The sequence below is a fragment of the Onychostruthus taczanowskii genome, unplaced genomic scaffold (assembly GCF_017590055.1).
Source record: "Onychostruthus taczanowskii isolate IOZ18803 unplaced genomic scaffold, ASM1759005v1 scaffold4, whole genome shotgun sequence".
NCBI classification, from domain to species: domain Eukaryota; kingdom Metazoa; phylum Chordata; class Aves; order Passeriformes; family Passeridae; genus Onychostruthus; species Onychostruthus taczanowskii.
In genome coordinates, this window is record NW_024501459.1 from 20,228,639 (window position 1) to 20,350,534 (window position 121,896).

The 121,896-nt window shown below is 40.3% G+C and overlaps 2 protein-coding genes across 3 annotated transcripts; both read left to right on the top strand.

Moving 5' to 3' along the window:
• The first annotated feature begins 10,386 nt into the window (after window positions 1-10,386).
• Window positions 10,387-45,598, top strand: MTDH (metadherin). 2 transcript variants are annotated; one of them, XM_041412689.1, is made up of 13 exons: window positions 10,387-11,021; window positions 16,876-16,980; window positions 21,214-21,295; window positions 21,707-21,886; window positions 23,295-23,363; window positions 25,839-26,090; window positions 28,770-28,856; window positions 30,639-30,737; window positions 32,778-32,902; window positions 33,449-33,568; window positions 36,028-36,147; window positions 39,935-40,091; window positions 42,743-45,598. In XM_041412689.1, exons 1-13 carry the CDS (start codon window positions 10,617-10,619, stop codon window positions 42,811-42,813), a joined length of 1,872 nt encoding a protein of 623 aa, XP_041268623.1. In that variant the 5' UTR covers window positions 10,387-10,616; the 3' UTR covers window positions 42,814-45,598. The 2 variants fall into 2 exon arrangements, with proteins under 2 accessions (XP_041268623.1, XP_041268624.1); XM_041412690.1 differs by lacking the exon at window positions 36,028-36,147.
• Window positions 45,599-59,532: 13,934 nt separating this feature from the next.
• Window positions 59,533-119,009, top strand: LAPTM4B (lysosomal protein transmembrane 4 beta). The gene is made up of 7 exons (XM_041413024.1): window positions 59,533-59,687; window positions 77,365-77,476; window positions 84,468-84,541; window positions 85,219-85,341; window positions 93,187-93,285; window positions 99,979-100,074; window positions 116,971-119,009. Exons 1-7 carry the CDS (start codon window positions 59,592-59,594, stop codon window positions 117,043-117,045), a joined length of 675 nt encoding a protein of 224 aa, XP_041268958.1. The 5' UTR covers window positions 59,533-59,591; the 3' UTR covers window positions 117,046-119,009.
• The last annotated feature ends 2,887 nt before the right edge of the window (window positions 119,010-121,896 follow it).

The following is a 121,896-nucleotide window of genomic DNA, read 5'->3' on the forward strand; positions in this document are numbered from 1 at the left end:
CATGGCAGTCTTGGATACTTTCATTCAAAATTCATAGTTGATAGAAAGAGTAAAATAAACACTTTAGTCTTCCTCCACCTACAAAAGAGGCAGTAAAGGCTGTCTGAAATTCACCAGAGAGCTTTCTCGTGCATACTTATCTCCTTAAAGGACCAGATTTGTAGCAAGTCTTGTTTGGCACTGTGAAAGAGGGAGTACAGCCAATGGCTGGTCTGAGGCACGGGTGCTCTTCTGTGCTTCACTGGAACAACACTGAGCAGTGAGGCCTCCACTTTGCTCTGAACATCATTCAGTTGTTAGACCTTACTTGAGCCAGGTGCAAGAAAAGAAAGAGGCTCAGCTCATGTTTTTCCCAACCAGCCTCAACAATTCTTCACCAGATTAAGGCAACTCTTGTAGAGGGTCTGATTTATGATAACACAGATAGGATGAAAACTAGATGTAACATGCACATGGAAAAGGCTAGCAAACTTTCGAACTATATTATATTGGGTTTTATTCAGTAATAAATACATATATTTTGTAGTAATAATATTATGTATTATAGCATTATATCTTTTATAACAAGAAGTAGCCAGGAATGAATTACAGGAACTATGGAATTAGAAAAGGGCAAGAGTGCAGGCATAACTCTGGAGTGAAAAAGGTGGGAGGGTCATAGGGAACTGAAAGGTCTAGGAGGAAGGTAAGTCAGAGGATAAACAGATGAGGTTGCAGAAATGGCAGTAAAGGAAACAGGACCAACAAGAAAGGAAAAACTCCTAGCATCACTCCAGAGCATGCAGCATGATATTTGTGCCCAGTAGAATAAATGAACAATCTATTGGCCTTTTAAAAAACTCTTTTCATTATTGTTCAAATGATACTGCAAGAAATCCAGTATTTCAGGATTTATTAGAGAAAACTTTGAGAAAAACGGTCACCATAAATATAACTACTCTAAAAAATTAGGAACTGAATGCAACTGCTGGAGGCACTTTGGCACTTGCATAACTACCACCTTGGATTTTAATAGGAGTCCATTGTCTTGTAAAGAAATGTTATTTCTTCCCTAATGCACACAGACTGCTGATGTACTGAGAATATTTTCTTACTGTTTCTGAGTGGAATTCCTGAAAGAATATCCTACACTTCATGAGAGGATTTGAGAGTATGTTTTTAATACAGGAAACAGAATGACTATTTTAGACACAGTAAAAAAGGAGAAGCAATTGTTGATTGGTCTGCACAAATGACACATAATAAACCAAATTATCATAAAAGTTATTCCTTAGGTTAGATGACTGCTTTTTTTTTTTTTTTTTTTTTTTTTTTTTTTTTTTTTTTTTTTTTTTTTACCTTCAAAGGGACTTTACAGATAGAATGAAATGAAAGAAGGAAAGGGGATGTGCAGGGTTTTCTTAAGGTCAAAGACCATGGTCCAGTAAGATGTTCTGATGGCAGAGAGACAGCACAGCTGCAGACAGAAAGTTGGGATGCTGCTCAGAAATATAGTATGCAGTCATCAGTGACTGCCAGTCAATCCACTGGTTCATGATCATGGAAATGCGTTGAAAAATATGTGGAGTTCAACATGCGTGACTTTTTAGGTCTTCATTTTTTTAATGAAACATGCCTGTTCACCTTTTGGAAGCTATAAAATGTTTCTTGAAGCTCAGCACACAGAAAAAAATGAATTAATAGTGAATATGGTAAAATTGAGCTAAAGGGAAGTGTCTATGAATTTGGGTCAAACTGATGACTAAAACTTTTAGTTGGAAGACAGGGTGGAAAATCCATATAGATTGAAACAGTTAAGCTTCTTTGCAATAAAATATTTCTGTTCAGACATGCCAAAAGCTTGAAAAGAATTTTTTTTGTTTCAAAATAAAATTCTCTCTTTTTAAAAACAAGTAAAACAAGAAAAAGACTAAGCAAAGGACATAATTCTAAAAAGACATAAACAACTCTAAAAAGGCATAAATTCTAAAATTTCTTTGCAGGAAGGAAGACTTGCTTTTGTCCAAATTTATTTTTCAGCCCCAAGTATCTGTTTTGGTCGGAGCTTTCTTTTTATTTATATTTTTTGTTTGTTTACATAATGATTTCAGGCTCTAAAATCTATTTTCTCAGTTTTCTGAGAAAAAAAATGTACTGTTTTCTCAATATTTTTCCATACTTACAGGGCTGGAACATATGCCTTAACAGAAGATTCGGTTTTGGTTAGCTTGGAAAAGAGAAGGCTGAGAGGAAATTAACTACCATCTTCAGCTAACTAAAGCAGAGTTGCAGAGAAAACAGCCATAGACTCTTCTCAGATGGGCACTGCAAAAACATAAGAGGCTGCAAGCCACATCACAGGACATTCCAGCTGGAGATAAAGACAATAGCTTTCACAAGAGTATGGCCAAGTACTGGGATGCGAAACTAGAGAACCTGAAGGATCTCCATTGTTGGAGACTTTCAAAACCTGATTGGGCAAGCCTGAGCACGCTGATCAAACTTCAGAATTAGCCCTACTTCTTGCAGGCAATGGGAATACATCGGTCACTCCAATTCAATTTACTCTGTATTTCTAAATGTGAATGTTTTGCACAGTAGTGCTCTGGGTTAGATCAAAACACTACCCAGAACGATTAAGTAACAACTACATGACTACCAAAAAACACTGGTCTGGCAGCTAGTGCACACATTCCATAGAAATCCAAGTGGTATTTCATGCTCTACTTTAGACTTTCAAGCTGAGCTTGGCCAATTATGAGGAGGAAATTTGCATCCTGATCTTGGTTTGGAGCACACCAGCTAACTTTCCAACCAAAACTCAGGCAGCATGCTCAGGATATTTTACATTAAGCACTGTTGATGTGGTTTGGACCTACACAACCCTTGTGTGTTGAAATATCTTCACAGACCCTTACAGCACATAGCAAAGCACGCAACCCTCAATCTCATTCTATAAAAACTTCTCTCTGACAAGCCGCAACATAGCCCTCACATTGTGTCTGACAGCTTGACCTAAGAAAAAACCTATAAAAAATAGCAGTTATCTCTCAGGGTCATAGGAACATCACATGGTACCCAAATGAAACCCAGAGGCACAACTCACTCAGTAAGGACACAGTTCATCAGTTAAAGCAGCGTGGGTGTGAGCCAGTGTGCCACCCCAGAGCCAGGAACTGAAACAATCCCTGGGATTGTTTTATTGAGCACCATAGACACATATATTATAGACACTGCAGTCTTTCAGAGAGTCAGGTTTCGATTAGTTTTAAATGAGGCTGAAGTTTTTACTCTGTATGGGAATAATGTCTCTCTGAAGCAGATTTTAAAACCCAGAAAACTTTTTTTTTTCCTGCTTGATTTTCTAAAAAGTCTAATTTGTATGTAAATTTTTCAATTAAGGATAATTAAGAATGCCAAATCAAGCACACAAAAGTTAGGAAATACCACCTCTACGACTGACATTTCAAACTGAATTCACATGTGTTCTATGTATTTTTCATAGCTTCATGATTGACTGGTGGGTTTTTTCCTTCTCCCATTGGACTATACAGCTTTCCATTGACTAAAAAAAAGCAATGGAAAATACATGATATTCTACCTCAGGCAAGGGGTTTGTTTTTCTGGGTTTCCAAGATAACAGCTGCCAAGAACAGGTCTTTTCTGTGGTAGACCTTACAGCCAAGGGTGCCCAAGCTTCACAGTACTCTGCTACATGAACCATCAGGGAGATCAGGATGAAATTAGGCTCCTTTATTGTCCCTAAGGTGATGCCTCAGGTTTTAACTTTAATATTTTTCAGATTCTGTACTGCTTTAGTGTATACTTCTGAGCTTCGTATTAGGGGATATCAAGCCCTCTTCGCAGAGTAGGTAGACAAAACAATTCCTTCTCAAGCTGGGGACCAAGGATAACCAATCCAAATCTCAGGCCCAAGAGCATAAACAGTGGACTGAAGAGAGAAAAACAAGAAGGATGGGACTTTATGGGCTAAAGCTGTAACTGGACAATTAACTCCAATATGCAAATAGACCAGAACTTATAAAAGTGTGAGATCCCATGACCGGTCATCCATTTTGTGACCATTTTGGGTTCATCTTGAGTGTAGCCCTGGCTGGGCTCTTGTGCTGCCCAAGGTGGATCTATTGAAGCCTCCTAATTTAAACTCCTACTTTATCCTTTAACTCTGTGTAGTCTCTGTTCTAGGTCAGCCTACAAAAGGCATCAAAGGTGTGCTGCATTGAAAGCTCACTGAAAGAGAGACATTTTCCTTTGTAACTGTAATTTCCCTCAGCTGATTTAGTATTTTGAAATATTTCCACCTTCCTCTGGCACAGAATGACAGAAAACAGTCCAAGGCTGTAATGAAATTTTTTAGAATAGGACATACCAAAAGAACTTGAATATGTCTACACTGACATCCTAGCAGTTTTGTGACTCTTGCTAGCTCAGGTACTGAGAGCACAGGACAGTGAGCAACACAGACTGCAGTGCTACAGGCTAAATGTGTAAATGAACCTGCATACTTGGATTCTGTAATTGTATTGCTACTAAATGAACCACATGGTTTAAAGTTAACTTTGTGCCACTTCTATGAACAGCAACACCTCTTGATTAAAATGCTGTATTAGGAAAACTGTCTTGCCTATGAAAAAAAAAAAAACCCTATGAAAGCTCTCCAAACACACATATTACAGGAGATATTTAATGTACACTTAATACAATTTTATATAACCAATGATATGAGCTAATAGGCCTATAATTTGGTGTTTGCTTTCCATTAATTCAAGGAGTTTTTTCTTAGATGGGTATCAAGTCTTTGCATATTTATTCTTCTCAGTACTTAGGGCTGATAGAAATTTGAATGTGCCAAAGTGTTCTTCACCTCCCAAGGCACCGAGCTCTATCAGTCATAATGACAACTTCGCTTTGATGACTAAACACTACTTATGGCAAGGTTTAATGAGAACAGACTTTTCCATTGTACAGGGAATTAAGTTTAGTATTTTTAGCAGAATGTTTCTGTATTTGAATTATATGGTTATGCACAAGAATGTGAACTAAAATGAAAAATAATGTAAAATTGAGAAAGACTTTGAAGAACACATTACTCCTTAACAGTGAATTTTGATTTAGGATTCTGTCTCAACCCAAAAAGCTGACCATGCCAACAGGAAAAAAAATAAGGTGAACTTTGAAGGTCAGAATGGGACATGGGTTACTCATATAACAAGCTCTTCCTTTTCCCTTAGGAAATAAATCCTTCCAGAAGCACTGCATCAATCTGTCTTGCTTTGACCACTCTGACAAGGCAATCATTGAGCACTCTGAGAAGAGAACTGAGCACTAGCCCAGGTCCACCAGCCATGTCCCAGGTAAACAAGCTCTCAGGGGACAATGTTTTTTTGCAATATGCACCTTCCTTCAGCAACCTCCTTCAAGCTTCTCTTCTAACTGAGCTCTGTGCTTTGTCTCTCTCCCAACCCCAAATTTATGTGTTTGTGGGGACTTTGCCCCAACTACCCCAGACTCTGTGTTGGATGAGACCATTAATTCCTAGCTATGACTCAGATAAACATGTTCTCATGTAAATTTAAGCACAGCTGTCTTGGGGTGATTTTATGATTATTCTATTCCCTGATTGCATGCTTCATGCCCAAAAATGGTTGCTGTAGCTTTAAGGTGGGTCTGGAGGGAGATGGGAGCCTTGAAGCTCTTCAGTGGGCTTTTCCAAAGCCTCACCCCCAGGTGTCCATCATGCTGTGTGGTCTGGGTTTTTGCTTGGCTAGCATGGATTTTTTTTTGTTAGCCCAGGCAGAAGTTTTTATTTGTCCTTCCTGGACTTGAAGAGGCTGCAGCAGCAATTCTTCAGCAGCACTTCAAAGTGAACTGGAGATCAGAGACTAGTGGAAAAGACGAGGGGCCTCTCCATTTCAGCCTCACATCTTGGGAAAACCTGAGACAGTAAGGGAAAGCTCACCTGCTTCCTCTGCTGTGAAGAGCGGGCTGATGTCAGAGACTCACCAGGTTTTATATCTGTTTGCCTGAACTGCTGCTTGAATCTACTGGGGTTTTTTTTGTTTGTTTATTTTCCCTGAAAACCCGTCCCATTTTGTACCCATTAAGAGGCTAACTGCTGTTGGCTTTTTTCTTTTCCCTGGCATTTTGGATTTTTGTTCCGGTGTGTATGTGTGCAAGGGTGTGGAGGGGGCTAAGTTCTGAAAATTCAATATCTAGCATTTATTTACTTTTTACTGTGCCATGTGGGCACTCTGTTTGTCAATAAATGGTTGGGGTTTTTTTTCACTTTCATCCACTAGTATTCATATTGACAGAAAGTGACTGTTGGAACTCTTTTTTTTTTTTTTTTTTTTTTTTTTTAGAGAAAACACTCATTCCAGAGAGTTTTTCCCCTAAACTTGTCTCTAAACCAAGAAAACAGCACAAGACTTCAGGAAAGAATTCTTCTGATACTCTGCTGTTCCCTTTGGCAGCCTCTTTCCAGGCTTAACTGGACTAAACTGGAGCTTCTACTCTTTGTGTCTCTTCCAACACTTATCCCAAACCTAGGTGTCAGGTGAGATCCAGCTCAACATTCTCAAGTCATAGCACAGGTGAACATGTCCTCAGGGAACAATTATTTTTGCCCCCATCCCTTCTTTTGGCAATCCATTTTCAATCCCTGACCAAATGAAGTGCTAGGCCTTCTCTCTTTTCCCAAAGCTGAACATAACCAGATCCCTAATCATAGGTTCAGGCTGAGACAGCCCAAAGCCCCTAACCATCAACCAGATGGAAACTTCTCTGAAAATAATTCTTTCCTGCCCCACTCCAAATGGGTATTCAAACTTGGCCTGTTTCCTGTCCCTAAACCTAATAGTAGCCACAACTTCAACTTTGGTTGGTATCTGCAGAGACCAACCAAAGTCCCCAAGCCATAGCCATGATGAACAAGTTATCCCAAGAGAATTCCTACAGCAGATCTTTTTATCAAAATGGAGCGCTTGGCTCTGCCTTGTTACAAGTCTAACTTAGTCTGAATGCAAAAGATGGGTTGATCCTTAGTTCCAGATCCTGACCTAGCACCCAGAATAAAAAGATTTCAGGGAAGAGGTATTTTTGCAGCCTACCCCTTACTCCAGCTGTTCCTTTTCTGCCCCCCACCAACTGCAGCCCCAGTTTTTTTCTCTCTCTCCTAACCAAGTATGTAATGTTAACATTAACCCTAATCCCAGACACCAGCTGAGCCCTCTCCAACATGCTCAGCCATGGCCTGGATGAAAAATGTCTCCAGGAAGAATTCTTTTCATGTTCCACCCCTTTCTGGCAGCTCTTGGTGACTCCACACCAAGTGCATTTCCAGGCATGATGAGCCTCATTCTCCTAATCCGACACTTAACTCTAAGCCCATTCCTCAGGCTGGGCTGAGTTTTGGCTCAAGGCTTCCAAGCATGACCTAGATGAGAAATTTCTCAATGAAAATTCTGTCTGCAGACTACTCATCCCTTTTCCAGCTACTTGTTAACATTGCCAAGGACGGTGATTCTTGGATGAGGGATGTTCTTGTTGTTGCTCCCTCCTTCCAGAAAAATAATGGGTATATGACTTAGTATTTTCAGTGAATTATGTACTGAGTTCACCTTAAAGCAACTCAGTCACCATACATATAAGACAGCAAAATAGCTTATTGTTCAAGATATTTTCAATTTCCTGACACAACAACCTTGAATGTGTTTTTATTGGGATTCTGCTTATTTACCTGATCAGAGGCTTTATCTGCTTCTGCCATATCCATCTGACTTCTAATCTAAAGAATTTATACAGCTGCAAAACACATGGCTTCAATATCATTCAAGATAATCGTTAAAACCTCCTGAAACAAGTATTTTGAGACTGCAAAGCAATAGTTGGGTTTCCTTCATGCCGTGGCAACCGGCCATGGAGCTTTAAATATGGTGGTAAAGGTACTGTGTAAGGTATGTCTAATAGCTGTTCTGGTAAAACAAGGAATGTTTGCACAGTCAAGAGAGCTGGCATTCAAAAAATTAAGTTTAAGCTTTGTCTCCATTCTTTTTGGTTTTGCCATCATTTTCTCTTTTTTAGTGTGTCATGTGTAATGTTGATCTTATGCTGTGATCTTTGGGAGAATGGCATGAGAAAGATGATACTTTATATTAGCACTGCTGGAAGAGTCCTTGGGGTAACTTTGATCAGATCTATTAATACAGTTGAAGATTAATACTAGACTAATATGTGTCAAAATTAGTTCCAAATAAAATGTTTGCCTTATTTGATGAGTACAGCCAGAGTAGTATATTTGTTCCCAACTGTTTTAATAAGCCACACAGACTTTCTTCAAAATATTTCAATTTGCTACAACTGTACGCCTATTTATGACTATATCTCATTGCTTCAGAATAAAAATATATTTATTCCTTTCAGATTAATTTACTTTACCAGTCGAATCAAACCGAAACTGGCTATTTCCATGTGCGGAACCGCTCCCTTTGTCCTTTATTAAGACAGAAATGTTTTTCCGACGAGAGCTCGGCTCTTCACGATGTTGCCACTTGGTGGTGCCCCGGCGCCGCAGTGAAAACTATCGTGTCAATCGCTTAGATTGTGGCATTCAGCCCCACCAGGTTCTTGGGGTGCTTTCTTTAAAATGGACAGTATTTTCTGTTCTATGGCCTCGGTTTAATCTCTCTCTCTGTATAGGTATATGTATATGTATAAGTATGTATACATACATACATACATATATATATATATACACTTATACATATATCTATATATATAAAACACAAAACATTCACTGGAGTTGAATGATGCCTTCAAATTTGTTAGGCATATTTCTTTGACTGATGTATTTAAAACTATAACTACATATTCTGTCACCTCTATCTATATAGTGCAACATCCTAAACTTCTTAAAATACTTACAGAATACATTATTTGGGATGTTAGGGTGGCTCAAATGTGCAACCAGTTGCAACAACAACAGTTAATATTTTCTGAAAAATGAAAACAGTCCATGCTAAAGCATCCTTGACTAACTGATGTCCATCTATGACAAGGTGACCCACTTAGTGGATGAGGGAAGGAAAGGCTGTGGATGTTGCCTACCTGGACTCTAGTAAAGCCTTTGGCACTGTCTCCAGCAGCACTCTCCTAGCTGCTGACGATTTGAGTGAGTGCACTGTTTGCTGGATGAAATACTGACTCGATGTCAGGCCCAGAGAGTGGTGGTGAATGGAACTAATGTAGTTGGCAGCTGGCCACTAGTGGCAGTGATCAGTGGTCACTAGTGACAGGGATCAGTACTGGGTCCAGCTCTGTTTAACATCTTTATCAATGACCTCGACCAGGGGATCAAGTTGACCCTCAGCAAGTTTACAGCTGACACCAAGTTGTGTGCGAGTGTTGATCTGCTGGAGGGCAGGAAGGCTCTGCAGAGGGATCTGGACAGGCTGGATCGATGGGCCGTGGAGGGCAGGAAGGCTCTGCAGAGGGATCTGGACAGGCCGGATCGATGGGCCAAGGTCAATTTTAAGAGGTTCAATGAGACTGAGTGCTGGGTCCTGCACTTGGGTCACAGCAATCCTGTGCCACACGCTTAGGGCACAGTGTCTGGAAAGCTGCCCAGGGGAAAAGGAGCTGGGAGTGCTGGCTGACAGCAACTGAACATGAGCCAATGTGTGCCCAGGTGGCCAAGAAGCTGATGGCATCCTGACCTGTATCAGAAATAGCTTGGTCAGTGGGACCACGAAAGTGGGACCCTGCAGTCAGCACTGGTGAGGCTGCACCTCAAATCCTGTGCTCAGCAATGGGCCTCTCACTACAAGGACATTGAGCTGCTCGAGCATGTCCAGAGAAAAGCAATGGAGCTGGTGAAGGGGCTGGAGCACAAGTCCTGCGAGGAGAGGATGAGGGAACTGGGGGTGTTTAGCTCGGAAAAAAATGAGGCTCAGGGATCACTTTATCGCTCTCTACAACCACCTTTAAGGACGGTGTAGCCAGGTTGGGGTGGGCCCTTCTAGGAAACCAGTGACAGGATGAGAGGACATCACTTCAAGCTGCACCGGGGGAGCTTCACTTTGGAGATTAGGAGGAATTTCTTCACAGAAAGGGTGGTCAGACACTGGAATGGGCTGCCCACCCCTGAAGGTGTCTAAGAAAAGACTGGACGTGGCACTCAGTGCTCAAGGTCTAGTTGACAGGAAGGTGTTCACTCATAGGTTGGATTTGATGACCACAGATTCCAACCCCTCGGTTTCGGCCGCTCCCGCGGCTCCCGCTCCGTTCGCTGCCTGCCACGTCGAGACTGCAGCCTTCCCCGCGGGCACCGCCCTTGGCTGGGCCGGGCCGGGCCGGGCCGGGCGCGCCAGGGAGGCGGAGGCGGCGGGAGGCGGAGGGCGGGGAGGAGGAAGAGGAGGAGACCCGGGCGGCCCCGAGGCTGAGGCTGCCGCGTCCAGCGGAGGCTCCGCTCCCGTCCCGCCCCGCCTCGTCCTACCCCCACCCCCGGTGCCTCCGGTTCGGTCGGGCCGGCGCGGCTCTCCCGAGGCCGCGATGCGCTCGTCCTGAGCGCGCCCTCGCCGCCCCGCTCGGTTCGGGCCTCTGCGAGGCCGGGGACCGCGATGGCTGCGGGAAGCTCGCAGGAGGCGGCGGCCCGGTGGGCTGAGGAGGCGGCGGCCCGGGTGCGGGACGCCTTGTCGGGCGGGCTGGGGCTGCTGCGTGCCGAACTGGGCCTCGAACTGGGCCTCGACCCGCAGGCGCTGCCCACCTGGCTCGCCCTGGCGGTCCCGGCCGCGCTGGGGTTCGTGTTGCTGGGGCTGCTGCTGGCCGCGGCCTGCGGGGGCGGCCTCCGCAAGAAGCCGGCGCGGAGCGCGGCCGTGAGGAAGGGTGACGAGGCGGTCGGCGCGGGCCTGACGGCCGGCGGGGGCCAGGGCAAGTCGGCCGGCCCGGGCCCCGGGCAGCTGAACCTCAAAGGCGACGAGCAGAAGAAGCGAAACAGGAAGAAGCTGCCGGAGAAAGCGGCGCGGGTAAGAGGGGTGTGAGGGCCGGGAGGGCAGCGCGGCTGGAAGGCGAACTGACAGCGGCGGGACCGGGCGGGCTGTGGCACCCGGCCGGGTCCCAGTGGGAAGGCGAGGGCGTCGCGTCTGGCGAGCGGCCCCCGGCCCGGCTGCTGCTGCCCAGGCCCTGTCGCGATGGGAAGGATCTGGGTGCCATAGAGCTCTTCCCGAGCGGCCGTGAGATACTTGCCTGTGAAAGGAAGGGTGTGGGGGTCCTGATTGCTCTGGAGCCGTCTCACGTCGTCTGGGTTATTTTGAAAACCTGGAGGGGCGGCGCTGCCACAAGTAAACTACACGTTAATAGCCCTGGGTGGTGAGGAAAAGGCTGGCTTTTTGGATGCATTTTATTGTAAACAAAAATCATATGAAATCTGCTATTACTGTTATTATTCACTGAATAATAGGGTTACCAACCAGCAGTGGAGACCTTAGCGTGGCTTAGAATTTCAAGCAGGAGTTGTAGTCTAGTCAGCTAAAGACTATTGGAAGTAGCATTCTAAGCCCTATAAATGCTGTGATGATTCAAACTTGAGTAAGCGTTTTGCTTTGCATTTTCAATGGAACATGTTAGTGTCAGTGTTGCTGTGAGTGTGCCTCAGTAGGAGTGTGTCTGATTTAGTTATTACAGTAAGGATCATCTCCTTTAATAAGGAAATCTGTGTCTTAGCAGCCCCTTAAAAAGAGATCATTCCTGTGATTTATATTGTTTTAAATCCTCAATATGTAGTGTGGGAACCTTCCACCTTTGACAGTATGCGTCCACTTGAGAGAAAATTAGTAGAATGGAGAAATTGTCAACTGTCCTTTTAAAGCTTACAGTTGTCACAGTTTTGGGGCTTGAAGGGATTGCTTCTATAGCTTTTATATTGTTAGGATGTTTGTAATCCTATTTATGTCCAAATGGATTATAGGAATGAAAGTGTAACAGATGTCCCCTGCCTATTACAACTGTGTCGTATAATTATATCTTGCTCTATAAAATCTGAATTGTTTCCCTAATGATGAGAGAAAGGAGAGACAATGGGTTTGTATCTTCATTTGAGTCTGTGGCAGCATTAAGATTTGAGAAGTTTGGGAAACTTTTTCATGAGAGTGTAAGGCTAGAATATCTTAAACAGAAAAAAAGTCTGTGTATGCTACCAACCTGTCTCTGAACAGTGAACTACTGAAGTTGTTTCTGGAAGTTGTAAGAGACTGAATGCTGAGCACCAAGAAGAGGAAACATGATTCAGAATCTTTCCAGTGTAGCTAGGTTCTCCATTTTGGAGAAGGCATGCCAAAGATGTAATGTTTTTGCCATCTTGAGAGGCAGATACTTCAGTGTCGAATAGTTCAGTGTCAAAAAGTGTTATGCTTTCTTGACAACAAAGACTAATCCTAGAAATTAAATCGATTTTGCTTTGTTTATTTAGTTGAAACTCCAGTATGAAAACAAATCATAAACTCTTGCAAGTCATTGCCGAAGACATTAAAAAATGCCTCCACAGAAGATTGACTGAATAGGTAGATATCAGTCTTGACTTGACAATGCTTTGTACTATACAGCTTCATAAAAAGAAACTTCAGTAATTTTGTATAAAAAATAGCTGACATTTTTCATGAATGTGAATAATTGTACTCTATTGAGCTTGGTTTACATAGGCGTAGAATAAAGTTAAGGCAATGTAGAAGCAAATCTTCTTGTAATCAAAAGAGCAAAGTAGTTTTTAAGTCATTCTGTATCATTAAGATTTTAAAAGTTATTTTTATAGTACTTTATATTCATTATTTCCATTGTGAGATGGGAAAAAGCCTACCTTCTTCCAAAAGGAAATGCACAAACTGAATCATTAACTGTAGGTGCAAATAAGTTTATACCAGTGACAAAGTTTAATAGGTCTGTCTTGTGCTCATTTTCCAAGAGAAGTTTGAAGATACCAATATTCGCATGTCCCAGTGTTTTCTGACTTACGTGTGAAAAATTCTCAAAATAACATTGGAGACTTAAAGATGCAACAGAAATTCTTACAGATTGCTGCCTGGTGATTTTCATCGTGTGGTTTGTGTGCTGTGATGCTAATACTGAGGGCTGGGAGGGGAAAAGAGTAAGCCTATTACCAGTAGATTTACTACAGGGCTTGCTGTGCCAGGGTCTAGATTTCCATTGCAGGAGTTTCAGAAAGCTTAGAGCAACTGTTCTGTGGCTTTAAGAACACACTACAGATGTCTAATTAAAAGCTGTAGGGTTACTTTAATACAGAATTCCTGAGTTCTCTGTATGGCAGGTGATGTGTAGCACTCATCAGTCAGGATCAGAAGTGTTTTTCACTGCAGCTTTTCTGAGGAAAAGTATCAATTGCTTTTTTCCTTGCATGTGGCTTTATTCAGTACCTGTAAGTAAGTAGGGTACAACTTACCTCATGATCTTAGTTAAATGGGTTTCTTTGAATAACACTGCGTTGACTGAATGCAGTAGTATCTGTGAGATTCTGTTTATTTACTTGCTGTTAATAGAGAGAAAAAAATGGAGCTGAAACTGTTTAGCATTCATTAACATTAAAGTTTACAGAGCCAGTTCTGGCTTTCAGGCTGCTTGGAGCAAGGTATCATGGTGTCTTTACATCAGATTCTGTGCAGCAAACCTGAAGCTGCTTTTTTCTTTTTTCATTTTTACTTTAACTCCTGCAAGAGGCAGAGGTCTTTGGCCTCATTAAGAATTTTTTTTTCTGTCCCTAAAACTTAATATTTAATTTTGATTCCTTCCCTTCTGAATAATTACTGTGCCTCTCTCTCCTACTTCAGCAGAAAAAGGTGAAGCTGTTCTTACATGGTTTCTGTGCAATGTGCCAAACACCACAGAAACTTGACAGTAGCCATCTTCTGTGCTCTGCTACCACTTTGGGAAGCCATTCACACCATCTATTTGTAGATGTGGAAAATACCAAATTGACTTTGTACTTCCTATTGTTTGTCATGCACCTGAAGAATAAATGCTACACATTCTAGTAAAAGTATTTGCATTCATTTGCGGAAGTTTCATATTTGGTCTGCTTGAAAGAACTTTCTGGGCTGTGGCTGTTTATTGCTTATGTGCACTTAGATTGTGTAAAGACTTTATACTTTCAGCTGATACTCGTGGGCTGGTTTGTGTGTGTATTAGTGGTCAAATGGCAAACATAGGGCTGTAGGATTCTTCGGGCCTCACAGAAGAGAAGCTTGCAGAAAACATTGGCAAACAGATTCTTTCCTTGCCCAAGATATTCTAAGAGGTATCTTTATAATATGTGACTGAGGACTTTGGCTAATACAGCATTGTAAGATTGAGGTGATAGCAATTTCATTAATACTGTTTGAAGCATGAAACTGAGTTATCCTTTGCACTACCATGTTTAAAGAGTACTTTTTGTTTTGACAGTCTAAGCAAAACCTTTTTTACATTTGGTATGTAGTAACGTCCTCCTATGAATGTGTGTGGGAAAAGGTTTATTTAAGTATTGGAATTTTAAGGTCCTCAGGCAAGAAAAGCATTCAATAATCAATACTGTTACTGACAGCATGACTTCTGCCTTGTTGCAGCTTGCCTGGCAGCTTTAAGATGAGGGTAGAAAAGATGGCAAATAATAAATTGCACAATTTTGAGTTAATTAATTTTGTCAGTGGATGTTTACTTTATTACCCATAGAGTTTTAAACTTTGGGCTACGGTTATCTTTTTAAAATGAAACATTTCTGAATACTGCAGAAAAACTTTCTTCCTTCTTGCTTCTGGTGCTTTCTTTGGTATATCCAAAAATGGTCACATGGATTTTGGTTACAATTCTGTGATTCATCTGTGGACAGAAAATAAATGTGGAACACTTCCACAGAAAAGGCGGGTATTACAATTAAGGGATGTATTTCTCCCGAATGTATCGAAGTCCAAGTTTTCTAACATATTTCTAAAGGTTGTTGTTTACATGATCAGATGATCAGACAGCATTTTGAGAAGTCATGTGGGTGAATTTTTCCAGAGGGTTTTTAATGGATATGAATTAGTTTATTAGTTGAGAGCAAAAGTTGAAAAAGTTTGGTTTTTTTTTAAATTAAAGATTAAAACTTCTATTTATTGAATAGTTGGGAGGGATTAAGAAAGTAGTTTTCACTTTAAGGTATATATGTAATAGCTAAGAAGCAGGGTACAGAATTTAAAAAGTTAGTTGGCTGTAAACTTTTTTGTTACACATCCAATACTAGATGCATCAAACGTGTTGTCTAACTTTAATTCTAAAGAGTCCGTGGAGAAAATAGAGAGGCACAAGAACTGAGTTTTGGCAATGAGTTATTTTCAAGATTAAGTACCAGTTCTTTGGTATCCGTGTGGAATATACCAATAAGGTGGACTTTGTTGGGAAGAACTTTCAGAGAGAGTTCCTAGACCAGACTTGTAAAATTTACTTTGTTTTCAGAATGTTGAGGGAAATGTACTGCATATTAGATACGACAAGTCTAGTTTAAAGCTGGTTGTTGAAGGAGAAGAGGGGTTAGGTGACCTGATCTTTCAATTTCTATTTATAGTTACTTTGAAGAAGTTGGCATGCTTGCTAACTACAGTAAGCAATACTATGTTATGCACTAGTGAAATCATGCCAAGGGTGGTTTGTAAGCATAATACAATGTGGCAAGACTTAAATGCCTGTAACAGTTAAACTGAGGATCAGATCTAATATTTGAAGGAGTAGGCCACACTAAGTTGTGATACGGCTTTTGTTCTACTTGAAAACAATTAGTTTTGTGTGATGCAGAGTTATAATAGCTTTTGGGTTTTTAATAGCAAAAAAAATAACTAAAGGTAATTGAGCTTGAAATTTATTTTGAAAGAATTGCAGGAATTAAAGCAGCTCTGAAGTAACTATTTATGCTTATTTAGTTTTCAGTCATTCATTTGTCTGAGTCATTCTGAACATGAACCAGTGATATTTGTGTGGACTCTGTCAATTACTATTCTTAACAATTGTTTTCCATGCAATGAAATTAATGGCTGACTGTAGTAAAATATTTTCATCTCTTTTGCAGTTAAGCAGAGTAACTTCAGTCATAGCCATTTGTTAGAAGTAAATGATTTCTAAATTACTACATTTCTGTATGGTGAATGTGTAGGCTTTGCTGTCAAAAGTAATGTAAAGACTCATTTAGTGATTGTCCAGAGTTCTGACTTTATATGTTGAATAAGATATGTTAATTTTCTTTCCTTAATTGTGTGAGGGGGAAATGGTAGACTAATGTAACACCTGTAATCAAGTCCGTCTGAAAAGAACAATGGGCTACCTCGCTTAGTCATGCTTCATGTTTGATTTCTAATTCCTGTTCTACTGTGAAGTTTAACTTCTGAAGGAAGTGAGCTGGGAGGGAGATGCATAGAGAGAACTTGCAGGTGTTTGGTCAATGTAAAAATTATTTTTAAAAATTAGTCCTCTTGCTGAACTGCTACAAAGTGGTAATTGTGTTAATTTAATTAGATAATTTATGCCATGTACAACTGTAGCTGTTCTGAATCAGTTTTCAGAACACCTATAGGTAATTTTAAAAGCTGGTAAATTTCCGAAATTTACCTTTTGTTTTGAAATTCCTGGATTGAATAGGAGTGAGATGAAATTAGAAGACCTGTTCGCTTTCCTTTCTGATTTCTGTGTTTGGTAAATACAGAATTGCAGTAGATCCTTTGAATAACAATCCACAATTTCATCTGCTCTATTCAATAATCTTACAAGCATTTTTCCATCAACAGTTGCATTTCAGTAATTGTGTAATTTGAGCTTTGCTTCATCTTTCTCTGATTTTTTTATTATTTATGCTCATTGTTTCCACAGCCTAATGGACGGTCTTTCCTTGAGGTATCTGAAGATGAAGTAATACAAACTGTCCATAAAGACAATATAAAGCAGCCTGTGGACACAGAAAAGAAGAATGAAAAGGTTAGTTATGGCTACAAAGCAAAAATGTTAAAGTTTGATTTATAATATTTTAGTATCTAGTAATTCTGGTTTTGGTTTAAAATCCTGTTACTTATATGAATGAAGAGGCAGATTTCTTATTGTGAAGAGTACTAATCTAATTTGGAGTTGAAAAGAGCTAAAGTAGTATTTTCTTAACTTCTGAGACATGCCTTATCACAGAATGTTTGTCAAGGAAACCCCACTCCCAGCTCCCCACTAAACACTGATATCTCTGTTCATCATGTGACAGTGTTAAGCCTACAGAAATAAAGTTTGTTTCATCTTGATGGCTTCATGGGGATGCAGTATAATGATAGTATTGTTACGTGCCTTGTAAATGGTCCACCAATTGGGGACCTACTATTCAAAGGATTTAGACCATGTGCCTGCTTATTTCTTTTGCCAGATGTATCCATTAGTAATTGGAATTGTTGATTTTTGATGATAAATGTGAGCTTTGAAGTCTGGTGTGGGTTTTTTTGTTATGCAAATTAAACAGCTACATTAAAAAATGTCTTTTAAAACATCTATCTGCAATGTCTAATCTAAAAGGTAACCTTACTACTGGCAGTGTTATTTTTTGAACTGTGAAGACTAATCATCTTTTTTTATTATATATGCTGTCCTTTATGGGCAGCATGGATATGCTTGGGCCTTTGATAATTCTTTTTCCTTGGTTCTTTTGCTAACACTGTGCATAAAGTTTACCTACTGTCATTGTTTTCTGACTTTTCTTTAATAAAATGCTTTTATCGTAGCTATAATGAGGAAAAATAAAAGGTTGTGTATAAACTTTGCTGTGAGGGTGGTGATACACTGGAACAAGTTGCCCAGGGAGGTTGTGGATGCCCCATCCCTGGAAGTGTTCAAGGCCAGGCTGGACAGGGCTTTGAGCAACCTGGTCTAGGGAAAGGTGTCCCTGCCCATGGCTGGGGTTGGAACTAGATGATCTTTAAGGTCCCTTCCAATCCAAGCTCTTAACAAATACACTTGCTTACCCTCCAGTAACTTCTTTTGTGTTTAATGTTTTGGCTAAAAGACTCTATCCTTTTAGTTTGCTGTAGGACTTTTAAATGTTTTTGCAATTGGCAAATTGAGTAACTTTTCTGTGAAATAGGTTTGCCTTAAAGTTCCATGATATGTGGCTCTTCCTCTTCTCCATGCTTTGCATATCAGATTGACTTTGCTGTTTTTTTTCCCCAAGAACATAGCACAGTTTGAACCTGAATGAATAACTCTGTTTGCAGGTTTTCAAGTAGATTAGGTGTTTAAATCCTCAACTTCACGTTAAAATTGCAAACATAGTGACCTGAATTTTAAAATGTGAAGCTGAAACTGCAGCTCTCAGAAATAAATACCACTAAATAGATGTGAATGATTAGTCAAATTGTCGTTTCATATCACTTTGGGGGATCCTGGGCAAAAAATGATTGGGTAAGGAGTAAATTGTTACCCTTCAATTAAAAGCATGCTTAAGTACTTGCTTTGAACTACAGGTAACTGTACAGGCTTCTGATTATTAGATAAGGCTTCTCAGGGCATGTATAACATTTGTAACATTACAAACCTGCTGAGGTTGTAGGGGGTCCTGTGTAAGTGCCTTTGTGTACCATCTTTGGGATGGATGGTGTAAGACAATGGCTGTGATTGAAGTTGTATGTGCATGTGTGTACATAAATGAATGCATGTAACCTATGGCCTGAAGGGCATAGTTATTTTTTTGTGCTTCAGTATGTGTGTTCAGTGAAAATCACACATCCTTTGTGTTTCTGTATTTCTTGGCTGCTTCAGGGTTGTGAATGTCATGTGTGTTTTTCTGCTTTGTGGGAGGGGAAGCTTTGGGCTCTGGCTGTTCACAAGGTTTATTACTCTGCAATTAGTGACTTGCCACAGTGCAGGACAGGGTTTTTTTAGTGTTTAGTGTAAGGGACTGTTCCCTAAGACATGACTCTGTGGATGAGATCGTGGGAAGTTAAAATGTCATCATCCATTCTGTTTGCAAGCACATAACTGCTTTGTCTTGAATACTAGAAATGATTACTCAGCTAGGGATCAAGAAGAAAGGTTTATTTTTCTATTGTTCTTGCATGGGGCACAATGCATCCTAAAGACTTAAAAAAATTTGGCAGGCCTGCAGTATTCCTCATGTGCTCTTTGGCTGTTGGCAGAGCCAACACTGGCATCTTTGTGTGTTGCAGAAGGTGACACTCTGAATGCATAGACTTCTGCAGAATGACCGGCTGGCTTGCTCTGGCTTCAGCATCTCTTGCTGTTTCCATCAGTTTGATATGAGATAGCAACTGGTACAGTACAAAGTTTAGCAGGTGGTGGGTTAATTGGATAAAAAAGGATGAATCTGGTTTTTCAGAACAGGGTAACGCAGTTTAGGAAAGTAAACGTGTTTTCAAGATTTACATTCTTGATTTTTTTAAAAACAGTGTTTGTTAATCACAAACTTCTTTTTCAGCTGTTAAACTTCGATGTTTTCCTGAAAAGTATAAAATTTGATGGCAATACTTCCATAGGAGCTAGTTATTTAAGGAAACTGAAGTTATAATTTGGAAGAGTAGTTGTCTTGAACTGTTGTCTGAGAGATTTCTGAAGTAATTTCAGGTCTTCTCTTAGTGCCAAAGGACAGTTGGGTAGTTATGGCTTTGTGGATAGAAACTTTAGGATCTCAAGTTCCAGTCTCAGTGTAGCTGCAAATGGGAGACAAAGGTACAAACTTATTCTGTTTGTAATCTTTCTCTGTTTGAGCTTGAAGAGGCAATTTATAACTAATTTTAATGCTAATTCTCACTTTCCTTTTTAATTCTTTCATTAGAAGTTGCCCTAGCAAATAATTTGACTTGTTCATATTTTTAGAACCAATTCTTCTCAGGCTGCTTTTGAAACCAGCCCTTCTCTTTTGAAGGCTTTTCAGAAGTTAGTTAGCTGTGTGTGGGCAAAGGTAGTCTGCTGAGCAAATGAGAATTCCATTTGGGTGCATCTGTAGTTTGGGTGTCCATGTACATTAAACCATGAGCTAACTGTTCAAATCAGTTCCCTAGATGTTGTAGGTGTGGTGATGCAGCATTGCATATAAGCAGTGCATTTTTTATCATCTCTGCTGCACTAACAAGCTGTACTGCTCTCAGTACCTGTATTGAAGCTACAGATTACTCTGGGGACATGGTAACTCTAAGGCATATGAACTGAATGACATTGTGGGGGCCCATAGCATATCTGCAGCAGATGTAGTAATAATTTAGGTGTTACCAGTTCTGAATTCTAGAGAGATTGTTAGACACTTCTTGGATATTTAAGACTAGAAAACCAAATCGTGGGAACTCAGGTATACAGCTGGCAATTACTAGTCTGACTCTGGCAGATGTAAGCCAGAAAGACATCCAGCATTCATAGAATATTTCAGAGACAGTGAATAAGTGAATAGTTCCCCTTATAACATTTGAGTGGATAACCATATTTCTTTTTAAAGTCTTGTTGTTTTTCATTCATGTTTATCTGATAGGTTTTATACCTTTCTTCACTAGGTTGTAAAGCTTTTCAGTACTGTGTTTTCTTTCTAAGAAGGTAGTCAAGCCAATTTGCTCCAAGGCTTTCTGCAATATATTTTCTTCCAATATCTTGGGGTTTTTTTCTCAATACTATCTTTTCAACACTCTATATAGTTACCTGGTTGCACCAAAACTATTTGCAGTTTTGTCTGCAAATAGTCTGCAGCAGTCATGTCTGTTCCTATTTGTTTAGCTTAGCTCTTACATTCAAGAAGCCATAATGATGAAACCTTGAGGGGGAAAAAAAAAGTTTGGAATATATGGGCTCTAATCACAGCTTGTGTTTTGAAGTAATTTCCAAGCTGGATTTCTTTTTTTTAAGGAGTCACTGGCATTATTTATTTCTCCATGTGTAACTTTATACTTCTGCATAAAACAAATTTTGGCAGAGTGGCATCTGCCTGCTAAACAGCTCATTACTCCTCTGTGACTGTGATGCTGCCAGCATAGCTGCTTCTACCTGCTTTCTACGCTGTAGTATAAGTAATGTTCCCCTCACCTGCCAATTCTGTGCTGCGTAAGTCTTTCACAGAAGGTTGTTCAGGAGAATCTGTTTTAAATTTATTCCTGTATTTTAGTGGGGGAGGGAGTTCTGAATCACTATGCCAAGTGATCAGTAAGTAATCATTAAGAACGTGTTTTATTTTTATTCTAGTCAAAGAAAAAAAAGAAATCAAAGGGAGATTCCAAAACAGTTCAGGATACCTCTCGTCTGGATGGAAAGGAAGTTGATGAAGGTACTGAACACAAACATGCACAAAACGCAAACATTATGGCTTAAGTGCTGTTAAAGATTTACTGATGTTTGGTTCACAAAGAAACATAAGAAACTCATAACTCCATAGTCACGTGTTGTGTATGGAAATATGATCTTTGAAACAACAGTATTTAGTAACTTCAACTGATTTTTTAAAGTCCTCTTTTAAAAACTGAGAAAGTGGATACTGATGTGTTCATGCTATTCGTGTTTTGCTCTGTGAAGCCAAGTATTATCACAGAAAAACTTACCTTTGGCCATTTGTCGTTTTCAATCTAATGTTGAAGCTGACTGGTTAAACTGCCCTCAGACTTCTGTTTGATATGGTACAAGCTAGAAATCTTTTCTTCCTCTCTGACTTAGTGATGTTTTCCTTTGGGTGATGTTTTAGGAGCTTGGGAAACAAAAATCAGTAACAGAGAGAAGCGTCAGCAGCGTAAGCGAGACAAGGTGCTGAACGATGGTGGCTCAGGAGAATCGAATCTCCAGGGCGTAGAAAACACGGTTACTGTATCCATTGAACAGCTGATGCCTACACCATCACTTCCAGTTGGTCTCAGAAAAAATAAAGGTATGATGCTTGTTAGGTCTGTGAATGTGTCCTAGAAAGATAACTTTACTTGAAAGCTTAAATAGTAACTCTGTTTTGGATGTATGTTAGGTATATTTGGCAGTGAAACTCTTGAAGAAATTATTTCAAGCTGTGTAAAAGTACTTTCTCATTGTGCAAGACTCCCTTTTTTGTAGCCTTATTTTTGGGGAAACTCAAGAGTGTTTTGGAGCAAGTGGCTAAGGCACTGGCCTCCTCCCACAGTGGTGCGCTGTTGGTTGCTGCACAGCTGCATAGGCCAGTCCCTGTTCCTTCACTTGTGCTCTGTGACTGTGCCCTTTGTTTTCAGACGCTTCAAAGGCATCCTCAGCACTGCTGCAGGCAGCACCAACTCCTTAATTTTTTGAGTGCTTCCTTGTGGGAAGGTTATGCCTCTGAAGTTCTCTTAAAATATCATTCACTGCTTAACACGTAGGTATTTTTTTCCAACATAGATTTAGTAGTATCCTGTACTAAAGCTGTTCATAATGGTAAGGCACGTGTGGTTGAGATTTACTAGTCAATTACTGTAGCTGAGGATTCAATAGGTGCTGCTGCTGACTTCACAGAAACAAAAGATTGCATGGGCTGGTTTAAAGCATGTGTAGGCACAGGAATTCCTATTTGGGTAAAACTGAGAAACAGCTGCTTTACTTAAATGAAACTTAATGTTCTAGCAAACAAAGTGACAAAAAGATTGAGCCTGGTACCTTGAAACAATTTATCGAAATTTGTATACCTCACCCTCCTGTTTCATTGACATTCATTTGCACCTTGACTGTGTGCATAATTCTTGCCCTGAGGACTACATCAGTTGTTTCCTGCCTTTTTTTTCAGTCCATTTACACAGGACTCCAAGAAATGGTAATTCCAACTGTCTTTATGCACTGTTGCTCACCTTAACTACTGTAACCTCTCCAGTGAGAATCCTTTGTATATCATACTTTTTTGTATCTTATGTATCACCTTGTACAAGACTAATGCAAAAAGAATTTAGCTGTATCTAGTGTTTTCATGGTGAGGTAGAAGTTAGAAATAGTTACAGGTCTGAAATACTTAGAGCCACTCTTTGCTTGTAAATAACAACCTGTGTTTTAGATTTATGCTCTTTGTTCATTGGGAAAGTAGTTTAAGTTCTTTGAAATCTGCAGTTATTTGGTACATGGGTCCTAAGTCACTTTGAGAGCATTCTATCTGCAACATAAACACAAATAATAAAAAATATAGCATTTTAATTTTATCCTTAAGTTTTCTGGAAGTGTCTTAACTTACTGTGAGGTACTAATATATTATTTTCTTAAAATATTAGTAATGGATTGTTAGAAGATTGTCTTACAGGTGTTGCTGTATAAAAAAGCTTCATCTAGCTTTTTTTCCTCTTCTTAATCAGGTGATGCACTTTTGAATGCACAGATTAACAGTTCTAAACCTGCAAAGGGGGAGTCATCAGTTCCACAAGGTAAAAAGTTTTTATTATTGAGCATCCTAAGTAACTAGAGAAGTATTTTACAGAAGTGAAAACAGCAGCTGTCGGTGCAGGATTTTGAGTTACTGACGTGCAAATTTACTGTACATCTGGCTCTTTTGGCTATGCAAATATTATACTTCTAAGTTGCAGTTATTTCTTAAGAAATTGAAAACAGTCTCTGTTATGTGTAGAAATACAATTCAGTATTTTAAATTTTCTCGTAGATTACCTATTATAAAAATCTTTATGTACAGAACAGTAACATTTATTTTTAAGCTCTGCTGAAAATTTTTTTATGCTAACTTTTCAGACTTACTCACTTATTTGTGTTGATGAATTATTTTCTTAGAGAAACCCTGGTAGAGATAACTGCAGAGAGCTCACAAGTCCTGATTATTGTTTACACTTGTATCAGGTTGAATATATAAGTTACTCAGTTCTTTACGTTCTCCTTTGAGATGCATAAATACATTAGTTTTGAAAGTTGTTACATGTAAATACATGTTTATAAAAAGAATATACTTGACATATGTCATACACAAAACTTAAAATATTTGACTAGTAAATCTTAACAGTTTTCTAATAACAGATACTGCTATAATAATACTTGAAGTGAATTAGTTTGACATAATGAAATCAAGATGATTGTTACTTACATATAGCCAACATTAGCTGTGTTGCTTTAATCAAAAATAACTAGTATAAATAAGCAAGTCAACAAATGAGTTATTAAAAGCACACAGATCCAGAAAGTGAATTCCTTTCTGCTTGTTTTTGAAAGCTTTACTTCACACACAAATTTCCTGTACCGTGGCACAGAAGGAGGGTGCTGTATTCTTCAGAGATGCCTAATGGGAGGACAGGAGAAAATAATCAAGTTTCAGTAAGGGGAAGGTCATGAGGAAAAAAGCTTTTCATGACAGAGTTCAAAGCATCTCTGGACAATCAGTCTTTATGGTTTCCAGAACTTCAGTAATGTAGTATAATTTTGAAGTTAGCTGTGCATTGAACAAAAGGTGGGACTAGGTGACTTTGAGAGATCCTTTTCAATCTTCAGTTTTTGATTTAGCGAGAACTGGCTGGTCATTTAGAAGTTAAAGTTTTTGACAAGAGAGTAGTATAATATACAGAGAATAATCAAGCTCCTGCTTCAGGACCTCAGCTGCCTTTTTGCAAAGTTGCAAAAAGGTTTTTCTAGCAGCTGCAGTTTGGTTTCTGTCTCTTCAGTATTCTTTTGTTGCCTTTCCCTAAGACTTCATATTACACTAGGAGGACATTGACTGACAGGAGCAATGCTAGTGCTGTAGAGAAAGGGCAGTGGTTTTTGTACAGCAGTGGTGACCTTGCAGATGTCTGTGTTTGGGATTGATTTTTCTGAGAAAATGTAGGCATATCTCACCTAATTAATTCTATGTCAGTGAGGCCAGCTTGAATTGGGCATGTTGATGCTGCCTGAGTTAAAAGCTCATTTGAAAAATAAAATATTTGGGCTGTGTTTTTTGTTGGCATGATACTGACTTGTGCATAAGGGTTTGGCTTACTGTTTAAGCGTTACACTTGTAATATGCAAATATTTCTTAATTGCTTGTAGAAGAACATTTCTTCCGTTTTTTCCACTGCATATGTAAAAAGATAAAGGGGATTTGATATACAAAGCACTTTGAAAAAGGTTTGTGATACATAGGAAGGGAGGCTGGATGCACTAGCCCTTATGTTTTATAGGGACATAAATTTTAAAAATTCCATGATAATCTTTGTCTCAGTGTACTGCTGACTTCTCAAAGAACACATTAAACTTGCAGTGGCTGGTAATTTCTCATGAGGGTAACATGTAACAGAGATTCTTGCAGTGTTGTGTTCTTTTACCTTAGTGAAACATAAAATATGTTACTTACAAATAGAGTGTTACTATGATTTCTATCTCTCACTGTGAGGGACTCTATGGTCAGTATATCATCTATGCTCTTTGTAAATCCTGTGTAGTGTTTGGGAAGTATTTTCTAATACTCAGTAATTTTGTCTACATCCTGCTTGGAGAACTGCTGCATGCAGTTATGAAACAGAAAATAGTCTCCATTTAGTGCATGGGTTTTTCCACAAGTCATCCCCATACCCTCTAAGAGAAATTAGCTGACAGTGTTGAAAGTATCCTCCCCACCCTTTTTCTAATCTAGAGACACCAGTTCACCAACACCAGGTTCAAGCCCTATAAGGAAAGGGATGAGCAAAGAGAGTGAGGTTGGTGCTGTTTTTTCCTCCCTCTTCAAGTTAGTAGACAGATGGTGCATATCATCTGAACTGGAAAATCAGCTGAGACAGAGCAGCAGTCCTGTCTGTATCACACTTGTGTAGCAAAGCTGTTGTTCATTCGGGGGTTTTTATTAAGTGAATGTGCATATAAGTGATATTTTAATTCTTCGTCCAGTTGTTATTTTAAATAATCCTTTTATTATTGTTGTATTTAAGTTTCTCCGGGATTGAGTGAAAGCCACACAGTAAATGGAGGAAGCTGGAATGAGAAGTCTGTAAAAATCTCCTCACAGATTGGTGTAGGGGAGGAGAAATGGACATCTGTTCCTTCAACTGCAGCTGGGAAGAGGAAGACTGAGACATTGGCTTGGGGCCAGGACACTGGAGATGCTAATGGAAATGGAAAGGACTGGGGTGTAAGCCTGGTAGGCAGGCCCTGGAAAGAGCGTTCTTTGTTCACTCCTATTGGTAAGCTGTTTCCAAGAACTTGCTTCATACAAGCAATTTTACATAAATTTATTTTTAATAATTTTTAAATAATTTAAATAATTTTTAAAAATTTTAGTAGTGGGTCTCTGAAATATTTTTATGTTTATATATTAAAAACATCTTGATGTGGTCTAGTGAAATGTTAACTGAACAATTTCTGTTCACTGTAAGTTCTGATGGCTTAGCATCTTTGTTTCTGTGTACAGTTAAACTGGGTTTTTGAGTTTGTCTGACAAAGATTTTTTTCTGTGAAGGAATGTAGTGTTGTATATCACTTTCATAAAATTCTGAAGATGATTACTAACCCATTTTGAAGCATAATTTCTTTTAAATTATGCCTTAAAAGCCAGGTTGGATTCTGTTGATCCAATATGATAAATCAATTGTGTATGGTTTTGGCAGGTGTTTTTTAGGCCCCAGGCATAAACATTGTTTAACTCTTGTGACACTTAGTGTTACACTGTTTTTCTCATAAGAAACTGGTTTTTTAGCACTCAGTACAATTTTCTGCCTTTTTTTCTTGTGCTGTCCATAGTAATAATGGAGAAGAGATTTCTTAATTTCTCTCTGGGCAATACTCATCAACTTATTAGTAAATGCTGTAACATGGCCCTTCCCACTGTTCAGTCTGAGTATCCTCATGTCTTCTGGTAGGCAGTGTTCCTTTGTCATCAGCAGTGTTACCTCAGTCTTGTCAAGTAGCCTCCAGCAGCTGAGCCCCATCCAGCCACTCGCTCACTGTCTCACCAGCATGGGAGATATTGGAAGGAGAAAAGCTGGAAAACTCCAGTGTTGATATAAGGACAGTTTAATAGGGAAAGCAAAACCTGTTCATACAAAGAAAGCAAGGAAATAATTCTCTACTTCCCATGGGCTGGTGAGTGTTCAGCCAACACTAGGAGAGCAGCGCTTCATCACATGTAATGGTGACTTGTGAAGACAAACACCATAACTGCAGATGTCCTTCCCTTCCTCCTTCTTCCCCCGACTATACACTGAGCATAATGCCACATGGTAGGGAATATTCCTTTGGCCAGTTGGGGTCACTTGTCCAGGCTGTGTCTCTTCCTACTTCTTGTTGGGAAAACTGCAGCTCTAGCTGCCTTGCTGCCAGTGATGCAGGAAGTGGGAAAGACCTGGGCTCTGTGTGAGCACTGCTCAGCAACATCTCTGTATTACCAGTCCTGTTTTCAGCACAAATCCAAAACACAGCCCTACCCCAGCCATAATCTGCAGAAGTCTAGGCCTTCTTTTATTTCTCTGGCATATTTTGAAATTAAGTTCCTGAGGCTAGATTTTATATACCCTTGGAAGCCTTACCATTGCCAAGTAGAAGTGAAGGGCTTTTTTTGTATGTTCTGGCTAGATGAGTTGTGCTGTGTATTCTAACAAGGCATTTTGTAGTGACTGACCAACATTTTGTTGGTTTTGTTACTGTTAGTTTTTTTACATCATGTCTACCAAGCTGATTTGCTTCTGGTAAAATGAATAATTTTGTCGGGAAGGAGAGCAGTGAAAGACTTTCATGCTGACCTCACTAATGCTTTCAACGCTGTCTCTCATGGTGTGAGAGACAAACTAGAACAGGTGTAAAACTGATCAGGCCCAAGGTAATGGTCAGTAAGTCCTACTCTCCCTGGAGGCTGGACAAGGAGAGTGTCACAAGGCTGTACTTAGAACTGTCCTGTTTATCATCTTTGTAAGTGAGCTGGAGGAGGCAACCATGTCATTCACATCCAGTTTCCAGATTATATCAAACTTGAATGTGGGGGCAGGAGTCAGTTGAAACAGTCCAGGTCAGGGATCCCATCCAGAAAGACCTAAATCTGATGGGAGTAATGGGCCAACAGGAACCCAAAGAAGTTCAGTGAGGACAAATGTCAAGTGCTGAATCTGGTTGGAAGCAATCCTGGCTGGATATTGACTGCCTGGACTGCAGCTTTGTGGATAAGGGGTCTTGGTGGGCACCAAGGTAGACATGAGCCAGCTGTAGATCCTAGTAGCAAAGAAAACAAACAATATGCTGGGATGCATTAAACAGGAATCAGTAAATTGGAGGTTAGTGGCTGTCTACTTTTTGGACAACATCTGGAATGCCTATCCAGTTTTTAGCCACTTCTCCCCCAATTAAGTAAATGTAACTCTAAATAAAAGCCACTAGTAGTTTTTACTAGCCATTTCTGCTTCTTTTCTGCCTTATATGTAACAGTCTAGTATGTCTTTGTTTTTAAGCAGTATCTCCTATTCATCAAAAATTGTTCTGAATTTTATTCCCTTCTTTAACATATATATATATAAAATATACTCCAAGCTGTGTTCCATCTACATGTACTTTTCAAAACTTAGTGATAGCAGTAATGGGAGGAATAATATTATGGGGCTCAAAAGACAATTGACTTCTCTTTTGTGAGAAGCTTATATTTGGAAAAGGCTGTAGAGGGAAGATGGTCTTGGAAGGCTTGAAAATTGTTTCAAGCTGTATGTTGATAAAGTCACATCTCTGTCAGCACTAATTAATATTCTCAGTTAGGTGAAGTGCCATCATGGCTGGACTAGCCAGTGTTTTTCTGATCCAAGTCATAATTAAATAACTAAATTTTCAACATTGCCAGCAGTATGTGATGCTCTTTTTATTTTTTTTTCTCCCCTTTCCCACAGCTGCTTGGAATGTGGATGCAAGGCTTAATACCTCTGAACAGAATTCTACTTCTTTCTCCTCATTTGGATTAACTCCTGGAGTTTCTGGTATGTGTGCCTTTCAAAAGATTTTTCCACTCTCTTCTACTCCACCAGTGGAATAGAGTTTGCCAAGTGATACTAATATGCATTTTCTCATATTTCTTTGAAAATAGTACCGCAAAGAGGCAGAAGACACTTAAAAAGCTATTTTCTTGTGCTGAAATTATGCAGTAAAGTAACTGTATTAAATTGATAATCAAAAGCTAGATCAGTCACAATATTAGTAAGAAGGTTGGAACTACAGGGGGTTGGAATGAGGTGATCTTTGTATGTTCTAACCCAAATAATTCTATGATTCTGTGATATTTTTATTAGCCGCCTTGTTTGTGTGTTAACTCTAAATAATGGGCATAAGTGCTTTCGCAGCATTGCAATATCTCAAGTTAGAGATCTGAAGATTTCTTTCTAGGAAAGCCCATTTGCCCCAGTCTGTGGGGTGGTTTGTTATTTGATGATTGGGTTTTTCCCCATGAAGGAACTAAATCACTACTTTGAAAATACGTTCCATAGGCAGGATTTGAAGTCTTGAGTCTTTTCTCTGTATGACAAATAGAAATACTGAAGCTGTGGGGTTTTCTTTTGTGAAGGGTTGTGTGCTCAGAGTACAAACCTGTCTTCATGATAAATCTTGTGTGTTAAACAACTAACCTAAGTCCTACAATGATCTATTATGCAATAAAGGGATCATAGGTCAGGTTTTTTGCTCTTGCTTGCTTTCACCATGAGCTTGGCATGGCAGTTTTCCTTCGGAAGTAGCTGGCCGAGTGCTTATGTACTTAGGCTACATTTGCTCATATTGCTGTTTACAGGCTTTTAACTGTTGAACTTAGGCTCAGTGTCCAGCATCTTAATTGTACAGAGAATTTTAATTTAAAAAAAATCCCAAGCAGACACCTGAAACCAAGTTCAGTCTCTAAGCTAAAACTTATGACAGTTTATTAAATAAAGTAGGATGGCACACTGAGCTAAGATTCATCTACAATACCACCATTTCAACTTCAAGAGAAATAATTTTCTGTGGTGCACCTTAGCCGACAATGTTGTAATGCAAAATGACCACAAAAGAAATGAGAACATGTCCATATTTCTGTCATCTGAGGTATCTTTTGCAGAGGTATATGTAAAATAGAGACCCACATTCTATTCAAACTGAATTTCAGAAGTTTCATCATACAGTAAAATATTAATTTGTTTAATTCTTACAATTAGGTTTTGTTTGTTTTACTTTTTTGTGAAATTTTTTTGTTTGCTGTTTATTTTTCTGAAAACAGTTATGTTAGATGTGTAACACCTTCTGTTATCATGACTGGTATTGGCCTTACTGTTGTTCATCCTGCTGCTTTTATGTTCTTGAAACCTTTTTTTAAATGAGGTGGATTCTTAGTAATGTATAATTTGTTTGATCTAAATGTAATTAATGAGGTTTCTTTCTAGTGATCTTTTCTTTTAAGCTTTTTCCTGTAAGAGATCTTATTGATAGAGGGGTAACAATTTTATTACCCATAAAATTTCTTTGTGTTTTTCAGTTTGAGGAGACTGCTCTTACTCACTGTTCTTATCTTTTTGAGTTCTTCTCATGACTTTGTCTTCCTTCTTCAGCTTCCTTGTTTTTCTGAATATACCTTATGCAAGACCCTACTAGTTCTCCTGTCTTCTGCAGTCCTTAAAATATGGCATTTTTCTTTGAGCCTTTTGTTTTCCTTTCCTACTTTGATTGGACTTCCTTCCCCAAGAAAACTTCAGGAAGCTTGTTAACTTACAAGTACAATTTTATTTATTCCCTTTCAGGTTCCAACAGTGAATCAGTTTCTCAGGCTGGTACTTCTGATTTTCAGTGGGATTTAAGTCATGCTCAACCCCCTGTTGATGATGAATGGTCTGGGTTAAGTATGTTCCTCTAAAATGTTCATTAACAAAATGCTAATTACTGTGAAGTGTAGTTATTTATATTAGCTACTTGCATTATACAGTGGTGGGTATCTGAGGAAAAACCTGAAATACTTGAATTCTGTAAGCTAATAGACAGTTTGAAGGAATTAAAAATAAGTATTTTAATAAATTCTGATAGGAAATGGTTAGTTTTTAGGAAAAATACTTGGATATTCAAACTCGGAAGTGAGAGAGCTCATGAATTTTAAGGTAGAAAAATCTTTGTAATGAAACAGTCTTGCTGCAAGTGATAAGAAAAATCTATTGCAAGTCTGCAAAATATATATTTAATAGGTAGAATTTGAGTCAGTTCATTTTTACATGGTTGTACCTTACTGGAAAGTTAAGGCAACATCAGACTCTTGTATTTAATCTAACTTGCTTTCTCATTTAGTAAACATTAGGAAGTTCTTACATATATAGGAAGCATATGCAGGGTAGAAATAACTGAAATTACTTGGGAGTTGTACTTAAGTTGGTGTTTACTCCCCACTTTGTCCTCCCTGTTAATAAAAAAGTGTAGTGCATCTCATTAGGTGTTGACCTGAAGAATTGTTCCAGAAGTTGACAGAAGCAGCCTTGCATGTTGTCTTCTAAGAACAACTTATTGCAGTTAAATAACTGGTAAAGTGGAATAGATTGATGAAGTCCTTGACCACCATGTTGGCATGATTGCTCTGTTAGCAGATAATTTTGAAACTTACCTTTTGTGTTTTATCTAGTTTGAGGATAAGGAAAGCACATTTCAGTTAATCATTTGAAAGTAATCAGTTTTATGTTTTATCAAAAGCATAACTTTTGATTCACATATCTGAGCATAGAATGTTTATGGCTCAAGCTTCTGTTAATAGAATTTTGTCATAGTTGTCAACTAAGTGTACACTGACAGAAGTGGGCAAATGCAAGTTTAGCCCTAAGCGATACACAGATACAGCCTGCTGCTTTATTGGGATAAGAAAACTAACTCTATGTAGTTTTTATTGTTACTAAGAATGGATTTCTTTTCTTAAGCAACTACTGAGAGGGCAGTAGGTAAACTAAAAAGTGTTGAGTAGTATTTTTCAAATCAGTAAATTTTAGCATCTGAAGTAGGTGTCATTGAGATAATATTTTTATTAGGAAAATTTCTAACTATTCTAAATGTTCTAACTAATCTTAATATCTCTTAATTGTATTTTTGGCTTCATAATGGTTGTGAATAAATTTAATTAGATTTATTACTGCTTTTTATTTTGACTTTAAATTGTTTAAATTGAATGCTGCCATAGTTGGCAAACCAAATTTGCTTGTTCTTCAATTTGGTATAGACTGGGGGGGAAGAAATATTTGTGGTGTTAATGTGAATGTGAAATGAAAATGCAATCTTTTACAAAGTGTTCTAAAATCCACTTGCTGCAACTTTCTGCTAAACAGACAGTCTAAGGCTTAGTTCTTCCCTTCTGATATTTTTAGTTTTTTATGCAACTCACTCTTTAAAACTATCATTCCATCAAAATAACAAAATAGAGTATGGACTTAAGGGTGTTTGGAAAAAAAAAGATTATTAAAAGTGGCAAAGTTATGACTTGAATCAGTAACATTTACAGTTTCAGATATATCACTTGTAAAGGAATCTTACTAATGCAAGATTGATCAGTGTTACAGTTCATCCTAATTTTTTCACCAGATAGAAAGAAAATACAGAGAACAGCTTAAGACAGATAACAACTCTTAATTTGTTCCTCTTCACATAGTTTAGAAAAAGTCTCAAAGCTACTGCATCTAGCTAGCTGCTGCTGTGATTAGGCTCTGTAAAATCACTGTCATGCTCATTACTTCAAAAAGTCCTCCATTTATCAATAAAGTCTTTACCATTTTTTCAGAAAGATGGGAAATTACCATTTATATCTTGATATCAAGAAGTGGATGTATGTGTAGGGGTTTTTTTTATTTTTAAACTGGAAATGAGCATGTGTAGAGTAAGGCAATATTCCTGAAAAAATCTTTTAATCTTTGTAGATGGACTTTCTTCAGCTGATCCAAGCTCTGATTGGAATGCACCAGCAGAAGAGTGGGGAAACTGGGTAGATGAAGAAAAAGTTACTTCTGTTCCTCAGCGTGAAGAGAGATCTGATACTCAGAAGGTAAAAGGTGGTGTTTTCTCCTTAGCTCCAGGACTTTGGCCTTACCACTGCCATTTCTCAAAGTAACTAAAAGAGTATACTAAAGTAATCTCTCATCACAGTTACACTGATAAGAGTAGCATGACTGTGTTTGCTCTGTACACAGAGAAGGAAAACACTGAATGTTATTGAGAAGAGAAAAATCAGTTAGCTCTGTCTTAAACCTTTCTGTCTTGCCATAATTATAAGGACTACGTTATCAGTATAGACTTGGAGGCTTTAGATCTGTTTTTATAAATACTTCTTGACAATATTCAGTATGAAAAACAGCATTTCTGTGCCACTAGTGCCTGGTGGTCTGCTGCCTTTTCCATTCCCAGCTCCTCTACCTGTATTACCAGATAGCATGTAAAGAATGTGGTCTTTCTAGAATGAACTAAATAGATAAGACTGTGTTCATTTCCACTTGTATATGCAATTCCTTACAGCTATTGATTTATGTTTAGTCTATACAGGGTATGTTTTATTGTCATTTAAATGCTAAATACCTTCTGTTCCCATATGAAGATTTCAGATAATGAAAGAGAAAAAGCAGAGCCAATTCTTCAGAGTTCTACAAGTGGCAAATCCAAGAAAAAGAAGAAGAAAAAGAAGAAGCAGGGTGAAGAAGCTAACTCTCCTGCACAGGTAAAATCTTAATGGTTTAAAAGGAATTAATTAAATTGAAAATTAAATTGCAAGGATTTCACAAAATTGCCTTATCTTTGGCTATCAGCATCTTGAACAAAAATTATTTTTGGGAAATTAATTTCTTTATGGGATTGGATTATCTACAGTTGTTTCTCAGGAGTTAAAGTAATTCTTATTTTACTAATATTTCCTTAATTTGTTGTATTCACAAGTTGAACGTGGGATAATTTGTAATTTTGCTGGATTTATGAAAAACAAAGTACATGGGGAAAGTATTTCCTGTCAAATCCTGAATTACTTATTTTCTGTCAAATCTGGATTCTGTACTGTAGGGATGCTTCCAGGTAGAAGTATCCTCTGCATGGGAAGCCTTTTCCTCATGTCCTTTGAAAGAGGACACCTGCTTTGGTGAATGTAGCTAGTTAGGAGAATGAAAGAAATAGAAGTTTTCTCTTAAGGTGTCTTCAAGTCCAGTTGTGTGAGAATATAATGGCTTTCTGAAGTACTGTTTTAATTTGATTTCTGTGAAAAGGTAAGTGCCAATGCTTCAAGCTCAGTTGGTGGAGCTACTCTATGAGTCAGATTTCAGTGAGGGAAAAAATATTTTCAAACTGAGGATGGCTGGAGTTTTCTGTGTTACTTAAATAGCTTTTGAAGAATTGCATTGAAACAGATTTGTAAAAATAGGAAAAGCAGATTGCACTTCACGTGGCAATTGAATCATGTTTGAATAGATGAAGCAAGTACTTTGCTAAAGGGAGAAAGCTTTTAATAGCTAATGATCAGAATGCATCCCGCTTGTGTTTTATTGTGACAGCCATTCATAGTTTACATTCTTTGCAGTTACAGAATGACCAATGTTCAGTGGAATCTGACTAGATTAGACTGAATTAGAGAGGGAAAGCAAAAACTTCAGTCATACTTGCTTTGGATTAGCTTTTATGGTTATCACATATTCGGTTTATTAAAAGTTGTAAAACATTAAATTCCTGTTACAGGAAATTTTATTTTCAAGTTGTCTGTGTGGAGGTTGAGCTTGTGTTGATTTCCCTTGTTTCTTTTGAGGCAAATGGAGTCTGGAGCACTAGGGCTGAAGCTTTTTTTTAATTGAAATTTATTCTGGACTCGGCTATGACTCTAAGTATAAGTCAAGATTAATAAGTTGTGGTTAACAGGTGTTTGTGAGTGTCCTACATTAATCTTAAGGTCAGTGAGGGTATTCTGAATTTTTTCCCATTGTTTGTGAGCCGTCTTTTAAATTATATATGTCAAGTAGAGCCCTACTTTCTACATGAACATAATCAGATTTGTTATTTTACTCATGGTTCTCCAACCATTCCAATTTTGTTGCTTTTTCTTTCAGTCCATCAGTCTGTGAAGTCATCAGTTTATAGATAAGAACTTATCTGTATTAAATTTTTATGTAGAATTGGAAGCTTTTCTTGATAGGAGCAGACTGAACTGCTCACAGAAGCTACCCTTGTTATAACAGTTTGGTGATTTAACTTGCCAGTCCTACTTCAAACTGGTTTAAAATTTGTGTACTTATTGTGTCCTCTAAAAAATGGAACATGTTCATTTAAACACCTTCATCTTTCTCACTGATTATACTTAAATGTTCACACTCATTTCTTGACTTCAGTGTTTGTTAAGGCAATAGAAGCCAATTGAAAAGCTTGGAGTAAGCCAATATGTGTTCCTTCCTGTCAGGAATCAGACTTAGGCTGTGACTGCATTTTCATTAGGAAGTAAGTGAAGGAACAGTTTAAACTCAGAGACCTCTTCACAACCACAGGATGGATTCTTCTAGTGCCACTAACAAGTGTAACTACTCTAATTCCACATTTAAAATTAAACCTTTCCACTTTAGAATATCTAAGGAGTAAAGGTTGAGACTCTTGGATACTTTGGATATATTTCCAACTTCTGTACTGAGGTTTACTTCACATGCATTATGGTAAACTAAACTGCATTGCAAAAATATTAAAGCATCATAAGGATAGAAAACTATATAGCTTGCATTTAAAACTTGTAACAAAGCACAGAACCAAGAGCAGTCAAGTGTCATTGTGATACTTTTGCAAAATTTGTAAATTCATTTAATTTCACACTCTTGTAATTTAACAGGAGTGAAGTTCAGTTCGTTCTGAGATTGGGGTTTTTGTTAGTATGCATGAAGCATCCTGCTTTATTGGATTCTATGGGTATTTCTTTATTGGATTCTATGGATATGTCTTTATTGGTTTCTCTGGGTATTTCTTTATTATGTTGTTCTATACATTTTGAGTCCTAGCATAGGCTAGTATGAGCCCACTGCTTCAGTTATTCTTTTTCATAGATTTTCTGAGTTATAGAAGCTGATTATGGCCACAAAAGTCATTCACAGGGGAGAAGAGTCAGAACTTGACTGCAAACACAGACTCTTCTTTTTTCCCCTCCCACTCCCCTTTTTGTAGGATGCTGAAGAACTGGATAGAGAAGCTGGAGAGCAATTTCAGGCGGATACCTCAAAAGTTCAAGCACAGCAGGAAAGAGCATTTTCTTTGAAGACCATAAGTACTAGTGAAACAGCTAAGGTAGGGATGCAAAATTTGATTTATGTTACGATTTGATTTGGAATTGCTCAAGTAATTTGACAGGTTAATTTGTGTAGGTAAGATCACGGTAGGAAATCTGTTTTCAGGCTGTGTGTGTATGAATATAAAGGGAATTGAACAGTTGAATTTTAGGTAGAGGTCAGTTATGAGTTTTCAGAAGTATGTCTACTCTGTAAAGCAGTATCTTCCAAATCAGTAGTCACTTTCCTTACTGGCGGGTTATTTTCTTGTTTGAATATTCAAGCAATGTTAAAAACTTGGAAATGTAGAAACCTAAGAACTAATAGGTCTGAGCACAACACTAGGGGCATATGCTACTGTTATGTTGCAACACAATGAAGTGTTACTACTATCTTAATATATTCTGACTTAAAGGCAGTCTAAAATTGATGTTTGATAGCTGTACTGAGCTTAATGGCTGAATAAGAAAAGGTTTTATTTGAACCAATTCACAGACTATTTGCTTCAGCTCACAGTTGAAACATACTCTAGGCAATACAAACTCTCTTTCAATCTTTCTCCAAACAGCAGCTTTCTTAGGTACTGCTACCAGACAAAGGAAGGTATAAAATATTTAATATTTCTAGTGGCTTTGATTTTTGTTTTTTATTTCCATAAAGAGTGAACAACACTAGTGACACAGCAGTTTGGTACCGGAGAGTATAGATCAGAATACTGAGATTTAATTTTTAATTGTTAAGCATTAGTTTCATGATAATAATGCGATCTTAAGAGTCAATGAAAACATGAGAATGAAATCTTTTACAAGGGACTGCAAGTCACCAAATAAAAAGTACAGAAATACTTTTTTGGTTGAAAATGTCTTGAAAAGCACATTCAGACATACTTAAGGCTTATCAAAGTAGGGCTTTACTACAATTATTTACTACAGCTGATTAATTTAGATCAGTTCAACCTTTAATCAAGGTTGGCAACAGCTGCCTCTTCTATCCTGACTAGTGTATTATTTGGTTTTGTGTTGGCTTTTTTGAAGCTGTATTTGAAAAGACAATCTGCCTGTGTATGCAGGCTCCTGGAAGTGCAAGTTTTTGTTTTATTTTAGAAGCTTTAGTTGAAAATGTGTAGACAGAAAACTTGGGTTGTGACATCAAGGTGGCAGGTTTTTGACTTCTAGAAAAAGGCATAATAGTGCATCCTGGAAGACTATAGATTCTGCTGTTCAGAAATCGAAATTTATTTGAAAAATATCTGCAGTTAATTTTCTTTTCTCACAAGCAAGCTGTCAGCACTGCCAGAATACAAGCCCACTTTCACCAGTTTCAGTAGATTTTGCTCAGTGCTTTACTGTTTATAATCACACCCAACTTCCTAGGTGATATGATGCCATCAGCATCTCATGTAGACCTACACTACACTCTTTTTGAGGGCCTTGGGCTTCTGTTACTCTTGAATCTTAAATTCAGTCTGTTCATGTATGTGTCTATGTATAGCTATGTAAGTGGTAAGAACTGTGAAGCAAGACATGTTCTGTATTAAACTTCAGTGTGGGGGCAAAGAACAAACAAAATTATTGCTGATATTCTCTGATACAGAGAATAGTCGATAAAGGACAACCTGTGGATTGTTGTCTCTGACAGTGCCGATGGTCTGTCAGTCTTTATCAAGTCTCCCTGACATCAGTTTTGGCTTCACTGTGATTTCACACATGCAAAGATGCCTTCCAATATTGTTTGACTTGGCTGTTGTAAAAAGTTTTAGAAACTATGGCTGATGTGTGGAACGAATGACTTAAGTTTCCAAGGTAGGTAGTTTAGTCTTAAGCAAATGCTCCAAAACTCAAGAATGAAATACAGGGAAAAACAAACAGTACAAACAAGTTGTTATTCAGTATATCCTCATAAACATCAGAAACAGCTGAATGTTGAACCTTGTGTTTCGCATCACGGCATCTGGTGATGGCATTTCCCCATGCTGTACATTGGGCTGCATTGAAAGCTTTGCATTTTACTTGCAGGCACAAGTTTTAAATGAAGAGAGATACTTGGAAAAATAAATAACAGTTTGACAAGTCACTACTTCATTATTGAATCATAGAATTATGCACATAACTATTTATATTATTTAATAGGTTTTATTTGTTGTTTCAGGCCTCCTTTCTGAACTAGCAGAGAATATATCTAGCAAAGAGTAGTATCCATTTTTTCATGTCTTCATCACTACCCACTTTCCTGTATTCAAAAATTTGGACAGAACTATTTGGAAAAATTTCCACATAGTGCTGTGTGTGTTTGTATCATTACATTTGCTGTAATACTGCACTCTGTAACACTCAAGATGCAACATGTTTCTTAGTCAGCCTGAGGCAGCTGAGCTATTAAAATCTTATTTGAGTTGCTTTACCTGCTGGTCAAGTGTGACTGTCCTGACAAAACTGTGATGCCAAATCTGAATTGATTACCTTGCACTAGAAGCTTTATGTCCTCCTTTTGTTTTAGAAATCACAGTTTAAGTTCATTTATTTATGTAACTGATGATTGCTAACTATTAGACAACATTAGAATTGGCTAAGCTTGGAATTCCTGTAGGGTGGGAGTTCATTTTATCAGCATGGTTGAAAAAATTTGAGATGACTAATTTTTCAGTAAATTGAGATAAATGCTGCAATTATAGATATTAAAAAAAAATTTAGTTGATGTGTAAGAGCACAGCAAACTACTCATGAAAGGTTAGAGAGCTGCTATCCTTTAAATTCATGTGTTGGGTTTTTTTTCAATTAAAGCTGTTTAATTTCTTGCTTAGTATGATAAGATTAAAAATAAATTTGTATCTTTTTTGCTCTCTTGAATGTTCTGACTGAATTTTTGAGATGCTTACATTATAGTGATGGAAGCAGTAAAAAACTGGTGACTGTGACATATTATCTATACATCTGCATCCAGGGATGTAGACTTCATTATTGGGTTTTCATAGTTCCAGGTCTTGGCTGTTGTGACACAACTACAGCTATGATTTCTTAATAGCATCTTAAAGTTTGGGGTTTATTGCTTGGCAAGATGCTGTGGTCTAATACATTCTGCTTTGAAGCCTTCTGTCATTTGGTGACTTGGTGTGGGATCTTATGTTTATGTTCTGACTTTCCTATTGGAATGTCAGAATGGGTTTTTTTCGTTGTTTTGCTGTAATTTTAATTACAATAAGTGCTACACGCTACGGTACAGTTACATTTTGTCTCTGTAGTGGGAACCTTCAATATCAACTAGATAATTGAAAAACACTACAAGTACCTTTTACTTGGCAGTTATTTCTGCAATAAGTTCCAGTGAAATACTTGCTGACTGCTTTTGCCAATATTTGTTATTCTATAAGCATACAGAGTGTTTTGAGCAGTTTGTAGGAATGACTGGAGATATGATTTGTTTTGAGTTTATCTATTCGGTCCTATTTAACTTGCCTGCTTACCTTGCAACGAAAGGCATATGTGTCACTGTTTCACATCACTGTTGAATATTCTAGAATCCTTTTAGGGTCTTGATTTATGGATTGGTCTCCCTTTCTTTGCATGTGCTGTATTTTAAGAATTAGTGTCGTTTATCTTTGCTTGTATGCAATTAAAAATGTTGGCACTAGATGGCAGTCACAGTACTGCAGCCTCAAAAAGTTTTAAGGCTTTTAATATTGGCTTAATTTTTCAATGCCATCTTCTGAGCAGCTGCTAAGTATACTGCTGAAATAACACCATTTAAGAGTGTTTGCTTTTGTATTACTTAAAAACTTATGGAAACTCTTATTTTTGTTTCTCAAATAGTCTGAGGAGGCTCCTTCGCTTGCTGTTTCTACTGAGCCATCTGTAATTGTATCAGAGAGCAATTCTGACAAGATCGCTTCCCAAGTGCCACAGATGCTGCAAGAGACAGATGTTTCTAGTCCCAATATTAAGCAAAACAGTGTGCCTCCTCCACAGAGTAAGTATCTCTCAGTGCACTTTGTCTGAAGTTAGGATGTACTTTTTCCCCATAGGGTATAGTCAGAATGCTTTGCCCTGGGGTTTGAGTTTAAAGTGCCATATCCGATCATTGTGTCTTATTTATACATCTTGCCGGGTTTTTTTACTTCCTTGAAGTTAACAGCACATTGATATTTTTGTTTTCATTGTGATGAAAAATTGGCTTCATATGCTTGGATGGCTGAAAATGTCTGTTGGGCTTAAATGTCCAGTCCTTAACAGACATTTGGATGTACTCATCACCACTGGGACTGGAGCTCCGTGCTGTGACTAAGGAGTTCTGCCAACATTGTTTAAAAGGGCTGCTAGCAAGTCTTCAGTGGAAAACAGATGGTTACTAACATTGCAGTTGACAGAATAGTTAGCTACCAGAAATTTGGGAAAAATACAAATAATTCAATTTTCAGCCTACTGAGGTCTTTTGATTTCTCAATTTAGCTGATTAGCATTTTTTCCCATATGCTTCCATGTAATCATAGAGGGAAACAGTTGCTTGTTTGGGAGTAGAAAGGTATTGGGTGGAGATTTTTTGTAGTCTAACAGTAGATAGATCTGGCTAAATTGCTGCAGGTATATTGTTTTTTGAAAATACACTATGCCCAGAAACGTCAACTGTACCCTCTGTTGTACTTGAGAAAAGTGTTTGTACTCAAAAGCATTTGAAATACTTACACAGTACAACAGGAAATTTAGAAGGGAAGTGAGGATGTGGAAGGTACTGATTTGTTAAAAAAATATGGATATTGATCTAGTATCTATATCCAGTTGTGATGGACAAATCCTCTCTAACAGTTTAAAGTTAGAAAGTGTATGTTTATTGTGACTGCCCATGGATAGCTCCCAAATACACACTGCAATTTACAGATGATTCAGAGTCCTTTTATCTATACAAGTATTGAATACCCAAAATATAAATACGTACTCATAACTGTGGTAGATCCCATTCCCCGCTTCGAATGGTAACTCGTTCAAAAGCTATTAAACATGTGTAGTTTGTTCCTTGAAATAGGTCAGTGGTCCCCTTCCTGGGGAGGGGTCCCAAAATGAGGAACTAAGTGAAGTCTTCCTCATACGGACCTTTCTACTTTTTCAATGCAAATATGACAGATGAACCCTTGGTAGAACTCCCATTCCCTGTCTTCAATTGGTTTCAAAACAGAGGAGGCCCACAATTGTCTTATGTTCCTAAAAGCTATTTATCAGTTTCTATATTCTTCATTATAAACCCAGCTAACCAAACACTGTGTTGACAAGCAATCAGTTATTAGTTAACTACTAACTCTTAACTTCATCAAGGCCTACCCATTTATTTTAATCAACTCCAGTAAAGCTTATCTCTAACTTATCTTAGCTCCTCTAAAATGTCTAAATTCCTTAAAATTTGTCTCAGTAGTGCTTGAAAAAAAAATGTTTTGATTCAGGTTCTTTAATAAAATTAATAAATACTGACAATCCATAACAAGTTGCTGGCTAAGTATTGAAGTACTAAATGAGTTTTTAATGACTGCAGAAGAATCATGATGACTTTATAATTATAGTCTCATTTGTAGCCATGATATTATGAAAAATCCTTTGCTGGGATTTTTCCTCTCCTGAGAAGCTGAGGAGCCTCAGGAGAGAAATGTAAACAATTCCTATCTGCTGCTGTGGAATGCAGCAGGTGCATCTGTGATTGGATCATATGGATTGTTTTCCATTGATGACCAATCACAGCCACCTGTGCCAAGGCTGTGAGCAGTCACAGGATTTTGTTATTCTGTTCTGTTCTTTTTGTAGCCTTCTGATCTCTCTGTTCTTTAGTATAGTCTTAATGTAGCATTTTAATATAATAGTTAACATAATAAATCAGCCTTCTGAAATGGAGTCAAGCCTCGTGTCTCCACACACGGAGAGTTCGCCTCAACACTCATTCAGCTGCATTAATTGGCGTCTTGGCTTTGAACACATGAAACAATGGAATATTTCAAGTCAATGTATCACCTTAGAACTTTTTGTTCTGGTTCTAAAATATGAAATCTTTTGTGATTGATTCGTGCTTCAGCAATTGAAAGAACATCCCTTAGGTTCAGTATGTACAATACTAAACTTTTTTACCACTTTTGTCAGTCAGCATGTTTTAAGGCAATCTGTTTAAGAATGAACGTAGTGCTTCTGTATTGGATTATGGATTCCATGTAACCACATCTTTACATAGTTCAATACCTTTAAAAACTAATCATATGTGGTGGTTAAGAGCAGTGTAATCTGGTAAAAGTGAGCATTTAATGTCAATTAAATGTGTGTTATTTCTAGGCCAGAAAATAACAATGACTCTACTGTAAATAATACATCTGCAAAATGAATGGCCTTTGATGTTTATCACTGAGTATTTGTGGGGTAAAAAAGTAGGATGAAATTGGCAAGCATTGTTTTAGATTTTATTCTAGAATTAATTTTATTTTAGAAATAATTTTAGAAATTATTTTCATTTGAAGCAGATGAATAAAACTTCTAGTTGTTTGATCTGAATCACTTTGTAATAATACAATGTGTATTATCCAGGTTTTTTAAAAGCCAATTCTGTGTAAATGTTCTCAGTCTTAACACTGTAATTATGTTTTGGTTTTTTAGCAAAGTCTGAAGAAAGCTGGGAATCTCCCAAACAAGTGAAAAAGAAGAAAAAAGCAAGAAGGGAAACGTGAACTTACTAAGATGGACATGTGTTGCTGAATATTGTCATGAAGATTATGCTGTTTATGCAATAATTTGTGAACATGTACAGAATTTTATATAAATTTCAAACAATTTTTAAAAACAGAACTGCTGTGAACACAAACATCTTTAAAAAGGAATCAAATGAAAGTAACTTTATGATATAACAAACAGAACATGCTACATTTGAAAGACATTCTGAAGAGTCTGTTTTTCCAACTTTTGGAGAGAGATCTTAATTTAAAAAAAACTGGTTTTACAACACAGTGCCCTGTTTACAACAGATTATACTCTCATCTACAGCTGCGGATAAAAGATTAATTTCAAGGAAGGGTTTTCTGTAAAAATAATCGTCTGTACAATAATGGGTGTTTCTTGCCTCTCTTATGAGTGATGCATTAGAAGCACAGAATGTCAACCAGTTGAATTTGTTTCATGCCTAAATCAAAGTGCTTTGATTCAATACATAATCTGCCATATCTTTACAGTAAGTTGGTTAGCAAGTCTGCTAGCTATAGCAGGAATCTCAAGTGCAAATCATTAACCATTTGTACAGTCAGACCTTCATGGTTTATTATATGAAGTTAACACAATAAAACTGCTTTGGGTTAAAAGTTTGAGAATGTGATTTGAAACTTGAGTATGGTTCATGAAGTTATTTTTTATAATGTCTATTACCTTACTTGAATTATTGAAGATAACAGTATATTTTTAAGAATGCAGTAATGTGCATAAAATTGGTTATCTTTTTCATTCCCTACAGTTCTTGGTTGATTCAGGATCTCATCTAAAAACTATTCTTTCAGCTTCTAAACTCATGAAATGAACTGAAAGCAAATTTTTCCTTCTCCTAATACCTGCTGACTTAGCATACCCAATTCTGTTGTCTATATTACTAAAACTCTGAAGAAATCAAAGTGAATTTTTTGCTCACAAATTATTTGGATTTCAAAGATCTGTTGGAGAACTGGAGTAGCTTCAGACAGCTTTAATTGACATTGTCAAAAACAGTTATCAGGAACACATTTTTTTACTGCCTTAACCTGTAGTATGTAGAATGTGTCTAGACTTCTGGACAGGAGTTAGTGTTTTTATATAAAAATAAAATTAAAATTATGCAAGTGAAACAGTTATAAAATAAAGACCATTTCCCGCTTGAAACTGTTAATTAAAATGGCATTGAAGATGTGTTGTCATTTTCAGGCACTGTAATGAGGTGGTATTAAAGTGGAGATGTGTTTCTGTCTGTGAGGTACGTGCTCAGCCATGTACACTGTAAATAGCCTTTACAAAAATTGGTTTGCTAAGGATGGTATTTAACATCACCTGGTAAGTTCAGTTAAAGAGTCAGGATTCTTTTCAAATGATTGACTTCTGGTTTTGTGGCACAAACAGAATTGTTAACAGCTGTAACACGTGGTACTGATCAATGATCTTGTGTTCTTACTGTACTCAACTGCAGTCTGACAGTATTGCAAGGCAAGAGCAGATAATGCAGCAAGCTGGGTTTAATTGTACTGAAAATGCACCTGCTAATGGAGAGCTTTCCTAATAAATGGATACTAACTTGCACAGGTATTAACTCCTGTATATCAGGAATGTGACACTCTAAATTGATCTAAATTGTTGTTAAAATAAATTGAGCATATTGATGGTATTGATTTATTTACTGGGAGGGAGTAATGTTTAAGAATGGTATTTGTCATGATTCATGTGAAATAAATTTAGAACTGAAGTACAGCTTTTCAAGGAGTATCTTAAAGTAAACATGAAAAATAGGATATTATGAAATCATGCAGAGTCCTTTGCATGTAAATAATGTTATAATTTTACTTGACTTCATAGTAAAGGTTAAAAAATACCCTTTGAATTCAGGTTTTTAATGTATGTCTGAAATCTGTTTCCAATCTGTATGTTATGCTACGAGCCTCTTTTATAGAAAATACAAAGATTTTATGTAATGGAAGAAACTGCCCCCAAGGACTTTCACTGCATAAATTCTTTTTTTTTCTCTTGAAAATAAAATCGGTGATATTTCTGGGTTAGTCAAATAGCTTGTCATTGTGGAAAAAGAAACAAACTAGCTAACACATAGGAACCCTGCTAACTAACTGCTACTGCTAAGCGGGGTCATATAAATACCTAGCCTTCCTTTCAAAACGTTGTTACCTATTTAGCAGCACCTCTTACTGTTTTCTTAATATGCAGTTTCAATGTCTTAGAAAGCAAAACTTGCTTTATTTGACATTCATTGAAGAGGTAGTAACTCTATATCATATTGTCTATAAATAGAAACTTGGTTATCTATGTGCTGTCATGTTTCTATGATTCAAGCAGTGGTTAGTCTTAATGATACACTGAATCCAGACTTTGGTACTTGGATAGAGCAAAAAATCACCATTTTAAAGAATCTCTTTTTTTCTTTTTTCTTTGGGTTTTTTTCCTTCTGTTGTTGTTGAATGCATGGAATGGTTTCATAAATCCAATATGTTGTTTTTTTCTAAATACTCTGGAATTATTTGTATGTGTAATTTAAACTTGTGATGATGTGTAATTGGATAGCCATGGCATATTTTTATTTCCTTTGTGGGGAGGGGAAGGTGTACAGAATTCATATGTGCTTGTTACAAAGGTAACTGTGCATTGGTTTGGAAGGGGGTGAAAATTGTATTTCTGATGCCCTTTTAGAAGTCTAAAGAAAAAAGTGCAAGTGAAGAGCACTACTTTAATATTTACTAAGAAAGAATGTACATATTAAAAGCATTTCAAAATTTATAGAAATATTGCTAGTACTGTTGTGTTGTAACTGAATTATAGCTCACTTGAAACTACCCTATTAATAGTTCCTAGCCATGGGACTGTCCTGTGAATAAGGCTTTTGTAAAGTGCAGATGTCCAAGTACATGCTTTAAGCACACTTCCATCTATTAGTTGTGCCTTTAACTCAACTAGACTGCCAGTCAAGATTTCAGTTGTTAAAAATTGCAGGTCCCTCACAGACACTCACACCTGTGAGCCTACTCCTGGTGACCACTGAGTAAAAATGAGCACTTCTGCTTTTTCAGACCAGTACTACAAGATTTCTTCATTGTTCTGCTGTAACTGGAAGGAGACAAAGCCTGAAAAATTTAATTGCTTCTTAAAATACTCTGCTAAAAATATTTTACTGTTAAAATTCTGAGTGAATTACTTCATTTAAGAACAAAGAGCATCAGCCAAATGAATTTGGGGCAGAAGGAGCAGGAAGGGCTGCGTGACTGATAGTTCTTAACTTGAAAAGAATGTGGCAATGCAATGAATTTTGCTCACTGTGGGACTAACAGAACTGCTGTTAGTTTGGATGGATGCTGGGAGCAAGGTGGGATGATTTCTGTTTCTTCATGGGTGGGGGGTGGGAATTATTGTTGGTTGTGTTCTGTATCATGTTATTAATGATTCATGGGTTGTTCCTGTTGAAATTTAGTTGCATTACAAAAATTGTCTGATTTCCGTAGTGGGTCCTTCAGTTGAGGAAACTATTGAGCTTCTGCTCTTTTCATTTCTGGCTATTTCTACCAAGCTGAAGGTTTCTGGTTCACTGAAAATTGTTTTTTTAACTGAAACTGTGACGTCTTTAATATTGGTGTATTCTGAAAAGTGCATTTGAAATTCTTAACATGAAACTCATGGTTTCAGGAATTCATACAATACTCTTTAAAAAAACATGCTTAGGAACATCTGCAATTATAAAACACATTTGCTGTCTTACAGCATTAAATGATCCCTTAACTTGGCTTAGTATGTTTAATTCAGTCCATGGCAGAGGGTAAGCCATGGATCACTTGGAACCGGATTGCCACAATGAACTCAAGACTGACTAGGTATGAGGTGGCTCCCTGTTTCCTCACAGATAGCAAGTCCTGTACTAACAGTATTTCCACTTAGCTGTTCAATAGACTCTGACTTCAAGTGATCCCTTGTTTCAGATACCTGGTGAAGTATAAACCAAATAAGTTGTTACTGACGTGGGTTTTTTCAGAGGTTGTTCTGACAAAGGCTGCCACAGTTTGTTTTTCATGACTGCTATTTCCTTGGCCAGTCTTACCTATGTACCTAACAGTCATGCTTGAGCTATGGCTGCAAACAAAGCTCCAGATGGGAGAGAATTCGTCTATGGTGTGATTCTGTAACTTGGACTTGCTCTCAGGCAGCCAGACTGTAATGTGTCTTTTGAAGAGGCTTGGGACCCAGGAGACCAGTGCCTTCCTGAGCTGTAGCTAGCTAGCCAAAAAAGTAGGAGCTGTGTCAGCTGCTGTCCCTCTGCTGCTGAGGGGCTGAGTGGCTGGGCATACGTGTAAGGACATGTGCAAGCTTTGCTTCTGCTCTCAGAAGCCTTCAAAGGCACTGCAAAAGATCAGTAACCACGCATTTTCACCTGTTCACAGAGGCAGCTAGTGATTGTGGAAAATAGCTGCAGCCATGTCTGAAATCACTGCAGTGCTATTTTTTTTCAAAAAGGGACAGATTCCAGGAAAAGCTTCCCTGGAGGGTGAAGAAGCTAGTGATTGCGGGGACTTTCTCAAGAATGCTCTTCTGAAAGCAGAAAAATAGTTCATCTCCTTTAAAGATAAGGGATACGTAGCAGGAGCAAAAGCCCCCTTGGCTTAACTGTGAGGTTCTGAGTCTACTCAAAAGCAAAGCATACCAGAGATGGAAATGTGGATCAATATCCACTGAGAACTATGTGGACATGGCCAGGGTGTGCAAAGATGGGAGTTGGAAAAGAAAAAGCTCAGCTCCAATTGAATTTGGCCAAGATGTCAAAAGATACAAGAATGGGTTCTTTGGGTATAAAAACACCAAGCAGAAGCAGAAGGCAGCTACTGTCCCGTTGATAAACAGGACAGGAGAATTAGTCACTGGTAACGCTGAAAGGCACAGGCTCTCAACAGTTCCTTCACCTCTGTCTCACCAGCACTGCTGGGCCCCTGGCCTTGGGACCAAAAATCCAGGCTGCTGCAAACACAGAGCCAGCAGTGGGGGTGAGCTATTACAGGAGCCAACATTGCAAGGCTGCTCTCCATCATCTTTGGGAAGTTGTGGACTTCAGGGTGTGGCAGAAGACTGAAAAAGGCTAATGTACCCCCATCCACAAGAAAGGCTTAAAGGAAGATCCAGGGAACTTTAGGCCCATCAGTCTTGCTTCAGTCCCTGGGAAAATTACGGAACAAAACCTTCTGGTAGCTATCACAAGTCAGATGAGGCACAGGATTGGGAAAAGCCAACATAGATTGACTAAGGACAAGTTGAGCTTGATAAACCTGTCACCCTCTGTGACAAAGTAAGCTGCTTGGCTGACGTGCGCTGGGTGAACATTGCCTCCTGGATTTCCCCAAGGCTTTCAGTATGGTTTCCCACAGCCTCCCTCTGGAAAAGCAGATGGGCTGTGGTGTGGATGAGTGCTCCATGTGGTGGTAGCAACTGGCTGAGAGGCAGTGCCCCGAGGGTGCTGGTGAATGGCTCCTCTTCAAATGGGCGGTGTGGACAAGTGGGGTCATCTCTGGGATTGGTGTCAGGCCCAGCGCTGTTTAATATCCTCATAAAGTGATCAGGAAGATGGGATCAAGTGTACCACGATGAAGTTTCCCAATGATACCAAACTGAGTGGGAAAGTGGACACTTTGGAAGAGAGCCACCTTGCAGGAAGATTGGATAGACTGGAGAGTAGCTAAGAAGAATGTGATGAAGTCCAGCAAGGGCAACCATCAGGGCAACCATCCCAGGTCTTGCACCTGGGAAAACATAACCCAGGTGTGCAGCATGGGCTGGCATCTACCCAGCTGGGGAACATCTCTGTGGAAAGGGATCTGGGGATCCAGGTGGACAATCAGATCAACAGTGCTGTGCTGGCACAGAAAACCAGCGGGGTGCTGGGCTGCATCCACAAGGGCATCACCAGCAGACACCCAGAAGTCATTGTCCCACTCTGCTCAGTGCTCATCAGGCCACACTGTCTGCAGTTTTGGTCCCTGCTGTGCAGAAAAGATGTGGACCGGCTGGAGAAAGTCCAGAGAAGAGCCACAGACTGGGAAGCCTATGACAGGGGAAAAGTCTGAGAGAAGGCTTAGGGGAGACGTTACCACCATGATCCACTATTCAAAAAAAAAGTGGAGACTCCCTTTTTACAGGAAGCCACATGGGAAAGACAAGGGATAATGGGTACAAGCTATTCCTAAGGAGGTTCCAATTGGACACATAGGGAAATTTTTTCACAAAGAGAACAATAAACCGTGTGAATAATCTCCCCAGGGAAGTTGTGGATTTCCCCAATATTGGAGAGTTTTGAGATCTGGCTGAATAGATTGCTGGGCCACCTTGTCTCAACTGTGCTTTTGCCAACAAAGATTGGATCAGATGATCCTTGTACTGTACTTTAAAACAAACAAACACAAAACAATGGTACCACCAAATGCCATAAAGCTTGTCAGATACTTTTTTGTTTGAATGCAGTAAAATTATGAACAGAAAACAGACTACAATAAAATTCTACATCACTGCTACCTGTCTTTCCATAAGTGATTTGGGTTTTTTCCTGTAGTATACATAAAATAAATCTCAAGATTTATATTTCTATCAATCAAATTCTGCAGTTACTGAGGTGATTTTCTTCAGAAGTTTGAGACTTTGTCATGTGTTCTTCAAAGACGCAACTGCTTTAGGTTACTGCGGTGTTAAACAGTATCCTTCTCATAACCACCACCGTGGCTTCTGAATTATGGAAGAATGTAATCCATCGGTGATAGTGTGGGGGGGAATAAAGCCTATGAATTCAATGATAAAAAAGCCTGTAGTCTTGCCCCAACTGAGTTTTGTCAGGGGCAGTTTAGGACAGGGCAGCTGCCTCAGGTGCCTGTTTCAAGTCATCTGTTACAAGTAACCCTGCTGTGCCAGCATCATCTTTCATTTGACTTTTGAAGTATGTTGTTCCAGTTTTGTGCTTTAGTTACACTGCCCTTTAATTTGGCTGCAAAGTTGGAGTCTTTCAATTGCTTTGAAACTTCTTCAGGTTAAACTCTTTCTCCGTGAGCTCTTGCCTGCATGGTCTGAGTAGCCACTTGAAAAAAAACGAATCTGAGATTGCAGGGTGGCTCTTGAGAGCAGTGGCCAGCACCCAGCAGCAGCAAAGCCAGCTCACCCTAACCCGTGCCTGCCCTGCCCCTCTGCCTCACCTCCAGCAGGGGCAAAGGTATCTGTTAAATCAGAGGATGGCTGTGATGATGCTTGAGAATTATTCTTACTCCAGCTGGCTCTCTGGTGTCTCTGAGAAGTCAAGTCTGTGGCCTGTGTACAGTGGGGCTAATATTGGTGTTGTGTTAAGTGTGAGACTCATACAATTGTAGTTAACAGTTGAGGTCCACCTTCACAGATAACATCTGTCACCATCATGTCTGACTGGTTATTTTAAAAACATTTTAAAATCTTAATCAGTGGATATTTTCAATATTTTCTTCATTTTTGTTGGAATTCTTTTCTGCATTTTCCAAGGATGGAGGTGCAAGCAGCAGTCTGCTCTGAACAAATGTGTTTATTTAATTTTAAAGAAAGGAAAACCTGTCTTTTTAATAAACAAAAATAATGTTACTTGGACTTCACCTGTGTATTGAACACTTTTGAACAGTAGTACTAGTAGTAAAAAGTATTTAAGTGCTTTTCTGGAGTGGGATCAGCACTTGATAGAATTGAGCTGGCAAATCAATACTGTGCTATTTTATATTCATATGCTACAGACATGCAGTTCAAAGTCATCCAACTCATGCAGCCTGCTGTTAACTGTGGAAATTCTTCATGGTGATTTAGGAGCATGTCTTTTTCTGTGAGCCCTTAGCAGGCATGCAGAATAGAAAATTTAGTGAGTGTTTTTGTAATGATTAAAACATTTAAACTTGTACTGCCTTGAATATAAAAAATATTTAATAGAAATGAATAATTGAAGGGTTCCAAAGCCTCACACAGATGACTGAGAGAGGCAGGTTTCACATACCCAAAAATTGCCATATGTTTTGGATTTCTGCAATCACATCATGTGAATGCTAGACTTGGTCAAGCTTAGTCAGAAGTCATATGTGTCAGATTAGAAAATAACTTTTTGTCTGTTTCACTTTGAAGTAGATCATCTTGTGCAGCACAAGATCAGTATGGGAAAGCAGGACTGCAAGTGCTTCACTTTACATTAAGAATTCCATCTCTAAAAATCTTGAATTTGCACTAGTATGCCACTGGAATTTGTGCTGCCAGAGAGCATTGTGCTGGAACACAATTTCTTAGGTGAACACTTAATGTAATATTAACATCTCTTGAGAGCACCACACTGTTTTCTTTCACACAGCATTTCACTTCTGCTTTGTGTTGATGCTGTATGGGGGACATGATACTTTAATGAGGCTTTAAACTCTTTAGAGCCAAATATTCCTATTATTTCTTGAGCAGTCCACCTCAAAAAAGGTATTTTAACTGAAGTTTAACTGAAGAAAGAATTCCTAATTGCGTTTTTTTTTCTTTTTTTTTTTTTTTCTTATGGCAAATCAGCAGCTCAGCCCTGCTCCAGATGAAGTGAGCTATCAAGAGGGTGTTCTGTCAGGGCTTTAAGGATGTCTCCATCAGCATCAGCATGGTAAAACTCACAGTGAGGAGTCTTTTTGTCTTACAAATACAACACTGTCCCATGAGGCAGTTAAGTAGTTTAAATGCTCATATGCATTAAACATCAAAAGGGAAGGGGAAATATGTACAGATTTGATTTTCAAACTATGTTTTGGTTTGGAGAATGTTATGTTGATGATCAGTGATTTTTACATTAAAAATGAAAAGAAGGTTCTCTCCAAAGTGGCAGATGTGTTCTGGTCTGCAGAGACGGGGTTTCTGAGAGCTAAGACTAAACCTCTGGTATTCCAAAGGTTTATGTTTGACACTAAATGAGTTGCAGTGCAGATGATGAGTTGCAACTGTGTCTTACTGCAATTACACTTTCTCCATGCCTTGACTAGTCCATTACTGAACACCACTGTGAGTTGGGACAGCTCTGCAATGTTGGCTCAGTCAGGATTTCCCAAAGTTGCCCAAGGCTATAATCAAACATGTTCAGACATGTGCATGCCTATAAAATGCTTTACAGTCACAGTATAGTAAAATACATTGATAACCTATATTGGGACACCGCAGAAAGCTGTGTGATTGTGAGATGTGCTTTTGAAACAATGTTTATACTGCACTTGGAGGTCAGCTGGCAAGTAATGCTATTTCAGTAGAATTATATTGGCATTTATTATGTGTTTTGCCGTAAAATATATTAAAAATTAGAGATATGATTTGAACTATCACTGTTACTTCTGGAATTAGATATCTTAGGAGGATGTTTAGGAGACTGTGATGAAGAGAAGCCAAGAGTATCTTTGGTTTTTATAATTGGGAGAATATTAGCAGCCTTGATTTTTTTTTTTTCTTTAGAAGAAATGATATAAAATATACAGTATTAGCTTCACACACACATACACATGGTACTGGTGGCTCTGTCTTACGTAGCTTTAAATCTAGATTTCCTAGCTGCATTTCCTAATACATACAAATGATTTATAAATTGGAACAAACTTAATTCAATTAAACTTTCTGCACCATCAGCACTGTACAGAAGTGTTTCCCTTGCTCTTGAAGCAATAATGTCATCAGTGCTGTATCTCTGCACTTCATGAAGGACATACCATGGGTCTGTAATCACTTATAGTGTATATAAAAGGTTGCATTGCAGGTACAGTACTTGCAGTTTGCCTCTGCAGAAAAAGGCACATATTGGCTAACTGGGTTTGTATTGCTATCGTGTGCTCAGCAAACCAACCATCAAGGGGATTCAAGACAGACAGCTGAAGGGGACAAACCCAGCTGATATTTTCACAGTACAAAGCCACCAGCTGCTCTGGTATTCTCTGCAGGCTTGGCTGGAAAGCAATTGATCTCCATTGGTGACTCCCTAGCAAGCAGTGGATGGGTAAACAAGCACAGGATGTGACACTATGAGAAAGTTAAGTGCTTTTTTTAGCATAGAAAACAATACCTGTGAGACTGAAAGTTTCCATAATGTTCCATGGCAAACCTCTGCCTGCAGTGAACACTGCAGAGAAGAACTGGATGGCATTCCCTGGAGGTTGTTCGAGAGTCCAGCAGACTTGGAAGAGAGCAGGAAAAGAGGGATAATGCCATAGATATTCAGAAGTAATGATGCTGATGCTTTTCAGTTGCTTTAATGTTCGTGGTAGCTCAAAGCTCCAGGTTTTGGCAGGTTTTGCTTAATATTCTAAAGAATAAAGTGCACCTGGGGCAAAGTCTAAGCAGGCCCCCAGGTAAAGTGGTGAGTTACTGCTTGAAGCCTGACTGGCATCTAAAAATCTGAAACTGGGAAGTGCTTCCTGTATAAGTTACAGGCAGTAATAAATTACAGTTATGGAAGATGTGTCGTTTCAATTCTTCTTGACTGTACTTAAAATCAGTATTGGTTCTCAATAGAATGGAAGGACACGATTTATCATTAGACTGAGATTGTTGATAGAAGACAAAATGTTCATGAGTTCTACTAGATATAACCAAAAAAAAAAAAAAATCCACACAGGTATGTAAACAAAACATGCTTGATGATCAAATCATGGGGGAGTGGGGAATTGGGGTGGGGGGGAGGAATATCTACATCCTTTTTTATTAAAAAAAAAAAAAAGGGGTCTTTTAAAAGAAGGGGAAAACCCACACTGGAATAATGAAGAAGGGAATTAAATCTGGAAATATTCCCAGTGTTGAGCCATACTCAAATGAATCCCTAAATTAAACATTAACTAATCTAACTAATGGAACTAAAAGGAAGTAAATGCTGTTTGATGTATATTAGCTTTTCTTAGAAGGTTTGCCTCTCCTATCAATCAAAGACCTGTAACCTCTCTGCAAACTCAACACAGTATTAAAAACTGTCACTGTGATTTCCTTTGCTCAAGCAATCTGGCAAGCAGTGAGACTGCTGGCAACACAACAACCAATTTATCCAACAGCACTGTCTCATCCTTGTATGCTGTACTTTATGTTCTATAACTGGCTACAGATTATGGATAAAATGTCCCAGTCCATTTAATACTGTGTTCAGCATAAACATTCAGGCCAGAAGACCAAAAAGCTCCAAGCATGACCTTCCACTGGGCTGGTGTAGTAAAAGGTCAAATGTAAATCTGGGGATGTTTTAATCTGAGTAGTGGAGAGGAATGGGGGTACAATCCCAATACTGTGTGCATTGATTAAATGAATACTGTTTTGTCTGATGCCTGCAGTTTTAAAAGCTTGTATAAAACTGTCTAGATCCCCACACTAGTGAGGGAAGCAATAAACATACTTAAAGGACTGAAAGCAGTGTCTGATAAGAAGAAAGTTAATTTATCCAAAAAAAAAAAATTGGAAAAGAATTTGTATAGAGTAGAAATTATTGGGAGATGAGGTGGTAAAGGGCTCATTAACCTGGCGGAAGAAGAGGTGGTGAGTTTTAGCTGGATACAAGACACCTGCACCTTCCAATTTTGTTGATAACAGTTGCAAACAGTGGTGATGTCTGCACTTCTCAGTATCTTCAGGTATGCTGAGCCAGCAGGGGAAAAGCCAGGAGAACTGAAACTATTACAGAAAATTACAGACTTCAAAGGCAAGAGGAGAGGGTTTTTTGGTTGTTAAGGTACTGGCAGAACCAGGCTATAAGTCCAGTGTAAACATCTTCTCCAAGGCAAAACGCAGCCCTGTGCAAAAGTGATTCAGAAAGAACAGCACGGGCAAGGGAGAGGAGAACAGGAATGGACTCAAAAGAGCCACACACTTTTGGAAGCAGCCACTCCACATAGAGCAGATCTCTGAGGAGCCCATGGAAAGCAAACTGTGTCTGAGGAAAAGCTTCAAGAACATGTTACCAAACTGCAAATCTGCTGCCAAGCAAATAATTAGATAACTGCCCAGCTTATTTTTGAGGTTTTTGCAAGTGTAGCACAGATGATTTCATCTCATCCAAAATGTTAAAATTAATCTGTTAGGCTGGCATGAATGAGAAGGCCAGAAGAAAAAAGAGCTGAATCTCAGTGTATTCTAGAACTCACTTCTTGTGAGTCCCATATCTTCAGAGCAAAATTGAGAGGCTTTCAAGTGAGAAAAGAGGGAAAAGAAGGATACAATATAGCAAGCTTTTCATTGGAGAACATTTCAGCTCTTTGCAGGGAAATATATCAAAATATTTTAATGACATGTTTCTTAAAACCACCACCTTCAAGTAGAATTATGAAGCTGTGGCCCAAGGAAGCTACAGTTACAAGTACACTTTGCCATCAGGAAGGAAAATGGGCAAGTATATAAATTTCCTAAGATATTAGAATCACTATCTTCTATAAGACAAATCATGATAAAATATCCCAGTAGTGAGCTAAAAAGTTCCAGAATTTTTCTCAACAAATTTTAATTATTTGAACAGAACTTTTAAAAGAAAGAAGAAATAAAAAAAAAAAATCAAACAAAAAACGAAACATCAACCATTTGTTGTCCATTGCTTGGTGCTGAAACACAAGAATTTAGCTCTGCAAGCAGTTGCACATCAAGCTGTGTCATGGCAATGGCTTTCTTACAGGCTCTGTGTTCTGAGTCGTAACGTGCTGGAGAAAAATAATACTGTTCTCACTCTGATCCCTTTTAAGAAAACCAGGGGAATGAATGACCTCTTGAACCCAGTTTGAATCGTAGCAGCAGTCCTGTTTGATTGCGTGCTGGCCAGTCCTTGTGGCAGAGGGGTAGTGTCAGGCTTTTATTGGAGGCTTACTTCTTTTAGAAAGTACAGGTATTTTTTAAACTTCATTACATTAAGTATTCCTACAGCTTTGAATACTTGAATCACTTGCAGCCATCCTGAAACACAGGTTCTGAAGCAAGCTGAACAAAAGGACTCTTGAAATGGCTCTTTACTACAAGAGTCTGTTTCTCAAAGTCGTCACCTCCCTGTGCCTGAGGACAATACCCAGACCTTGGTTTCTGGGCAATGTTTAACCCTTTTCTTATCTTAACTTGCCAACTACAAAACAATTAACAATGCCTTTGTTCACTCTGGAGCATGTGGCTAATCCTGCAAGCAGAAGATGCGACTCTCTGGAGCTGCCCTTTTGTTTAAATGCTGCAGGCAATGCCGGGCAGCAGTGTAATTGAATTATTCAAAGCCAGCTGAACTATGCTGCACCACCTCTGTGGGCTGTGCGCACAGATAGAAGGTGGGAATCACAAAGAGTTTCTAAGCCAACTGTCCTCTTCCAACAATCTTGTTCAGACAGGTATTAACAGGGTTGGGAAGTACCAGAAACCAATTTTAGTGAGCACTAGAAAGCGCAAGAAAATGCTGAATGGACCAGAGCATCCTCTGGCAGAAGGCAGAAGTTGTCCCTGCAGTGAGATCACGGGAGAGAGATGGCGAATACAGAGCAGCAGCAGAACACAGAGTGCACTGGGTTTTGTTAAACAGCTTGCAGCACAGAGAGCAGTTGGCAATGCAGCAAAGTGTCCCTTCCCAGCTGGCCAGAGAGCTCTCAGGGTGTGCTGTGGGGAATGACTGGCTGTGTGAACGGAGCTGAGTGATCTACAGCTCTGCTGTGGTCAGGAGGGGCAGGCAGGAGCCATGAGCCTGCATTTCTTTTCTGGGTACATCCCACAGCCGTCACGCTGGCCAGCGGCTGAGCAAGGGTGTGTCAGCCTTTGACCCTCTGCAGTGTTTAATTTCAGCATTGAATGTTCCCTTGGAAAAATTTCTTACCACATGGATGCCACTGCAAAAATTATTTATTTTTTCAGCACAGCTGAAACAAGTGCTTGTAAGTGAGCTGTTAATTCTCTTGAGTTTGTCTCTCTTGCTGAGCAAGACAGTAATACTGGTCCTGTCCAAGTTTTGATGAATAAAGATGACAATCTCGAGTATCTGTTGTACCTCTGGGAACCTTGGCAAAACTCAGGTGTCATCCAGTTCAGAAGTTGTCCCTGTTGCACCTTAAATGATTTTCCACCATTTTACACCACAGGGTGTAATATCAGGTATCCTGGATTCAAAGCCACCTCTGTAACACGTGCTTGTCATTTCTTTCTTTGTAAGGCAAAATGGGAGACATGGAAGTTTTACTTACAGAGGCTGTGTTGAGCAGGGTCTGTGTCCGTGGCAATACTCAGGCTCTGAATCCTCCCCACTACCAAAACCTTGCCAAGCAAACCAAATACAGCTAGTTATAAATCAGAGTGTGACATGAAGCCTGAGGTTTCCTGCTCTTTCCCATCAGGCTTTTTGAATGGAAATTAATAGTTATACAGGAAACTGCTCTGAAGTGATTAGTGTTTGCTGCTTATTCTTTCTTCCTTTTCCTTCTGAGAATATGGAGGTTAAAGCCACTGATGGGAACTTCACTTTCATAAGTGAAAGCAGACATGCAGTTAACCTCTCCTTACAGAGAGAAGGGCTGTGCTGGAGGATATTATAGAGTGTCTGCCTCTGACGGCTCCAGGACCTGAGTTCCTCCTGCCTGGCTGCTAAAGCCCAGCTCGCTGTGCCCATCCCAGGCTGAGGGATGCAGCTGCTGCTTTCCCGTTTGCAAGCACAGGAGTCCAGCAGGGACAGCCACACAGACAGCCACAGACAAGGTGCTGCCTTCTTCTGTGCCTCCTAGACGTAGGACTCACAGAAGATCCAAGCAGAGACCAGCTGGTCCTGCTTGATGCTTGCAAGCAAATAACACCCACCCGCCCACTGATCGCTCACTGATCGCCCCAGCAGCTGGCACTTGCTCCTTACCTCCCCCACACACAGTGTGGAGAGTGGAAACTACACAGAGAGACACTTAAAAAAGGTTTTATAAGAAGTGAGGGTGAGCAGGCAGTCTGTTCGGCCAGACTCAGCACACTATTCACCTCTTATACCCCTTTCTGTCTGATCCTCCTTCTGCTCCTTCCTGATCCCTCTCCTCTAACTATTCCCTCCCCTTTTCTTCTTTACAATCCCCTTCTTCTAATGATTCTTTCCAAAGTTTTCAGAGTCCTCCTCAAATATCCCAAACCGCCTTGTTCTTCTTGTTTGCCCCTTCTTATCAGTTACAAACTCCAGGTGACCCTGCCCAAAGCTCTTCAATGGGCCATCAGTCAGTAACCTGACACTTTTGGGTTTTGGCATTGTCTCTCTTGTCCCTTTTCCACCAGGTTTGCATCTGTGTGTTCTTGTTTATGGAATCCCCCTTAATTTATTGCCATCTCTGCTTTGAAAAGGTCAGGTCCTTGGTCAATGGCCTTCACGAAGCAAATGCTCCTACCTTCCTCAAGAGATGCATGCAAGGGTTTAATCTCTAACTTTCCTACTCTCTGGCACTAAAGGACAAGGTCTCTCAAGGTTACCAGTGAGATAGTCCAGACCCCATGGTTTGTGATTTTTCTTTGGGCTCTTGAATATTTGTCAATACTAATGTTTCATTTTACAAGAATTTTAGTTTAGTTTTTGAATATGAATCTTGAAAATATTTGGTTTATGCATAGAATCTAGTCAAAATTATAAATTCAGGGCTACGTGGCTTTTCCTTTTATACACAAAAATCCCTGCCAACCTCTTTCCCGTTTTAAAAGGACAAACTAACAGCAGAGGTTATGTAAAATTTCTACTTAAAGTATTTTTATTTAATTTACTATGGTGGCTTTATAAGTAGGGATAAAGCATAGTTGGAAATGTTCATCTGTACCAAGTTAGCTTTTATCTTGAAGTTCCTGCTCTGTGCAGATGTATGTACATATGAAATAATGAAGAGCCCCAAAGCAACCATATATGGAAGCACTGGAGTATTTTCAATGTTATATTTTGATGATAAATCGTGGAATTTGGTAGCAAGCCAAGACGAATGGCAGTAAATAAATTATGCTTAGGGTCAGGGTAGACATGCAGACCTTCTGACAGTATTTTCTTCATTATTTCATCTGGAGGACAATGCAAGCCTCAAATAATAAAACATGAAAAGTCAGCTGCTTGGTAGGAAGTTCAGCTCAAATCTGCATCAGTGCTTGAATATGCAGGACTGGGTCCTTCCTCCTAATGTGTCTCCCTCACACCCCACCGTCATCAGGGCATTAACTACAACGTGTGACCATGAGCTTACTGTTACCTTGTCTATCAGTGGCACCAGGAAATCCCAGGCACCCCAATAGCAGCATCTTTGGGAGTGGATTAGGAGGGCACTGTGAAAGCAAAAAGATGTTAATGGCTGCAGACTATGGGGTAAATTCAAAACATTCCATGACCTCCTCCAATATTATCTTTCCTTATAGAGAAATGGAGTTTATTTTTGCTGCTTTGCCACTCAAGAATTGCTAGACCAACTACGAGCTTTGCCAAGGAAGCGCCGAGCCGGTTCGCCTTCCACGGGGCGCATTCCAGGGGCGGCGGGGAGAGCATCCCCGGGGAGCGGCGCTGGGGTCGAGCTGCCGCTCGCTGAACGCCCTGGACTGCGCATCCCGAAACCCTCCCGCGCTTCGGCGCGGCTGCTCCGGGCTGCTGCTGCGGGCACCGGCGCCAGCAGAGACCGCAGAGCTGCCTCCGCCCTCCTGGGCCGCGCCGGGCCGGGCCGTGCTCTCGGTCCCGCCCGCCGGGAGGGGCGGCCCCGTTCCGGCCCCGCCCGCGGAGCGGCGCGGACAGAGACGCGGAGCGGCGAAGCCCCGAGGAGCTGCCGAGATGCTGAGCTCGCCCTGGGCACGCTTCTACTCCAACAGCTGCTGCCTCTGCTGCCATGTCCGCACCGGCACCATCATCCTCGGCGTCTGGTACCTGGTAAGCGTGCCCCCGGCTCCGGGCGCTCGGCACCGGCTGCAGGGCAGCCTGAGGGGCTGCTCCGCGGCTGGGGGTGCCGATCGCAGCGGCTCGGGCTGCCCGGGCAGCCCAGGCGGGTTTCGGAGGCAGCCGCGGTGTTAGAGCAGCGAAACGCGCAGGCAGCGCCGCTCGTCCCGGCGGGCGCGGGCTGTGCCGAAACTGGGGCACGGAGCGTGTGCGCGGACAGGGCTCAGGGCAGCGGGGCAGGAGATGCACTGCGCGGGCAGGCGCGGCAGGGGCTCGGCCCAAAACCTGTGTGGGGGTTAAAAATGTGGTAAGTGAAGACCCCCGGGTGAAGGTTTTCCCCCAAACTTCGGGGTGGCTGCAGCACACGGGCCCCGCCGGTGTATTAGCTCCAGCAAGGCTGCCCGGCCCCTGGACACCGCGCAGAAAATCATGTTTTATCATCTCTGGTCGCTGTTTCCTAAAGCGTTCGGGTGTTCTTGTCACTGCTGTCCCCTGTGTGGCAGGTAATCGCTTGGCAGTAGCGTTTTGGTCTGCATGCTAGAGCTGAAACCTTGCAGGCAGGTGTTGGCAGGTACTAGAAAGATATCTTTCTTCTGCGGGGATTACGGGACACGAGTGAGGAATTTACCCTGGAGACACCAGCGTTATCATCAGTAACCAAAGGCTGTTTGGCGCTCAGTTATTTGGCCCGGGGAAAGACTCGGTGGGGAGGAGCCGCCTTAAGCTCTCAGTTCCTCTCTGGCAATTGTTTCCCCATCCTTTGCAATGTGGGGAAAGCAGTTTTCCCAGAGCTGGTCCGGCTGTAGTCGCAGGGTTTTCAGAACAAAAAGAATTTGTTGATTGCTGTAGGTAACGTAGATGCTCTTCTCAGCCTGCCCCGTCTCTGGGTGTGAGGAATCAATCTCCGTCTGATGGCAGGGCTGTGCAGAGCTGTTTGCCAAGCATCATTTTTCAAATGACTGCAGACGGAAGCAGATTAGACCCGGGCTTATTTGCTAACTACTGAAATTCCCTGCAGAAGCAAGTGAAAAATGCAGGGTTGCCTCCACTGTAGGACAGCTCATTAAATAAATTCAACCCGTGTAATAAAAAAGCTAGGTTGACATTTATGTCCTAGAAATCATATAAAATGTTCTATGTCCTGTAAAATATGTATTTCACCACTGAGAAAATTGTGCATTAGTTGAACCATTTCTTGCTCCTGGTTTAATAAAAAATGGTTAATAGCAACATCACCAATACTGACAGAATTGTGAAAGATGCCTCTCTTTGCCTGGCTGCAATTAAGTTTTGCTACGTTGTAATATGACCTGAAAGCTTTTGAACATTTCTTCTAGGGGGCTTATTATTTCTTTCAGCCTTCAGCTGAACGAGGCCTTTTCACATTGGTTCCACAGAGACAGGATACAGATATTTTAGCTGTTCAGTGACCTAAAGTTATTTGAGGAAGAGGGAAGTGCATCACCTGGGCTTGGATATAAAGAAAAGTCTGATAGCTTTTTAGACTGTTACCTAATCTGTTATAAACATTTAAATACCAGTGGGCCAATGTCACATAGTATTTCACTGCAAAATTTGGTCATAAATGTCCTTTCCTATGAGCAGGTATTTCCTGATTTACACCTCTTCCTTCTTTTGCTTTCATAACTTTTTCAGGGTGTATTTCTAAATTACTTCAAACTGGTACAGTACACATTTCTTTCTGTGCCTTTTTCGCTATTGCAAGTATTTGAATTTTAAATTTAATCTTTAAGAATATATAAGAATAGATATTTAGATGTATGTAGATAATAAATGCTAAACCTTTTTTATTATGTTAGGAAACAAAAAGTAAGGAAGGAGTAGCTCCTTGAATGAATGGCCCTGGTTGAAAGATCTGGTTGATAAAGTCACATACAAATTGATTTATTTGGCTCAGAAGAACAATTATGGTTTGGTTACATAACCATATAACATAACATATAAAACCATATAACATAACATATAAACCCATAACATGGTTTTATTACCACGTGCTGTTGAGGGTTAACATAAAAATAGATGTTGTCCTGGTGGCTTTTTTTTTCTCTGCATGTATTTTGGGTGATTGCATTACTCCAAACCACACATGACCTACGAGCATTACTTCAAAGTTCAAAAACCCTCTCTCAGTTTTTGCAACACCAGCATATATTCTATATATGCTTTGCCATTATTCCTTACAGGAAATTACTTGAGGAAAAACACCAACCTTGAGAATGAATAGTTTTCTTGTTGCTCTTTCATTTCTCACTACCTGTGAGCTGTAAGTTTTATTAATTCTATGACAACTAATACAATGATTCAGTAGTAGAAGCATCTGAAGGAGGAAAAAGCAGTAGCTTAGAAGTTTTGGCAGACTTTTAACACAACATTTTCACAGTTTTGCGTTAGCACAATTTCAGGAGGCAGAATTTAATTTCTGAGTAAATGTGGAAAGAATAGCAGGTGAGATGGAATTCATCTTCCCATAGCAACCCTCTCAGTGCCACGCTGTGCTTTGGGAGCTGGAAAGGTGTTGGTAACACACCAGTGTTTTTTCTGCTGTTGAGCAGTGCTGGCACAGCATCAGTGCTGTGTCTCAACATTCCACGCCCCATCAATAAACTGGGGACCCTTTAGTTTTAATGTTTTAACTAGTTTTAATGTTTTAACTGGGTGTTTGGAGTCCTACAAATAGCTGGGAGAGTGGGAAGCCGAGTGCAGGTGGAGTCATCAGTGCTGCTGTTGAGGGAGTTTTCCCACAAAAGTGAGGGGCAGGAGCAGAGAGCTTTTCCAAGGCAAGCACAGCAGCCACAGACACTTACAATAGTCACATAAGTATCAATAGCTGGGAAATAAAAATTTAACTTTATTTTAGAACATGATGGATCTCAGAATACTAATGTTTCTATAGCTCTTGTGTTTCAGTAGTTTCTTCCTGGTAGAGCCATTGGTACTACATCTAGAGCAATATAACACACCGCTGCATGATACTGCAATATAGCATAATATTGCAATATACATAAAGTCACTGAGCACTGAGGTACTTCAATGTGAAAAGTGATTTGTTAAGGTTGGAGTAGCCAGGGGAAATTTCCTGAAAAGAATATCTAATGGGGTTGCAGAATAGCCCACACCTCAGGAACTAGAGTGCTGCCTTGGGGAGAACAGCTTAACAGGGGGTGCTGCAATGTTAAATACAATTATGCTAAGGCTCAAAATGTCAGCAATATGCTTGACTGGGGATTAATGTTTATTTAAAACCTGAGGACCAGTTTGGTTTAGCTGGTATTAATTTTTGAATTTTTATCTGAGATGGATTGTACACTTTTCTATGTTATAACATGAAATCAGAGGTCACAATAGTAACGCAGAAACATTTTAGGGCACAAAAGTCTTACAAGTGTTGTATTTAAAAAAAAAAAAAAAACAAGCCAAGTGAAATTAGAAAGTCACTTCCCATAGCTGAATTTTGTCACTGTGCTGTTCAGGACAGTGACAACGCTGAAATGAGCCAACTTCAGTTCTGATCTCCAGTGGGTGCTGGAGTCTGGGGGAAAGCTGGCATTTCAGTTTCCAAGTGCCCCAGTCATTGCTGGTGAGTCAGAATAACAACACTCCTGTCAGTGACAGCATTTATAAACACAGCGTGTCTTCTTCCTGAGGAAATGGACTCCACTTTCCTTGTCTAAAACACAAAGAAGAAACAGCATCAGATATGCTGACAGTGTCATGGAAGGATTTTCCGCTCTCCTGACAGTGGCAGTGGGGTTTCTGCACACCCTGAGGATCCACTGACACCATCTGGGATAGCAGGAATTCTGATTATTTCTGATTGCTTTGGTGGGGAGAAGATGAAATTGTAAGGTATCAGTTAAAGAAAATAACACAATAAAAGAAGGAGCCTTCTTCTTTGAGCTCTGTGTGCCCAGTGCCTCCTGCTACCTGCCTCAGGGCAGCAGAGCCCTGGGCCCAGGCTGCTCCTCGCCGTGGTCCCACAGACCCCCCAGAACCCTGCAATGTCACCTGTAGCACCTCCAGTGCCAGTCCAGTGCTGCTGGCCCTGGGAAAAGGATTCCTGCAGAGCGGGGCCTGCTGGGGAGCCGCCATTGCCACCTCAGGCCGCTGCCCTCACTCTGCCCCGAGGCCCTGACAGTGAGGGGCTAAAAATAAAAACTAATGGGAGGCTGAGAACCTTTTATAACCACAAGTTATCGAGTCTTGTGGCTCTCACTGAAGGATGTGCAGTAAGAACATAGATAGAGCAAGCTGAAGCTTTTAGCCAAGGTAGGTTAGATGTTTGAGCTGCTATTTGTGGAAAGCTCTGCATGAATTGCTAGTTGTGACAGTTCTGGATTTTTCTGAATATACTGGTGAAAGCATGTCTAATGTCCATCTCTGTCCCAGTCATCTTTTTTTTAATCAAAGGATTGAATCCTAATGATGAAAAACTGTACTAGTAGTAGACTTATATTGTGAAGGAAAAGAAAAGCACAACGTGCTTAAATCAGTCTTACTGATTTAAGGTTGAACACCCTGAGAAGATTGGTAGAGTGCACTTGATCTGATGTCAAAAGGAGAGTGAAAATATTTATTTTGTGACTAGGCCACTTTTATGTCCTGGCATTTTTCAAGCCTCATGCAAAACAGCATGTATGTCAATGTGCTTAAATACCAGTTAGAAGATTTCAGTAATCTTGTCTTACTTGGCAGCGGGTAGAGATCAGCAGTGACTGCTCATGTAAACAAAAAAGCTGCTGCATCTGCTCTCCTGCAAGCTTTACACTGCCTTCAGCAAAGAGTTGTGACTGAGGGTCCCGTGAATAGGTTGTGAAGGCTTTTTTAGGGAAAAGAAAGAAATTCTAAGAAGTTCTTGATTATTTTCAAATCTGGGAGAATCAGGAGATTTTGAAAACTGAAAAAAAGAACTGAAGTTGTGAAAAGAGCAAAATTACACAATCAGAAAGCCTGATGTGTTATCTCAGTGTCAGGTTGTGGGAATTTTCATGAACACAGATATGATGCCTTGTGTTTTACTTAGAAAATTAGCTTGCTTTGTCTTTATATGGAATGAAGTGGGCTAAAAAGAAAGGGTTTTCAACTTTATGTGTGAAGGGCCATAGTAGCCAGCTGACTGAAGGCTCAGTCCCTTCATATCACCCAGGGATGTTGCTTCCCGTGTTGTGCCAGTGGGATATAGCTGGGGTTGGGTGGGATTATCCTGCAGCACAGCCCTTACAACCTCCAGTGACAGCCCAGTACTGCTGGCCCTGGGGAAAGGATTCCTGCAGAGTGGGGCCTGCTGTGGATTCTTCAGGTGTTTGCCCCTCCATGGCCCAAACCTGGGCTGTACATTCAGGGGAAAGAGCTGGGTGGTGCCAATGACATTCCTGATTCCCATCTCCTGGTAGGAGATGCAGTGTCAGCAGTACATGAAATTTCTCCGCTAGCAAGTGAAGGTGTCATAATGTGAAATTAGTTGAGATTCCCAATTCTTCTAATAGAAATGGCTGAATTGATTAAATATTTATGTCCCAAGTGCCATGTCTACAAAATGATCATTAGTTTTTCTATTGTCTGTACTTCATAAGATGAAAGACAAGATAATGGAAAAAAACCAGTAACATTCCCAAGTAACTCATTACTTTTCCTATGCACATACTTGCTATTGTGGAGAGTGGAGAGAAAACTTGAAATTCATTATGAATAAAGGAGAATATTAATCTTACTTTTAAAGGCTCCCCTGATGATTGATGTACATGTTGAATATCCAACTGAGACTGGAATCAAAGGAGGTTCGGGGTGTATGCTCTTGGACTGGATCACATCCATTTCATTATCTCCAAGACAAGGGGGGAAAAAAGGACTGATTCTGCACACAAATACCTGCTCAGGCCCTGTATGGTATTTTCTTAACAAACTGAAAGCATATGTATGATTAATTTTAGGTATGGCATAGCAAAAAATAAAGCCTAATAATGATCATTAGCATGAACAAAATGATCTTAGCTGAAGGACCTTCTCAATAACCAAATTCTGATTGTAACTTCTCTAGAGATACATTGTTAAATAATTTAAGAGATTATTGTTAAATAATTTAATTCTTCAAGAATGGCATCAGGAGAACTTCTTAAAGAACTCTTTCGTGCTGTGCACAGGCCCAGGTTGGTTCCTGCAGTGCAGGACCTTATCCCATCTTTTTTCTCCAATTCATGCTTTAGGCCCTCTTCAATTGAATTACAAAATAAAGGAACACATGGGAGGAATTTAAATGGCACCATCCATAAAATTGCTTGCAAAGAGCCTAATCACTTACCTGTGTGTGACAGAATCCATCCCTGAACACGCTAAAAGGTTACCTGAACCTTTCATGGGTTCATTGGTACACCATATCCCAAGTTTTACCTGTGCTTTCTGCTCTAGGTAAAAATAGCTGGGCGAAAATTTGTGTTCCCTGTGCTGCAGAAAGAAATAGAAGCAGCATTTTATTAGTTTGTCCCAGACCCTGTCACACATCAGTGTGACATTAAAACATTTATTAAAATTGCTTTTTCATGCCAAAACTTTTAAGTCATTGGAGGGATAAAGTTTCTTGAAAATGTCTTTTGGGCAGCCCTTGCACTTACTGGACTGTTTATTAGTCTGTGACACAACACAAGGATTTATGAAAATGTCTTTAAGCTCTAATCCCCTAACATAGGCAGTTTTTCCTATATCCCCAAATACCACCCAGATATTTCATAGAGTATGTAATCATTGCAATGACAGCTGATAATCTGCATCAGTTATTTTGATAATGACACAGTTGTCTCATGTAATCAATACAATTATCATCTCAGAAACTGCAAACCTTTGTGAAATACCCATTTTTTCTTATTAAGGCCTTCAATTGGATAATAAATTCCCTCCAGTTAGAAAACAGATGGTTGATTGTAAGAGGAGCAAAGTTTACATAAATGCTTGTTGAAGGAAAGAATCCCATTAAGAGTTCAGTATTCTATAATTGCATTTGGGTTTTTATACAAAAAATAATGAATATATTTATAGAAAGGAGAGGAGGTATTACATTAATCAAGTAAAATGTGTTTGGAAGTTCTGTTGAAGGTTAATATGCATCTCCTAGTGAGCCAGAGGAGAACACATTAAGCTTCCTAAACTGATCGTTGATTAGACTGACGTCAGTGAAAATGCAATTAGTCTTATATATTCTTGGACATATGGAACGGATGTTGCAAAATAGCCAGGAATTAATTTCCTTGATTGCTTTCTTTTTCTCTTGTTTTATTGTGAGGCTTGTGCTTTGACTGTAAAACTCTGGAAGTTTAAAGTGGCAGACGCTTGAAGATGTGCAGGGCAATTTCTGTGCTGTTCTCAAGCAGGGCTGGAGGTTTAAAGTCCCAAATCTCCAAACAGCAGAATAAGAAGCAAAAACCCACACTTGTGTCTGAAGGCATTAGAGAGTGCTGCTGGTCAGTGTGAGGTGAATTGCCAGGGAGGCATCCCTGAAGAGTTAATACGGACTTGAGCCTAGCACACTGTTCCTGCACCTCCTGAGGGTCAGCTCTTTTGCAGGTGTCTGCAGTCAGCTCTAGCTATTGTCATCCTGGTACTCGGCCTTGAAAGGGGTTTTGAGAGTGCTGGGACTGCTTTTCATTTTGTTGCTGGCATGTGCTGAGCAAGGTCTTGTTCTACCCAGAAATACATTAAGCTGCTTAAAACAGACAGGACAAATGCTTTTGGCAGAAACACAGGTTTGTGGGAGATTTTCACCTTGCAGAGATGCATTTCCCAACAGTGAAACAGCTGTGGCCAGCCAGACAGGATACATGTGATCGTGTTCTTTACCATTTCTGTAATTATCTGTACTGTCCCATCCTTCCACTTCTTCCTTGCATAACTAAATCCCTGCCTTGGCTGCAGAGTGCTTCAAGGGTGCAGTCACTTATATGGCTTCTGTGGATATTGCTTGTGGTGGCTACATAAGAGTGATGGATCAGTGATTTGGTGTGTTTTGGTGTTGGTTTTTGTTAGGTTGTTTTTTAAATGAAGTGGTTGTATGTGGCTTGCTCTCAAAAGCAGAGCACAGTCCTCTCAGCAGTGCAGTGGCCAAGTCCAGGGAGGGTGGAGGGGGCTCTGAGCACGGACGGGGCTGTGGGCTGCTGCAGGACACACAGTGTGCTGGCCAGGGCCAGTGGGTGCCTGCACAGTGCAGCCCAGCTAACAGCTACAGCGGTGCTGCCTGGCCCATCCTCTGTCACAAGTCCACACAAAAGTCTAGACCTGTGGGAGCTGCCACAACCCACTTCACAGTCAGACTTCAGCAGGTCTGCCCTCAAGCTTTCACAGTCAGCTGCGAGGCTCAAACATGCATTTTTGGAAGTCAAGGGCAAATGCAGAAACCAAACAAATCCCAGCTGAGCAACCCTTTTTCTAATAAGGTTTTATTGCATACCAATTCTCTGCTAGTTCTCCACTGCATTCTGAACCAAGATGACCTTTAGGAGAAATTGTGAGTTGATCTGGCAATGTTGTAAGTGATTATGTTTCTCCATAAATATTTCCCTAGAAGTCTTGCTGGGCAGAAGACCTCAGCAGTCATTCTCTGGACTTTCCTTACATACAGGGTAAACTTTCTTTAAATATGATGGAAAAGCAACAAAGACTCCACTGATAAATTTGTATACAAAAAGCTTATTTCCTTAAATCAGGGAATTAGAAATTCCCAGAAATAAGATGTAAGATTAAATAATGTTATGATCCAATCATTAAAAATTATGTAAAATTATGAAAGAGATGCTTCTGCCCAAATTAAGGTGCAAGCAAGACCATATGCCAAAGTCAGTAGTATGAATTTTATTTAACAGCAAATGGGAGGTAGAAAGAAAAAGAAGGAAATAGAAAAAGGAGATGGGAGAAGAAGAGCATGACAGCGAGACAGATTAAGTAGAAAATATCACCACTCCATGGATCCTGATGGTGTCCTATTTATCCTGTTCTTCTGGTCTTCTTGGTGGTGAGGGTGCCTCAAAACACAGAGTTCAGTGGATTAATGTACACTCAGGCCAGCTGGGAATGCCCAGGGACCTCTCCTGCAGGAACAAGTTTGACACAGTCTCTTGCCACAGACTCTGGAGCAGTTGCACCACTTTGCATCACGTGCAGGGCTCTGCTGCAAGGCCTCAGGAATAAGTCTGGGGAGCACTTTGGGGGGATCTTTGATGGATTTTGGCACCCCCTCAGCTGCCTCTCCTGAATGTCCCATGGATGTGGCCTGTGGGGCTGGTGTAGGGGAGGATGGGTGTTCACTGTCTCTGACCTGAGGTTATGCCACCCACCCAAAACTCTCCTCCTGCCCCTTGGTTGGGGGGCAGTCTGTGCAAACTCAGCAGATGAGTCTGTGGGCTGTGGCCTCCCCCACCTCAAACCCAGCCAGAGCTGGTTTTCAGGACAGCTGCTGGGTTTGGCTTTCTGGGGGATACTTCATTCTCAGTCTTGTCTGTCTCCTTTTCCCTAGGCCTGAGATGATTGAACATTAGTGTCACCTTTGTCTTATCTCAAGTTCCCGTAGGCAGCTTAACTCACTGTCCCAAATTCCCCTCAGGAGGCATCTTCAGGGAGAGGAGGGCTTTGGTGGTTGCAGCTTCTTTATACAGTTTTGCCCTAATGGGCAAAAAGTCCTTCATAACAATATTTGAGCCATAAACCGTAACATTTCAGTCTCTCACAAGTATATAACAAACTAAACTCTGTCTCTAGGGAGGCAGAAACCTCTCATGTGCATATTGCACAATCTGTCCATCTATTTTTAAAATAAATTTAACCATTACCATATTTCACTAATAACAGACCTCTTGTGGTTTGGGTTTTAAGCTTGTTAAAAGGCTGGCAGGAGGCAGTAGTTGAGTCATTTGTATAGAAGAGTGCTGGTAAATTATTCTGGACTCCCTATATCAATTTAATCAGCATAGTCTTTAAAGTTTAGTGTCATAGCAATCAAAGCTGAAATTGTGTATAAAGTCTGATTGAAATATTTTATGCAGCTTTCTATTATATACTCTCTGTAATATGGACTTTGTAATATGCTAGTCTGAGCCTGCCTGGATGATTCTTTGCCTTCTCATAAGTAGCATGGAAAAATAGTGACTACTCTATCTTCTCCAAATTAAAGAATATAAAAACCTAATTGCTACTTCTGACCTGACTAGTGCTCTTCCTATTCCAGTGCAGTATTTCAGATAGCAGCCAGAACCATGCTTTGAGAAACCACACAGGGAGAAAGAACAGCTTGTTCAGGGACAACATTTTAGTTTATTATCCTGTAACGTTAAGGTTTGGCAGTCACCTGAAGCAGGAAGGCTTATATTTTGTTTTTCAGATCTTTTGTGATGTGACTAAACACTTGCATTTCCTTTTAATAAATAGCTCATCCTTTTCTGAATTCCTTCAACCTTTTGGCTTCAGTAATAATGCCTGATAATGAGTTTCACTGGTCAAAGGAGTGAAGGATTCCCTTTTAACCCAAGTTCAAGTGTCCCTCTTTCTGTTTCTGTTCAGTCTGTTTTGCTCCATGGGATGAAAAGATAGTTGAGGGTGTCTGGGTTTCTAAGTTGGACCACTCATTAAGCTGTGCATCACTGACACATCCACAGCTTGTCCCCAAGCACTGGGAAGTTGAAACATTTTCATTAGCATGAGGCAGAAGGCTTACACAGCAGGAAAAAGAGAGAGATGTCTGCTCAGACAGCCAGGGTTCTCCTGCTCCTCCATTCCTGGAGTTCACACCGGTGGCTGTGCTGTGCTCAGATGTAGCTCCTGTGCCCCCACAGGGAAAGAGATTGAACCACTGCTGTGAGACTTGTCAAGAAACTTGGGTACACAGAAGGGACATCTTGTTTCTTGTTCCTTATGTGCTATTTACCTGCTCTTCACAGCACTCAGCGTAAAACCTTTATTGACAAAATTGTCTCCTTGTTTCTTCTTCAGTCAGGGTTCAGAGAAAGCCCCCAGTGAACACTTACAAACACAAAACTTTGCCTAACAGGCAAAACCTAACAGGGAGACAGAGAACAGACAGAAAAATCTTCCTATATGGGGCAATAAACCTTAATTCAATATCTACACTAACAGAAGTTTGGAAAAGGCACCCCAGATAGTGCAAATCTACCATGAGATAGTTAAATCCTGAACCTGATTTTTTTTGCCTTTGTAGAGTTCTTTTATCCTTTTGATGAACAAAAGTGTTCTTGCTTTTATTAATATCTTCTATGCCTAAAGAAAAAATGAAGAAAATATGCAAGGAACATGTCTAGTGAAAAGGGAAGGGTAGATAGGGAGAATTAGACATTGAGATACTTAAATAGACATTTCCCATTCATTCTTACTTTTTCTGATAGTGATACTGATTTCAAATATCCAAGTGCTAGAAAATACTCTTCTCTTTAGTTTCAAGGAGCAAAAGTAGTTTAAGACTGGTGTTTTGTTTCTATCATTTTTCTAAAGAACAGGTACCTAGACTCAAAATTGTCTTGAATTTTTTGGAGACAGAGAAAAAGGTACATGGGTTCTTCTTGAGATTTTCTTAAGTTTTACTAAAAATGTTTAGGATTTCTTACTACTAAAATTAATGTCCTTGGCAATTTGCTTCCTTACTATCTCTGGAGGGGACAACAAACTAAACCATGGCAGTTTTGTGGGATACTAAAAATATGCTAGAACTCCATGTGCCAGTTCCTACATGTTACTGGTCTTCCCAGTGTCATGAAACCAGCTCTGGACTGTAAAAAGGGGCACAGGCAGGGAGTTACTTCTCCACCAATGCTGAGATTTAAGGAGTGTGCTTAAGTGGATCTCTCTTGAGTTCAGTGAGGCTGAAAACAGTCACAGAATTAAAACTGTACGAGCATCTTTCACCACCCATAACACTCAGACTGCTGCATGCATGGATTCAGTTATAAATTGAACCCTCAATAGAAAGAAAAGCTGGGGGGGGGCTCTTTTTTCCTGTAAATATAGGTATCTGTCTTCACTGCATTAGAAAGTCTTGGGAGAGCTGTAGTAGAATATTTGTAGAGGGGAACTTGTAGGCTTCAATAGAAACATCACTGTATTTTTAATGCAGTGTATCGATTTAAAGTGAGCATAATATTTCCTCTTCTATACTCCTTTATCAAAGCTATTTTATTTTGACTTTTGACTGAAAGCCATTGTAACTCATGGCAATTCTTTCAGTGTTTACAGACATTTATGTAAGTTGCTGGCACAAGCATTTCTCTGTCTGCTTGAGTTAGGGATCATCAGTAGATTCATCATAGATCAGTAGTTAATGGCGTGCTCTTAGGAGCTACTGCAGCTAATTTTATTTTAGATAAGCTGGGATAGATACCATGCAGCCGCACTTCTACAAAAGGTCTGAAATTATAGTGATAATTGTTTTCTGATCACCTGTTGCTGCAGTGGTTTCTGACACCTTTCCCCTGCACTTTATTCCCATGGGTCACCACAGTTCACTGCTGACCTCTGTAACAAATGACATGGGAAAAGGGTGACTCATTGACTGTGGAAGTCTGAAATTTTCATGCATTATATAGTTTCTAATTGCTGGACGCTGCCTTTGGAAGACATGAGGTTGTGTCCTTGCATCCTGACCACTGGACATCCTCTCCAGCAGAACTGCCTCACGCTGTGCTTGAGCTGCTGGTTCTTTATCACAATGCAGGTGGAAGCAGCGTCAGTGGCTGTGGTCAGTCCCAGTCTCATCTCCTGCTGCCTGTGCTGCTCATGCCTCCCTGCGCCTTCCTCACACAGCTGTTGCTGTTTAAAGTGTCTTCTACTGAAACCTGAAATTATGTTTTATAAGCCCACAGCAGGAACTCCAGTTACTGCTCCAATATCTGGATGTCTCTTTTATAATATTTCCTCTTTCTCCTTGGCTTCATACATTCTGTGGTCTCTATAAAGCAGTTATTTTCCTTGCCTTCATTGATTTAAAAAGAGAATGTAATTCCATCTGGCTGCCAGAGAAGATTTTGGGATTAAAAAAAATATTTATTTTATTTCCATATCAGAATAAGGGCACAGTTGGGCATTTTTAGGACTTTCTGTAGGTTCCTTGTCCAGTGTGTTGTTAGGGCACTCTGAACACCATCCTGCAGGGACTGAGCCCAGAAGCAGAACTGGGGCTGATCACCACCAACCCCAGCAGAGCAGGTGATAAACCAGGAAGGCCAAACAAAAGCAAAGAGGGCTGGGACCAGGGACACAGCTGGAGACAAGCTGCAACATGCCTTTACAGGCTCCTCCCTGGAAGCACGGCTGGAGACTGGTGTGGTGTACCACTGGGACAGAGACTGATGACCCCAGGTTGACCTGGATGGGGTCCTGGGCCATGGGCAGGGTGTGGAGAGGCCCAGGCTGGGGCTGTGCAGGTCGGATAAGGTCTGTGAGTGTCCCTGGAGCTCCTCTCCTGAGCCCCTCGCACCGCTGGGGTGCAATCATCTGTAGGACCCAGTGGTCACAGTTCCGACTTGATAGTTCAAATTCTTGTATTTTATTCTGATTGAACACCTGTCATGGGCAGAGTGGAAGCTTCAGATAGAGTTTATTAAAGAAACCCTCCTGGTGAGTCACAGGGTGTAGAAAGGATCCCCTTGCTTTTTAAACTCCTCATAGAGGAGTCTGGGTATGGCTGGATCCAGTCTCAATCCCAGAGTTTGTCAGCAGTTTATGGCTAAAGGATTATATAGGTATAATTGAACCTTTATACAACTTATATAGGTATAATTGAACCTTTTATACAACTTTGTTCCCCAGGATGAAGGACAGCAAACCAGATACATTTAAATAAATATTTTTAAAAAATTATTATTATTATTATAATGATTAGACAAAACTATTTTAACCAGAATTCTTCACTACACAGCTATTATAGTACACCATGAAGCAATATTGAAACAATTGTATTAAAGCTAGCAAAAAAATATTAACTGGTAAATAATTATTATTAACAGATCGATGTTACGTACCCATATCAGTGACCAAGGGCCAGTTTCTTTCACTCAGCCTTGAAAGGTAACCTTGAAGGGCATCCCCACTCAAGGGAGAAGTCCCCACACATGCACTGCAGGAGGGGGTGTGGTAGAAGACCCTGCTGTTCAGGTTTGGGACTGGGTGATTGTCTGTCAGCCATTATGTCTCCAGGCCAGCTGTGTCAGCTCAGCAGCTTTAGATAAACTATCAGCAGTGGCACTTGTTCCTTCATCCACATATTTTAGCAGTTCTACCACATTTTCATCTCACTATCAGAATGTTTAACTACAGGATTGAGTCAGACTTGGCTTCAGCCATTGTTCAACACCAAAGGCAGCGTGTATCCCCTTCTTTGTTTACCACTGATAGCTTTGCAAACAGGACAAGTTATTTTACCCCATTCCAGGGAGAGCATCCTGCTGCAATCCTGCTGTTGTATGGCCATAGACACGTTTCAGTTTCTCCATCCATGACAGGAGGACAGTGTGTCTCACTGGGAAGGTACAGGGTTTAGCAGCTTCCTGCAACTTTGCATAATTAAAATGCTTTCTAAGCATTGCTAATTGGTTGTTACAGTGTTTGTTGCTGAAGAAATGTAAAACATCATGAAGGAAATTTTGGCCCTATCAAAAGAGCACAGGAATCTCTTTTGCTTTTCCTAGAATGGAAAATTCAGCTCTCATACTAACTGCATATACCAACAGGGAATAATTTTTTATGCTCTTGTCCTTGACTGTGTGTCCTTGGAAAACACTACATCAGTAAGTTTTTAGACGCACAGAATTTATGCATTAAAGCATTTTTCAAAATTCAACAGTCACATCATTTTCAAAACAAAAGGAAAACCCTAATGAACACAATACACCCAACTGTGCACACATTTCTGGGAGAAAGAGGGAGCAAACAAACATGTTTCACTTGCACTGCTGACAGCACAGCTGGAAAGTGCTCGGTTGATTATGAGGATCTCAAGAGAACAAACTGATAGAACAGAAAAGTAATGCATTAAAGAGCATTAGAGAGATTCCTACTGACTGCAGCAGACTTCAGATCAGGCAAACACAATCTATATCTTATACAGAATTTAAGGCAATGCTGACAATCACATAATCTGAATTAGGACACATCCATAGGAGAAAGTAGAGTGCGTAGGTCAGTATTTTATGAATTTTCATGGCTATATCTGTACCCAAAAAATATGTCTTTAAAATAGCAACACTCTATACATTTATGGTTTCTGATTGCTTGGACATTTTGAGTAGTCTTCTTAGGTAACATATTTATTACTGGCTTATATCTTCTAGCTTTCGACAAAGGAGTATAAAACAAGAACTAAGTTGTGATATGGAGTTATACATAATGTTAAAACCCAGTAAGATTTATGGAATGCAACTTTGAATTTTGATAGTCATCTGATGTTTTCAAAACCAAGAGAAAGCCAAGACAAGATCATGCTGCAGCATTCCCAACACAAAGCTATTTAACTATTCTATGTAAAAATGCAATGACAGTCTCTAACTCCCTCCAGACAATCTTTGCTTTTCTTATTATTCATCACACTAACTTAAATTTTCTTTTGCTATAATTCAAATCTGTTTACCCAGTAGATCTGTTTCCTCATTCTTTCCCCCACCTTTCTGCTCATAAAAGACTGAGAGCACCTCCCCCTACTTTTTCCTTGCTAAGCAACCCCAGTTTTTTCCCTATCTGTCCTACATTCCAGATGTCTGACTACCCTCTGTTCTGATGCAGGATCTTCCCCAGGGTTTTTCCTTGTACATTTTAGAAGGACTTTGAGTCCTTTCTGCAGAGGCCCATGGAGGGCAAGTGGGAGGATAGTTTATGCATCTAATGCCCAGGTTTCTGCAGCATTGCCCAGCACCATGTAGCCATAAAGCTGAGCTTGTGGGATTCCACTGGGTTCGCGTTCTTCTGAAGTTCTTCACAAATGTGTTTCTTTATGCTTTTTGTGCTGAATTGTGCTCTGTTGTCTGAATTCTGCTCTAGTTGGTCAAAATAATTTTAATCTTATTTCGCAAAGTGCTTACAACTTGGCATTGTCTGCAAATTAGAGAAAGGTGGAGGTTACAAGTCACTTAAAATAACAAGTCTCTCAATGATACTGGAAAACCCTAATCAATATATCTTCTTTTCTGGCTGTGAATCCTTAAATTTGTCACAGCTGTTCTTTCAGTACAGTTATCCAGCTCGCAGTGCATTCACCTTCCTGCACATTCAACCAAACCAGGTTTTCCGTGCTCATTTGTGAGAATCTCATAATGTCAAAAGGTGTGCTAAGATGCAGAGATGTTACCTACTGCTTCTCTCCTGTCCATAAAGCCTCTTAGTCTGTCAGAGAAGGAAAATAAGATCAATTACTTACAGTTTGTCCTTGATAAACCCGTGGTGATTGTTATTTGTCACCATACAAATTTGAAGTGTTAATGGGGAGACTGCTTGATTATCTGTTCTTATTTTGTTCTCACAGTCTATCTAGAAATTCATTAAATGACCTTCCTGCTTTGAAATTGCATAAACTGTTCTTGCTCTTTTCTTGTCTTGTGAACTCAATCTATTCTCAGCAGTTTTAAAAGATTGCCTACAGATCTGGTATCAGCTGGACTTGATGGAATTTACCTATCAAAAAGGACTTATCTTACCTGAGAAATTCTCTAGCCTGTTATGTCTTGAAATAACCTGTGCTACACCTACACCTTCTTGTTGCTGTTAGTAACCTGTGATCAGATTTGGATGACTTTGAAGCGAGAACCAAAGCAATAAAATCCGTCTTTCCAAGTGTACTGTTCTGAGCTTTCTTTCCATTTTCTTCACCAGTTGTCTTCCTACTTCTGTAGAATAAGCTTTTAGCCTGGCTGCATTATTTCATGCTGAGCAATCTTCTTTTCTGCAATTAGCTCTTTTCACTTCAAAGCAATATGAGCATTTTGTTCAGATTTGTTTTAAAATACAGCTCTTGGCTACCTCTCCAATCCGTTCATAGCTGATACTTGGCAATCCGCTTCTACTGGATCACTTGATATTCTTGGCATTTAATTCACTTACTGCATTTCATAGCCAAGGCCTTGGTGGTTGTGAATGTCCATCTGTGTCATATGACACAGGAATGTGAGCATCAGACACGGGGCTCACATTGCCACCTCCTCGCACCCCCCCAGGCCTCCTCATTTAGCAGCTCACCTGAACCAGCACCCATTCATGGCCTCTTAAAACACAATAATTGAGCTCCTCGTTGGTCATCTAGCAGTTTTACAGGATCTGTCCCCAATTCTGGTTCTGCCATGCTGATAGTCCTTGATTACAGCACCCATTTGTAATAATCTCGAAAGGACTTGTGGATGTGCTAACATGTTTTGTAGTCTGAAAAAGCAGTGGTAACTTTTCTGGTGTGGAATAGACTTGGAATTAAAAGAGGTAATCTACATTTTGTTTCATTTTCATGCTGCTACTTTGGGAAGAAGTCCTGTTTACCAGCTTAGAGGAATTAGTTGCAGTGTTAAGTACTACAGATGTACAGTTGGGAAACAGTCTCTGTCATAGGCTGGTGCGAAACTTGGTGGGTATGTGCTGCCCAGAGGTTTTCCATGAATTACTTTCACTGATCCTTTTCCCTTTTTCCTCTCTGTAGATTATAAATTCGGTGGTCTTGCTGATTCTGCTGAGTGCCCTGACTGATCCTGACCAGTACCACCTGACTAGTGCTGAATTAGGGGGTGAATTTGAATTTATGGATGATGCCAGTAAGTACAAATTCCCTAATTACTAGCACTCATTGCTCCAGCATTTATGTAACTGTCCTATCATTCCAGTAATTACTGTCCTTTTAATTATTGCTTCACCTTTGTATCTTGCAGATGCATTTTTATTGTGAAAGGTGTCACGACACAGTTCAAACTTGTTTCCTGGTAGTAACATTATCTGCCACCTACCTATTAGTAATCAACCCATCTGCTCTGCTGTGTCCTGGTTTGGCAGGGGCAGAGCCAGCCCTTGGCAGGGGGATGTATCCCTGGGCATGGTGCTGAAAGCCCCGGGGGAATTTTGCAGGCCTGAGGGAGATAAGGAGTCTCTGCATCTTGCAGCACCACATCCCAAGCGCCTGCACATGCACAGGAGCCCACGCTGCTGGTCAGACAGCCGAGTATGTTCCTGTCCCTTCCTGCTGGGTGTATTCCTGCGCCCCCTGTGCATCTGGCATGACTTGCACAAACCAAATACAAATATCAACTGTGCAGTCACAGGCATATTAGCAGTAACACAGAGAATCCCTTCTCTTACTGAAAGGCATCATAGAAAATCTTCAGTATAGTTTCAGAGAAGGGTAAGCTAGGCCATTTATGTCTCCTACAAAACCTCCTTTCCTTTGAGAATATTTTCTTGTTCCATAGCTTTTCCAAGTTATTTGGTGGTTTGTTGATTAAACTGTTTAATTCATATCTAGTCAAGTTTTCCCTCAATGTGATTTTGATTAAAATGTCTGTTTATTTTAATTTCTGCTCACAAGATAGTTATATTCAACATTTCTCACAGTAGTCTGAAACAAGGTCTGTTGCTAATCACACTGGTGTCTTTCTGCTCAGAATTCCCCCATCTACATCTAAAGGTTCTAAGTCCTTTCCTCATTCCTACTGAAGTCAATAAAAATGTCTGTAGGAGAAGCAATAGCCCCACACATGAGAAAAAAAATTGCCCATTGTTGTGCCAGAGATGCTGGGTATCATGTAAGGGATGAATATTTCCACAAGGTATTTATGCAAATATGCCTTGAAGGTCTACATTGAATTAATGATAAGGGGTGATTGCAACTTTGTGTCTTCATTGAAAAACCACCTACAACTTCTGACTAAAAATCTTTTTATATAACTGGATTTAAGAAAGTAAGGACCATAGTAGATACAGATGGGCTCCTAGCTGATTCTGACATATTAAAACTGACTGCCTTGTCCTAATTCTCAGAGATTAACCTTGGTAATAACTGTCTGTCAGTGTGGTTTTATATAGCTGACATCAGAGGCCTGCCAGTGCCCAAGGCTTTAAAATTGTAATTCTGTTTTGCAATGCAGTAGCTGTCAGATAAAGTACATTGGGGATTTCCATCTACACTTGAAAATTGTATTTTCTGTGTATTTTTATCAAGGCTTCTGGAGTGAGCCCTGCAAGACTGTGAAAGGATGGCTTATGGGCCAAGCAACTTCATTTCCATTTGGTGAAGGGAACATTTCACAGGCAGTTAAATTACGAATGAACAGTTGAATTAATGTCTTCTTTTATTCTTTGACTCCCTCTGGTTTGGTGCCTTACTGAGTAAAGGTCGTTGAGTCAACCTATTGACTTTTATGGTTACTGGAAGTAGCTGGCAGGAGATAATTTCTTTCTTCTATTCTTTAAGCATGACTAGATTTGTTCAAATGTAATGAAATGCTTTATTATGAGATAAATCATCAGGAAAATTTCCACATACTTTTCTGTTTTCCTGCTTTTGTCTTTTTTGAAGAAGTGTTTTTTCAGGTTAGCTGCATGCACTGAAACCATGTGTATGAAATACAGGAAGATACATAATTTTTTTTATGCTAAAGAAGATCCCAACGTTGTTATCTGTACTTCTGTTGACAAATAATAATGACACAGACACTAATAGCCATTATTCTTCATATTGATGCTCCTACCAATAGCAAACAACAAAAAAATGCAGACACAGAGTTTACATGTAAAATTTGTCACTCCCTTCCTCTCTCTCCTGTAAGAGGATCCCTCATAAAAGATCTGAAAACATCATCTGGAAAAAAACTTATCAGCTGTGTCACAGTAGTCAAATGAAGTTAATGACAGGTTTCCCTTGACTTCCAAGAAACCAGGATTCCACCAATATTTGTGTTCAGATTTATTTCTAGCTGTGCCTAGTTTATGGAGAAATCTCAATTTCCTGTTCCAGCAGTGGGAAAAATTCCTGCCACCTGCAGAGCCACAGCCAGCCTAGTGCAAAGTGCTTGAAAATACCAGTGCAACATCACTTCTAATCCCAGGATTTAGTGTGGTTCCAAGGGCATTACCAGAGGCTCCAAAGTACCTGTTTGATTAGTCAAAGAAAGGATTTACCTGAACACTAGAAAAAAGCTCTAGGCTATTTATTTTCCCTTCTATTCTAGAAAAGGAAGCAAGGGGGAGGAAAGTCTGCCAAGACTTAACCATGTGGCAGAGGGAGTACTGGAAGACACCAGTGTGTGTGGCTTGTATGGCTCTCCAAGATGTACATCTCAGAACATGGTAAAATGCTGGGCTTCCTCCTCTGCTGGATATTCAACTGAGCCCATTTAGTCTCATCTTTCTTTTTATTATTTCCTGAGGGAGTTTAGAAGCTGGACTAGGGAAAATTAGAAATGTGTGAGCTGCTCAATGTAATGCTGCTGCTGTTGAAAGACTAATAATCTCAGAGCAGGAGATGGAAAAGACCTATAATTCATTTTGACTTCCCAGAGGGTTTTGCCTGAGCCTTCTGTTCAGCTTCTTCAGACACACACAGATCATCATCCTGACATGTCAACAGCCCAAACAAGCTGTGGGTGTTGCTTGGTTTTATTTACTGCTGTCATAGTGTCAGAGATGTGTGTGTGATACTTCACAGGCCACATGACAACAAGGATTGACATCCTCTGCATGCCCTACAGAAACTGAGGGGAACTTTGACACTGATACCAGCAATTTAGGTCAAAACCTCCCCATGTCCCTGCCCTGGGATGGGCAGACAGGACAAGCAGACATCTCAGGACAGGGGAGAATAATGTGATGATATCTCAGCTGAATATGACATGCACCAGGACTTAATAATATTAATTCAAATAGAAAATTTTTATAAAGAAATCTACCAACAGCAGGCTTGGACTTCTGCTGGGGAATAAATGGAAGTGGTGGAGTAGGTACATTCCTGTCAATCAACACCTCCTACGCAGTACGAGTCCCAGATATAGGGAGGGGCAAAAAACTAGATCCCTTCCCAGTATAGGATATTCAGGGCAGCATCTTCCCCTCTGATTTTATACTCTGGAATAAATGTGCTGGGCCCAAAGGTGCAGAATACTCTTTCCTTCTCAGTGCCCTCCTCTCTTTCTCAGGGAGCTGTGCAGGTTGTGACCCGGGGGGCTGCATGGTGGCTGGCAGCAGTGGCCTCAAGCTTGCACAAGCAGCCTGCAGGAGAGAGCAAGGCAGTAATCCTTAGCTGGCGGTCAGGAGGCTCTTGGATAAATAAGGCTGGGACAGTGGAGAAACTGCCTGAGGACTGCAGCCTGCTGCTCAGCAGCTTTCTGACCCCTGCTCTCAAAGCTGAGGGCCAGTGATTAACTCCAGGGCTGCGGCAGGTGATGAGGGTTTGGGGTCTTCATGACTCCACACTCTGGGAGTGGCCTTGCTGGCTGCTCCTCCCTGTCCCTGCAGCACCCACCATCAGCCTCCTTTGCAAGAGGAGTGGCGAAGGCAAGGAAATACTTTTGAGGTGATTTGAGGGAGCTCGAGCTGCAGCTTGCTGTGCACACAAGTACCCCATGACAGAAGCTCTGCCCAGCCCCAGCAGCATCTTCTCTCCAAAGAGGCAGGGAAGTAGGATGTCACTGCAAAGTGTAAGAATTAAAAAACTCAACTGGTTTCTTTAAACCCAAGGAGAAAAAAACTCAACTGTTTTTTTTAAACCCAAGGAGAAAACTCAAAAAGCCATCTAGGACAAATAGGCTGGATAACTTCTTCAGCAGCCCCAAGTACAGCCCTTCTAGCTATAGAAAGCACAGCATGGCTGGAAAAAAATCATACACCCCTGTCAGTTTCTCATTTAATGTGTTGCATATCTAGTTTCACTCTGATTAATTGAAGCTGACATGGCTCAAAAAACCCAGTGAAGCCTTAAATGAGAAAGAACTAGCTTGAGCCAACTAGGACTTGGCATGGTGGAGCACAGTTAGGGAGACAGTGGAGACAGGGAGCATGAGTGTGTCGGACCAGATCTTCAATGTCAAGTTCATCACAATTTGCTGGTCTCTGGCTCTGAACCAGTACTGCCACAGTCACCAGCAAAGCGGAACCTGTGACTCCTGCATCTGCTGCAAATGACAATGACAGCAGCTTCCCCCCAGATTCAGGAAGGAGGTTGTTTGGAACAAGAACAAATGCATAAGCAGTACCTCCAAACTGATGGTCAGAATCAAAATACTGATCCATGAGCCTCTTTTACAAGAGGTTCAGTTGAGGTTAGTGACTACAGCAGCTATTTTCACTTCTTTTCTTTCATTACCTTAATTGTACTTGGTCCATTCAAAATAATTTTGATTTCTCAGGATGTATGTAGGCAGCCAGAGTAAATGGCCACACAACCAGAAGTGTCTTAAGAGGTGGCAGTACCTTTTATTAGTAGAGTTTATTTTGTGGATACTTCTTCCTCTTGAGGGCAGAATTCAGATCACTTCTAACAGGCACAGCACAGCCTTTACAGCTCCTAAAAACCTGGAGACTGGTCGAGGTAATGCAGCTCAAACACTGCACTGGTTGTCTGAATTCTCTACACATTCTAAGAGGAGAAGGAGGTGCCTTTGGAGAGCAATTTGGGATGCACTGAGATGTTACTCCCTCCTGAATGATGAGCAGGGAGCCCATGCCTCCCAATGCATCGTGTAGCACCCATGAGCTGAGATGCAGGAAGCCACTCTGAAGGCAGCAGGGTGTGCCAGGGTGAGCTAAACTCACTGCTGAGTGCAGGCTCCTCTCCTGGGTGAGACCTGCTTATTTTAACAGTGAGACAAAGATTCAAGCATTTCTACTGTGAGAAAGGACATCTGTGCTTCAGGGCCTTATCAGACTACAGTGGTTTGAATGTGCTCCTCCAAGTTATTTTAACAGTGAGACCAAGATTCAAGCATTTCTACTGTGAGAAAGGACATCTGGAAATGCCAGGAAAGGGCACTTTATCCTTCAAATTTAATCCATTAAATTAGGAAGTAGCCTGCCATAGGACTTCTTCTGTGGCATTTGAGTTCCTATGCAATCACAAGGACAAACTTTGGGGGTAAGAGAGGGAGAACAAGAATCCTGAAACATAGGACACAGGCAGTGTTCTGGAAAAGGAGAGACCTGGGTTCTGAAGTCCTTAATCCTCCTGTTGGTAGGTGCAGTGCCCAAGGAGCCAGAGAACACAAGCATGGACATGTCCTCACCTGCCAGCAGCAGGTGCTCATTTTTCCTCCAGCTTCACAAGTCTCAGGTTCCTCTCTGCATGCAGAAATCTGGATTAGTGCCATCTAGGGCAAAGTTTGTGCTCCCTGAGGCACAGGAGGATCAAGGACTGGGTCTTTGTTCTCTACATGGATGATCGTTCTGGTAGGCTGGAAATAATGACAGACAAGACTTAGTGCCTGTCCTTCCTCCTCAGCCATCACCTGGCTGAGCCTGCACTGCTTCCTGGTGGTGGCAGGTGAGACCTGTCCACAAATGACAGATCCTCTCAGAGACTTGGGGTACATGCTCCAGGGCACGTACCCAGAACCTGATTTTGATGCATCCAGGGAGTTGAATTGAGGACCGTTCCATGCTGTGGGATGCTCCTCATCATGTGCTGGAGTTAGATGTTGTGGGAGCTCTGTGATGAAATGATGCCATCTTTACACTTTGAATGCTTCCAAAGTTAGGGTAGTGAACACTCTGAGCACTGTTGTGTGCTTGTGCATCTCAGAGCTCCTCCACATACCTCATCAAGGCAGGTAGTTTAAACCTGGTGTCAGCAATGTGAACAGCATGTACCTCAGATACCAACAGAGGTGGGATGTCTAAAGCCATGTCCTATATACCTTGCATTCTCTTTGTGCACTGGTTTAACCTCAGAAAATAGGCACAATGTTCCACTGCACTCCCAAACTCACTGTAAGGTCAAGTTCAGAAATTCACTTCTGATCTCCTGACAGTTGCCTGTAGTGATACCTAGGGAGGTGCATATGAAACAACCAAATATGTAATTTTTCCCCAAGGATCATCTTCTAACTGTTCATGGCTTAGGAACTTCTTAAATCGAATGAAATGTTAATTGAAAGCTGATCAGCAGTAGAATAAAAAGATAGGAGTCCTGTAATTCCTCCAATCAAAACTTTAAAGAATAGAATATTTTCCTTCCTTTACTGCTTTACCTTTCCTGACAGTTATACATTTTCATTAATAAATATATCTCTGTAGTATTATTGGTTGAAATGAAAATTTTCAAGAAGTTATTTCTGCTAAGATGACTTTATCTGCCGGTTTTGCTCCTTTTCCAGTACAGAGATATGTGAGCAATGGTATGCAGCAGCTGTTGGTGAAGAACCAGTCTGGAGTGCAGAAAAGCAGACACATTCTCACTACAGATATCAGCATCACCAGTAAAATAGTCCTGTCAAAACTTCTTCTGATTTTTGAAAAAGCTTAGAAAAACTAGACCATTCATCTCCATGGTCTTATAGAGGCTGTAGTTGTTTGCACAGTGTGTCAGCACAGTGTAATGCTGCAGGCTTGAACAGATAGAAGCACTGTCTGTGCTTCTTGTACTTAGGGGGTTCCCCACAAAAGCCAGAGATTTCTTCCAGCAATGCCTGGGCAATGCAGCTGACCCCATCTCCACCCATCTCCCACCCTGCCCTTTGAGATGCTCTGCACAAGGGAGGTGGCAAGATAACTGAACCAAGCTCTGAATTTGCCTGCAATCATTGATGTGATGTGTCTCTTTTCCAGATATGTGCATTGCCACTGCAATTTCTCTCCTCATGATTCTGATCTGTGCAATGGCTACATATGGTGCATATAAGGTAATTCATTACGTCTGGGGAAGACACGAATGAACTGAACCACACAACTCCATAGAAACAAAATTAAGAAAATTGTTTTCTAACAATTGCTTCTTTACTTGTTTAGCTGAAAATTGGGAGAGGGAAAATAAGTGGAAGAGGCAGCAGAACTGATTGCTTAGGTCAGTGGTACCCCAGGGCCCCCTGCTGCAGTTGTGTTGATTGTCTGCAGTTTCAGACAGGAGTAAGCTCTGGGCAAATGGTGAATTCAGAGAACTGAATCTTGTACCTATCAAAGTTAAGGGAATTTTTTCCCATTCACTTCCCAAGCCTGTGGTTTGTTCCAACATTAATCCTATTAATTAGAAAGGAAAAGTATTGTGTGGTTTCTAAATCTCCTAATGTAACGAGTTGTGGGAGTTGCACCACACACGACTGCAGTAGAGCGGCCAAATTGCCTTGAAAAGTATTGTGTGGTTTCTAAATCTCCTAATGTAACGAGTTGTGGGAGTTGCACCACACACATGACTGCAGTAGAGTGGCCAAATTGCCTTGGCCAAACCTTTTGGCTGAATGTCATATTTCTTTAGGCCTGATTTAATACTCCATGTCAAATGTTCCTTAGATTCCTGTAGAAAGACATATATTCTTCTATTTTAACCTATGGCTGATGAGTTTCTAATTTATTTCCTTTTTAGCAACATGCAGCGTGGATCATCCCTTTCTTCTGTTACCAGATCTTTGACTTTGCTCTCAACACGTTGGTTGCCATCAGTGTACTCGTCTATCCCAGCACAATTCAGGACTACCTCCGTCAGCTGGTAAATCACTTGATGTTCACAGACCTTTGGGGGGTGAAAAACTCTATAAGGTGGAGTTTCTGCCTTGTATTTCTTGCCAGTGATATCCTTCTCATACAGTCCTTGAGAAGTTCTTTCAGTCCTTGCCAGACTGAATTCAACATCCTTGCAAGGCTACATTAGTAACTTACTACAATATTTGTGAAAAGCTTGGGAGTTTTGCAATGATGTGAAAACTCTCAGCACCATTCATTTAGAATGAGACTCATATTGCAAGACATGGATGATGAATAATTGCTTTTGCATTCAGAATTATTGTGTTCGTATCCAGTGGCTTATTTTTGGTACTATTTCAAGGATATTTTGTTGCTCCTTTTCATTTATTTGGTAGCTACAACACATTTAATTAGGCAGGAGTTTGATTGAGTAGGTTTGGTTTTGCTAGAAAATATTTTGGATTCTGTCCTAGGGACATTCAGAGTTTACCTTCTCATTCCGCTTTGGCCAAACATCTATGGCCATTTTTGCATAAGTGTGCAAGATATGATCACAACCCCCTAGAGCAAAGACAAGAGCCCACCAGCCTCTGTCTCACCACAGGACCACGTCCCACGGCCAGCAGGGCTCACGTGGAGTTGCAGAGCTCTGGAGAAGCCAGTGCTGCAAATGTCTCTGAAAATCTGCCTTGAGAACCTGACTACAGATTAGCTTGGCTGTGAACTTTGTTGTGTGGATGGAAAGCTGGCCAGTATAAATAACAGGTAATGAGAAACAGCAGGCAGATAAGTAGCCACACAAATCTGCAGGAAGAGGCAATGTGTCCTGCCAGTGAGAGCTGGGATGGATCAGGAGCCTGTTATCCTTCATCTTATTTAACACCCACCTGCATTCACAGCTGATGGTGCACTGGAAGAGAAGCAGAGGCATAAATCAAAAGGTTCTCAGAGATATGAGTGGAAAAGAGCAAATTACAGCCATGGTTTGGGAGTGCTACAGCTGGCACTGCCACTGCTGGAGATTTCCTGCCTGTCCTTTGCCTACAGACCTTTGCTGCTGCATCGGTGCCAGCCCTGCTCTTCTGGCAGCACAAGCATCTGTGTGGCTGCAGAACTCTCCCACCTCCCAGAGCATGAGTTGTAACCACATTTTACTCAGTCTTGGTCACTGTGCAAGAACATGATGGGGATAAAAACAGGCTGGTAAATGTTCACTTAAAAGCCTCTGCTCTTCTGCTGAAAATCTGGTGCTACATTTGGAGCTGACTCACTAGAAGGGCAAAGACCAGCTGTTCTTCTTGAAATGTGTTTTAAAACAGCCATTTATTTCCTTGCAAATAAAAAAATAACAGGTCCTTCTGTAGCAGAAATAGAAGGAGTAGGTCTTGGAAGGGATTTGGTGCAACAGAGCACTCTGTCATCTGTACTGCTGCGTCTTTGGTTGCACACATCTTTGTCTTGCTGTTGTAAATCATATTCTGGACTGGTAATGAAATGTCACAGGTCTTCAGGAGTGCTAAACTGTCAGTGCTCAAAAGGGTAAGGGGGATTTCCAGGATGATTATAGGCTGATTAGCCTGACATTGCTACCAAGCAGAATAATAACAGAAGGGCTGGGGCTGACAGGACGGTCAATTGATAATGGATTAGACAAGAAAAAAATTATTAATGACTGCCAGCACAGTTTCATGAAAAATCAGTCCTGCAGGCAAACTCATTTTCCTTCACTACAAGATTACTGACTCCATCAATAAAGATGGGCAGGGCAATAATGGGCTTTGATGAGATGTTTGACTTGGCAGCATGATGCTCAGAGCAACAATAATGCACCAGATCAATACAGGATGTATCACATGGATTAGGAGAGGTTAGCTGGCAGACTGCAAAGGCTTGTGGTCAAGCTGACCATCTGCCAGTGAGTTTCTATTTTGAGTAGAGGAAGATCTCCAGCAATCAGCAGTAGATTTCATGCTCCTCCTGACTTCCATTAATAACGTTGGACCCCAGGAGGCACTTCTCATGGGAGAGTTTCTCCAGGCTCATTGTTTAGAGGGATCGAGTCCTTTGGTGAGAGGCTGTGAGCAGGAGTATAATCTGGCTGTTCTGTGTTATCCTCTGGAAGACCCTGCCCTGCACTGCCCAGAGTGAGCACATCTCTGCATTTCCCAGTGGCAGTACTTGTGACTTTCCCCAGCAAATTCACTTCTAATAAAATCTGTGGCTGACACTGAGCTAGACTGCCTGAGAACTTGAGTTCAGCCACTAATGTTGCTACAGAGATAAATGCAAAGAAATGTAAAAGCCTGAGCAATACAGACGGGCATGTGGCTTGACAACTGTGCCTGGGATGCAGTGACCCTGTTAGCAGCCTAGGGATTTAAGTGCCAAAACTAGGGTCCCTAGGTTGTTTTGCTGTTTGCAAAAATTGCTCTTGGGATTTGTGGACAGAAAAAAGAGCAATTAATATTAAGGGAGAGGAGACTTCCCTTCTCTGTCGGTAGTGTGGATTTTCTTCATCTATTTATGGAGTCTGGTTGTAAAAAACAATGCTTGAAAGTCAGAGAACATGCAGAAAAGTTCCTAAAAAAAAAAAAAAAACGATACAAAAGCTGAATATGATGCAGAAAAGTTCCTAAAAAAAAAAAAAAAAAACCAATACAAAAGCTGAATATATTGTAGTATGATGAGAGGCAATCAGCTTTTCTTGCTTCATTTACTGAGAAAGAAGACCAAGAGATAGTGCCATTAGAGGTTTCATGTGCAAAATAATGAGGTATTAAAACACTGTTTAAATTAGATGTAAGGCATAATGCTAATGAGCAGCTGGAAGCTAGTCCAAGTTAAGTTAATTTAGAAACAAGGATTAGTTTGTATTTTGTCATTTGTGTTGGAGATTAGTGATGGGGAAAAACTACAAAGAGCTGTGATGAATTTTGAACAGTTAATGTCACCCGTTCAAAAAAGTTTTGAAGCTGCTCTGCATCTGCTTTGAAGCTGATAATGCCTCCTGTGTCTTAGCTGTGGTCCCAAGCACAAGTGGCTCAACTGGAGCCCCTTGTCCCTTTATCTGGAAGGACTGCATCTGTTGGCATAAAGTTATTACATTTAGGTCAGAGTAAGCACCTCTGTCTGAGTGGGCAGAAGCAGACGGGAGCTGTGAAGGGCACATCCACTGTCATCAGATACTCAGACATGGGACAAGAGGAAAATCAATGCAACAATTACATCATAAATGCAGTGCAATTCGGGTGTGATCCCTCCTGATGGTTTGCAAACCCAAAGCCCTCGGGGGTTGTCTTGCCCTCACCCCCTTTGCAGTGGTCTACCAGAGTAGGCAGGAACAAGGATTGTGCTTCTTCCTGGCATTCTTACAGTTTCTGTTCCTCTAAAACCGCTTTGCATTTGAGAAATGATATTTTAGGGGCACAGCTCCATAAGGTAAATGAAAAATCCCAACTGTTCTTTAAATCCATTATGGAATATCTGGAAGAAACTTTGCATTTGATAACAGAATACATTTAGCAATCTCAGAGTAACTTTTTGTTTGCTCTAAGGTGAGAAAAACCCTGTTTCTTTCACCATCTCTATGTCACTATTATCTGGAATTGTTATATAGTTACTTTGGTATCATACTGTAGTTACTTTCACATCTGCCAGATGTCAGTCTGTGGGTGATGAGTTACAGCTATTGTGAAACTCTCCATGTACTTTTAGCAAGATGATGAGCACATACCAATGAGCTGGTCGGGGCAATAGCTGAAAATGCTGCAGTAGTGTTCACAGGGTGTTTGGTAACATCAGTCTATACTGGCTTCTTCTTTCCTAGGAGCAGTGTCTTTGGAAAGTTCTTGTTGCCTTTTAATACCCAGCTGCACTCAGGTGTGCTACTTAACTGCCATGGATTGCAAGAGCATCTTAGCTGAAGGGTCATGTAAAATAAGTAAAGGTTACAAGGTTCGCATTTAGTAAGTTTTATGGTGATCATATGATCAAAGTTTCTAAGAGTTACACTGGGTATCTTGGTCATTGTCATTTAAAAAGCAAAAGCTTTTGCATACAGCGAATCCAACATGTGTAAAATAAAAATAATTTAGTTCTTGGTGTAAGCAGAGGTTTAAAGCAGTTTGACCTAAAGCACATTTCTTTCATTTAATCCCACTAAATCTTTGGTAAATGGGTGTTTTAAAGCCTTCAAATTAAACACTTCGTCTTCTGTCATCTGATAACAGCATATGAAATGGATTGAAGCAGAGGTGCAGAACAGGCTGGTCTGCAACTCAGTTATGCAAACTTTTTTCTAAACAAAGTGCAGGACTATGACAGTTCATCTAAACAAAATTTCAAAGTATATTAAGTAGCTTTACTGTGGGACTGCCTGCAGTGCTGCTGCCTAACAATTCAGGTGGTATCAGTTCATACTTTTAAATTTATGGAGAAATGCCTTGCTAACATAAAAGAGATTAACCTAAATAAATTTTCCTATAAATTAAAGCTTAAAACCAAAATATCCTTTCTGACATTTTTAATGCCATTTTATAATTCCAAAGAAGTACCACTAACTTCATAGCAGAGCTTTACAAATTCTACAGACACATTGCTGTTTTCTTTCAATTTTGTAAGATTTCGATACTAGGGGGATAGTAACTTGGAATGACAATCCATACTGTATTTTAAAGTGAATTTTTTGTGATCCAAGGGGAAAGCAGACATGAAAGGTCATGTAAGCAGGCTGAGGGAATGAGAAATGGCTTTTGCCTTTGTCATTTTATTCTTCTCGTGCATTTGTATAATACCAGTGCAGTAGAAATATACTTCCCATGCACATTTTAGAGTGTTTTTAAGTGTCTGATAGGGTTTTGATAGTAATAAGCAGTATTTTTTTAAATTAGAAGTGTATCAGGTAATTACTATGCATACAGCCATCTCCATGTCTGTGACAAGGTTATAAATGACACTTTAATTATGACTTTAGCATGCCAGTGCAACACCATTGCAACTACCTTTTGTTTGTATTGAAAATTTCGTCATGTTCTGCTCCAAAATCATTCCTGGATTTCCAATAATAGGCTTAATTTTTCCCACCCAGTTGTATTTCAGTCTCAGCTTCATCAAGCCTTGCACAACATCTGACACTGATATTTTTCCAGAAGTTTCTGCATCAAGCCTGGTGCCTGGAACCTTCCCAGCAGCAGGATTTCAGCTACTGGTCTTCCCACAGGGGAGCAAACTCCCAAGACAGGAGCAGAATTTCTTGTCCCACCTCATGTATCCACATCAATATTTAAGTTCATCATTGCAGTCAGTGAAGACCAGTGGTTTGATTCATCTGAACAACACTTGGTACCTGTTTTCTGTGGGAATTAATGAGACTTTGGGAACAGTTGCAGCCATGGGATGGAGCCCCAAGGGCTGCCTAATGGTACCAGTTCCAGTGTGGTCCCTGTACCGTGTGAGACTGGAGCCAGTTGAGATGCTTCCTGCCATCTTTCCTGCTTCTTTGCCAAAGGTGCAGGTATCATAAATTGGTTTTCCTCGAGCACTGAAGGGGTTTGTAGTTGTGACTTAAGATCAGACTGCTCATAGGCTGGCCCAGCCCAGTTAGCAAAAAAAGCCAAAAGGGTTTCTTCCATGCTGACCCAATGCTCCTGGGTTATCCATCAGAGAACTGAAAGCTTTGTCTCCCACACAGGAAACCTGGAAGCTCCAGAAGAGACTGACTTTAGTTTTTACATCCTGCACCAAGATCTCCCAGGCACCTGTGCGTGGGGGTGACCATGGCACCCATGGGTGCAGCACCCACCGCCCCACTGGGTGCTTACACCTCTCATCTCTTCAGGACAGAGAGTCAGAAAGCTGAGCCTGAAGGGGACAAACTTCAGTATTTGTTCCTCATGTGCTCTCCTAACTTTGCTGAAATATTTGCTGAAACACTGGTGCTGATGTAAGGGAAGGCCAGGCGCTGCTGAGCAGCACAGCTTGCCCCAGACTTGACCAGGGTTCATGGCTCCAGCAGATGTTCCTGCTTTTCAAGGAAGTGGAAACTTTCTTGGACATTAGCCTGCCCTCTTCTTGCCCCCGTGCAAATCCCTTTTGAGCTGATGTCTAGAAACAGCCCATTAGATTATGGCCATAAACACAGCATGCAGTCATCCAGTCTTTGACCAGTGACTGGTTCCCAACAAACAGGTTCTTCTTTGGAGAACCAAAGTCTTAATAAGAATTTTTTATTACATTCACAAACCATTTTGACTATTTTTTAATAGTATATCAGTACAGAAAAAATAATTTGGGTATAGATTTACTGTAACTGTCCTTAACTGACTGGACTTTCTAACTTCCTAACTTATGGTGTCCCTTCTGCAAACAGGAGGGCAGGTTGGGGCATTAATACTTAACTTTTATGCATATAAAGCTTTTGTTTAATTTTTCAGTGCATCGTTTCTTTGCATATACTCTTGCTTTCTTGGTCTCTGGGTGACTGCATCCACTATATTTAGAATAACCTGTGGAGAAAAAAAAAGCAGTAACTTTTTGAATTATAGCAAGCTAGTTCCCTAGCTCTACCTTGACAAGATAGCATGATAAAAACTTCAGTAGAGGGACAGAAACATTGCTGTCAAGAATCGGAAAATGTGCTTATGTAACATCTATCTGCAGACGGTTACAGCTGCTGTTGATGTTAAACACTCTGAACAGTTCATGGAAGCGCTAAATAAAGAGCTATTCTCAGTAGCAGCTGTCCAAAAAAAAAGATAATTTCCTGATGCACTGGGCTGAGTGCTGGAATAAGGGTTATTAAGGGGTTACTCTGGATTTACACCATCATTGCCAAGAATACAGTTATAGCTCGGTCTAGTTAATTGTCCTGACAAGGATGCAGAGCTGGCCTGGTTAAGTAATTAGAACTGTAAGGGAAAAGGGAGTTGTGTGGAAGGAACTATTGCATTCAGATATAATGAGCTACTGTTGCAGTGGAGTTATCTTTTGTGGAGAACAGCTCTGTCTGTGAACAATGGTTTATTCTAACTGAAACAGGAACTTGTATCTTGCAGTATTTCAGAACTATTTGGAACATTCATTTCAAAGGGTGTGGAGACTTTAAGCAATAAAAAATACAGTAATACATTTTTAGGGGCTGTTTTTCACTGATCCTAAAGTGTTTCACAGCTTTAAAACACCACAGCCTGTGTTAAGCAGGAAAATTCATTTTGTCACCTCTATGTCATGTATGTGGTAAGAGAAGGGCCTGGGGCAGATTTCCACATTTCCACTTGAAATCATGAGGTGTCCCCCTGTAGGACCCATGACTCCATGGGACACACACTTAGCAGCACTAACAAGTGCTCCTAGAGAAGTAGTCCAAATTTAGCCAAAATAAGATGGAGTAGAATAGACTCAAGGTATTTTGAGATGTCATAAGATATTAGGTGAAAGGATTATTCTGTCCAGTTTTTCCTGCTTTGACTTTCTGGAAAGAGCTGCCACTGTTCTTTGGCAACCAGTGCCAGTGTAATGATTACTCAGTAAGTATGAGATTTGCTTGCCATTTCCATGGTGGAAGATTTCCTGCTGCAAAGCTCTCAGACTTCTGTTAGTCTGTGTCAGATACAAACCCAGTGTGCACAGAGGAAGAGAGAGCCCACACCACATCCAAAGCAAAAAGCAAATCCCTCATCCTCCAGGCAGCTGAGTGTTCACAGTGCCTGTTGTAGCCACACTTACTGAAACTGGTTGTTGGTGGGCAGAGCTCTGGATTTAGTAGATCACAGAAAGCTTTGTAAGCTGTTAATTATAGAATGTGCTAGTTGAATGGCTCTTAAATTACTTCTGAGACTGACTCACAGTGTTTTGCTTATTTTTGCTTACACAGCCCAACAATTTTCCCTACAAGGAAGAGATTATGTCTGTGAACCCTACGTGTCTGGTTGTGATTATCCTCCTTTTCATAAGTATCATTTTGGCTTTTAAGGTAAGTGCACTGTTGTGTATAAAGTCTGCTTTATACAGTGGTCATGGGTGGAATGTCCCTTGCTGGGGGGTCTGTCTTTAGAAGAGTTCTGGGTAACTACAGCCCCAGCAGCCTGATACCTATAAGAAACAGGGTTACAGACATCATGAAAAAGTTGTGAAAAATCTCATAGACAAACACAAGAATATGTAGTCGACAATGGGGAAGTGTGATGATTGTAGGAGGAACTCATGGCTTATGAATCCTTTGAAACAGGACAAAGGAGAGCCTATTGAAACAGACTTCTTGTTTTTTCAGAATGTGTTTGGCAGTGTGTCTCGTGAAAAACTTTAAAAACCACCCTAAAATGTGTAGGGAGAAGAGAAAAGGTCACCTCACTGACTGTAGCTAGGGAATAAAGATAAATTATCGTTCTTTCCAACACTGCGACCCATGCAGTTCAGAGATATGGGAGGGGGAAGGAAATCTAGCAACATTTTCTTGCAATGTCATTCAAAATAGGGAAAATAATTAGCCAAGAAATCTTTGCAGGAGAATCTCATGGGATGGACTGACCAAACAAGGAAATGGTAGAGAAACTCAGTGGTAAAAAATTCAAAGTAGTGGGCACAGAGGAAGCATGCTCTTGTTTCACAAACACTGCTGTGGACTCTGAAGTAAGAATGACCACCTATAAAAGGGGTCTTGCAGCTGTTACAGATAGACCTGTGAAAATATTAGCTTAGCTCATTTCTGGTCAAACAAGTAAATCAAATGCTAAGAACATTAAGAAAGGACTAGAAAAATCAAAAATATAAATGGTATCATTTCTTAGCCAGTTCTGATGCCCACCATCTCTGGAAGCATGGCTTCCTTCTGGTGCCCTGTCTCAGAAAGAATTTTGTAGAGCAGGTAAATAAATCCAAGCAATCTCTCCTGGGAGAAGCACCATAAAGAACTGTCAGACCTGACAACAGAAGGTCACAGGGAATGAAAATTTATTTGCAAACCTGGTAGGTGAGAGGGCTGGAGGTGGCAGGTACCAGGCAAAGAGGAGATGTAGTATCATCACCCAGAGCAGCTGGAAAGGGCTCAGGTGAAACCACCACATCCAGGTTGACTGTCCAGTGCAGCAGCCCCCTCCTGCTGTGGGTCAAAAGTTCAAAAGGAGCTCAGAATAAGATCAGACAAATTAATGTAGGAAAAACAATCACCTGTGGCTCCTACTAGTACCCTGAGCATTGGACCTCTTGTAAAATGCGCTGGTGTATTTGCCCTTTTCTTGCACCCTTCTACGAGTTTCTCACAGCACAGTGCTGCTGGTTTTGTATTTCTTGTGTGGGACTTTATTTCAGATTAGTCTTGCTCTCTCTGCAAAGCACTTTTACATTAGATTAGAGAAGTCCCAAAGAGTCACAGTGACACCAAAGATGTTGCTTCCAGACAACACAGTTGACAACATATACAGGGAATGTTACTGTAACAGTGACACCAAAGATGTTGCTTCCAGACAACACAGTTGACAGGGAATGTTACTGTGGCAAAAGAGGTAGATTAGGTTATTGAAGCTACTTCAAAATTGGGGAAAGAAACCCAACAGATGGGGTGTATTAAAGTGCTGCTGGAAGCTATGCTCACTCTTCTGCTGTGATTTAGCAATAGAGTTTAGCTTTCTGGCCTTATATATTCACAACCGTACAGCGGATTTTACTTGCACTTCTAAGAAATATGTGTGAATTTAATAAATCCATAGGTTTTTCAGGTTCCACGTGGAATGTGTTCTAAAAAAATTCTCCGATGCAACCAACAGCTTGTTTTTACCCCACGTGGGTCTGGTGTTTCATTGACTATGTATGTCAAGAAAGCTTCAAGCTTATTATAAAAAAAAAGGCAAGTAAAATTGGAATGACAAAAATGCTTACTACAGAGACAATAAGCCTAAGAAATTAATAGTGCCAAAGACTCATTTTGTTCTTAAGTGGTAAAACATGCTTTTTCCAAGAGTATATGTGGCTTGTATAATGCTCATTCTAGCAATGTATTATCATATAAATGAGTCACAAAAAATGTTACTTACACAGAAACACAAGCTAAATTCCAATTAGCATTTTCATTTGAATTTCTTATGTTTCCAGAAGAGCTGCTAGGCAGATTTACAGAATCTGCTCCATCAAATAAAAGCTGAACACACACACACACATGCATCATAATCATCATTTCAGACATTTCATCTCTGATAGACTTAACAGATGGTACTACATTTATATATTGAAACTGGAAAGGTACGGTGTATAAAAAAGTATGCCTCCTCTGCCTCTGGAGTTTAACTAGAAACAGGGAGAGGAACCAAAACATTGTGACCTAGGAAGAGCTACAGTAGGAAAAGCTGCATTCAAATGGTGGGAAATACAAAACAGAATCACCTAATTCCTCAGAAATATTTGGTATGACACTTTTGTTTTGGGTGAAGCTACATTCAGAGAAGAACACTACTGAGCAGAAAGCAAGGATATGCAGTATTAGGATTTGTTGTATGCAGTTTGTTTGTATGCAGTATTGGATTTGTGTTCTGCAGTCGTGGTTTTGTGAACAAGAGAGGTTGGTGAGAAAGCCAGCTAACCACACACAAGCACTTGTCTTTTTAGTCCTTATCATTTACTTGCGTCTGAAGCACCTAATGGGAATTTCAGGTGATTTCACACAGAACGCTTTTCAGAGTAGACCAAAATACATTCCATTCACTGTCCTTGTCTAGAAACTGAGCTGGAGTTGCATACCATGAAATATAGATGTTTCTATCTGGCTGAGGAAGGACATCCATCGGCACAGATGTATTTATATACACGTACACAGGACTCCAAATTGCATATAGCCAACACAGTGATTTTTGAATCGTTTCCTCTGCTGGTTTGGAGAAGAGGGCCTTGGTTTCCTCCAGCCAACCCCAACTTCTCAAACAGACAAGTGAGGCTTCAACCTCCCCATTGTGGGGAAGCTCCTTAGGCCCAAATGAGCTCAGATGAGCACAAACATAATGAGCCAGATTAAACCTTTTCCCCAGGCTGCCCCAAGCACTCTGACGCTTCAGAGTATGGCCTCTTCCTTAGCCTTTCTCTTTCTGAACAGTAGGCAGGAAGAGGTAGCTGCCAGTGTGATGTGTTCTCCATAATATGCCTGTAAGCTGCATGTCCAGGGTATCGAGCCCGGAGATGAGACCACTCTGCATGTCCTGGTGTCCTCAGCAGATGGGAAAGGATAAGGATGAAGTTCTGTGTTCACCCTGAGAGATTTGGTATCTCAGCCCAAGGGCATTCTTCCTGGCAGGGGGAGCCTGACCTGCAACACATCACCTGGATCTGCTTCCTTCCTGCAGGGCTGCTGGGGCAGCAGCTGGGACCATGAACGCAGCCCCAACAGCCAAACTCTGATCCCACTCCCAGGAATGCCAGTGCATAGCCACAAGGTTATGGGCTATTTTGCCCAACCAAGGTTATGCCACCTGTTCCACAAAAGCCTAGGACAAGTCCCAGCACTGATGATGACAGATACTTGTGGGAGAATCATCCCTAAAACAGGGTTTTATATTGCATACCCCAGTGTGTGTGACTGTGAGCCACCAGCTGATGTCCTGGCCCCTGTAAGGTGCCGTATAAAGTGTTGCAGACCAGTGGTTTGGTTTAATGTTATTAATTCTTTCCAATTACAACATTTCTTTCAGTTCTAAGCAGCTGTTCTTATACAACCCTTTTATACTCACATGATACACATTCTAGTGTGCTGAGAAGATGGATTTAATTCCAGATTTTATCAGCACAGCAACCCATTGTTTCTCTCTCTGTAACACCAACATGGAAAATACATGTGGTCAACTGGTCTGCCATCAGCATCCCTTTGAAATCTTCATATAAATTTCAGTTTGTGTAGAGATCTTTATCTCATTTTCACCAATTACTGAAGCCCATCCCAGCTCTGTAAACAGAAAATGCAAAGCAGCTGGAGAGTCAAATGGGATTCAGTGCAGGCAGCTGCTAACCTGAGGGGGCTCTGTTGGGTCTGTGCTCTTCACCCTGCACTTGCAGCCAGTGTGGGGTTACTCAGAGAGCTGCTCTGACCCAGATCAGCATGGACTTTCTTTTCCCTTGCTGTGTTACAAGAAGCAGCACAATACAACAACCTCTAATTTCTACAAAGGAATGCTGATCTGTCTTCTGGTCAATCTTCTGCTCTGATGAGCACAGGTTTGCAGTTCATTTCTGTTGTTATGCAGCTGAACAGGTGCTACTGCAACAGTGAGAGACAGGTTGACGAAGTTTTGTGGGTTTCAGATCCTTAGGGTCTCAAGTAACTCCCCACCATCCAAAGGGGAATACTGAAAGCTGGTTAGAAGTAGGCACAGTGCCGGTTTCTACATTCAGCTTTTTTACACACCTGTCCTTTCTCATGGTGGTTGTCTGGGGCTGCCTCCCCCAAAAGGTGTCACTGTCTGTCACCAGTCTATGCTGTGGTAGGCAGGAGATCCACTCAGGGTGGATTAGGCTGAGGGAGGCCTTTATCTAGGGCCAATTTCAAATGTGAACATTAGTCTCCTGAGATAAAAATCAGTATATTTATATATTGTGTGTCCAGCCACACATTTTAAAGCTGTATTTGATACCTCAGCCAAGTCTTTCAGGACAGAAAATTGGTAACTGAATCAGGAGCCCCATTTAACAGTGCATCAGTATTGGTAGAAAATAATTATTAGGAACGAGCTAAATAAAGTTACAGGTTGAGGAAAACAAGTTTCTGTGAGTCATGGTGTCCAGGCCAGCAGCACATGGCCAGAGCACGTGGACAAGGACATGCTCCGAGCTGCTGCCACTGTCTGCCCTGTGTTGGTCAGTGTGTTGGAGCCAATTCCTTAGTGTGTGCTGGCTGATGACCTCCTTAATTCAAGGAACAGACCTCACCCACTGAGAAACAACCCATGCATGCAGAGTTAGGGTTCAGAGCTGGGAAAGCTGCAGAGGTTCGTTGTGGGGTTAAGAGTGTTTTATTCACCACATGGAATGAGAGCATTAAAAAATAAATCTTCCACTAGCTTCTCCCAGATGGGATTATATTATCCAAAACAGGGCTTTCATCACTTTGGATTTTGACAGAAGGGGTATAGAAATAGTTTTGCAAATAGGTAGGCTTAATGTAAAGTGTTTCTTATAAAGACAGGCTGTGTCCCCACAGAAGTGTACTGTATTCAGTCTCTGTTCTGCATTGGCTCTTATGCCTTTCCCAGGTTATGGTATCTGAGCACTGAAAGCTAGTGAACTACTTATTACCACTTTAAATTAACAATGACATTTTACTTAGTTCTGGAAAAGATGCAGTTCTCCATGTATGTGCATTTGCCTGTTTCAGTAGCCTGGGGTAGGTTTGCACAGCCCATAACTTGGTCTGCAGAGCCTGTCTAATCTTCCCTTGGGATTTAGCTCACTCCAGAAGCCTTTTGCATCCCCATTTGATGGCCAAAAGTATTGTCAAAAAGTCTGCAACAGCTGTAAGTCAATCCAAGGTCTGTAAGGTTCTGTGAAAAAAGAGGAAGCAAATTTACCAGATTTTAGCCAGTTCAGCCCTAGCGGGGAAAAAACTTCCTGATCTGCAAGCAAGCCATCAGTGAGTCACGTGGCATCCTGAAAAACACGGCTCTGGAGACAGAGGAGGCACAGAGCAGCTCAAAGGGATAAGAGGCTTTTGGAAGGCCATCAGTGCAAGTGAGTCACAAAAGTATGACTCACTCAGTGAGACACACATGCAAATTCAAGGCTGGCAGTTTAATCTACATGAGTTAGGTTTATGGAAGAATTTCTGTGCAGACCTAAGAAGTAAAAATATAAGTTGGCCACTATGAAAACACAAAGTTCTCCTCATCACCATCATGTGTGATTACATGGGTGTCTTGGTTTGAAAGAAAACAAAAGGAAAAACCCTAACCCCCAACAATGGGAAGCAGAAAGCTCCAGAGAGAACTGCTTCAGTCCTGTCAGCTGTGTTACTGACATCCTGTGGATCTGACTCCAGCTCCTCCACATCTCCCTGCCTCTTATCTTTCTTCCAGTCGCTTTGCTCATCTCTGCTACTCAAACTGAAATCTCTCCTGCTGGTGAAGGTGGTGGTGGCTATTTTGCCCAACCAGTAAAAAAAGTGTAGACAACTAGTTGTTTGACAGGAAGCAGCACTACCCAAGCTCCAAGAACAAAAGCAGCGAAGTTTATGATCTTGCAGTAGGTTTATTGCTGCTATTATTGAGGGTTTTGTTTTACATTGGGAAAAAAAAAAACAAACCCCTCAGTATTTTCAACAATGTTTAAAATGTCAGAAATAACTTCAGATGTTAATAAAAGCTATTACTTTGGCGATTTTCTCTAGTCAAGCAAGAATACCAAGACCCCAGACCATTCCAGTCACATGGAATACATTGATTTAATAAGCTGCCTTTATATATTGAAAGCCAGTAAGGTGTCCCCAGAACCTTCTCACCTCTAAAGAGCTCAAAATCTATCAGTATAAGCAGTGACTCACAGAGCCCCCAGACTCTGTGCCGTCACTGCAACCAGGGAAGTGACTGTCCCATGCTTCTGTCATGCTGATGTTCATATTTATAAAGAATGGAAATGCTCTATCAGAAAAACATGCATGGTTTATTTTCTGCTCAGAATAATAAATCCCTTTTCTTTGCAGGGTTACTTGATAAGCTGTGTGTGGAACTGTTACCGATACATCAATGGCAGAAACAACTCGGATGTGTTGGTGTACATTACCACCAATGACACTGCGGTAAGGATGTTAGATGGCAAACATTTGTGTAATATTATGCATTTAACGGCTTTATTTTATCTTTCTGACTCCTTAGTTAACTGCCTTAATTCCTCTGGCAGTCCTCATCTGTTGGTCATGCTTGGACTTCAAGCTCAGGGGACTGGCGTGCAATGGCTGCAAATCAGTCTATTGCTAAAATGCTGGTTTTATTTTATGCATATTATCTGCTAAAGACTCTGTGTTAATCATAAAGTACAGTTTATCTCGTGGCCCCAGGAATGGCCTCCAGTTCTGAGCTCTCCAGCTGCGTGATGATCTGGACTGTGGAGGGACTGATTAGGGCTCAAGGATGCCATGGTCTACACCTGCTGTGAAATTCTGGTTTATCTATAGAAACTGTGATTTAGGACACTTAACATCTGGTGTAGTGCTTTACAAACTCACAGAGAGGAGCTAAAAGGCAGCAAAAGTTCAGTGATTCATTTTCCAGTGCATGATGGGGTTTGTATGGTAAGGAGCCCAAATGAAGCAAAGATTGACATGAAAGAAATTAATAAACAGATTTTAACCTCAAAGTACAGAAGACATAGGTTCACTTTATAGCAGTTTAGTACTTACATGCACGTGTGCAAGACATGATTGCTAAGCAATATCTTGCTTTTTGCAGAAGGCACTGAAGGACTATGGAAAGAAAGGGTCTTTGGAAAAGAGCCAGTTCTGTTTGCAGTGGTGTTGCTATGGAGCTGCTCCGTTCCACCCAAGCTACACACCGGGGGCTCTGTGCCAGATCAGCCCCTGGGGTGACCCAGGGCTGATGTAACAAGGCTCTTTACACCATTTACATAACAGAATGAGAGCAGCACAAACTTGGTCCTCTGGATCATCTGGGTAAAATCTCAGGATTGCCTTGCTCAGGTTTTCCTAATTGTGGGTGGTCTCCGCACACTGAGGTTTTAGACTGTCAGCTATAATCCTTTGGAATGAGTGATTCCCATGCAGCCACAAGGGCTTAGAAAACCATCACTACTTTTACATGAGACATGTAACTCTTGCATAGTTATTTGTCTTCTATACCTGAAGCTTTAAGGAAAACATAAGAAGTTTTACAGACCATGATCACAGCTGGCAACGAGGACATTTAAGTATAAAAACATGGATTTATTGAGAGCTAAGAAGTATTACTATTTTCTTTACTGGAATTTACTTTGAATAAAACCAGGAATTTTATGTGAAACCTATTTGATAGCTGTTTTGTTCAGCCTGTAGGTAGTTGTAACTCAGCTTCAAACGCTGTTAACTCTACAACCCACAGAGCCAGCAGGCTCAGCAGTGGGAGAGTGTCAGCTGGATTATCTGGGAAACTAAATTTAGTTTTTAAAAGTTACATTAAAACCACCTGCTTCACTGCTGCCTTCACAAAACAAAAGACTGTTTTTTTAGAGACGCCTGGCTATCAAAGCTCTTCTCAGTACTTTAGTATTTGGTAATTACCAAATGTTTCTGTGAGAAAAGGAAGCACTTTTATCCCATTCACAGATGACATTGTTGGACTGAGCCTTTAATTTAACTTGGCTTATCTTGCTCTTAGAAGACATCTAAAGCAAAAGCAGGTTGTGAGAAAGGTTGTGCATTCCTAGCTAGGGCTCTGACCATTGGACTTCCCCAGTATTTACACTTCTTTAATTTTAATAAGGTGAGAATCTGTTCCTGTAAGGTATGATGCATCTTTCTAAAGAGGGTCAATAAGATGACATTAAATGAGAAAGAGCTGTTTGGGAATCACTCAGAAAAAAATCACTCAAAATTTCTTCTTTGTGAGTACAGAAAGGCTCAGGAGAGAAGGGCAAGAGGAGAGTCCCTAATAGCCTGGGTTTTGAATTGTGTATTTGAGGTGGAGGCGAGCTTCATTCAAACCCATGTCTGACTGCTTCTTTCTAGTCAGGGTGTGAGCGCCTTCACCCTTAGGTGACACATTCCATATCCATCTCCTTCACATCCTTCCCTGACAAGCTCCATGGGCACCCACCAGCACAGTGCACTCAGTGCAGTGATGGAGGAGCTGATGTGCTCCTGAGCAGCCTCTTCTTTCTTCTGCTCTTTGCTGAGCTTCAGAAGGAGCAGCAGTACGTGGGGTTAAATCCCCATCATTCTCCACTGTGAGTCAGAAGACAGTTCTTCCCTCCCTTCACCCCCTGTAATTACAGACTTAAGGAGATTATCTTTTTCTGCATGTATGTCTGCATTCCAAAACATACACAAACCCCCCCCCCACCCCAGATGACTGTAAAAAACATAGGCACAACATTGTTGCTTTAAAATGAAGCATGGAAGAACAGGGCTTTTAAAGTGAAATACTGGGGACCTCTGAGAGTTCAGAGCTCTTGAGGAAACCTTACAAAATTTTGAAATGCTGTGATGGGTCACTACAGTCTGTTGAATTGTATAATATTCTCACAACATTCAAGTGTACTTTTGTATTGAAATGGTGTTTTTTCATTTTTATGAATGCTGGGAAACTTCTTTCAGCAGGGCTTCTTCATACCAATATGCCTTTAAATCATGAACTACAAGTTTCTTTAAAAATATGAGTCAATCTCTGTCCTCTTTGTTGAAATAAACATTTTTAGAATCAAACCTGATACCTGAATTCCAACAGAGCCTGCAGGGTACATTCTTGTCTTCAGGGATGTTTTTTGATATGTACTTGTCATCAGTATTAGCTAAAAGAATCTGTGAAACAAATGGAAACAAAAATCTAAGCTTAAATATGAGACTGGGTGTCATTGCTACAGTTTAGAGAAAAAATTTTAAGCATTATGGAATCATAGAATCACAGAATGGTTTGGGTTGGAAGGGACCTTCAAGATCATTTAGTTCCAACCCCCCTGTCATGGGCAGGGGCACCTTTCACTAGACCAGGCTGCTCAAAGCCTCATCCAACCTAGCCTGGAACATTTCTGGGAATGGGCCATCCACAGCTTCTCTGGGCAACCTGTTCCAGTGTTTCCCCACCCTCACAGTAAAGAATTTCTTCCTAATGTCTAATTTACACCTTCTCTCAGTTTAGAGCCTTTCCCCCTTGTCCTATCACTACATGCTCTCATGAAAAGTCGCACTCCAGCTTTCTTGTAGACCCCCTTTAGATACTGGAAGGTGCTATAAGGTTTCCCTGGAGCCTCCTTTTCTCCATTTTTGTGGCCCCCCTTTGGACTGGCTCCAACAGGTACATGTCCTACTTATGATGAGGCCCCCAGAGCTGGATGCTTTCTTCTTTATAGAAGGATATTGTCTTAAAATCAATCCTGTGGTCTGAATTGCTTCATGCTACTCATTTGCTCTTGTTCTTAGCACAGAAATTTCCAGTTAGTTCCCCTGGTCAGACCGGTTCTTATAAATAATGCTCATAGATCTGTTCTGTAACTAACCTTTTATCAGCTACCATATAATCTGATTTTTGTCACTCACTGTAAGTGGTTTAAGCCATCCTTTTTGCAAATGTGCCATCTGGAGCAAACATGCCTCCTCCCACTGCAGGCTATGAATGGGATGCTCCTGCTGCCCACTAGGTGAGAGATCCTCCTTCTGTGAGCTTTGATCAAAACTGAATATGCCTGGCTTGTCTCCATCAACAGACTGTGTTATGACATGGGAGGGCCAGCTGATGCTGGGCAGGGGAATGGCCTGGACCCCAGGCAGGGGAAGATGTGACACTCTTATGCTCCTAAGGACCTGAGAGTCCAGCTGTGTACATTAGTCACAGCAGAGGCTCTTGAGAATAAGGATCTCCCTTCTCCTAACTGTTTTCCAATACTTCTCTCCCCTCAGTTTCTGGAGGTGTCTGTAGGAGGTTTTGGCATGGCAGTTAAGTGGCTCCCTGCAGTAATCTGAGGATTGCTTGTCCCAGTTTCCCAATCCACAGTAACCTGAGGATTGTTTTTTCCACTTTCCCAATCTGGGGTTGCTTTTTCCTGCCAGCTTCTCAAACACACCATGGATGAGGGTTAATTTTCCACACAAGTTTAAAGTGTCACAGTAGTACCATGGAAATTTTCATCCAGTTTGGAAAAATTGCCAGTGTACAGGTGCAAAATATAGCCCAAAGTTAGACATTTGTTCTCTGGAGCAGTAGCAGTTCTATTGTACTCTTGGACAGCCAGGGGATTTCAGTCTGTCTATTTTTAACTCTCACTGAAGCCAATCAATGGAAGTTTCATCTCTGGTCATGCTGCCAGTGGGGATAAAATGTAAAGCTATAAATCTCTCTTCAAAGTGGGATTTAGATCTTTATGTGCTTTATAAAATCGCTTCAATAGATTTTATCTTACATACACATATCCACAATGGTTAATAAGTTACTTTTAAAAAAAATGCAGATATATTCCCTCTGTGGGCATGACTTCAACTAAGCAGCCTGCAATTAATTGGTCAACACCTTTGTTTGCTTTCCCTTTCTCAAAGCAATAGGAGACCTATTTGAGAAGTGCAGAGTTAGATCTTTCTTTCCTGCTGGATGATTTCTCTGAGCAGAGGAAGAAATTCTTTGGTAAAGTTGGAAGAGCCATTCTTTGTATTATTATTGTGTTATTAATTCGGTGATTAATTTGGCTAGGGTCAGAGGGAAGGATCCTTAGACTCATGCTAGTTAAACAGACTGAAGCATGAATGGATCTCAGAGACAGATAAACTATAGCAAGAGCATTTATTTCTGATAGGTGCTTTGGAACCTGTGGTTTCCAAATGCTGAGCCAGATTTGGGATGGTATGTGTCAGAGTAGAAGACAGCTCAGAGAAAACTTCTGCTTTAAAAATGTTTTCCCTAAAAATCCTACAAACTTGTCAGTGCTCACCAGGTAGCTGGTCTTGTGTGGCAGTTTGTGTGCCACAAACTGTTACTGGGCTACTAGATCACAAATACCTTTTTGCAGTGAATAGTAACCAGGGAAACATTTTAAAATGAGCTGGCACCACAGATGAATATCCCTGGCCTGACTCATTGGGTGCATTCAGGGCCTCCAATGGAGTTCAGGACCCTTGGCCTTCCTTATTGGAAACTGTCTGATAAAACCTGCAAGAGGAAAGGCAAGTAAAGCAGGACATAGAGAAGAAGAAGAAGAATCAGGGACAAGAAATAAAGGTTGTAAATAAAACAAGAAACACCCAGTGCAATAAGTGAAGGGGATATTTCATTAGTAATCCAATGTAATAATCTACATGAGACCTAGAAATGTGGTCTAAATGCTGGAGTTGTTTTTCTTCAGACTTGTACTTTGTAAACATAACAACACAAGCAATTTCTTTAATGAAAGAATCTTCAAAGGGCTCAAGATCCATATGGATACCACTATTCACATCTTGGTAGTATGCAAGTGCCACATGTGCAGTTCTTCCTCTTCTGTTTGATTCTGAGTTGCAGAAAAGTATCATGATGGTCTGCACCTGCCAACAAACAGCTCTTCAGCTGCTCCTGCATTTCATATTCTACTTGCAGTAAAGTCCCATGCCTTGTCAGCTGGCCTTTCATCTTAGTGAAAAGATTGGTCCTTTATTTTTCTATTTTTTTAAACTTTCCACCTTACCATCTATTCTCAGCTCTTGCTTCCACTTTTTCCCTGTTTATGGAAGATTTTTTTTTAATTAAAATCCAGCATTCCCTGTGGCCTGAATTACTTCATGCTGCTTGTTTTCTCTGTTGCTTAGTGCCATAGGCTAATTGCACTTCTTGTTATGGGTCTCAACTATTACTAGGTAGCTGCTGTCAGAAGCCAGCTGTACTGTTTGGAATGGACTATTAACAGTGTCAGTTTGGGGCAAATACCCTCTTAAGTTTAAAAATAAGATTTCCAAAACATTTTCCTTTGTCATGGCAGTTATAAATTTATCTGTCAGCTAAATGAAAAGTTCAAAATATATATGTTTATCTATTTTCCTAAGTAGATTGTAAATCTGTATTTATTTGCAATTGACATATTGGAATTCGGAACTAATATGTGACAATTTGTGAGAGATTTACATTAAAACAGACAAATCTGTTCTCAGTTAATTAGATTAAAAAGAAGACATGAAATGGGGACATGTAATTTAAATCTTCCAAATCTTTTTGGGTTCACTAATTGGGTATGTTGCAATGTATGAAAAAAACCAGTGTTTACAAATTTGCAGTGTTTCTTTCTTTAGTGCTTTTTATCCTGATGGGATTGATTCACTACCATCTGACAGCTGCTGCTTTTTGGGCTTCAAAACACAAGTCAAAGTCTTCAGTATAATTCCAAGGATACATATCAGTGCAGCAAAAGTCAATGACAACTTAAATCCCTGTTGCCCAGGATGTATGGGTGTTAAGCAGAGCTGTGTGTGAATTTTCCAGGTCAGGCTCAAGTCATAGTTACACTGTGCACCAAAGGACAGGGGTAGTGACAATTTGCTCAGGCAGGTGTTGCTCCAACAGGGAGTCCCAGCAGAAATGAGCCATGCTGGGGCTTTACAGCCATAGAGTTGGCCCTTGCAGGAACCCTGCCCTGCTGCAGAGCTCTGCCCAGGCATGGTCCTGCTGCAGCTCCAGCACGACCTCATCTGCTGTCACCTCATCACATCGTCCTGCGCTGCACTGCACAGCACAGCGCTGGCCTTTGCCAAGCAGAGGAGGAGCTCCTCACACATCCCAGTCCCTCCCTCCCCAAGGCTCTCTGAGAAGCTCTCCCAGCCCCATAAACCACTCAGATGCTGAAGAGCTCTCAGCTGGCTGGGGGGAGTGGTGACAGCTGGTGGCTCCGCGGGTGGCTGTGTTCTCTCTGAGATCGCCTGGAGGCCACGCTCTGCTCCCTGCCAGGGAAGAGCACCCAGGTGCCCGTGTTTGACAGTGGTCAAGAGGCCTGTCCTTCTGTGGTTGTTAATGCTTTCAGTTAAATTATGGGCTTTAAGACTCATTGCATTTCACTTTAGTGGCTCCCTTAGAGCAATTGGGCTCTTCCCAAGCATCCCTTGGGACTCTTTATGGACACAGGGCTGTCCACTGCGGTCTGTTCCAAACTGCACAGCACTTGTGGATTTGGTCCTCTGTCTTGTGAGCAGTGAGGAAAGCAAGGTCTGCTTTAAATTAACTCAGGGACAGACACTCAGCTTCAGAAAGGGCCAGGCTGAGTGCGTGTTCATCCACCAAATTTAGAAGATGTGCAAAAGTTCTGGGAGTTTCTGGCTGCCAGGTGCTTTATGGTTGTGATTTACTAACAGTAATAGATTTTTTTTTTTTTTACTTACAGTAATAGAATTTTTTATACGGACAGGAGCCTTTCCAGCAGCATCTGTAATGTAAGCATGGCTGTGATAACCACACCCTTGGGAGATAATCAGTCCTGTTAAACAATTTGGGTGTCCCATGTGAGCTATACCCAGCTTTCTGGCTTGTTAACACTTGAGTGGAAGACAGTTTGTAATTGTAAAAGATAAGGTTAGAAAGAGAGGTAGTTTAGTAATTAAAAAGCCCACTGAAGAGTAGTGATCTCTCGCAGTTTTCTGCACTCAAGACAGCAACCATTTGTTGCACAGAGTAGAAGTATGCTTCAGTGTCTTCAGTACTGATGACTTGTAAATGAATATACCCTGAGAAAGCATGTGCTCATCCAGAAAATGCTCATTTTGAAACAAAAGAAGGAAAAATTGAAAAAATAACGCTGTTCTGCCTGTACAAAATCACAATGTTCAGCTAGAGATGCAGCAGTACGAGGCTGACCAAGATGTAGGAAAGATGTCTGTGACCTGAAGAGGGCTGTTGCTCCATGCCTCTGAATGGAGAGAATAATTACACCATTATTCTGCAAGACTTTTATGAGGCTGCACATGATGAAACAAGACAATAGCTTCCTCAATTCAATTTTCTTCCCACGCAAGGGTAATCACAATCTGTCCCTAAATATTGTTGTATCCTAGAAATTTATACATTTATTCATCTGTCTGGAGTGCTGAAAATGTTGTGCTGCTTCATTACAGAATTTCATAAACTCATATAAAGTTTCCTAAATAGTGTCTTGGAGAGCTGGTGGCTTGGAATAAACAAGTAGTTTTGCCAAAGAAAAGCCATACCAGCTCTAACCTTGAACAGATTTTGGAGCACTGAACCCTACTTCTTTGCTGAATGGCGTTATAAATTGTCTCTGAGCTATTCTGCTTCCAGTTACTCCATCTGTAATCATTCTAGTGTGGTTTCTAAAAGAAATACATACATATAAACATGAAAATACTTCCTGTCCACGTTGAGAGGATGATTTCTTGGGATTTATTTGAAAGACAACATGTAATGAAATCCTGAAATAGTAATTAACTGGCATACTTTGGACAGATTTTTCAAACAAAAGCATCCAAGTGAAACCATAACAGCATCTGTGGATGAAACAAAGTCAAACATTTCTCATTTAATATTAAATAAGATTTGACTCAGATGTGAAGCTTTGGTTTTGGCCCTATACCCAGGGCTCTTTTTATCTGGGGACAGGGAGAAAGAAAAAGAGAAAGATGGGAACATTTTTTTAGACATTGATGTGTTACTTCCTCAGAAATATTTGCTTTGACTGGACTCATTTGCATAAAGCATCCATTAACACTGTAAACAAGCACATTTGAAGCAGATATTCATAAGCATTTTCTTATAAGAATTGCTTCTAAAGGGCAGTTGATGTCATCTGGAAGATCATCTGACCAGGTCGGGTGGGTGAAAGTGCCTTCCACTCTCCTGAGCTCAAATGTAGGTCAGCTACCTTCCCAGCACCTTTCACATCCCTGGTCCTGGAGCTCTCCCTTCAGCTGGACCCAAAACCTGCAGGGGAGCCAGGATCCTTAGTGAGATGAAAGAGGGCAGAACAAGAGAGGACCTCATAGGTCTTTGGAGTCATGAGTGGCAGGGGGGTGCTCACTGACTTAGAAAAGAGCTAGGGCACACTCGGTGAAACAGCTACTGGCAGGTTTCATAGCAAACCAAAGGCATTTCTTCATGGGACACTAGATGAGCTGTGGGTCTGCTTACCAGGGGACATTGCAGTGCTAGACATCAGCATGGATTGAAATGCAGGCTAGAAAAATAAATGAAAAAAAAATTCCATTAATGACCAGTAGCACAGCAAGTCCTTGACAATCAAATTTCTGACAGTTTAGTGAATATTCTGGGCAAGTTGTAACTACATATGCTTGCACTGCTCTTTCTAAATTTCTTTCATTGTTCTGTCTTGCACTTCTGTTTCTTTATCATTCATCACTTATTACTGTGATCTGGATGGACCTTTAAACTTACCCAGGAGAGCTGTTCCTATATGATTGTGCTTAACTGCAGCATTCTGAAAGCTAATCCCTATTTCTGTCTCCAGTGCTTGCAACATCTGACTGCATCTCACCACAGAATTATTATTATTGTTCCTCTTTCTTCACTACTGGAAAAAAAAGCTCCCTCTTCTCCTGAAGGCTGTCAGCCTTTTCATACAGTCAGTGTAAAATGTGAATTTATGTTAAGGGATTAAATAGAAAACTGAATTCTCAGTGGATTTAGTTTTAATACTTCTTGTTTCTCCACTGGTGGGTGCTGTGTGCAGTTTTGGGCACCACAATATAAGAAAGACATAAAACTATTAGGGAGTGTCCAAAGAGGGCCACGAGGATGGTGAAGAGTCAGAGGGGAAGCTGTATGAGGAGTGGCTGAGGTCACTTGGTCTGTTCAGCCTGGAGGAGACAAGACTGAGGGGAGAGCTCATAGTGGTTTAAGGCTTGCTCACATGGGGAAGTGTAGTGGCAGACATTGATCTCTTCTCTCTGGTGACCAGTGGGAATGTCCTGAAGTTGTGCCAGGGGAAGTTTAGATTGGATATCAGGAAAAATTTCTGGTGGTTGGGCACTGGAACAGCTCCCCAGGAGAGTGACCACAGCATCAGCCTGACAGAGCCCAAGAAGCCTTTGGACAATGCTCTAAAGCACATTGTGTGACTCCTGGGGATGGTCCTGGGCAGGGCAAGGAGTTGGGCTCCAATGGTCCCTGTGGGTCCCTTGCAAGTCAGGTTATTCTATTCTGTGAACTCTTGGAAGTTCATTATAGAAAAAACATATTTCTTCAGACACTCTTGATAAATGCTACTTCTACAGAGAAACGATGAAAACTTTTGAAGGTCAGCCTCAATAAAATCACTATATTTAGTAGCTTCCAGTAAATCTTGTACAGAAAATAAAAACAAGTGCTACATTAATAGGCTTATTCACTTTCAAATAAAATACAAAATTGATTAAATAATCAGTGATATTTACATATAGTCTAGACCTGATTGTCACACAAAATACTAAAGGAAATAGCTACCACTTTGTGGCTCAAGTCTCCACAACAGAGCTTAAATTGAAGATATTTGGATTTCAGAAATTTTTAAGAAAAAAAATATACCTTAATTTTACATTTTCCTTTGTAATCTCAGACTGCTCAGAAAAAAACCCCACACTGTCAAACTTGACAGGGAAACATTGCAAAGAGAGAATTATTGTAAGGCTTTCCTGCCTAGAGAGTGAAGCAATCAGCTGGCTGCAGCTGTGTATGCACGCAGACGTGTCTGCTGTTTTCCCCAGGTGGTCTTCATAACATCTGTGTAGTCAAGAGCCCAACAGTACATTTGGGACTATCTTGAATGGGACAGGTGGTTTTGATGGCAGCCTTCCCTCTAGAGTTGTTTGTAGGCTGGATGCTGCTTCACTGCAGCTGAACGTGCTTTAGGTTGCAGTTAATGGCTCCTCAAAGCACCACAGCTGTGGGAGGAAATTCCACTGCTCTTGGCTGGGTAAATGACAGGACAACAGGGATGTAAACATGAAATTAGTAAATGTGATTGCATACCATCGAACCCTCTCCAAAGCACACAGTGGTCTCAGATTGGTGCAAGTAGGTTGTTGGTCATGGCTGGAATCACTGAGAAGAAATGAACCCAAAGCAGAGGGCTGGTGCAATTAGGCATTGCTGCTTAAAAACCTCTTCTTTCAGTTCAGTTGTCTCTGAACCTGATGCATCAGCCTTGTGCTGTATTGAGGAGAAAACATACCCTGCATTAGAAAAGGCATGCAATGACTGAATTTCAGCACTGCTTTCAGCACTGGCTCTGGCATGTTCTTCCCATCTGTCTAACACTATTCACCCTGTGGTTACTCTGCCTCTTTTTAACAAACAGAGAATGCAGCCTGAGCCTGCTGACACTTTGTATTTGACCTGTGGCTCCTTTTGCCCTCTCTTCTTTTCTTTCCCACATACTCAAATCACCCTGAGGATTTGGGTGTCTAAAATGTAAAGGTCACTTCTGCAGAAGAATTATGTGCAGTACATTCAGAGCTGTGGTGAAGCGCTTGGGATAAACATTTTCAGGCATAGGCTGAAATTTCTGCAAATACATATTTAGTTTGTAAATATTTCCACAATTTAGCGCCCATCTCATACAGTCATATCCAAGTGTCATCCAAGGGAGTTTTGACTCTGTCTTGATGTTTCAACATCTTTTAAGACATAACAAATAATACACCTGTTTTATGTGAGATCCCTCTAAGGCAAAGTTAAACAATTTGTCAGAGATCCAAATGATAGCAACAAGACCAGGACAGGAACAGGAGTAAATTGCAGCAGTAATGACCCTAATTCCACACAACTATTTATTGTCATCTGTCCCTGTCATCTGTGTGATGTAATCTGAAGTCCTTCAGCATAAAGCAAAGGTGTTTTTACTGAAAAAGCTAAAGTTTGAGAAAACATTGTGAATGCTCAGTATGACCATCAGTACTTATCACAGACCTTTTTAATCTATAGCCTTTTTTTTTGGCATTTAAGGTGTTGGATAAAAGTAAATTAGAGTTGTGTGTGTTTCTAACAAGACATCAACAAGGTTTTTTGTCATGGGAACTGCCAAATGTTTCTTCCAGCAGCCAAACAGAATGCTGTTCAAACTCAAAGCTGTTGTGCAGCAACCATTCCATCCAGTGGAGAATACAAATGGCTATTGGAAAAAGAAATCCAAAGCTCTCTGGAGGCACATACAGATTTCTGTTGAGTTCAGTGAGGTTTGGGTGAGAATGCAGAAATAATCAATTGATCAAATATTTTATTTTACTCATTCAGAACCGAGCACATTTTCTCCTTTAGAAAGAGGAGATCTAAGAGCTTGAGTTCAAACAGTAGCCACTGCAGCAATATGAGAAAACTTATGCATGTGCTGAAGAAAGAAAATTTTCTCCTGAAAGTTCAAGTAAATGTGGAATCAGCAGCAAAGATAAGAAGTGATTATTGAAATAATGCAATATGCTCCCCAAAGCAAGCAAAGAAAGAAAGAAACAAAACACTGTTGGGACAAGATTAGCTGCAAACTGTTTGAATATACAAGTATTTACCTGTGTTTCTTCTCAGATATATTTCTAAGCAATGCCTTAAGAACTTATTCTCCAAAACCAGATTAACCAGGATGTAAAAAATAGGAAATGACATATGCTTATATTAACTGAATATGCTATAGCCATTGGCAAACTTGTTTGATAATTATTTCTTTCAGAGAAGGTCATCCCATATCATGTGCTTTATAATGGAGATGCTTATGTAATACAATTAACCAAACCATTCAGATGACACCAGCTAAGTCAGGAACAGGATTTCTTATGGGTCAGTTGTGGATTACTTCTGCCTATTATACATGACTGCTTATCACAAAATGCTTAAATGCTATTGGGAATGAAGCCCAGCCCTCAGCATTCCCTGCCCCACTTGAGCATAGGGCTACACAGCCCCGGTTTCCCTCCCTCCCTTCCCAACTGAAAACCTCCTATCTGGAGCATTCATATGGCAGACTGGAGCTGTGGGTTTGAACCCTCTTGGTTTGAGACCCCTAGAGCTCTGATTTAGAATCTCTCTGTGATGCTTTTACACCAGACTATTGTACAAACAGTGGGTAATGTTACATCTGGCTGCATCTTAAAGGATGGTGTTAAAATGGTACTTGCTTCTTAAATAAAATTAATGCAGTTATAGGGCTTGTGAAAGAAGTTAGGAGCTTCTGTCCTTTAGATTTTAGGCGTGCTTGTAGGACAGAACTCTGCACCTATTTAGTCTTCCAAACTTGCTGGTCTGCTTAAAAAAGCCAGAATGTCTTCATATAGGGATCACTAAGTGCCAAAAAACGTGTGTCCTTCATAATTTTTATAGTAACTTGTGAGTGGCAATCTCAAACACTCTGCAAACAATATTCCCACAGCACTCAGGCAGCTAACATACATTTTTCTTAATTCACAACAAAGAAATGCAAAATGTAAGTTCTGGGAAACAAAATGCATCAGTTGTCTGAGTGGAGATTCTGCCTTGGGGTACCATGTACCTAAAATATGCACATATTTTTTGTACTTTTTCAGTTAATTTATATGGCATCCATTCTAATCAGATTCACAGATAAGACTGAATAGTGAGTTTCTATTTTCCAGTTTCTGAATTCTCCCTTTGGCTCGTTGACTGGCTTCCATTCTCTCTCTGGAGAGCATAATGTACTGCCTGAATATCTATGCTGATTTATATTCACAGCACTTATCTGCTTCCATTAGCCGTCATATAAGGTTTTCAGTTATGTTTAAAGGACCATTATGGATGGATGGTTAAGAGCAGATAGTGGAGAGGAAAGACATAACCACCTGTGGATTCAGTGACAGAATTTGACTATTGTAATTTCAATGTCTGTAGTCAAAATAATGGTTACAGTTGTGTTCCTCTGAGGGTGGGGACCCACAATCCAAAAAGTTTGCCAGGTTATGTACCTGCAAGTTAGCAGAGGAGCACCCAGATCCCTTCCAGGAAGGGGTCTCTTTATGTCTAATGCAACTATGGAGTGTGCATAGTTTTCTGATGGAGAGTTCCCAAAAAGAGTCGGGGGGTATTTGGGGTCCTTGGTGGTCCAGTCCTCTCTAGGAATATGACCACTGTTTGACCCCGCTTTTGCACTTGTGCTTTATGTTGTATGGTCACCACAGAATAGGAAAATTTGCTCCAGAAAAGGACTGCCCTACCTTTGTATGGTCCCACCTTTCCAGGAATGTTCTGTTCCAACTTGCCCACTTGAATGGCCATTAGCGTTTGAGGCATAGCAATACTTTATCTCCTTGCTGTCTGTCACAGCATGTGTCACCATTGAGACAGCCATGATACACAGAGTGTCACCATGCAACTTGAGAAGGCTTTAGGCATTCACTCATACACAGTAACATCATGCCACTTCAGAAGGCTGCAAGCATCTGCCCTTCTTGTTCTTTAGCTCAGCCTTTTATATTCTTCACCTTACATGCATTGCTCCTGTGTGCCCCCTGTTCCCTTTGGTGGTTGGTCAGTGCACCTGGGCATCCGTGGCTCATTGCTGTCAGTGCTGCTCACCTGCTTTTCCCAGCTGTACCCACTGGGGATGAGGCTGGCTGCAGCCCCACCCCAGTTACTACAAACTGTATCTACAGCTGTCCAGGCTTCTACAGGCATTCCTCTCTCCTCTCACCAGTTCTTGTTGAACTGTTGGTGAGAAAGCGTCTTCTGAGGGCCCTTGGGGCCATTGACCCATATTTGAGGTTTGGGTCTGCAGAATGAAGAAGGGTGCTTACCTCTCAAGATGTAAAAGCCTCAGCAGGAGGCTTTTCTCCTACCATACAGATTTTGTTTCATACAAGAGTGAAGGGTATGATATGAGAAGTTCACTCATATCATTAATTCTTGAGGCCAGGAGACCTACTGGAAATGACAGCAACCTCGATGCTGAAGTAATAATATTGATGTAAATACAGTAGTCTTACTGTGGATTTAAACACATGGATTTAAAAGAGGATCAGAGCACAGGAAGAGGTCTTGTCCATTATTGATCAGCTCATCTCTATCAGCTGGAAGATGGACAGCTCCTTGGATGACAGGGCCTGACTGTCACTTCTTGTCACACCTGATGAAATAGACTCTGAACCTGAAAGAAATGGATCACACGTTGGAACTTAGCATTATGAAATCTTCACAAAGAGAACTTCATTCATTTTCAGAGTAATATCTAGATCAGATTTAATTACTAATTATATTGTGTCTTAATAAACTAATGAACATGTTTCAGCATATTTGAGAAACTAGTGCTTTTTTAGTAACATAAGGATTTTACTAGAAATCCTGTTATTAAACTAGTGATCAGTGCTAGGGAGGAGATTTCATCTGTAGTGCTTTTCACAGTTAACATGCTTTAGCATTGTGATTTACTGAGGTTACCTTGCAAAATATGTTTATGATTTTTATCATAATGTATATTTGAAATCCTAAATGTTGTCCTGATTTCCCTAGATAAATAGTCATAAGATGCTTGCAGCCTTTAAGGGTGATATGGTTTATTAAATGCTTTTCAAATACGAGGATTTTTAGATTGCGTAGTGTATAAAATACTGCATTTACTCAAGCTCAAACATATGGTATTGAAGAGCAACGGCTCTGACAATTTCCTTTCTAAGGAATGAAACTTTTCTGATTAAGGGCTGAAGATGCCAAGGTAGCCATTCTGTAATCTTAACAACATGCACAGATGTACTTGAACACATGGTCATCAATGCATGTTTGTAAACTCACATGAGTATAATATGAATCATACTTGGAACTATCCCACAAAGGTCTGTTCCAAAGTCTATTTAAATCTACAGAACAATTCCTACTGATTTTGTATGTTGTGATTGAGGTCCAAAAGGAATGATTATGGATGTTTCTTTGCAGAAGGCAGGTTATCAAATTCTATAAGAATTGGTGAAATCCTCTCATGGCAGAAGTCCCTATGAATATTCCCTATGTGCTGTGACAATCAGCTTTACATGCTCTTTAATGACCAAGAAGCAATGCTGATAAATCTGGAAATTCCATTATGAATAATTCATCATCAGCTGCATAAAGTATCTCAGACAGTGCACTTCAGTGATATTCTTGCATGTTTTTGAGATATTTTAGGAAATGTACACTCATTCTTCATTCAGACATCTAATTTATCCTCAGTCCCTGCTGGGGTTCACAGACCAACTCCTCCTTTGTCTTTTCACATGCAAGCTAACTAATGTCAGTGCAGGTGCCACTAAAAATTGCATGATGGCTGTCATGCTTGCCTAAATAAGTGGGAGTCTTGGTTCAAATCTCTCCTCTGCCCTGTGTGCCCTGAACTTGCATCTCCCATGTCCTAGAAAGCTGCCTGGACTCCAGTGAATGGGGTTGATATATGACTAAACCTGTCTTAATTTCCTAATTGCTATCAGATGTTGAAGGATTCACTGAAATGCTTCTGGAAGTATAGATCTTCCTTCTCATGGCTGAGTACTCTAGAAGTATAAAACTGGAGATTTATTTAGACATTGGGCAATTTGTTCTCCATTTATTTTCTTTTTCCCCACTCCAAAATAATTATTACCTATTCCAGCGAGGGCTCAGAAGGAGAGGTTTTCAGGACTTTTCTCACTCTGGCAGTTTGAGCACTCCTCCAGGAGACAAGGTTTAGCACTCCTGACAGAGGAGAGCTGCAGAAGAAGCAGCCACTATCACTGCCAGATTGAACAGATTCGGGTACCAGCAGTGAACAGATGCAATCAAGGGGTTACTATGAAATGAGAAGAACTCTGTTTTCTTTCATAATTAAAACAGTATAGATATTGAAAAGGAGGAACTTCAAGCTAATATTATTTCTTTTCTTAATTATTCTGCTCCTGCTTAATAATTTACTCTTTTTTGGTTTTGGAGTTTGTCTTGAGTTTTGGGGGGGTTTTTTGTTGGTTTGTTTGGGGGTTTTTGTTGTTGTTTTGGGGTTTGTTTGGTTGTGGATAAGGCCTTAGGGGTTTTCTTTTCTGTAAATTTTATCATGTGACTTCTTTTTTAAAAATAAAAACTTTTTTCCTTTCCTGCAGGTCCTGTTACCACCATATGATGATCCTGTGAATGGAGCTGCTAAAGATCCACCACCACCTTATGTGTCAGCATAAGTGAGAGTGCTGTGTCCCCAAGGAGGATAGCTTTACTTTACAGACATTGAAGCAATAGTTTGATAATTTCACTTCCAGGATATAACCTCTGTGGGTTACACTTTGTTGTTTTGCTGACATATTGAAAACTAAATTGTATGACTCATATTCTGTAGATAGTTTTAATAATTTGCTGCAACTACAGTAGTGTTACAGAAACTAGTGAACTAGTTTCAGAATAATTCTGGGTAGCACTAGGGTTACAGTAGTCACTGAATAGCTTTTTCCACCGTGTCTGACATACAGTGCTAGAGAACGTAGAACTTTGCATTCTCAATCAGGTTCAGAGTGTAACTTAATTTTTCTTTATTTGTAAAACTTCCAAAGCATTACAAATATGTTTCTCAGATGCCCACATTCAACTTCAGAATACAGACCAAAAAGTCAAAAAAGTAACATTCCAGTTCATTCCTCTTATGCAAGTATTTTTGAAGTTACTATGCTATGAGTGATGATGGTGATTGCAAGAAGAATTGGTCTTATGCACTGTTCTCATCAAACTGGCTAATGGGAAACATATTTAATTGGGAAGGATAAGTATGGGAAAAGAGAATAGACAAAACACTCCATGTGTAACAAACCAGAACTTATGATCTACACGGACTCACTTTATCCCAGCCTGAAACCATTCTAATGCGCAAAAAAAAAGCTATCAAATTCTGATTACTTTATTTTCCTGGCTATCCACCTTTTTCCTCTCCACTAACTTCACAAATAGTATTTTGAGGTCACAAAATCCCTGCTTTAAAGTCCCATGATTAGGTGACAAAGCTGTGTCTTTTGCCCTCAACACGCAAATGTTTTCCCATTGGAATGTGCCTGTAAATATCGCAATGTTCTGCTGAGTGTAAACTAAATTATGCAGATTCTAAGATACATGTTCCCAACCTGTGGGGAACTTAAGCATGTAATTTCTTTGGGCATCAGCAGATATGTTTTGTCTGTTTCTCATATACATCAGTGTGAGGGTATAGATTACTTTATGACTGAACTGCTTGTACTGAGAATCTTTCTCATGGGACTCATTCACCCATGAGTGTTTGTGTGAGGTATTTATTTCTTCTCTAGAGAAGTGCCTCCTGCACATGTAACTTTTTGTTTTGATGAAGTTTCTACTTTTAATTGAAAAGAAACATGAAAAGGGAATATAATGTGTGTTTCTACCTCTCCTTGTTTCCCTCTGCATTGTCTCCTCTGAGTTTGGGGTGATGGTGCAGGCTGAAGCTCAGCTGGTGCCATTGCACAGCACCCCAGGTGAAGGGCAGTGCTGAGCTGAGTCACAGTTTGGAGGGCACCAGAAGACACCAAGGTGCCATCTCTCCTGTGGCTGTGCTGACAAGGGAGTCCATACTCTTCCTGAGTAGGACACCTGTCCTCACCCATAGTGCATTGACTCCATTCTGCCGACTGAAGAAATGTGGACCTTTTCCTGACTTTTTCTGGAAAAGAGCTTTCCAGGGGAGCACAGGACCAACAAATTATTTTCACGGAGATTGCAACTGTGAGCTGTTCTTGCAGAAGCTAGGGAAGGAAAGGACAGACTCTTTCTGCCTGTCTCTTCCACACCCCTGGTAAAAGGCAGGTCCCCATCTGCTTGCTGGAATTTTAGTTCATGGTTTATCTACTCTAAGATCAAGCTAAGCAATGCATTTGAATGAACCAATCCTGAAATCCATCCACTGATCTTTGTCACACTCCTATTTTTTTCCTTTCTGAATAATGCCATCTACTGTTATTACAGGTATCTTCAGGAATTAATCTGAATTTGGAGGTTGTGCTGGCTGGCTGGGCTTCTGAGCTTAATTTTCTTTCATTCTTGACAGATTTGTGAAGGAGGTTAGGCAGTCATCTGTTTGAGAAAAGCTGGTTGTAAATACATTGCATCTGTGTATACAAACTTCTCTACAATAAAAGGGATTGTTTCCTCAAGACTATGGAAATATTTTTTTATTGTCTTCCAAGCACAAACATACATAAATTCCTGTCCAATCAGTCTGTCATAGTAGAATTTTTTCTGTAGAGGACTAAAGGATAGTTTTTTAGTCCACTCACCAGTCAATTCATCATCTTTCCCATCATATTGTACAAATGGAGGAGAGGACAGTAAATTCTATAATTTATTGCATAGTAAGACCAAAAGATAATTCAAGGTTTTAGTTCATTGTCCAAAACCACAGACATTTTTTCTGGTCTGATGAAGTGTGTAATACAGAACAGGGCTAAACTACAGAACAGAGCTACTCTGAAAGCTGGGGCTTCTTTTTCCACACCATAATAGGGATAACATGCTAATTTACATGAAATTTCTAAGACTTTAAGTTGTCTCACTAAGGAATCAAGACTTCTTCACACACTCCATGCATGCATAAATGTGAGTACAGTGTGTACTGCCAGAACTCCCCTTGGATTTGGTCCAATTTGAGTTAAAATGGGCAGGAAGGTTGTGGTATCAAATCCATGACATTCTTGCACACAGAGTAAATATCTGGGTAGGAGGTAACAGATAATGTAATGTAAATTTAGTTCTGGTGACATATCAGGATCCCCATGAGAGAGGAGTTCCACTCCTCCCAAACAAAAATGAGATTCTGTGGGTTACATGAAGAGACAAACTCCAGCTGAAGGGTTTTTATCCTCAGATGTTGAATTAATTCTCCATTTCCATGTATAATTCTGGGGAATTTACACCACAGCTTTTCTGTAATTAATTTTTAATAGTCATCTGTGACACAGCCTATTAAAAAGCTGGCTTCTTAAGTTTCTCCGTTTTGGGAACTGCTTACTCCTAACAGTTTTTTGCAATATTCCTTGCAATTTTCCTTTCTCACATATATTAGGAGCATCTGCTTACTCAAATGCGCTCCTGGTTTTGTATCTGAAACTCTAATATAGCTGCTTTTTATTAATAATTTTTAGCAACTTAGGAGTGGAAAGAAAACACTTTGAGGGAATGTTGACATGAAACATCATAAATATAAGGCCAAAACCAGCAAATGGGAATCTAAACTTTTATAGTGCCAGAAATATAAGTAGAACTTTTGCTGAAATATCTTCTGGTTTTGGTTGGTTGGTTGGTTGGTTGGCTTGCTTTTGTTTGTTTGTTGTGTTTTTGTTTGCTTGTTGTTGTTTGTTTGGTTTGGGTTTTTTGTTGTGGGTTTTTTTAAAATGTGTGCTACAAGACATTGCAGGCTTCAGAAATCCTACACATGCTAAGGCACAAGTCCAACTTGTCTCATATGTGCCTGATGCTTTTATTCCTGATTGAACAATGCAGCAGTGCACTTTCCTTCATTCTGCACTCCTCCATGCGTGTCTCATATGTGCCTGATGCTTTTATTCCTGATTGAACAATGCAGCAATGCAGCTTTCCTTCATTCTGCACTCATCCATGCATCATATTGGAGAAAGCAACAAGAAATTTGTAGTGGTGATCCAACAATGCGGCACTCGTGCTTGTAAGTACATGACATTTTCTAAAACAATTACTAATGACCACCATTTTAGGTGTTTGTCTGTATTTCTTTGGGAAAACCTCTGGTTGGTAAAAACAATCCAGTCTTGATATATTAGCAAAGGCCACATCGAATCGATACACAGCCAGATAAAATCTTGGCAAGGAAGCAGAGCAAATGATAACCAGTCCACAAGTTCCAAACAAATTCCAAATTCTTTCAAATTAGGGCATTCCTCACCACTATCCTGTTGGCTAGGGACACCATGGACAGTTTTAAAAATTGTTCCTAATAACACGTCTGTGCACACTGGTGCTTGGAATGTGCAAAATGGAAGACTTGGCTACTGCTAAGGGCAGAAGGGGAAAAAAAGGAGTAGGAACAGGAACAAAACATGGGAGGGCAACATTCATGTACATCTCTTAAAACAGCACAGAAACAAGGTTCACTGCTGCAGTATTGGTTGACTTATGTGCCCTTTCTTTCTCCTCTGCTGTGGTCAGGAGGAAATATAGTTGCTCATGAAACCTCTTATATTAGCTGTTAGACAAGCTCTGTTCCAGAATTCTGTCACTGAAGGGGATGATACCTTTGTCTTACTTGCTTTAATGCAAGGAAATCTACAGATTAATATTTCTAAACCAAAAGCAGTATTGGTTAAATGCCTGCCAAACTGTCTAGTCAGACAGATTACTCTAAACTGCTCCTCTGGAGCTAAGTTTTATCCTTAGAAAATTCTTAGATGTTCTCTCCATAGAGGCTGCTCTCCTTAGATGCTGCTTCTCTGGAGCAGCATCTTTCCCATTTACCCATCCCTGTTAGCTGTAGAAATTGCAGTCAAATACCACAAAAAAAAAAAAGCATTTCGTGCAAATTCACTATGGAGATGTTTCAACGCTATCTCAGTTCCCAGCTCTGAGAAATCCAAAACAGCAGCTATAGCTATCTAAAGGGAGGCTTGGCTCTGGTAAATCAGGATTAGTGTTCTTTCAGAGAAGGACTCTGGTATTTGTAAATTATGTCTCCACACCCATGGGTTTGACCTGGAATCCTTCTGCACTGTGGCCAGTTTTTCAGCTGAATAGCTCAGCAGGGTGTGGAATACAGATCTGTGACCTTCTGCCTGCAGCCTGTGTCTACCTCCAGCAGAAGAGGATACTCTGGGAGTGAAAGCCTCATTGTCACCCAGCCAGCAGATACAAAGCTATTTCAAAGCAAAGAGGCAGTTCTACAACTATACCCTGGACAATGAGATGCAACAGCAGTTTATTTTAGTGAAGAATCTTAGTGAAATTTAATGCAGTAAATTATTTTCTTTTTCTTCAGAGAAATTAACTATCATAACTGAAACCAGGACACA

What these genes read in the sequence shown, in the direction of transcription:
- LAPTM4B (XM_041413024.1), top strand. Translation starts at nt 59,592, where the DNA reads ATGCTGAGCTCGCCCTGGGCACGCTTCTACTCCAACAGCTGCTGCCTC. An exon ending in TCCTCGGCGTCTGGTACCTG is followed by an intron (nt 59,688 to 77,364) that starts GTAAGCGTGCCC and finishes TCCTCTCTGTAG; the next exon opens with ATTATAAATTCGGTGGTCTT. An exon ending in TTACCACCAATGACACTGCG is followed by an intron (nt 100,075 to 116,970) that starts GTAAGGATGTTA and finishes CCTTTCCTGCAG; the next exon opens with GTCCTGTTACCACCATATGA.
- MTDH (XM_041412689.1), top strand. Translation starts at nt 10,617, where the DNA reads ATGGCTGCGGGAAGCTCGCAGGAGGCGGCGGCCCGGTGGGCTGAGGAG. An exon ending in TGCCGGAGAAAGCGGCGCGG is followed by an intron (nt 11,022 to 16,875) that starts GTAAGAGGGGTG and finishes TTGTTTCCACAG; the next exon opens with CCTAATGGACGGTCTTTCCT. An exon ending in CAGTGTGCCTCCTCCACAGA is followed by an intron (nt 40,092 to 42,742) that starts GTAAGTATCTCT and finishes TTGGTTTTTTAG; the next exon opens with CAAAGTCTGAAGAAAGCTGG.